The sequence below is a fragment of the Oryctolagus cuniculus genome, chromosome 3 (genome assembly GCF_964237555.1).
Source record: "Oryctolagus cuniculus chromosome 3, mOryCun1.1, whole genome shotgun sequence".
Classification (NCBI taxonomy): Eukaryota; Metazoa; Chordata; class Mammalia; order Lagomorpha; family Leporidae; genus Oryctolagus; species Oryctolagus cuniculus.
This window is the reverse complement of record NC_091434.1, coordinates 45,263,403-45,407,581: the sequence shown is the minus strand read 5'-3', so window position 1 is coordinate 45,407,581 and position 144,179 is coordinate 45,263,403. Positions and strand designations below refer to the sequence as shown.

The following is a 144,179-nucleotide window of genomic DNA, read 5'->3' as shown; positions in this document are numbered from 1 at the left end:
CCAACAGAGGCACATAAGGTGTATGGGGATGTGTGTGAGTGTGTGTGTGGGTGTGTATGTTGAATGGATGAATATATTTACCTTTTCCTTAAAAACATGATTTGAAATTTTTATCTAGATTATCTATACATTGAAAGCAAAATTTGGGCTGACACCGCGGTTCAATAGGCTAATCCTCCGCCTGCGGCGCCAGCATTCCGGGTTCTAGTCCTGGTCAGGGAGCCGGATTCTGTCCTGGTTTCTCCTCTTCCAGTCCAGCTCTCTGCTGTGGCCCGGGAAGGCAGTGGAGGATGGCCCAAGTGCTTGGGGTCCTGCGCCTGCATGGGAGACCAGGAAAAGCACCTGGCTCCTGGCTTTGGTTCAGTGTGGTACCCCAGCCGCAGTGGCCATTGGGGGGTGAACCAATGGAAAAGGAGGACCTTTCTCTCTGTCTTTCTCTCTCACTGTCCACTCTGCCTGTCAAAAAAAAAAGAAAGCAAAATTTGCTATATTTTATTCTGGTGTTGAGATGACTAAATGTTCCACCAAAATTCATGCTTCCCCTGCCAAATCACTATGTCTTAGTCCATTAGGACTCCTATAACAAAATAAGATACACCAATAGTTTAGGAACAACAGATGCTTATTCCTCACAGTGCAGGAGTGGAGAAGTCCAAGATCCAGAAACTGCAATATCTATGTCTGCTGGCTGTCCACTTCCTAGGCCATTGATTGTAGCTTCTCCATGTGCCATCATGGGAAGGAAGGGCAAAGCAGCTTTCTCAAGGTGGCTTCTTCGCCTCTCCTTCTTCTCACTCTCCCTCCTCCTTTCCTCCCTTTTTCTCTTCTTCCTCTCCTTCTCCCTCTCCTTCCCCTTCTCCTTACCGTAAACAAATATTTTTGCGACTAAACTAAATTAATTACATTAGTCTTGTACTTTATCAATCTTTTGATTGGCATGTAATACTGGCATGCCTTTATGGGACCTGATATTGCATACACTGATCACAACAGGCAATCAGATCCCCACCCCTCACCCTTCCTCTGTGTCTGAAGCTTACCAGTGCCTCTCCTCCAGTTATTGTATGCTGTGAAATATGTTATTGTGATCTTTAGTTACCTAACTGGGTCGTGGAACATTAGAACCTGTTATTTCTATAACTGTGTCTTGATCCCTGGCATTTATCCTTCCTCTATCTCTCTCTCTCTACCCATCCTATTCTTCACTAATCACTGCTCTGAGCATATTTGGATTCTAGTTTTAACTTCCACATATGACTGAGAACACGTCATAGATGTCTTTCTGTGTCTCTCAGCTATTGTACTTTTATCACAGCACGAATCTCATTCATGAGCTCTCCTTCTTCATGACTCAATAATCTTCCAAAGCCCTACTTGTTAATACCATCAATTGAGCATTAATTTACAACATATGAATGAAAGTTGCACAAATATTAAAGTTATTGCTTAGAAGCAGCTGCCAAGTCTAGGGATACATGTCCAAAATTTCACCAAAGTAAAAACAGAAAGGAATCTGTGTTGTTACTGGGTTAATACAATGAAGAAACAGGCATGGCCTCCCATCCTATCCTTACTAATTGCCCCATAATTTACAGGTTCAGAGAACCACAAGATCCCCAGGAAATGGATAAATCATAAGAAGGGAACCTGATACTTGCTTTACTTGGAGTTTCTCCTGTTCCTAATTATAGGTATATATTTCAAGGACATAGACTTTTAAATGTGTAAATAATCTGTACATTATTTCTCCAGATATCACAGCATAATATTAAATCTTACCCAAATTGCAAAAACTTTCTGTTGGTTTGTACAGATTTGTTATGACATGTTTACTATTGTTGCCTTCTTCAGCTATCTTTGAACTGGATATTTACTTTGTAAAGTAACTATTATTTTTTAAAGATTTTTTTTAATTTATTTGAAAGTCAGAGTTACAGAGAGGCAGAGGCAGAGAGAGAGAGGTCTTCCATCTGATGGTTCACTGTCCAGATGGCTGTAATGGCCAGAACTGTACCAATCCAAAGCCATGAGCCAGGGATCATCCTCTGGGTCTCCCACATAGGTGCAGGGGCCCAAGGACTTGAGCCATCTTCTACTGCTTTCCCAGGCCATAGCAGAGAGCTGGATTAGAAGTAGAGCAGCTAGGACAAGTAACTATTATTTAAGTAATTGCACAGCAGTTACTCCATTCCAGACAACAGTTATTATACAGCTTGCAATTTATTATAAGCACCATTACTAAATTATCAGTAAGATTTTTGTTGCTGTATTAAATATTATATAATGCCATTCCCAGAATGCATAATTGAATTTTAAAATATGGTAATAATATATTTCAGATTATTCATTATGGAACATCAATGTACTTTTTAGACAATTGTTTCAAATTCTTTAAATACAAGCTTATAATCTTAGTAGTGCAAAATTCTTTGTTTCTCTAGCTCTGCTTTATCTCTCTAAAGCCAGTATGACAATTTGAAGCATGCAATTTAGTCACTTGGATAAAACTACCTGTTCGGTATTCTATCAAAAAGGGAATATAAATGTGCGTGCCATAAGTGTTTTAGAGACCCCATGATGATGTTTTAATGGAATGAAAAGAGTACATCTTTAAGATCTCTTTCTTCTATTACTTTTAAAAAATGTTCCTATTTTCTTCACTTTATTCATATCTGCCCCACCCCTTCCCCAAAGGCATTCAGTAATGAGATTTTGTTAAAGGTGTTAACAAAATCATTTCTGCTAAAGAATAGCAATCAAAATTTTTGTACATGTATTCTGGTTTCAACAATTATCTGTCAAATAAAATTGCAGTGCTTATAAATCTAGCCATTACAAAATTTTGAATGACAATGCATCATCCATTATGAAACATAAGTGGTTTGTTTTGCTGTGTTTGGGATCATTTTGTCTTTGCATCACAGCACCTGTTAAGTTGACCTTTATTTCCAGGATCTTTTCTCTTTCTGTAGAAGCAGAACGAGTCTCAGAACAACCTAGCATTTGGGATGTATTTTGCCATGTTTAGTGGAATTGCCTTTGTGAACAAAATCCACATATCTGAATAAAGTAAGGCTACATCTTAATAAATTACAAACTTGCAGTGAAGAAAAAGTAAAATCAAGGATGCTTAAAGCATTGGAGACACAGTGATAATTATAAAGCTTTCTATATGAATTAAGCTCTGTAGTAAAGAACCACATAGGAGAAATCTCTGAAGTGATTGCTCTTATTTCTTCATTGGAGAGAGAATGGTTTACCTTCATCTTAGTAATTGGTTGGATGAATTTAGTGTAATTATTCATCTCAAGCAAAAAATGAAAAATGCATGATTACTTGCATTAGCATCTATAAACTTCTCAGAAGTAGATCAAAGTACAATCTCTCCCACCAACTTGGGTGTGGTATTAATTAGCTATGTGGTTTAGAATTTCTCAATTGATAATTGATTACTTATATTGTTAATTGTAGATGTAGTGCATAAAAGGTATGGGAGAGGTTTCTTTATCGAGCATATCTATAATAGTGAGTGCCCAAACAAAACATCAATTGCACATGATATCTGTACAAACCTTGGTTCTTAACGTCAGTTGACATATTAAGATGATTCCAACATTTGAGTTCAGAGGAACAGTAGTCTGAAGGAATATAAAGGGTCAGGGTTAGGGTGAGGATGCCTAGACTTCAAATTGGATGTCAAATAGAATTTTAATATAATTAAAGAATAAATACTGAGATTGGAATGTTACTAAGAGGAGGTTCCCATTATTCATAGTTTTGAACAAACCAAGACATCTCTGGCCTAATTGTACTATGATTTGATTTCCTAAGAGCCTTCAATAAATCATTCTAAAATATAATCTAAAAAGTAAGGAGAAAGTCCAGTATTTTATGTATTCAATAAAAGCCCCAAGATATGATGTTTTATTTTATTGCAATGACTGAGCCTTAATTAAAATAATGTATTCAGAGAGGTAAAGCTTGAAGATGTCTATCTATCTCTGAATTAAGAATGAATCTATACTGATAAAGTATTGAAGCACACATTCATAAAACAATTTGGCAAAAAATCACAAATTAATTCTAGTATCATGAATTTGCAAAATTTTATACTAGCATTAACATTAATACAATAGTAACATTATATTACTTGGTCATGTTAGTTACTAAGCCTACTACTGCAGAAGCTGAGAAAAACACTTTGATTAGCACCTTATTTAAAAGTGAAGGGGTATGAGAAAGACTTTAAAAACTATAAACAGCAAGATAAATACTTATATATAAGATTCATAGCATATTTTACTAATCATTGCAATGGTCATCTCTGATTGCATCTCTAACCATCTAGCCACAAATTCTAGGAGTTCCCACTATTCCCTCAGAGTTCCACAGTTTACTAGAACAACTCATGGAACTTGGGAAAAACATTATATTTATGATTAAAGTTTTATTGTGGCCAAAGGGTCCATATCACAAATAGCTGAAAAAATACATAAAGTAAGATCTGGGAAAGTTTCAAACATGAAGCTTCCATGTCCTCTCCTTGCAGATTCAAGGCAGACTGCTCTCCTTTCACACCAAAGTGTGACAGTAACAATGTTAACCAAGGGTGCTCATCTGACCTCCAATATCTAGAGTTTTCACTGCAATTTCATGACATAGGGATGATCGATTGAAATTGTTGTCTACATCGTTGAACTTAGTCTCCAGTCACCCTCTGCTCATGAAAGTAGGCTGACATAATAAAACTCAGAACTCCAACACTGTAATCGCAACTTGGTCTTTCTGTCCTGTCCATCCCCAATCCTGAATCATCTCTTTAGAATAAAGTGCCAGAATTCACCATGAATAATACATACATTCCTATCAGCTCAAAAATACTCAGGCCACGAGACTACTTCCCTGGAACTGGAGACAAAGACCAGCAAAATTCTATTTTTTCCTTAAATTTTTTAAGCAGGAATACACAAATTGTACATGTTTACCATAAGATAGTTTTCTGCATGTATATATGTCCAATCACATTAAATACATCTAGTTCCTCAAACACTTGACATTTTTTATGGTGAAAATATTGAAATACGTTTCTTCTAGTTTTTTAAGGCAAAAATATATAGTACATTAGAATCCCAGAAATTCTTATTCCTGACTATAAGTTAGCACCAGTAAATCTCTCTCTCCTCTCCTTGTCTCTCTAGACTCTGGCAATCACACTGTACTTTTAACTTCTATGAGATCATCTTTATTGTTTAGACTCCACAAATGAGTGAGATCATATGATACTTATTGTTCTAATCTCGACTTATTTTAAATAAGATACTGACCTCCGGTTATGTCCACATTCTTGCAAATGGCAAGATTCCATCCTTTTGTGGCAGAGCAAAATTTCGCTGTGCATAAGCACATTTTCTTTATCCATTCATCAGTAAATAAACACTTATGTTGACATTTCTTGACCAGTGTTAATAGTGCTATAATAAATATAGGAGTATGGATGATCTTTGACAGACTGGTTTCATTTCCCTTGGATGAGTACTCAAAATGGGATTGCTGGATCACTTGCAAGTTTTGTGTTTAGTGTGTTGAGGAAATTCTATGTTGATTTCCACAACTGCTGTCCTAATTTACATTTCCTACTAACCATGTGCAAGAGTTCTCTTTTCTCCACGTCCTCACTAACACTTGTTATCTTTTGTCTTCTTAATAATAGCCAATCGTACTGGAGAGAAATGATAGTTCATTATGAGTTTCACTTGCATTTCCCTCATGATTAATGTTGAGTATTTTTTCATGTACAATGTTGGCTATTGTATGTCATCCTGTGATCTGTAGTTGTTTGAGTCTCTTATATATTCTCATTATTCATTTCTTCTTAGATATAAAACTTGCATACATCTTAACTCATTCTGTACGTTGTCCCTTCCTCTGTTATTTCCTTTGCTGTGCAGAAGCTCTTTCAAAAATGAAATAGTGGCCGGCGCCGCGGCTCACTGGGCTAATCCTCCGCCTAGCGGCGCCGGCACACCGGGTTCTAGTCCCGGTTGGGGCGCCGGATTCTGTCCCGGTTGCCCCTCTTCCAGGCCAGCTCTCTGCTGTGGCCAGGGAGTGCAGTGGAGGATGGCCCAGGTGCTTGGGCCCTGCACCCCATGGGAGACCAGGAAAAGCACCTGGCTCCTGGCTCCTGCCATCGGATCAGCGCAGTGCGCCGGCCGCAGCGCGCCGGCCGCGGCGGCCATTGGAGGGTGAACCAACGGCAAAGGAAGACCTTTCTCTCTGTCTCTCTCTCTCACTGTCCACTCTGCCTGTCAAAAAATAAAAAACAAAACAAAAAATAAAAAAAAGAAAAAAAATGAAATAGTTTAAATGTAATTTATAGAATTCAGATTTGTGAGATAATTTGCATGTATAATTTTTTCTAAAACATTGGAAGGTATATAATATTAAAACTAAGATTTCAGGTAGATGATTTTAAAATATATAGAAACTTGTATATTAGAGGTCATATAGTAGAGCACTTAAAGTGCCTACAAAATGGAAGATTTAGAATAATGTACAATGTTAGCAAATTCTGTCTTGTGAACATCAGAATGCTTAAAATTCAGACATTGATTACCGAGGTACACAAATTGTGGAAAAGGATAGTTGGTAAAGCACACAGTGATAAAGGAAAAACAGCATTCCTTACTCCAGAGAGTTTGTATCAATACACAACAGATGAGATATGTTTACAAATAATTTCAATACAAAGTAAAATTATATCATTTCAGAGAGATTCATGCAAAAATGTATGAAAGCAAAAGGAGAAAGAGAATAAACCAATAAACAGAACATTACTTGCATACTTCTGATGAAGGCTTATCAAAAACTATTAGGATAAATGGCAACAATTTCCTGAGAGGGGGAAAAAGACACTAATGTAAGGAGACAAAACTAGAAAATGAAGTCATAATTTAATGTGCCAGATCTACCTGACAAATTTTGAGGAAGAAACATGTTTATTTTGTAACTATAATTAAAAACTTTTGGAGATCATTGTTAAAGTCGAAGGAAAAAAAAGAAATTTGTGCTCAGACATGGTGCTGAATGAGATACATAAATAAATACATCTATTTTTTTGACAGGCAGAGTTAGACAGTGAGAAAGAGAGAGAGAAAGGTCTCCCTTCCGTTGGTTCACCCCCCAAATGGCTGCTACGGCCAGTGCGCTGTGCCCATCCAAAGCCAGGAGCCAGGTGCTTCCTCCTGGTCTCCCACGGGGGTGCAGGGCCCAAGGACTTGGGCCATCCTCCACTGCCTTCCCGGGCCAAAGCAGAGAGCTGGACTGAAAGAGGAGCAACCAGGACAGAATCCAGCGCCCCAACTGGGACTAGAACCTGGGGTGCCGGCAACACAGGTGGAGGATTAGCCTAGTGAGTGGTGGCACTGGCCAATACATCTATCTTTAAAAAAAAGAAAAGAAATAAAATACCAGGTGGAAAAATAATAAAAACTTTAATTCATTATTTTTTACTTCTAAAATTATTAGTTCATTTCATGAGAAAAAAGTAATGAATATGGTTTTAATTTTTTAATAAAACATGTAGATTCCTTTAAAAGTATGTTAAATGATGCTTTCAGTATGATCTGGATTGAGTCCTTCAAAAACAAACACCATTTCAAATGTCCTCTCTGACCTGATTTTAGGATTTTTAGCATCATGAATTTTCTTCATAACCAGCAAGATATTTTATAGCCAATAAAGAGAGAAGTGTAAGAGTTCATCAGAAAAATAGATTGCTCTTCATAAAAGAAGTGCATAATGACATAATTCATGCAATTTCTTTGAAGCATTGTACAGCATGTTGACTTCTCAGTTTGGTTCATTTGTATGATATAAAAGAAAAACAATCATAATTTGCTGATTTATGATGTTATTGCCATTATAATTGGACTTACTTTATAGTAAATTTCTTATTGTTACAATAAGATAGTTAATTGCTAACAAGTCTTAATTTGCATTTACTGCTTTATCAGAATTATTTTTGAAATTAGTATTTTATTTATCTGAAAGGCAGATAAACAGAGAGATCTCTCTTGGCTCCCCAAGTGCCAATAGCAGCTGCTGGTGGACATAGTCAAAATATGGAGCTGTAAACTCAGTCCAAGTCTCTGTCTGAGTGTCAGGGATTAAACTACTTGAGCCATCACCTGCTGCACATTAGCAAGAAACTGGAATTGAGATGGAGCAGCACCTAAACCCAGGCACTATTGTACAGAATGTGGACATCCTGAACGTGTCCCAAGCAGTGTCTCAACTGCTGTGTAAAACACCTATCCCTATGGGTTTTAACAGAATAGCAAAAAAGTAGTAGACCATATGTTCTCCCTGATTTGTGAAAATTAATAGAGCACCTAAAATGAAATCTGTAGAAGTGAAATGAGCCCTTAAGGCTTCCTTGTCCAGCTAAAAAAGCCTGTAAGAGCATTTCAAGCATGGAAAGGCAAAAAATATTCTACATGAAGGATCTCTGTGAGTGAGACTCCAGTGGAAAGAAGTGGCCATCAGGGATAGAGGCAAGATGGTGGAATAGGAAGGGAGCACACTATTAGTCTGGGGAGAGACAGTTTAATAAAAGTGGAGATACCGCAGATTCAAGGAAGAGTAGGGGAGGAAACAGCAGAAGAAACTCTTCCGGAACGCGTGATTCACAGCGGACCTGCATGGAGAGCGTGGGAGCCCACAGTTCGGGACACCAGCGGCAGACTCAACACACCAGTGCTGGAACGCGAGGTGAGCCAGACCTCAATAGCCTGAGACACCGGCAGGCAAGCAGAGAGAGGAGACTAGAGGGAACGACCCCCAGGGGGGAAAAGTTCACCAGGCTAACTAGAAGAGAGAGAGAGAGAGAGAGAAAAAAAGGTGACTGGTATGGAAACGGGTTTCTCTCTCTCCGCTCACCTCTCAAGGGCGAGCAAGACAAAGAGCAGGCGCCATCTTGGACATACGTCATAAGCAGAGCGACCTCAGGTCTGCACTGGCCCTGAGCCTAGCAGAAAAACCTGACTCTGGGCGGGGCGAATTAACAGGAGATTAAGACCTAGTAAATTTGTGGTGCTACTGAACTGAGACTGTGAAAAAAGAGACGGTGGGGGAGAGAACTCACGGAATTCACGTGAGTACTCTCCAGAGACGCTACAATTCCGTAACTTTGGCAACCCAGTGGGAGACTGAAGGAGAATCTGAGCCCACCCTGAGGGCAGAACAGATTCCCTGTGTGGTCCTTGGGAAAGAGCTTCCGATCTCTGGCTCCTATGGGTATATCATTTGCCTGCTAACTACCTCCAACTTCGTTCAGCTGTGCAGAATTACTTCCCTTTTGAATCAAAAAAAGAAAGAGAGAGAGAGAGAGAGATCTACCACGCCTAACCTGGGAGTGTCACCTTTGGCACACCAAACAGAGCTCTCAGACCACACCCATCTCAAGCCTCTAAGGCTCCATCAAAAACAGATAGTCCACTTAATCTAGAGTCATAGTATAACAAGAAAAAGCACCACAGTGAAGAAACCAAATATCTCCAGTATGCCAAATAACAAACACAAAAACAGAGGTAATAAAAACAAGGAAGTCACCATGACGCCCCCAAATGAAAAAGCACCCGAATTCAAGATTATGAAGATGATGAGATAGAAGAAATGCAAGAAGCAGATCTCAAAAAATTGATAAGAACATTAAGAAGTTCTCAAAAACAAATTCTTGAACTACAGAAATCCTTAATGGCAAAATAGAAAATCTCTCTCGTGAAAATGAAATATTAAGGAGGAATCAAAATGAAATGAAACAACTAGTACAACAGGAAACTGTGATAATGACGAGAAATCATAATGAAGTGAATAATTCAACAGATCAAATGAAAAACACAATAGAGAGCCTTACAAACAGAATGGGTGAAGCAGAAGAGAGAATATCGGACTTAGAAGACAGAGAACAGGAAAGGATACAGTCAGACCAAAGAAAAGAAGAGGAAATTAGAAATCTAAAACATATTGTCAGGAATCTTCAGGATACTATTAAAAAACGCAACATTCGGGTTCTAGCAGTTCCTGAAGGCATGGAGAGGGAGAAAGGATTAGAAGGCCTTTTTAGTAAGACATTAGCAGAAAATTTCCCAGGTTCGGAGAAGGACAGAGAAATCCTAGTACAGGAAGCTCACAGAACCCCTAATAAACACGACCAAAAGAGAGCCTCACCACAACACGTGGTAATTAAACTTACCACAGTGAAACATAAAGAAAAGATCCTAAAATGTGCAAGAGAGAAACGTCAGATTACTCTCAGAGGATCTCCAATCAGACTCACAGCTGAATTCTCATCAGAAACCCTACAAGCTAGGAGGGAATGGCGAGATATAGCCCAGGTACTAAGAGAGAAAAACTGCCAGCCCAGAATATTATATCCTGCAAAGCTATCATTTGTGAATGAAGGTGAAATAAAGACTTTTCATAGCAAACAGAAATTGAAAGAATTTGTCGCCACTCGTCCAGCTCTGCAAAAGATGCTTAAAGATGTGTTACACACAGAAACACAGTCATCAATATGAAAGAAGGTAAAGGAAGGAAACCTCACAGCAAAAGATCACAGGGAATTCAAAGCATATATTAGAACTTATCTTTGGCAAATGGCAGGGCAAAGTTACCACATATCATTAGTCACATTGAACGTAAATGGCCTGAACTGTCCAGTTAAAAGACACAGATTGGCTGATTGTGTTAAGGACAAAACCCATCTATTTGCTGCTTACAAGAAACACATCTTTCCAACAAAGATCCATACAGACTGAAAGTGAAAGACTGGAAAAAGATATACCATGCCAACAGAAATGAAAAAAGAGCGGGCGTAGCCATCTTAATATCGGACAACATAAACTTTACCACAAAAACTGTTAAGAGGGACAAAGAGGGATACTACATAATGATTAAGGGAACAATTCAACAGGAAGATATAACGATTATCAATGTATATGCACGTAACTACAGGGCACCGGTTTATCTAAAAGATTTGTTAAGGGACTTAAAGGGAGACTTAGACCCCAATACAATAGTACTGGGGGACTTCAATACTCCACTCTCAGAAATAGACAGATCAATAGGACAGAAGATCAACAAGGATGCAGTAGATTTAAACGACACTATAGCCCAAATGGATCTAACAGATATATACAGAACTTTCAATCCTACAGCTAAAGATTTTACATTCTTCTCAGCAGTACATGGAACCTTCTCTAGGATTGACCACATACTAGGCCATAAAGCAAGTCTCAGCAAATTCAAAGGAATTAGAATCCTACCATGCAGCTTCTCAGACCATAAAGGAATGAAGTTGGAAAATAGCAACTCAGGAATCCCTAGAGCATATGCAAACACATGGAGATTGAACAACATGCTCCTGAATGAGCAATGGGTCATAGAAGAAATTAAAAGAGAAATCAAAAATTTTCTGGAAGTAAACGAGGATAACAGCACAACATACCAAAACTTATGGGACACAGCAAAAACAGTGTTAAGAGGAAAGTTTATATCAATAGGTGCCTACATCAAGAAATTGGAAAGGCACCAAATAGATGAGCTTTCAACGCATCTCAAGGATCTAGAAAACCTACAGCAAACCAGACCCAAATCTAGTAGGAGAAGAGAAATAATTAAAATCAGAGAAGAAATCCACAGGATTGAATCCAAAAAAACATTACAAAAAATCAGCCAAACGTGGAGGTGGTTTTTTGAAAAAATAAACAAAATTGACACACCATTGGCCCAACTAACTAAAAAAAGAGAAAAGACCCAAATCAGTAAAATCAGAGATGAAAAAGGAAACGTAACAACAGACACCACAGAAATAAAAAGAATCATCAGAAATTACTACAAGGACTTGTATGCCAGCAAACAGGGAAACCTATCAGAAATGAATAGATTCCTGGACTCATGCAACCTACCTAAATTGAACCAGGAAGACATCAAAAACCTAAACAGACCCATAACTGAGACAGAAACTGAAACAGTAATAAAGGCCCTCCCAACAAAGAAAAGCCCAGGACCAGATGGATTCACTGCTGAATTTTACCAGACATTTAAAGAAGAACTAACTCCAATTCTTCTCAAACTATTCAGAACAATCGAAGAAGAGGGAATCCTCCCAAATTCTTTTTATGAAGCCAGCATCACCTTAATTCCTAAGCCAGAAAAAGATGCAGCATTGAAAGAGAATTACAGACCAATATCCCTGATGAACATAGATGCAAAAATCCTCAATAAAATTCACACCAATAGAATGCAACAACACATCAGAAAGATCATCCACCCAGACCAAGTGGGATTTATCCCTGGTATGCAGGGATGGTTTAATGTGCGCAAGACAATCAATGTGATACACCACATTAACAGACTGCAGAAGAAAAACCATATGATTATCTCAATAGATGCAGAGAAAGCATTTGATAAAATACAACACCTGTTCATGATGAAAACTCTAAGCAAACTGGGTTTGGAAGGAACATTCCTCAATACAATCAAAGCAATCTATGAAAAACCCACAGCCAACATCCTATTGAACGGGGAAAAGTTGGAAGCATTTCCACTGAGATCTGGTACCAGACAGGGATGCCCACTCTCACCACTGCTATTCAATATAGTTCTGGAGGTTCTAGCCAGAGCTATTAGGCAAGAAAAAGAAATTAAAGGGATACAAATTGGGAAGGAAGAATCAAACTATCCCTCTTTGCAGATGATATGATTCTTTATTTAGGGGACCCAAAGAACTCTACTAAGAGACTATTGGAACTCATAGAAGAGTTTGGCAAAGTAGCAGGGTATAAAATCAATGCACAAAAATCAACAGCCTTTGTATACACAGACAATGCCACGGCTGAGGAAGAACTTCTAAGATCAATCCCATTCACAATAGCTACAAAAACAATCAAATACCTTGGAATAAACTTAACCAAGGACGTTAAAGATCTCTATGATGAAAATTACAAAACCTTAAAGAAAGAAATAGAAGAGGATACCAAGAAATGGAAAAATCTTCCATGCTCATGGATTGGAAGAATCAATATCATCAAAATGTCCATTCTCCCAAAAGCAATTTATACATTCAATGCAATCCCAATCAAGATACCGAAGACCTTCTTCTCAGATCTGGAAAAAATGGTGCTGAAATTTATATGGAGACAGAGGAGACCTCGAATAGCTAAAGCAATCTTGTACAACAAAACGAAGCTGGAGGCATCACAATACCAGATTTCAGGACATACTACAGGGCAGTTGTAATTAAAACAGCATGGTACTGGTACAGAAACAGATGGATAGACCAATGGAACAGAATTGAAACACCAGAAATCAATCCAAACATCTACAGCCAACTTATATTTGATCAAGGGTCCAAAACCAATCCCTGGAGTAAGGACAGTCTATTCAATAAATGGTGCTTGGAAAATTGGATTTCCACGTGCAGAAGCATGAAGCAAGACCCCTACCTTTCACCTTACACAACAATCCACTCAACATGGATTAAAGACTTAAATCTATGACCTGACACCATCAAACTATTAGAGAGCATTGGAAAAACCCTGCAAGATATAGGTACCAGCAATGACTTCTTGGAAAACACCCCAGAAGCACAGGCAGTCAAAGCCAAAATTAACATTTGGGATTGCATCAAATTGAGAAGTTTCTGTACTGCAAAAGAAACAGTCAGGAGAGTGAAGAGACAACCAACAGAATGGGAAAATATATTTGCAAACTATGCAACAGATAAAGGGTTAATAACCAGAATCTACAAAGAGATCAAGAAACTCCACAACAACAAAAGAAACAACTCACTTAACAGATGGGCCAAGGACCTCAATAGACATTTTTCAAAAGAGGAAATCCAAATGGCCAACAGACACATGAAAAAATGTTCAAGATCACTAGCAATCAGGGAAATGCAAATCAAAACCACAATGAGGTTCCACCTCACCCCAGTTAGAATGGCTCACATTCAGAAATCTACCAACAACAGATGCTGGCGAGGATGTGGGGAAAAAGGGACACTAACCCACTGTTGGTGGGAATGCAAACTGGTTAAGCCACTATGGAAGTCAGTCTGGAGATTCCTCAGAAACCTGAAGATAACCCTACCATTCAACCCAGGCATCCCACTCTTTGGAATTTACCCAAAGGAAATTAAATTGGCAAACAAAAAAGCAGTCTGCACATTAATGTTTATTGCAGCTCAATTCACAATAGCTAAGACCTGGAACCAACCCAAATGCCCATCAACAGTAGACTGGATAAAGAAATTGTGGGATATGTACTCTTTAGAATACTATACCGCAGTAAGAAACAATGAAATCCAGTCATTTGCAACAAGATGGAGGAATTTGGAAAACATCCTGCTGAGTGAATTAAGCCAGTCCCAAAGGGACAAATATCATATGTTCTCCCTGATTGGCGACAACTAACTGAGCACCAAAGGGGAAACTTCTTGAAGTGAAATGGACACTATGAGAAACAGTGACTTGATCAGCACTTGTCCTGACAGTTGATGTACAATGTAATACTTTATCGATTTCAGTATTTTTTTGTTGATGTTCTAGTACCATTGGTTGGACTCTGTAATTAACACACAAGTATTCTTAGGTGTTTAAATTTTAACTGAAAAGTGATCCCTGTTAGGAATTTGGAAAACATTATGTTGAGTGAAATAAGCCAATCCCAAAGGGACAAATACCACTTGTTCTCCTTGATGGGTGACAACTAACTGAGCACCAAAAAGGAAACCTGTTAAAGTGAAATGAACACTATGAGAAACGGTGACTTGATCAGCTCTCACTCTGACTGTTGATGAGCAGCTTAATATGTTATCCCTCTTAGTATTTTTTTTTTGTTTGTTCTACTTAATACTTTTGGTTGAATACTGTAATCAATACACAATACTTCTTAAGTGCTGAAACTTAACTGAAAAGTGTTTGCTGTTAAATATGAGTGGGAATAAGAGAGGGAAGAGATGTGCAATTCGGGACATGCTCAAGCTGACTTACCTCAAACAGTAGAGTTAGAAACATACCAGGGGATTCCAATTCAATCCCATCAAGGTGGCATGTACCAATGCCATCTCACTAGTCCCAGTGATCAATTTCTGTTCACAATTGATCATAATGATAGGACTAAGAACCAAAGGGATCACATAAACAAGACTAGTGTCTGCAAATACTAGCTGATAGAATCAAAAAGGGAGAGAATGATCCAACATGGGAAGTGAGATACACAGCAGACCCATAGAATGGCAAATGTCCTAACAGCACTCTGGCCTCATAATCAGCCCTTAAGGCATGCGGATCCAGCTGAAAAGCCCATGAGAGTATTTCAGGCATGGAAAGCCAAGACACTCTGGGGGAAAAAAAAAACCTAAATGAAAGATCTCCGCGAGTGAGATCCCAGTGGAAAGAATGGGTCATCAAAGAAGGAGGTACCTTTCTCTGAAGGGAGGAGAGAACTTCCACTTTGACCATGGCCTTGTCTAAAAATGATCAGAGTCAGTGAACTCAGGGGGCTTCCATAGCCTTGGCAGCTCATGACAAGAGCCTTGGGTGAGGCCATAAACAAGAGTGTCAATTTGTTAAGTCAACAACAGGAGTCACTGTGCACTTACTCCTCATGTAGGATCTTTGTCCTTAGTGTGCTGTACATTGAGATTTAATGCTATAACTAGTACTCAAACAGTATTTTTCACTTTATGTTTCTGTGTGGAAGCAAACTGTTGAAATCTTTACTTAATGTATGCTAATCTGATCTTCTGTATATAAAGAGAATCGAAAATGAATCTTGATGTGAATGGAAGGGGAGAGGGAGTGGATAAGGGGATGGTTGTGGGTTGGAGGGACTTTATGGGGGGAAGCCATTGTAATCCATATTCTGTACTTTGGAAATTTATATTCATTAAATAAAAGTTAAAAAAAAAAGTGGCCATCAAAGAAGGATGTGCTTTTCTCTAAAGAGAGGAGAAAACTTCCACGTTGCTTATGGCCTTGTCCAAATACTGACAGAGATTGTGGATTCAAAAGGGTTCCATAGCCTAGGCAGCTCATCTCTAGAACCTCAGGTGGTCTCTGAAGTCATCCATAAAAGTGTTAATTGTTAAATTAACAGCATGAGTCACTGTACACTGCCACTGTACCTCGAATAGCTAAAGCAATCTTGTACAACAAAAACAAAGCCGGAGGCATCACAATACCAGATTTCAGGACATACTACAGGGCAGTTGTAATTAAAACAGCATGGTACTGGTACAGAAACAGATGGATAGACCAATGGAACAGAATTGAAACACCAGAAATCAACCCAAACATCTACAGCCAACTTATATTTGATCAAGGATCCAAAACCAATCCCTGGAGTAAGGACAGTCTATTCAATAAATGGTGCTGGGAAAATTGGATTTCCACGTGCAGAAGCATGAAGCAAGACCCCTACCTTACACCTTACACAAAAATCCACTCAACATGGATTAAAGACCTAAATCTACGACCTGACACCATCAAGTTACTAGAGAACATTGGAGAAACCCTTCAAGATATTGGCACAGGCAAAGAATTTCTGGAAAAGACCCGGGAGGCACAGGCAGTCAAAGCCAAAATCAACTATTGGGATTGCATCAAATTGAGAAGTTTCTGTACTGCAGAAGAAACAGTCAGGAGAGTGAAGAGACAACCGACAGAATGGGAAAAAATATTTGCAAACTATGCAACAGATAAAGGGTTAATAACCAGAATCTACAAAGAGATCAAGAAACTCCACAAAAACAAAACCAACAACCCACTTAAGAGATGGGCCAAGGACCTCAATAGACATTTTTCAAAAGAGGAAATCCAAATGGCCAACAGACACATGAAAAAATGTTCAAGATCACTAGCAATCAGGGAAATGCAAATCAAAACCACAATGAGGTTTCACCTCACCCCGGTTAGAATGGCTCACATGCAGAAATCTACCAACAACAGATGCTGGCGAGGATGTGGGGAAAAAGGGACACTAACCCACTGTTGGTGGGAATGCAAGCTGGTCAAGCCACTATGGAAGTCAGTCTGGAGATTCCTCAGAAACCTGAAGATAACCCTACCGTTCGACCCAGCCATCCCACTCCTTGGAATTTACCCAAAGGAATTTAAATTGGCAAACAAAAAACCGGTCTGCACCCTAATGTTTATTGCAGCTCAATTCACAATAGCTAAGACCTGGAACCAACCTAAATGCCCATCAACAGTAGACTGGATAAAGAAATTATGGGATATGTACTCTTTAGAATACTATATCGCAGTAAGAAACAACGAAATCCAGTCATTTGCAACAAAATGGAGGAATCTGGAACACATCATGCTGAGTGAAATAAGCCAGTCCCAAAGGGATAAATACCATATGTTCTCCCTGATCGGTGACGACTGACTGAACACCAAGAGGGAAACCTGTTGGAGTGAGGTGGACACTATGGGAAATGGTGGCTTGATCAACATAGCCCTGACTGTTAATGAACAACTTAATACATTATCCCTCTTGGTAGTTTTCTTTATCTGTTCTACTTAATATGACTGGTTTAGATCTGTAATTGATGCACAGTTATTCTTAAGTGTTGAAAATTAACTGAAATGTGATCCCTGTTGAACATGGTGGTGGGAATGGGAGAGGGAAGAGATGTATAATTTGGGACATGCTCAGGCTGACTTGCCCCAAGTGGTGGAGTTGGAAGCATACCAGGGGATTCCAATTCAATCCCATCGAGGTGGCATGTACCAATGCCATCTCACTGTTCCAGGTGATCAGTTTCAGTTCACAGTTGGTCATGGTGAGGGGACTGGGAGTCAAAGGGAACACATAGACAAGTCTAGTACCTGCTAACGCTAACCGATGGAGTAAATAAAGGGGAGAGTGATCCAACATGGGAAGTGAGATACTCAGCAGACTCATAGAATGGCAGATGTCCTAAATAGCACTCTGGCCTCAGAATCAGCCCTAAAGGCATTCGGAGCTGGCTGAAAAGCTCATGAGAGTATTTCAGGCATGGAAAGCCAAGACACTCTGGCAAAAGATCTCTGTGAGTGAGATCCCAGTGGAAAGAACAGGTCATCGAAGAAGGAGGTACCTTTCTCTGAAGGGAGGAGAGAACCTCCACTTTGACTATGACCTTGTCTAAACAAGATAAGAGTCGGAGAACTCAGATGGCTTCCATAGCCTTGGAAACTCATGACTGGAGCATAGGGAGATTACTGATGCCATAGACAGGAGTGTCAATTGGTAAAGTCAACAACAGGAGTCACTGTGCACTTACTCCTCATGTAGGATCTCTATCCTTAATGTGCTGTACATTGAGATTTAATGCTATAACGAGTACTCAAACAATATATTTCACTTTGTGTTTCTATGGGGGTGCAAACTGTTGAAATCCTTACTTAATGCATACTAAACTGATCCTCTGTAAAAAAAAAAAAAAAAGAAATTATCAATTCCCAACTTGACTCTCACTGGGATTAAACATGACAATAGGTCTGCTCTGATTTAATCATCATTTAAAAAAATCATCTATTATTTTTCACTTTATGTTTCTGTGTGGGAGCAACTGTTGAAATCCATACTTAATGTATACTAAGCTGATCTTCTGTATATTAAGATAATCAAAAATGAATCATGATGTGAATGGAAGGGGAGAGGGAGTGGGAAAGGGGAGGGTTGTGGGTGGGAGGGACGGTATGGGGGGGAAGCCATTGTAATCCATAAGTCGTACTTTGGAAAATTATATGCATTAAATAAAAGTTTAAAAAAAAAGAATATTAGATATTAAAAATAATAGGAAATTTAAACATTTTTATCTAGAAGGAGTAAACATAACAGAATATGAGGTAACAATTTTGATACTGTCAAACATGAACACTGGAATTTAAACATTTAAGTAAACTCATGGTAGATAGTGAGAGTCAATTTTCTCAGTGTTGGAGTTTGAAGACAAGAAACAGAGATGGCTAAAACTATCTAGGCGGTAATGGATTAGAGTTGGAGACATGTTCATTTTGATACCTATTTATATGATTATATATAGAAATATTTATAGATATGGACATGTTATATACACATTTTGTTGCTGTTAGCTGAAAGAGTCTCTAGAAGTGATCACACTCCATAAGTAATAAGTATATTTCATAGCCAGATCATGATATGTGAATATCATCCCCCAACAAAAGGAATAAGAACTCCTTGGAGAAAATGACTGTTTCCAGGACTGGGGCATAGAAGGGAAAGATGAGCCTACAGCATCTTCCAGCATCAAAAACTAATGAAATGCTACCAAGAAAAGAAAGGCCCAGCAAAGTACTGGTTGGCCTGTGCAAGAAACAAAAAAGCTGACAGAAGCACCTCCCAATGTCTCAATCAGGAGCCACTGAGGCAGAATTTTTTTTTTAATTTTCTTAGATTATAAGTGAAAGGAAAATAAACACCCTTGAATCCACACTGATATAAATCAATTGCTGAATAAATAAATAATTTAGGTAGAAGGAAGAAATCTTTGAATATAATTACAAATCATTAGTATGGAGCCTCTATGCTCAAGGCAAATGAGCAAAGATTCTTTATTCCTTAAAGCATCACCAGCCACACTCCACTGTGGGGAGCAATCCGGACTGGACTAAGTTACTGGAATTAAGACTTATTCTATGCATCTGCTCTCCCACAATATGGCGCTGGGAGAGAAGAAAACAGCTTTTACACAGCTGCCTCCAGTTCAACCAATAAACTGTAGGACTTGCTCCTGATTGGAGAGCAGCGTACTCGGCGTGTGGGCAGCCGAGTTAGGATTGGCGGAGGAGGACAATAAAGGAGGAGAGAGACGGCATGCACCAGGAACATCTAAGGGGAACATCTGAGGGAACACCTGTGCAGCCCCCGAGAGAGCCGGCCGGCGGTGTGCCACTCCCCTGCGGAAGTGGGGAATGTGGCCAGGGGGAACCGCCCTTCCATGGAGGTGGAAGGGATAGTAGCCAACCCGGGAAGAACCAGCAGTAAACCCGGGGAGGGCCGCGCAGACAAAAGAACAGCGCAGGGTCCTGTGTCGTTCCTCCACGAAGAGGGGGAGCGACACTCCACCTTCTCCCTTTAGTTTCCTTTGTTACTACCATGTGATACCAGTCCACCTAAACTGCCACTCCTAAAACTTGACACAGTAATAACAGTATAATTGTGGCAGAATTATGATCTTTTGTGGTATTTATACAGCCACTTCATTAATATAATCACTTTAACACTTTCCAATAATTCTAAATGTGAGTCTACATATCTACTATTTTGCAGAAAATTGATTGAAATATTTAAAGTTATCAACGGAATTGATCAGATGACTCAAAACTGGCTATTTTGAGTATATAACCAGTACTGTTTCTATCACATCACTCAATCTACATCTTGCTAAAATCCATCATCAATATGTTTACAACAGAGCATATATAAGCAACAACAGAGTTTTAAAAGCACATTACCAAGCATAATGAGCAGTTATTTATATATTCCCCTAAATAAATAAGTTCAATTGTGTTTCAATCACATAAATATATGTTCAATACATACATTTTCCTAAGTATACCTGGAATATTTGGATGAACATGAATTACATATTACCTATATTGTTATATATGCATATATGTCCTGTAAAAGTATCTGTGTTTACATACATGTACACAGTAACACATATATAAAATCTCGATCTCTGAGCAGATACTCCTTTTATGAAGAAACAAATAAATAAAATCTTTTAAATATGTTAAGTGTATTGTATTTTTATGCTTTATGTTAAAATTTTTCAAGTAACGTTTTGTTTTTATTTTTATTTTTAATTTTAATTTTAATGTAAAAGATAGTGGAATTCAGATATTTACTCTGCTCCATCTCATGAAACTCACCAAAATATTTGAAACTCCAAACCATAAATTATTTTGCAAAGAAAAAAACACTGAAAACACAGAGAAATATGCTTCTACCAAAAGAATGCTAACCATAGATTCACTGCCCTCCAGATCTTTTTTTTTTCTTATTTTATTTAAGGTATACAAACTTCATGCATTTCATAAATACAAATTTAGGAACATAGTGATTCCTACACCTAGCCCTCCTTGGCACAGGCGTTCGTACCCTTCTTCCACCTCCCTCTCATATTTCATTAATATTTCTTAAAAAGATCTCTTTTGAGTTAACTTAATACTCATAAGATTAAGCCTTAAAGAGTTCAACAAATAGTATGGAAAAAAAAAACAATATTCTTCAGTAGTAGAAACGAGAGCTGTTCAAAATTATCATATCTCAAAGTGTCAATTTTACTTCAAAAGATTACTTTTTAGATACTCTATTAGTTATAAGAGATCAGGGAGAACATATGGTATCTGTCTTTTTGGGACTGGATTATTTTATTAAGTTTAATGGTTTCCAGTCACATCCATTTTGTTGCAAACATCAGGAAATCATTTTTTGTACTGCCTTGTAGTATTTCATAGTGTATATATATGATAATTCCTTTATCCAGTTTTCAGTTGATGGACATCCAGATTGATTCTATACTTTAACTATTGTGAATTCAGACGCAGTAAACATGGGGAGTAAAGGTAACTCTTTAATATGCTGCTTTCCTTTCCAGGAGTGGGATGGCTGGGTCATATGATAGGTCTATTTTCAGATTGCTGAGATATCTCCATACTGTCTTCCACAGTGGCTGCACCAGTGTACATTCACACCAACAGTGGATTAGGGTACCTTCTTCCCTGTAGCCTCACCAAGCTTTTGCTATTTGCTGATTTCTGGATGAGAGTCATTCTAACAGGAGTGAGGTGAAAACTCATTGTAGGGGCCAAGTGCTGTGGCACAACAGTTAAATCTGCCACCCGCAGTGGCTGCATCTCATTGGGCGCCAGTTCCAGTCCCTGCTGCTCAACTTCCAATCCAGTTCTGCTATGGTCTGGGAAAATAGTAGAAGATGGCCCAAGTCCTTGGGCCCTTGAACCCATGTTGAAGACCCAGAGGAAGCTCCTGGCTCCTGGCTTCAGATCAGTGCAGCTCAAGGCATTGCAGCAATTCAGGGAGTGAACCAGAGGATGGAAGACATCTCTCTCTCTGCTTCTCCTCCTCTCTCTGTGTAACTCTTTCAAATAAATAATTTAAAAAAAAAAAAAGGAAAAAGAAAAAAGAAACCAGAGTGCTGTTTAGGACATCTGCCATTCTATGGGAAACATATTTCCTTGAACTAATCTTTTTTTTTTTTTTTTTTTGACAGGCAGAGTGGACAGTGAGAGAGAGAGAGAGAAAGGTCTTCCTTTGCCATTGGTTCACCCTCCAATGGCCGCCGTGGCTGGCGCACTGTGGCCGGCGCACCGCGCTGATCCAATGGCAGGAGCCAGGTACTTATCCTGATCTTCCATGGGGTGCAGGGCCCAAGGACTTGGGCCATCCTCCACTGCACTCCCTGGCCACAGCAGAGAGCTGGCCTGGAAGAGGGGCAACTGGGACAGAATCCGGCACCCCGACCAGAACTAGAACCCGGTGTGCCGGTGCCGCAAGGCAGAGGAGATGTCCTAAACAGCACTCTGGCCTCAGAATCAGCCCTTAAGGCATGCAGATCTGCCTGAAAAGCTCATGAGAGTATTACAGGCATGGAAAGCCAAAACACTCGGGGGAAAAAAAAAAAAAAACCTACATGAAAGATCTCTGAGAGTGAGATCCCAGTGAAAAGAACAGGTAATCAAAGAAGGAGGTACCTTTCTCTGAATGGAGGAGAGAACTTCCACTTTGACTATGACCTTGTCTAAATATGATCAGAGTTGGTGAACTCAAAAGGCTTCCATAGCCTTGGCGACTCATGACAAGAGCCTAGGGCGATTACTGATGCCATAAACAAGAGTGTCAATTTGTTAAGTCAACAACAGGAGTCACTGTGCACTTATTCCTCATGTAGGATCTCTGTCCTTAATGTGCTGTACATTGTGATTTAATGCTATAAACTAGTACTCAAACAGTATTTTTCACTTTGTGTTGCTATGTGGGTGCAAACTGTTGAAATCTTTACTTAATATATGTTAAACTGATCTTCTGTATATAAAGAGAATTGAAAATGAATCTTGATGTGAATGGAAGGGGGGAGGGAGAGGGAAAGGGGAGGGTTGCGGGTGGGAGGGAAGTTATGGGGGTGAAGCCATTGTATTCCATAAGCTGTACTTTGGAAATTTATATTCATTAAATAAAAGTTAAAAAAATAAATAAAAGAAACCTTTCATTTGCATTTCCCTTATGGTTAGTGATCTTGAGAATTTTTTCAAGTGTCTGTTGGCCATTTGAATTTCATCTCATGAAAAATGTCTCATCAATTCCTTTGCTCATTTCTTAACTGGATTGTTTATTGTTGCTGAATTTTTTTGAACTTCTTCTAGATTCTAGATATTAATCCTTTATTAGTTGCATAGTTTGAAAATATTTTCTTCCATTGTGTCAGTTGCTTCTTCTCTTTGCTGAGTGCTTCTTTTGTAGTGCAGAAGCCTCTCAGCTTGATGTAATCCCATTTGTCAGTTTTGTCTTTGATTGCCTGTACCTCTGGGGCCTTATCCAAGTCTTTGCATATACCAATGTCCTGTAGAGTTTCTCCAATGTTTTCTAGTAATTTGATGGCATTAGGTCATAGATTTAGGTCTTTGATCCATTTTGAGTAGATTTTTGTGTAAGATGTACAAAGGGATCATGTTTCATACTTCTGCATATGGAGATCCAGTTTTCCCAGGAGGTTTGTCGAAGAGATTGTCCTTTCTCTGAGAATTTATTTCAACTCCTTTTTCAAAGTGTAGTTGGTTATAGATGCATGGATTGATTTCTGGAGTTCCTATTCTGTTCCACTGATCTACACATCCTTCTTTATTTTTTTATTTTTGCCAGTACCAGGCTGTTTTGATTATAACTGTCTTGTAGTACTGTGATGCCTCTGGCTTTGTTTTTCTGTATAAGATTGTTTAGCTATTCAGTGTCTCCTATTTCCCTATGTATCTTAGCATCGTTTTTACTAAATTTGAAAAGAATGTTTTTGCTATTTTGATTGGGATCACACTGGATCTGTAATTTATTTCAGTAGTAAGGATATTTTGATTACATTGATTCTGCCAATCCATGAACATGGAAGATTTTTCTATTTTTTGTGTCATCTTCTATTTCTATATTTAATGTTTTATAATTTTTATGACAGAGATATTTTACATCCTTGGTTAAATTTATTCCAAGGTATTGAATTTTTGTAGTTATTTTAAATGGGATTGATTTTAGAAGCTCTTTCTCAGCCATGACATTGTATACACAAAGGCTATTTATTTTGTGTTTTATCATTATATCCTGCCATTTCTGCAAGCTCTTTTATGAATTACAATACTCTTAGTGCAGTCTTTTGGACCTCCTATATATTATATATAGAGAGAATCATGTTATCTACAAATTGGAATAGTTTTTCTTCATCCTTCCCTATTTGTATCACTTTGATTTATTTTTTTTATTTTTTTTCTCATTAAACTTTGTTTTAATGGGTCTCAAAATTCTGTGACAGATTTTTGGTCAAGTTGTTTCCATTAAAAAGTACTGATTTTAAAAACTAATAACTAAAAACTGCCACACACACACACAAAAAAATGGTCCACAAAACATTCTCCTTTCCTTCTGAAGGTTTTACGATGCATTGTTATCATTAACCAGTCTTTTACTATTAAACTTAAATGGCCAATTGAGACAAACAGTTCTGAGACTGTTCTTCCACCACTGATTAAGACTGGGGTGGCAGGTATTAGGGATAATATTCATTTAGCCTTCTGAGCTTTCTGGGCAGACTTGGTGACCTTGCCAGCTCCAGCAGTCTTCTTGTCCACTGCTTTGATCACTCCCACAGCAACCGTCTGTCTCATATCACGGACAGCAAAATGACCCAGAGGAGGATAGTCAGAGAAGCTCTCAACACACATGGGCTTGCCGGGAACCATATCAACAATGACAGCATCACCAGATTTCAAGAATTTAGGGCCATCTTCCAACTTCTTTCCAGAATGATGATCAATTGTTTCCTTCAGCTCAGCAAACTTGCAAGCAATGTGAGCTGTGTGACAATCCAGTACAGGGGCATACCCAGCACTGATCTGACCTGGATGGTTCAGGATGATCACCTGAGCAGTGAAGCCAGCTGCTTCCATTGGTGGGTCATTTTTGCTGTCACCAGCAACGTTGCCACGACGAACATCTTTGACAGACACGTTCTTGACATTGAAGCCCACATTGTCCCCAGGAAGAGCTTCACTCAAAGCTTCATGGTGCATTTTGACGGACTTGACTTCAGTTGTGACATTGACTGGAGCAAAAGTTACCACCATGCCAGGTTAGAGAACACCAGTCTCCACTCGGCCCACAGGGACAGTGCCAATACCACCAATTTTGTAGACATCCTGTAGGGGCAGACGCAGAGGTTTGTCAGTTGGTCTAGTTGGTGGAAGGATGCAATCCAGGGCTTCAAGTAGTGTGGTTCCACTGGCATTGCCATCTTTGCGGGTGACTTTCCATCCCTTGAACCACGGCATATTAGCACTTGGCTCCAGCATGTTGTCACCGTTCCAACCAGAAATTGGCACAAATGCTACTGTGTCAGGGTTGTAGCCAATTTTCTTAATGTAGGTGCTGACTTCCTTAACGATTTCCTCCTATCTCTTCTGGCTGTAGGGTGGCTCAGTGGAATCCATCTTGTTAACACCAACAATTAGTTGTTTCACACCCAGCATGTAAGCCAGAAGGGCATGCTCACGGGTCTGCCCATTCTTGGAGATACCAGCTTCAAATTTCCCGACACCAGCAGCAACAATCAGGACGGCACAGTCAGCCTGAGATGTGCCTGTAATCATGTTTTTGATGAAGTCTCTGTGTCCTGGGGCATCAATGATAGTCACGTAATACTTGCTGGTCTCAAATTTCCACAGGGAGATGTCGATGGTGATACCACGCTCACGCTCAGCTTTCAATTTATCCAAGACCCAGGCATACTTGAAGGAGCCTTTTCCCATATTGGCAGCCTCCTCAAATTTTTCAATGGTTCTTTTGTCGATGCCACCACATTTGTAGATCAGATGGCCAGTGGTGGTGGACTTGCCCGAATCTACGTGGCCAATGACGACGATGTTGATGTGAGTCTTTTCCTTTCGCATTTTGGCTTTGATTTAGCGGTGGTTTTCACGACACCTGTGTTCTGGCGGCAAACCCGTTGCAAAAAAAGGACTTTGATTTATTTTTCTTGCCTGGTGGCTAAAACCCAGGACTATATTGAATAGCAATGGTGAGAGTGGACATCCTTGTCTGACTACAGATCTTAATGGGAATGCTTCCAATATTTCCCCATTGAACAAGAAGCTGGCTGTTGGTTTCTCGTAGATTGGCTTGATTGTCTAGAGGAATGTTCCTTCTTCCATACCCAATTTGCTTAAGGTTTTTATCATGAAAGGATGTTGTATTTGATTAAATGCTTTCTCTGCATCTATTGAGATAATAATATGTTTTTTATTCAGTTTGTTAATGTGATATATCACACTAATTGATTTGTGATATTTGAACCATTCTTGCATTTCAGGGATAAATCCCACTTGGTCTGGGTGAATGATCTTTCTAATGTGTGGTTGGATTCAATTGGCTAGTATTTCACTGAGGATTTTTCGTCTACATTCATCAGGGAAATTGTCCTATTGTTATCTTTCTCTGTTGTACCATTTTCTGATTAGAAATTAAGGTGATGCTGGCTTCATAGAAGGAGTTCTGTAGAACTCTTTCCCTTTCAATTGTTTTGAATAGAGAAAAATTGGAACTAGTTCTTTTTTAAATGTACGATAGACTTTAGCAGTGAAGCCATCTCATCCTGGAATTTTTTTTTTTTTTTGTTAGGAGGATCTGCATTTTTATTCAATCTCTGTCTTGAGTATTGGTCTCTTTAGGTTTTCTATGTATTCATGTATCGATTTTGGTCAATTTTATGTGTCTAGGAATCTTTCTGTTTTTTCTAGGTTTCCCAGTTTGTTGACATACAGCTCTTTGTAGTAATTCCTGATGATTCTGTTTATTCCTGTGGTATCTGTTGCTACGTTTCCTTTATTATCTCTGATTTTATTGAGTCTTACCCCTTTTTTTTTGTTTGTTTTGGTTAGTTTGGCAAATGGTGTATCAAGTTTTTTTTTATTTTTTCAAAAATCAGCTCTTCATTTCACTTATCTTTTGTGTTTTTTGGTTGTTTCCTTTTTATTTATTGTCTATTTTCATTATTCATTCTTACTACTAGTTTTGGGTTTGGTTCATTGTTGTTTCTGTAGACCCATGAGATGCATTGATAGCTCATTTGTTTGGAGCCTATCCAATTTATTGATGTATGCATCAATTGCTATAAAATTCCCTCTTAATACTGATATTGCTTTGTTCTATAAGTTTTGATATATTGTAACATCATCTTCATTCATTTTCAGAAATTCTTTGATTTCTATTTTTATTTCTTCTATGACCCTTGTTCATTCAAGAGCATGTCCTTCAGTCTCCATAGGTTTGCATAAGCTCTAGAGATTCTTGAGTTGCTGATTTCTGGCTTCATTCCATTGTGGTCAGAAAAGTTGGATTTTTTTTTTCAATTTTTTTGAATATGCTGAGTCTCGCTTTATAACCTAGCATATGGTCTATCCTAGAGAAAGTTCCATATACTGATGAGAATGCATATTCTGCAACTGTGGGATAAAAAGGTCTGTAGATAGCAATTAGTCCATTTGGTCCATAGTGTCAATTAGCTCTGTTGTTTCTTTGTTGATCACCTCTGTTTGCATAATCATATCCTCACCTCCTCTCTTCCAAGGTGATCAGTGCCAGGGTGTTAACCCACCATGGGTACAGTACTCAGCCATGCTGTCTTAAGAACTGCACAAAGAATCTGTTCAATCCTCAGTTAACGTGCATCCCATTGCAATGACCCACACCAGCTACTCAGGGAGCTTGAGCATGTGGGGCTCCTCACAGTGATTGCCCAGAGACCCAGATATACCCTGCACCCTCTTGTGGAGTCAGAGTTTCCTCAATCTCAGCACATAAGGCTCGCACATTCACAGGGAGTGGAGTATATGCTCCACCCCACTAGACTGTCCTGTCCACAGAGAGGCAGAGACGTAAAGACACTCCCATAGCCAGCTGCTGTAGGTGCTCTGCTGAGGTGGTTTGAGCCCAAGAGCCTGTGATATGTTGAGGCTGGGGGAACCTCACAGTCCTATGTGGGTTCCCAACCTCCTATCAATCCTCCCAACCAGACTTGAAGTTAATGGAGAATGCAGATTTTTCTAGTAAAATCCCTCAATCACACACATACACAAGAGCCACAGTTCACAGCCCCTTCTCCTTTCACCATCGTGCTTTCTCACCACTGGGTGCTAGGTGCACAGACCTGAGTCTCTGCCACAGCTACTAACAAGATGCGTCCATCTCATTTGAGCCAGTTGCTGGGCACAGCTGTTACATATGTCCAAAATGGCTCCTGCCCTCTCTCAGCCACTAGCTGAGTACTATCGTGGTGAGGTAGGGATGGGGAAAGAGAAACATGTCCCTTTTTTGCCTTTCCCATTAGCAGGTACCCTGTCCCCCACAGGGCTCCAGGCCAGACTCATACCAGACTCTCCCCCCAGCTATATCACCAGTGGCATGGGCTGCTGCAGTCTGATCTCACCTCATTCTCCAAAGCTGATGTTCTCTCAGGCTCTCAGCTGCTGGGGTCCTGCGTTGTATCCATGCCCATGCTACAAGTCTACACCCTCCACATAGATCCACAGATCTCTCCTACTTCCCTAGAACTTCCACTGTAGTTTTCTCCCTGATTCTCTCCTGATAATGCACTCTCTTCACTTTTTTTAAACTATCTTCCCCTATCCTAGAGCAGTAAGTCAGTAAGCTCCCTCCTTATTCCACCAGATTTTAGTCTCCTCAATATGTTATGCCCCTTTATTTTATAGATGACAGAATAGCTTCTTTAAGAAAGCTATTTGTCCATAGTCACATAGCCATTCAAGTTCTTAGTCCCATGTTTTCCACACAAACAGAAGAATCAAAATTAAATAATCGGAATATGTTAGTAATGAGAAAAAGAAACTCAAGACTATCCAGTTCTTAAGCTTAGCAGTCAATAAATATTTGGCTTACTGCAACAAATTTTCTACTAGAATGACCATAGAACTCTAAAGTATAATGCCCATGGTAAAAACTTTAGCTTAAACCAACTTACCAGCTCTCCTTATGCAAAGTTAGTAAAGAAACAAAGTGGATTTGTGTTTTTCTTGTTTCAGATTTGGACCTGAAGGATGAGAGGGAGAGAGGAATGGAGGAAGAGAGGGAGAAGAAAAGAGAGCAAAAAAGAGGAAAAGTAGAAGAGGAGATAAAGAAGAGTAGAAGAGGAAAAAGAAGAAGGCAACTCTGTCTAGTGCATTAATTTATAAATAGGCAACAAACTTGCCATACATTTTTTGGTAAGAAAAATAATTGATGCAAAAATGTAATTTTTCTATTTAATGTTAATTATCAACGCATTTGTGTTGATGCAAAAATGAATTTTGCCAAAAGTGGTACAAATATTTTTAAATCGTACAGTGTGTTTATTCAGAAAAGGTCAAATCACCGTTACTTTCTTTTTTTTTTTTCTTTTTTTCATTAAACCCCCACATTGAGATCCTTAGCATCACTATTTTGATGTCCTTACTGGCTGAAATATGATAACCTGTCTTAGAATGTTCTCATATTTACATTGTATCCTCCTTACAATTTTTCATAGAGAGAAAAAATCAACAAGGTAAAAAAAAAATCAGAAAACTGACAGCTTCTATTTGTTCAAAAGAGACTGCTGAGAGCGTGAAAGGCCAGTATCTTTCTCATTGATTGTTTGAACAAAAGCGGGATACATTCTCAAGGTTCAATTTTCTTTTTCCCCTAAGTCCTTCAATCTTGTGTCAATGCTTTGAAAAGCTGCAGGTTCAGAGCAATTGTTCTCAAAGTCACCCTTTACTAAGTAGAGTGATGCTGTGTGGAGGCCCTCTCTATGAGGAAAATATTGGTTGTAATTCATTTTACTCTTGCTCCATTTTTGAAAATGATAAATAGATTTTATAAGCTTACTGATAAGAAATTAAAAAAAAACTGATGGTCAGACAACCAAAACCAAAACCAAAAAAAAAAAAAAAAAAGAGAGAGAGAGAGATTAAAATGCACATACTTTTTATTCTCCACAACTTTTATTTTCTTTCACAAGTGATTATAATGATGAAATAGTACTCAATACAATGTGTTCCTTATTGCTCAAAAGGCATTACTAGTCAATAAAGATAGTTTGAAAACAGATTAAAATAAACTGAAATAAACCTTTATTTTACATTTACCCTAGCTTACTCTAGCTTTCAATGTGCCTACAACAGCAGTGAACAGCAAAATGTTAAGTGAAAGATTTGTGTATTTACATAGCTTAATATGGAACTCAATGTTTGACTTTATAATTGCCCTCTGTTATTACTTGAAAAGCTGACATATAAAAATTGAAGAATTCTAACCTCCCTCCTCTGTGTCATCATTGTGTCTTATCCTTTTTTTTAATAAATTAGGATCCATCTGAAAAGCATGAGCACTCCTAATATGTTCATTGTATTCAAAATATGCATCTTATAGTATGATAACAACAAAGTACTAATGAAAATGAGATATTTGATTGACATTTTAAGTAATTCCAGAATCAGCTCCTGTTCCATACTTGCAACTGACAATTCCAGGTCAGTCTCAACTGGCACTGGATTACAGTAACAGTTGCTTCAAGGTAGTATTCCCAGCAGTGTAAAAGTTGGTAATGAATATTTATTGATTCTCTTTTATATTTTTAAGGGGTACTTGGTACTTAATATTCTTACAATAATCTTGCAAGATAAGAAGTCTTTTTCTTAATGAGGCCAACAAGCCACACTTTTTCGTTTGTTTGGTATTCACTTTATACAATTACAAAAATCAAAAGACCCTCATTCTTCTCCTTAGCCCATTACTTTACCTCCTTAAAGAAGTATAATGACGGTCCTTTTTGGCTTGTTAATCAATATGTCTCCAACTTTTCCCTCTTTACCTTTCTCTCTTTTACTACACTTTCCTCTTTTGATGAATAATGCCTAAAGTATCATTCCCTCAGGTAGTTAAATAAAACCCAAGCCATAATTCTTAGCATATAGAGAGATCAAAATGAAGCACAGAAATGTAGTACCCATTAAAGTTTTCAGTGATTTTGCATATAAATGCATGGAAAAGACTGACATAATAGGTATAGCAGACAAGTACTACAGTTTCTTTAACCATTCCCCTACCATTAGACAATTTGGGGATTTCAAATAATGCTACAATGAACATACGCTTATATATCTTTGTATTTATCCAGTGTTACACCTAAGTGCTGATGAACTCTGAAAAAAATGGGTCAGCAATCAAAGGACATAAGCCATTTCTTTTTCCATTCTTATGGTAACTCTGCCTCCTAGCTTAAATATATTGGCCAAATTAAGAAATTTTCATCATTTGTACCTACTTCATTATATTTGATGTTGAATAGGTTTCTTATCTCTTGAGCATTTATAATTTTGTAAATTTTGTTAAAAACATCTTGTACCTATTTATCTTTCTGTTGCTTCACTATATATTGTCCCATCTCTTATTTCCTGTTGATTATTTTCTATTTTCTTTTTCATCCTTTTTCTGTATTAATTAAGATTTGGTACTTATTTTTATCTATCTGAAATTGCCAATGGCCTCTAGAATAAAATAGAAGAGAGGAAATGGTAGGGCAAAAACCTTTAAAAATCAGCAACTCATTACAATTGGCTAATTTTGCAATCACTTAGAAAGAAATAACAAAGTTAGATCATTTACAAAGCATATTTAAACAATACGAGTGACATATAAATTTTTTTTATTTAGCAGCCAGCATAACTGTTAATTTGCCTTCAAATTGCACTTTCAACTTTCTTTGAATTTATTTAAAAAAAAAGTGTATGTCAACCGACCAGAATTTAAGAGGTGACAAACTGTGAAGAATTAAAACTTCTAATTTAACAGATGAGCGACTGCAAATAACGGAATCTCAGACAAACACAGCTTTAATGAAAGGTGACATACAGGAGATTCTTTTTTTGTTTTGTTCCTTTTCATCAAGTAAAAACAAATTAGTTTAGGAAGCCATGCTGGGATACTGTCATTGCAATATCCAGCTCACAGCCTGGAATGTTAGCTTTGCTTTTGTTTGCTTTCTCAAACTGTACATGGCATTTCTTCTATACTAATAGATATTTTCTTCTCTCAGATGTATCACAAGCTGTACAAGTCCAGGCTGGTTGTTATAGGCTATTGCTCTCCCATGCTAGCCTTCCTGTGCCTCCTCCTTCGACAAACCCCATTTTTATTAGTGTTCAGAACTAGAAAGGACTGCGCTGGGCACATAATAAGGAAATTTCAAGTTTTCTGTGGGATAGAGGAACATTGTGTGACCTGTGAACAACAGAGATACTTTGTTGCCTTGCAAGCTCAGAAAGCATTAATTTAAGTTGGTAGGGAAAATGCATGTGATTGAAAGGTAAAAATTGAATGTGATTAAGGAAATTCACATAATATTAGAGATACAATATGTTTTCTTAATTTATTAGGGCTTCTAATAAAATGTTGCTGACTAATTGCAGATATATGTATGTACATATTCAAAAGCAGTGAGAGTGAAATGTTCATTATTTGTCAGAAGAATTTGTATGCATCACTCCCACTTACTTAGTTATAAATATGTACCGGTGAGTGTTTACCATTCCCCATTCACTGCTTTGAGTATTTGATTATGCTTTTCTAGCATCCTTTATATTTTGTTCAAACAGTTTTCATACTGTTTCAAAGATACAGTGGGAGTGAATACAATGAGACTATAAACCTCTGAAGAGTATCATTTTTTTTCTTACTCATTTAAATGAAAATGCGATTTAAGATTTTCTTTTCCTTTCACATACACTTAATCCCTCTAGACTTAAGCATATGCCATTGGTTGTGCTTGGAGAATATTCTAATTACCACTTTGAAAACATAGTAGTATTCAACCATTTATTTGTAAACATAATTTTATTTACTATTGAGTATCTAAGTACAATAATTCTCCCCTGGGGGGCAATTTTATGTCCCAGGAGATTTGGGAAATTTCTAGAAACATGTTTATTTATCACAACTGGAAGTTTCCACTGGTCAGTAAAATCACTGATAGATAAAGCCAGAGATTTTTTACTACAATCCACAGGACAGTTCTTCACAGCAAATGTTATCCAGCTCAAAATGTCAGCAGTGCTGGGGCTGAGAAATGCAGCTCCAGATAACCCTCTTTCATATTCCTAATTATGAAAGTTTAGATCAATGAATTCCCAAAGTCAGATGTAAGACATGAAATTAAATATATCTAAATGTGAGCCTGTGTTCATTTTCTCAAAAGAGAAAACACTGTGCAGCTGGAGTGACAAGAGATTGAAGAGGACCATGGAATGACAGGTGGGTTTAGTTTCCCAGAGATAATTATCATTAGCATCATAGAAATAATGATTTAGAAAAATTTTGCTAGACTTCAAGGTAACAAAGGAGACAGTTTCAGAAAGTCAAAAGCTAATACACAGATAATAGGTATTTCAAATATATAAATCATTTCAGAATTAATAAGCCACTCTGTCAGTATTGATTGAAAGATAAGAGTTTACCAAAAAAAGTATATCAATCATGAAAAACAAATTGTTCAGGCAGTTTTCTCTGTCCTATTGCAAGTATTTGAAAAGATTCTGAATTCTGTAAAATAGAAAACACAATGAAAATTGATAGTCTTGATATATTTCTGATCAATGAGATATAACACTATCATTTGTTATAGTAGCTATAAACTGGAATGTTGGCCTTCTTAGGGCTCTCTTTAGTCCTATATCAAAAATTTTAATAGAATAATTGAATAAAAATACTTGTAGAGAACAAATATACAAAAATACACATGCAAACACACACACACATAAAGTAAGGACTTTACCAGTGCATAAAAGAAGAACAAATCAAAATGATGGAGAAACAAATTGGAGACACAAAAAAACAAGAGGTAAACAGATGGGGACAGTGACAAAGATGGAGTGATTATGGGAGTTCCCAAGTCAAAGTTAACCTGTCAAGAGGGGTTAAGAGATCCGGCAAAACACACACTAAGTTTGCATATAATGGAAACTTAAACAGTCAACAGACAGAACTGAAAAATAAAATAGTTCTTGTTTGGGAAAAAGGAAAATGGAAAGTGCAGTGTAAGGAACATAAATATGTTGTTAGTTCCTTATGAGAAGTAATAGACGATACTAAATCCAGTTATTATTTAACTCATTGAGAGGTGAGGGTCATCTTATAATTTTTCCCTAACTTTAAAACAGAATTTTAATTGTTTTACATCTCTTCAAGACTCTCATTTTATCTTTTATTGTTGGGTGGCAAAGCCTGTTTGCCTCTACCTACCCATAAATATCTAAATTTTTGGACTGTATTCCACTGTATTTATACTTACAAGCTAACGACTTATTTTGTGAGCCATATTTATTTAAAAAAACACAACTTGTCCAAGATCAAAAAACACATACCATTAATATTATTTTTCATTGTCTTGCTTAGAGTTACAAATTTTGTAGGTACACAATCTGACTTCCATTTAGATAGTTTTACAAATATCTTACCATTTTCTCAAATTTCTTTTGCACCTTCCACTTGACACACAAAGCAATGAAACTTACTTTGTAGGCTTTTGTCTGCTTGTTTGCTGGATTGATTTTATAGTAATAACTTCTTCTACTAACCACTTCTGTATTAGTCAGGATAGGCTAAACAATTTATGCAGTTACGATTCCTGAATTTCAGAGGTGTTAAACAGAAAAATATATTTTTTGTGCCACATGTAATCTTGGGGCAGCAGAGTGATTTTCTTCATGGCATCCTTCCTCGAGGACTAGGGCTGCTCTAAAGCTTCATTATCATTGCCCACTGGGCAGAGGACAACACGAAAACCTGAGTGCTTACCCTTAAATGTTTCATCCCAGAAGAATAATGTGTCACTTATATTCATATTATTTTGTCAAATCAAGGCACAAGGCTGCATATAATTGAACAAGGGCAGGTAAATAAAATCCTATTAGACTCCCAAAGAGACAACACCTGGAAATACCAATAAATAGAGCTAGCATGTAACAGGTACACTGAAATAAATAAAAATTTCAAGGACAAAGTCAGAAATTATCTGAGAATTATATCACCATTGTTTCAAAGTTTATTGTGCTCTATGTACCATATATCCATCTATTTTTCTCACCAATCCAGTGCAATATTCATGTTTACTGGATCCCATTTTTTATTTTTTTTTATTTTTATTTTTTTGACAGGCAGAGTGGACAGTGAGAGAGACAGAGAGAAAGGTCTTCCTTTGCCACTGGTTCAACCTCCAATGGCCGCCATGGCTGGCGCGCTGCAGCCGGCGCACCAAGCTGATCCGAAGCCAGGAGCCAGGTATTTCTCCTGGTCTCCCATGGGGTGCAGGGCCCAAGGACTTGGGCCATCCTCCACTGCACTCCCTGGCCACAGCAGAGAGCTGGCCTGGAAGAGGGGCAACTGGGACAGAATCTGGCGCCCTGACCAGGACTAGAACCCAGTGTGCCGGCGCCACAAGGCGGAGGATTAGCCTAGTGAGCTGCAGCATGGCCCTGGATCCCATTTTTTAAACAACCAAAAAGAATAAAAAGCAAACAAGAGATGGTAAAAGGAAAATAGGTCAAAACATTTATGATATGGGCTGTCACAGTTTGGCTCCATAAGCCCAGGCCTTGCTTAATTTTTCTTGCTTCCTTTTTCTGTGCATTTTTCTGAAAATATAGCAGATTAGGACATAAACTGATATGCTATGCTTTAATATGATAACATGATATGTGTTTATGATAACTGGTGAAAGAAAAATAATTTTGCTTTTGGTTTTAGCAGAATAGTCATTAAATGAACTAGTGAATATGCTTTCTAAGCTATCACAAAAGGAACTATGAAGTAGAATATCTACTTGATTTTATTTTAAATATTGATGATGTAAAGACATCTATAATGTTCCTTCCTGTCAGGCAAGAAGAATAAGCTATAAGAACATTCATTTCCATATTTATTACAAAGTAATAATTTAGGGGTAGTTACATCTCTTATGAATACCACTGGAGAGCTATTGAACTTTAAAAATTATCAGCCTTCTATAATAAATATTCAATTTCAATGTAATGATTCTGCTATAGCCTATCATTTTAGAAATTTAGTAAGTACAAAAGCCATAGCACAAGAAATGGTGATAAGAAGTGATGGAAAGGAATCAGTAACTACTGAAGTGAACATCCGTGTGGACCAAATTCTAGAACTTTTACCAGAGCTGATGAGTCTCAAGCGTAACTCTTCTTCAAAGTAGTAAGTCATTACAAAAATAGCACTATAAATTCTGTAAAACTTGATTTTGAAATTAATATAATATTTTATAACAATTAAAATAGTTAATTGAAGTAACACATGGATTAATCATTCACGTTAGGATTTGTACAAATAAACTAACAGATGAAGATCTGTGATTTTTTAATATCATAAAGTAAAAGCATGTATTTTCATGTTAATATATTTCAATCATTTATATTAATAATTGTGAAGTATATAAACAACCTTCAGTCACAATATTTCACTAAGAGTTATTTAATTAATTCACTTTTTAAACAAAAGAAATATATTCCACCATATGTTTACATATTTAAAAGAATATCTGACCTTATGGAAAATGTTACATAAACACATGTACTGTGATGCCATTGCAGTCAATCTGATAAACAAAACAGTCCCTAAGTGACTAATGAGTAAGTAACACATACAATATGGATATACATCCAAGGATGATTCATATCCAGAGTAGGACAGAAATCATAGCACAAGATTTCATCATACTACTCAGCATAGTAAGATCTTTCTTGTATCCAATATTTTTATTAAGATTTATTCATTTATTTGGAAGACAGAGTAACAGAGCACAATAGACAGAAAGAGGAAAGAGACCTTCCATCTGCTGGTTCACTCCCCAAATGATGACAATAGCCAGATCTGGGCCAGGATGAAGCCTTAAGCTAGAAAACTCCACCCAGATCTCAAATATGGGTGTCAGGCAGCACCCAAGTTCTTGGGCCAGTTTCCACTGCCTTCCCAGGCATTAACAGGGAGCTGCATGTGAAGTTTAACAGCCAGGACTCAAAGCTGTGCTCCTATATGAGATACCAGCACTGCAAGTGGTAGCTTAACCTACTGCATCACTAAACCAAAACCACATATGATCTTTTCAACTGTGCTATTTTTTCACAATTGCTTACAAGATATTCATAGTGAAAAATAATATTCCAAATACATCCAATATTTCATTAGCTAAAGAAACACTTTTGGTTTTAATTAACATTTAAAATGTGTTTATTTTAAAACTTATGTTGAAAGAATTATATCTTTTTTAAATCTTTGCTTCAAAAAATGTTAGAACCCACTGAGAAATGTTAGGGATTTCCCTAATTTAAGGTTTCTTGTATCTATAACCATGTAAGCATTTGTAATCTCCTTTCCTAACTAGTTATTTGAGTGACTCCATTTTGATTAGTATAGATTTATATTATAATAAGACAAAAAGGAACCTTGAGAGCTCATTTTCCTCTCCTCTCTCAGGCGGCATCATACTTAACTGTCCCTGACAAATGTGTGCATCTATTCTGTGTTTAAAGCCATGCTGTAAAGGAAGTTCATATAAATTAATCACAAACATAGCTCTAGAGAATAGAGCTCAGAATGGTGCTTGTGATTTAACCAATCAAATTATTATTGATTCCCTCAGCAGCACTTCCATGGCTCCAACTGCCTCTTCCTTATAAATCAGTAGCATGTTAAAGACACAAAATTTTCATCTACTTATAAGGATGTAAGAGATGACTACTCACTAACATTGTGCTAATCAGACCAAGCAAGGAGTCAAAGCAATTGCATTATTAGGGAAAACAAATTGGCAGTAAGTAAACTAGATTTCCTAATTCCAAACCATACTTTAAAATGGAAATCAATGAAAGTCAAGGTAAATATGGATATACATAAAACATATACTACTAAATAAATGTAAATACTAATAGAGATTTTTCCCTGCTTTAACTTTATATGATCTTTCCCTGTGGTCTTACTTCTATTGCACACATCATTCATTAGATTATGAAAACCATTAATGTCAAGAAGCAGAACAAAATGAATTCACTAAGGGGCTTCTATTAGCATATCAAGCAGCTATTTCTCACTAAATATTCCTGACAGCTCTCATTACATGTGATGGATGAGCTTTATAAGTAGTAGTAGTTTCTGAGGAAAATAAAATCTTTACGCTTCCTACCATTTGCGACGGAGGAAGTAGCAATCATCTTTCAGCAGTTTATATTTTCTCTTTCCCCCTTTTAATAGGAAAGTGTCATAAAATTCACAGGTAGGTTAAATGCCCAAGTCAAAGTTAATTTAGAAATTACAAGTCTAATTTATGATCTCAATACTGTAAATGCCTTTAGTTAAGACACATTGGTCCCAGTCTTCCAAATAATCTACAAATCCAAGCAATGATAGAAAACTGAGAAAACCAGTTGGAAATCAGCATTTTGAAATACACTGGTACTGGATAAACTTAAATGAAGGAGGAAAACTAACACCACTGACTAAAGGCAAAAGTGTAAAAATATATTTTTAAGCAGATTCTGTACTTTTAACATAGTATGAATGAGAGGAAATAATAATTATTATAAAAATATTATTTGTTTTCCTATTCAAATGAAAAGGCAGCAATATAAGTCTCAAGGGCTATAACCAGGTAACACCAAAGTATTATATTCTGTGAATTATATTTTGAAAACCACAGGAGCTGGCGCTATGGCATAGCGGGTAAAGCTGCTGCCTGCAGTGCCAGCATCCCATACGGGTGCCGGTTCGAGTGCTAGATGCTCCACTTCCCATCTAGCTCTCTGCTTTGGCCTGGGAAAATAGTGGAGGATGGCCCAAGTCCTTGGGCCCCTGCATCCATGTGGGAAGACCTGGAGGAAGATCCTGGTCCCTGCCTTCGGATCAGTGCAGCTCCAGCTGTTGTGGCCAACTGGGGAGTAAACAGTGGATGGAGGGTCTCTCTCTCTCTCTACCTCTCCTTCTCTCTCTAACTGTGCCTTTCACATAGATAGATAATTCTTTGGGAAAAAAAGAAAAGAAAACCACAGTATAGATTAAATGCAGCCTATAGAAGTGTTTTATTTAGTCTTAAAACCAGGGGCCAGCTCTGTGGCACAGTGGGTTAAGCCAGGACTTGCAGTGCCAGCACCCTATATGGGCACTAGTTCAAATCCTGGATGCTCCACTTCCAATCCAGCTCCCTGTCAATGCACCTGAGAAAGCAGCAGAGGATGGACCAAGTTATTACACCCCTGCACCTATATGGGACACCTAGAAGAAGCTCCTGGCTCCTGTCTTCAGCCTGGCCTAACCCCAGTTGTTGTGTCCACTTGGGGCGTGAACCAATGGATGAAAGATCTCTCACTCATTCGGTGGTGTTCTCTGTCTCTCCCACTTTCTGTGACTCTGACATTCCAGTAAATAAATAAATCTAAAAAAACCTAATTAGCAGCATGTATTAAATTTCAAGGGAGTCCAGGTAAATATCTACATATCTACATTTCTGGTTACCTTTAAGAATTTGAGAGTAATTGATAAAAACATTGGCATTAATTCTTCATTTGTACACAGACTCTCCTAACAGTCCCCCATGAATAAGCAGTGTCTGTGACTTTCATATTGCTTTTCCAGTAGCAGAGAATAGTTCTCTAAGCTACGTGGCAAAATAACAGGCAGACTGAGAGAGTGGTTTAGTTTTCATATGTTCCATCCAACCTTTGTGTTTAGACGTATTCCCCATGGCAACAGCCTTCAGAAGTGGGACCCACTGGGAAGTGATTAAGTCATGAGGGTCTGCCCTCTTGTTGGATGAGGGTCTTCTAAAAAGGCTGGGAGAACTAGCTTAGGCCCTTTTTGTCTTTTTATCACAAGAGGACCCAACAACAAAGCACCATCTTGGAAACAGAATGGGCTCTTACCAGACACCAAATTGGATGCTGCTTTGATCTTGAACTTCTCAGCATATTGAACTATAAGGGAATGAATTTCTGTTCTTCATTAAATGACTCAGTCTCAGGTATTTTGTTATAGCAGCACAAATCTTATGAAGACAGAGGACTACCTCAAGCATTGATTTAGGTTACCTTATCTTATTAAGAATGGGTTCCAGTAACAAGATGAAATTGATCTTTACCTTAAATGTGTGTGTGTGTGTGTGTACATATCCCCTAGAGTATGTTTTATGTATATATTCACTGTGACTATGTTTTGGAAATTACAAAAATTAATATATGTATAATCTAAAAGTTACATAGAGAATAAAATATTTTACTTAATTTTGTACACATTCCCAACATTTGTTGATTAGTTGTCATGCAAAGTAAACCAACACATCTACATCTCTAAGAACCTATTTAGGAACCAGTGCTCTGGCACAGCTGGTTAAAGCCCTGGCCTGAAGTGCCAGTATCCGATATGGGCACCAGTTTGAGTCCTAGGTACTCCACTTCCGATCCAGCTCTCTGATATGGCCTGGGGAAGCAGTAGAAGATGGCCCAGGTTCTTGGGTCCCTGTACCTACATGGGTGACCTGGAAGAAGCTCCTGGTTCCTGGCTTTCGATGGGTGCAGCTCCGACCATTGCGGTCATTTCGGGAGTAAACCAGCAGATGGAAAATCTCTCTCTCTCTCTCTCTCCATCCCTCTCTCTCCTCTCTCTCTCTCTCTCTCTCTCTGTCTCTCTCTCTGTCTCTCTCTCTCTCTGATTCTACCTCTCTTTGTAACTCTTTCAAATAAATAAAATAAATCTTTAAAAAATTCAAAGGAAACTATCTAAACCCAAAGAATTGCTACTGCCTCTTTTAACTATGTTATGTCTAACTATGTTAAGCATCTATTTTACTTACAATAAGTCCTAGCTTTTTCAACCAAATATTTAGTGGCTCTTTATTGTTTTATAACTTCAACAGTGAATTACTTAGAGGAGGATAAAGACTTTTTTTTTTCATTTTATCCTAATAGATTGATCCTTAATAACTGCTGAGATATAAAGTATAGCTTTCAAAAAATTAATAGATGTTAATTTATCAACATACATAACTATCCTTAAACCTACTTAAAATATACTTAAAGCAAAAGAAAAATCAAGTTTGGTTAAGAAGATGCAATGTTGTTTTGCATTCTATGGTCATATTTTATTCTCGTCAGGGAGAAACTTTTGAGAGTATCATAACAGAAACAGAAGCTCCAAAGAATATCTGTTTGAGCATGTATGTGTGTGTGTGAAATGTGACATTTCATTACAATAATTGTACAGTGAGTTTGAATCTTTCTGTAAGCTGACTTTTGCAATCAATACCCAAGAAAAATAACTATGTATTCTGAAAAATTCTGTCAGGGAGACTTAGACTGGGTACAAAAATAGAAAAAGGGCCTCTGATCTCCACCTTACCAGCTTTGCCATCCTTGCTTTCCATCTCAGATCAGAAATCCAGCAGCATTTGATCTCGTGCTACTTTAAGATTCTGGGTTTCTTTGCCCATCCTGTCAAGCCAATTGCTCGGAGTCCAGTCTCACCCAATGCTAGTGAATGTTACTTTCAAGATGCATGTATATTACTCATTATCCCATTTTGCAGGACAGGTATCCTACAGGAGATGGAGCAGTGACTCCAGAATGCTTCACTTTGGAATTATAGAACCTAGGAACAATCTATGTTCAGATAAGAGAGAAATGTTTACCAGAAGTTCACAGGTCCCACTTGGGAATATTCTTCCTGAGAGTCTCCAGAAAAGAATGCTACTTTTCTAAGATTCAGCTATAGAATTCATTTCCTACATAATCCCTTTCTATTTCCACTATACTGAATTATTTGTCTTCTACAAAATAGAGGAAAGGAGTTGTATATAAGCAAATCATAATCCCTTCTGCGTCCAATATCCTGTGGTCTGGACAGAAACAGAAACAAATAAGACATGGCTATGTCGTGAAGAAACTCATGTTTTAATTCACAGATTTGTGCATAAAATGTTAATGGGGAGTGAGTATTGGGTGTAGCAGTTTGATAGGCCTACCTCACATATTGGAGTAACTGAGTTTGAGTCCCAGCTCTACTTCCAGTTCCAGCTTCCTGGGAGGCAGCAGGTGGCGGCTGAAGTAGTTCAGTTCCTGTATTCACATAGGAGGCACTGAGCTCCGGAGTTCAGCTGGGCCTTGTCCTTCCTGGCTGTTGTGCAGGCATTTGAGGTGTGAACAAATGGGGAGATCTCTGTCTGTCCCCTGCTACCCCTGTCTGTCTCTGTTTTTCAAATGCAGAGAAAAAAAATAACAGTTAACTGGAATAAAGGAGAAAAGTATACCAAACTGTTACAAACACATGATCTTATAAAATAGAAAGATCAGATGACACCATCTTGGGAAAGCATCAAAGAACCTAATTTATTACGAAGAACAATAAATCTTCACTTTCCTTTCTCTCAAGTCATTTCTCCAATTGTGTTCACCATGGGATGGTGTTGCTTTATACAAGGCCCCTTTGATATGGAGAGGACTGAAATGTAGACAAGAAAAATATTGGATGAATTGTAGCATATTTGATAGAGAATCTTTCTGTAGTATGCACGTAAACCTCTCTTATTAAATACATGTTATTTTCTTTATTATAGACCATCCTTTAAATTTACCCATTCTACTGTAGGTAGGTAGATGGGTAGAAGGGGGATAGATAACTAGATGACAAATAGGTAGGTATATAGATATAAACACAGATTGACAGACACATCTAAGATCAAACTCTGCAACTTCACTCAAAACTAGATAGTTCTGAAAAAGAGATTCTGATATTTTCTTTAATACTGGAAGACTTAAAACAATTCCAACAAGTATTATCTCTGGGTAGTGGACTTAACTTTTTTTTAACTTTTTAGTTTAAATAATTTAAGACTCACAAGAGGCCACAAAAATATATGGAGAATCCCTATGTATTCTTCATCCTACTTTCCACAGTTAAACATCATAAATATGGTCCATTTTCAAAACCGATAAATTAGCATTGACAGAAATATTAATTAAACTCCAAACCTTGTTAGGATATCATCAATTTTACATGTGCATACTTTGTAGATAATTTTCAATTTTCTTAAGTTTTCTGTATTTTACAATTTCTCTAAAATATGCATATGTATAAGCCAGTATATGTTATAATATGCATATATAAATACCATACATAAATGGACAAATACCAGTTGTCTACTTTCTTTGCAAAAATATATAAATTAGGTTTTGCAAAGTAATGTTATCTATTATTTCCATCACTTTCATATTTCCACCCACTTCAAGAATATTTCACAATTCCACCACTTCCACAACGTAAGTCATGCCAGTGAAATATAGCACTACACAATAAAGGCAATTTCTATTATTTAGTATCTAAGTAGTTAGGAATAATGTTATCTGTGTGTCCAAAATTGAATATTCACACTGTCTACTTTGAAATTTTTGGCCAGATTTGATGATCTCGTTTCAAAGAAACTGTCATACATGAACAATAAACTGAGCCAGAGTTATTTTATTATTCGACCTTTTGAAGAGTTTTCTTTTACTTCAGATATGATTTTCTTTTCACATTTTCTTTTTTCAAAAGCTCTCTCACAAAATGAAATACTCCATTATTCATTCATCAACAAGTGTTGAATGAATGACATATGACTGACAGTAGAGGAGTTAAAAGCATGATTGAGGTGTTATTCCTGCTATTAGAGAGAGAGAACGTGCACATAGATTACTGCAATGCATGACACAGGTGTTAAGGCACATAGGACAAATTCAAAGTCCAGTAGAGGGAAGAGTTACTTCAGGCCAGTGGAGATTTTATCAGGTTAGTTGGTAAACTGCACGCTCTTATGCTGAATTCAAAGGTTCTGTTCCTTGTTTGCTTTATTGAAACTTATCTTTCCCTCTGGGCTTCATTTTTGAATCTGTAAAATGGGACTTGAGGCTTCTGAATGTATAAAATAAAATATTGTATGTGAAATGCTTAGAATAAGTCTTGGAACACGCATTTTACCTAACTCAGCAGGCTCATCCATGATATTGAATGAACAAAAAGTAACAAATGAAACTGTTAGAAAGAGGCAAAGCTTCTGGGCAGGCCACTATGCCTCAATTTTTCTAACAAAATCTCTAAAAATTTTCAGTCCTTTTTTCCAAATAAAATTAAGTTCTCTTTTTATAATCAGAATTGCAATGTTATCCTCTTTCATGTCTTTAAAATAAATTACATAAGGTGTGGCGCTGTAGTTTAGTGGGTAAAGCTGCCATTTGCAGTGCCAGCATCCCATACAGGTGCTAGTTCGGGTCCCGGCTGCTCCACTTCCAACCCAGCTCTCTGCTGTGGCCTGGGAGAGCAGTAGAGGATGGCCCAAGTCCTTGGGCACCTACACCCATGTAGGAAACCCAGAAGTTCCTGGCTTCTGGCTTCAGGTCAGTGCAGCTTCAGATTCAGATGGAAGACCTCTCTCTGCCTCTCCTTCTTTCTCTGTGTAACACTTTCAAATAAATTTTAAAAATTCTTTAAAAAAATAAAAAATACATAAACATTTCATTTTTTTTGTATTTTTTCACTCTGTTCTTAACTTCTCTCTGTTTGTCATTTCAATTAAATTTCTGGGCAACCCTGATTGATTTCTACCAAGGAGACAAAGATCCTGAGTTGAAATAAAGTTTCCACAGGGTCTTTTGGGAAAAAAGATTCTGACAGCTCTAAAAAGCACTGTTTGTCAACCCCCTACCCTTCCACATGGTCACACACAGGGACTTGCTCACACTCAGGGTACGGTTGCAAGTTGCTATGTGCAAACCATCTGTGCAGTCTGGTCTGATGTTACGCCATCTGCATCTGCTTCAATAGCAGTCCATTGGAGATAAAGGACCAGAGTCTATTGGGCTGAGCAAAGTTCATTCTCACCAATACACGTCAGTCCTCTGCTCTTTTTTTCCTTAAGGATATGATGGGTTTACCAAAAAAAAAAGGAGAAACTAATTGATCTTGAGAATATGTCCAAGTAACCTTTCTATGCTGGTCCCATTCAAACAATTTGAATTTAAGTGGAAGTATTCTATCCTCATGTCAGAGACCCTCAGGACTCTGTCAAAAAAGTTATTTTCAGAAAGAAATAAAAAGAAGTATTACAAAGGGTATGAATTCAGGTAGAAGAAAAAGTCTCTGTGTCACATGAAACAAAGGTTTTAAAAAATGATCATTTGCTATTTGATTTTCCTTGCCTTAATGAAGTTAATAGGCAACTTAATGATCTCTTTACACCTGAGAAATCCCAAATTTCTCAATAACTCTCACAGATTTAGAAGGATATAATTCAGAACTCATTTCAAGTTTATTGAAAATTTTAATAATAAAAAAGAAGCAAGGAAAATAAATCAATGGGAAGAATTTAGCCTAAAAACATTGTCTCAACAGCATTACAGCTGCAATATAACCACTCACATGTGGTAGCTTGTTAAAGGCTATGGTCATAAATCTTGGCAACCAGGAGATTCTGGAAAATGATGCACTGCTGGTAGCTATCTATCTATCTGCACAAATATATGATCTTTTAATCTATGAACTATAATCACTCCTTAGAACTGATGATTGAAAATGTGGGCCACAGGCAATTCACCAATGCATAACTTTCACTGCACCTTAAGTAGTAATTTCACTCTTTATCTGAGAAACTATTATCAATCTGATCACCCTCCCTTAGCTTACATACACCAAATCCCATTTTCCTTCCTTTATATAGTCCTACACCCCAAACTGACATCACTGTGATTTGAACTCTAAGCCCTCCACCCTGTTCTCAAATCCAGCCCTGAGCTCTGACAGGAGGCAAATCTGTCACTGTGTACCAGGGTCCTCTTTCATGAAGCATCCTGTACTAATTCTTGACTTCAAGGAGCCGCCCCAAGATCTGCCAATTGGACTCCTGCCTTACCCTCCAGCATCAATTTGTTTACCTCTCCTCTAGTTGTTCCAATTTATATCAATATTCTTCAGTTTTACTTATTACCCCTAGGGCAATTTGTGTAATTTGTTTGGCTTCAAGAAACAGAAATAGATAAGAAGAGCATTTATAGCTTGTGGCATTGGACACACCTGACATAGGTCAAAAGCCCACTAGCACTGGCCATGAGAATTCATGCAAAGTTTTAAATCCCTGGACCTTATTTCCTCAGAAAGCTGCTGTTGTGATTAAATTAATTGACATAATGTGGTTTTATGTAAAAGACTTGGTACTGAAAAGTGCCACATAACAATGAAATAACATCTATTTCTTCTTCCCACCTCCTTCTGACAGAGCACTTTCTGAGTTAGCTGGATGATTAGGGCTAGCTATGCATGGATCTCTAACTCCAATAAGGAAAATATATGGATTCTAGTGTCCTTCTCCACTTCCCCTCACCTTCCCTCTGGCATTCCAACATTTAAATAGAATGCTTCAACTGGTCCTCACCCCTTTCTTGCCTTTTCTAATTTAAAGAGAACCCAGGGAGTGTGGTGATATCTGAACACAGATGTTCTCCATCAGATTGCACCTAGGCTCTCAGCTGTAGAAGTTCCATCTGATGTTATCCCTCTTAGTATTTTTTTGTTTGTTCTACTTAATACTTTTGGTTGAATACTGTAATCAATACACAATTCTTCTTAAGTGCTGAAACTTAACTGAAAAGTGATCACTGTTAAATGTAAGAGTGGGAATAAGAGAGGGAAGAGATGTGCAATTCGGGACATGCTCAAGCTGACTTACCTCAAACGGTAGAGTTAGAAACATACCAGGGGATTCCAATTCAATCCCATCAAGGTGGCATGTACCAACGCCATCTCACTAGTCCCAGTGATCAATTTCTGTTCACAATTGATCATAATGATAGGACTAAGAACCAAAGGGATCACATAAACAAGAATAGTGTCTGCAAATACTAGCTGATAGAATCAAAAAGGGAGAGAATGATCCAACATGGGAAGTGAGATACACAGCAGACCCATAGAATGGCAGATGTCCTAAACAACACTCTGGCCTCAGAATCAGCCCTTAAGGCATGCGGATCTGGCTGAAAAGCCCATGAGACTATTTCAGGCATGGAAAGCCAAGACACTCTGGGGAAAAAAAAAAAAAAAAAAAAAAAAAAAAAAAAAAAACACCTAAATGGAAGATCTCTGTGAGTGAGATCCCAGTGGAAAGAGTGGGTCATCAAAGAAGGAGGTACCTTTCTCTGAAGGGAGGAGAGAACTTCCACTTTGACCATGGCCTTGTCTAAAAATTATCAGAGTCAGTGAACTCAGGGGGCTTCCATAGCCTTGGCAGCTCATGACAAGAGCCTAGGGTGATTACTGAGGCCATAAACAAGAGTGTCAATTTGTTAAGTCAACAACAGGAGTCACTGTGCACTTACTCCTCATGTAGGATCTTTGTCCTTAGTGTGCTGTACATTGAGATTTAATGCTATAGCTAGTATTCAAACAGTATTTTTCACTTTATGTTTCTGTGTGGGAGCAAACTGTTGAAATCTGTACTTAATATATGCTAAACTGATCTTCTGTATATAAAGAGAATCGAAAATGAATCTTGATGTGAATGGAAGGGAGAGGGAGTGGGAAAGGGGAGGGTTGCGGGTGGGAGGGACGTTATGTGGGGGAAGCCATTGTAATCCATAAGCTGTACTTTGGAAATTTATATTCAGTAAATAAAAGTTTGAAAGCAAAAAAAAAAGAATCCTAAGGAAATAACTGAGGGGAACTTGTCCTTCAACTCCAATTTGCCATTTTTCTAATAGAAGAATGTCTGAAGACTATCAGAAGAAAGGAAGAAGCAATGATGTGTTACTTGTTTCTGCTACTGAAAATGCACTCTTATTTAAATAAACGTTTGATTCTATATGCTAAATAAAAAAAAGACAATCAGCAAAAAAAAAAAAAAAGAAGTTCCATCTGTTTTCTTTTTTTTATTATTATTATTTTTTGACAGGCAGAGTGGACAGTGAGAGAGAGAGACAGAGAGAAAGGTCTTCCTTTTGCCGTTGGTTCACCCTCCAATGGCCGGCGCACCGTGCTGATCCGATGGCAGGAGCCAGGAGCCAGGTGCTTTTCCTGGTATCCCATGGGGTGCAGGGCCCAAGCACCTGGGCCATCCTCCACTGCCTTCCCGGGCCACAGCAGAGAGCTGGCCTGGAAGAGGGGCAACCGGGACAGAATCCGGCGCCCCGACCGGGACTAGAACCCGGTGTGCCGGTGCCGCTAGGCGGAGGATTAGCCTGGTGAGCCGCGGCGCCGGCTTCCATCTGTTTTCTTAAAAACCCTCCCACCCTATCAAATGTGTCTGTCCTAGCAATTATATCTTCACTTCTTTATATCACCATGAATTCCTAGCTGGGCTGCCTTAAGTCATGAGATAGGGAAAACATTCGTTTGTTCATGTTTGCTATGACAGTCAAATTTAGCTATCAGTGATTGTCTAGCAATTCGTGTATCTGTTAATTGTGGATATCATTGTATATTCATAAAGAATTATGTTTCTACTTTAATTGCAGGACTAAATGAATAAAATGTGTTTGTTGGTCATGGGAGTGTCTTAATTTTTAAAGCCATAACTTCCTAACAGTAAATAGGCTTTAAATGTGTGTGTGTATGTATTTATAATTAGAATGCTTTAAGTGTAGCAGTGACTTGAAAAAACAAAATGTGTGCACACAAACGCATGTGATATGTTCAGTAGTTGGTTTTCCCGTATTGAAATTTCAATTTAAATAGGAGTTTCAGCAAGTATTTGTTGTAGGCATAGTGTATAGTCATGATTCAATAACTACATACTATATTTTATAATTCTTTGAGGTCAAAAGAGATGCTCCATAACTAAAAACGTATAACAGTTTTTCAGTGTTAGTTGAATCTGGTCAGATTTGATTTCATCTGGGTCTTTATTTAAAGGTTTCTCTCAAGCCCATTCCTGTAGGGCAGACTCAAATACAGCTCCTTGGGTATCAGTGTATAAGCCCCAACCTCCTCGATGGTGCCATTATAATCCTTTTTTAGCTCCATAGCAACTCTCTCCTGTGAGCCTAAGGTACCAGATAACTATCATTTACTGAGCTATTAAAATAAAGGCTTTTCGACTTCCTCAGGTGTAGAATTGGAAAGAAGCCTAGAAGCCTGAAAGGCTTACCTGTCTGGCTTAGTACCACAATCGATCAATTAAACAGAGTGTTTTATGTCACCGGTGCTCAATGGAATCTAATTCTTCATTCTAGCTTTTTAGTACTGTAGTCCATATCTTCTGATTTCTTGCTATTAAGTCTATTTGTTGCCAGTTTCCTATTTCCTCTCTTGAATAGTACTATAATTAATGGAAGCTATTGTTTCTTACACTTTGTTGCCACTTAATCATTTTTACTGTGTATACTAAAGATAAGAAAGTTTTAGAAATGTCATTAAATTGTGACAAGTCTACACTGTTGCAGAAGGCTCTAAGGTTACAAAGCATAATAATAGCAGGTGGTAAGAATTATTATGGTAACTTAATGGCAAAAGTGAATGTCTCTTGAATTAATTAATTTTGTAGGCTTCATGTATAGAATGTTCAGGAGTTCCCTAACACACTTGCATGAATGTTATGTAGACCAAAGTTTGTCAAGTGGAAGGACACAAGAGAAAAGCATACATGAGTTTTCTGAATGATAATAAACTCCCAGAATAACCTCCATTATGATTTTTTACGCATGACCCTAAAAATACAGGCAACTAAAGCAAAAATAGGCAAATGATATTACATCAAACTAAAAAGTATCTACATATCAAAGGAAACAATTGACAGAGTAAAGAGGCAACCTACAAAATGAGAGAAAATATTACCAAACTATGCATTTGATAAGTTAATAAACAGACTATATGAGCATGTCAAATAATTCAATACAGAGGAAACAAATAACTCAATTTAAAAATAGGCTAAAGATCTGAATCAACATTTCTCAGAATTACACACAAATAACAACAGATAAATGAAAAATGGTCAACATCACTAATTACCAGAGAAATTCAATTTGAAACCACAATGAAACACTGCCACATATCTGTTAGGATGGTTGTTAAAAAAATAACACACATTGGCAAGGAGATGGATAAAAGGGAACTCTGACATCCTGCTAGTAGGAAAGTAAAATAGTACAGCTACTATGGGAAAAAAAATAGAGTTTTCTCCAAAAACTTAGAACTACCACATGACCCATCAATCCCACTACACATGAATACACAAAGGAAATAAAATTAAAGTGTTTAAGAGCTATCTGCATGTTTATGTTTATGTAGTATTATTTATAATGGTCAAGATATGATCAGCTTAAGTGTCCATCAATTACGAATGTATTTTTTTAAAAAAAAGATTTATTTATTTATTTAAAAGTTAGAGATACAGAGAGAGAGAGAAGGAGAGCTCTTCCTTCTTCTGGTTCACTCCCCATATGGCTGAAAGAGCTGGAGCTGATCCAGGCCAAAGTCGGGAGCCAGGAACTTCTTCAGAGTCTCCGTCGAGGGTGTAGGGGTCCAAGCACTTAAGCTATCTTCGCTGCTTTTCTGGGAGCATTAGAAGGGCCTGGATCGGTAGTGAAGCAGCTAGTGCTCGAACCAGTGCCCAGACGGGATGTCAGCGCTGAAGGCAGAGGCTTAATCTTCTACACCACAGCGCTGGCCCCAAGAATGTATTTTTTAAGTTTGTTTCATAGAGACAGAGGACAGAATGGTAGCTACCAGGGCCTTGGGTGGTGAAGGATGGTCGGTTGGAGATTTTGATCAAAGAATACAAAAGTCTAGTAAGATAGAAGGAATAAATTCAAGAGACCTACTGTACAATGTGGTGACTGTAGTTAGTAATATATTCTTGAAAAATGTTGAGTGGATGAAGTTTGTCACCACAAAAATAACTATGTGAAGTAATGTATATGACTTTGTTATTTCACAACATATATAAATTATAAGTTATGTCATTCCACAAAGCATATATACTTCAAAGCATCATATTTTACATAATAAAATATTTTCATAAATATAAAATTTAAATGCTTCAAGTATTTTAAAAATGGTATGACATGAATATCGATGATTTTATGCTTCCAAGTAAACTGTTTTCTAACTTGCAATAAAATAACTCCTTTGGAGATTAAATACATGATGGTAAGACCAGTTTACATGATACTGGTTGCTTCAGAACTGATACTTCTACACAAAGTCTGCATTCTACATGGGTTTCCTGAGCTGTGCTAAATCTGGCCACAAACTTTTTTCTGTTGTTTGGCTAGGTAAGTACAAATGTCCAGTTTATAATGCAATAGTTCAAGCAGCAGAACAAGGTCATTGTAGATAAAAATGAACATCAAATAGGCTGCTTGTAATTTTCAAATTAGCAAACTAAACATTTCCATTAAAACTCTTTTTTTTTTCCTTTTTTAACTTTTACTTAACAAATATAAATTTCCAAAGTACAGCTTATGGATTACAGTGGCTTCCCGCCCCCCCCATAACTTCCCTCCCACCCGCAACCCTCCCCTTTCCCACTCCCTCTCCCCTTCCATTCACATCAAGATTCATTTTCAATTCTCTTTATATACAGAAGATCAATTTAGTATATAGTAAGTAAAGATTTCAACAGTTTCCACCCACACCGAAACAAAAAGTGTAAAGTACTGTTTGAGTACTAGTTATAGTATTAATTCACATTGTACAACACATTAAGGACAGAGATCCTACATGAAGAGTAAGTGCACAGGGTTGACTTAACAATTTGACACTCTTGTTTATGGCGTCAGTAATCACCCTATGTTCTTGTCATGAGTTTCCAAGGCTATGGAAGACTTTTGAGTTTTCCAACTCTGATCTTATTTAGACAAGGTCGTAGTCAAAGTGGAAGTTTTCTCCTCCCTTCAGAGAAAAGTACCTCCTTTTTCCATGGTCAGTTCTTTCCACTGGGATCTCGCTCACAGAGATCTTTCATTTAGGTGTTTTTTTTGTTTTTGTTTTTGTTTTGTTTTTGTTTTTTGTTTGCCAGAGTGTCTTGGCTTTCCATGCCTAAAATACTCTCAGCCAGATCTGAATGCCTTAAGGGCTGAGTCTGAGGCCAGAGTGCTGTTTAGGACATCTTCCATTCTATGAGTCTGCTGTGTATCCCGCTTCCCATGTTGGATTGTTCTCTCCCTTTTTGATTACATCCATTAGTATTAGCAGACACTAGTCTTCTTTATGTGATCCCTTTGGTTGTTTCCATTAAAACTCTTAAAAAGTGTGAATACCTATTACACAAAAGAAACAAACACTGAAAAATGGTTGGAAACTTTTAAATAATAAAAAGAGAAGGTATTTGTTTACTGCCTTTCACAGACATAGTTAAATGATAGCCATCAAAAAAGGAAGCTGGTAAACAGTTTTATTAGTTCATTATATTTTTAAGGATTCTATTACAATCATGATTAAGAAAAGTATCTAAAGCTTTTAAGAAAACTTACACTCTTTTGTTATTAAGTGCTTTCTTGGTTAACAGAACTTCAAAAATAAGTCATGTTGCAGTATTTCTTAATAATAATGAGTTTTAGCTAGAGAGAAAGACAGGTCTAAAGGTGTTTATGACAGAAAGTTAACTGGTCTTATTCAGCTTCTCTTTTTCTTAATAGCTTTGAGTTCTAACTACATATTATAATTCTGAAAAATATAGTTGGTATGAGTTAATAAACTGAGAAACTTTAACAATTCTATTAAGAGAGTTTTACAGATTAAATACCAGCGAATATAATGTTCCTACAACATCATCGCAGTATGCTTACTTTGAAAAGGAAAAGTATCAAAGTACATGAAAATATTTCACAATATAAGCATAAGAATAATCTTTGGGAATAGTATGTTCTTTAGCCAAGAAAACTAGGCTTGGAATCTATTTTCACACCTTACAAACCAGGCCATAATTCAATGTCATCATACATCATCACTCCTTTCAGTTCCAAAACACAAAAAGTAAAAATATCTTTCTCATAACAATAGCAAACAAGGACCACGATAAAAGGTATTGCACAAATAGTGAAAATTACCCCCAAAACAAATGCAAAAATAAGCTACTGTTATCATTAAAAACCAGTTTCTAGTATTAGTAAAACCGTAGAGTTTGAAGACATTGCACTGTGCAAATATACCACCTTTCCAAAACTAACTTCAGGTTGGGAATGATTTCCAAACCTTCCTTCTATTTGATAATTCACTAAGGTTGATCACAAAACTCGCTGAAAGTTACTACACTGACGGTTACAGTTTATTATAGAGAAAGGATGCGGATTATAAAGAAAATCCTAGAGTGAAATCCAGGTGGATTCCAAACATCATGCTTCTGGTACCCTCCTGTCTGGAATCAGAACACATTACTCTCCCAGCATCTAAGAATGAAAATACACCGAGAGCTTTGACAATTAGGGAAGCTCACCTGAGTTTAATTGTCTAGAGATTTCATTGAAAGCTCCTTTGTATGGGCATGATTGATTGCTTAAGTGTCCATGTTGTTAAACTCACTCTTCAGGCTGTTATGGCTTGAGTCAAAGTTTCTACCCTAAAATCACAATGTCTTTTTGACATGGCCATCCACCTACTCTAAGACAACTAGATATGTTTACTTTTCTCCCCAAGAATCTGAAAGGACCAGCCCCACACTAAACAAAAGCAATTCTACCAAGCATGGCATGAGTCACCTCTCAAAAGTCATGGGCAAACACTTCTCTTCGTACAAGGACAGATTCTTTATTACACAGGCCACTTCCTGACTTTTGTTCAAGTGAAACAAGTATTTTTGTCCCAGCATCTACATTTAACAGAGAAATGGTATCATTACACATATGTGTACCATTCAAAGGATGTAATTTAGGGTAGGAACAAAGAAAATAACTGATGCATCATATGAAACCATTTCCTTGACTTGCCACTCTTTGGAGCTTACAACAAACTTTTGAGGAAATATTTAGCATAGAAATTAGCTCATGGTTAGACAACTCCTTGATCTAGTATTTTGCATCAGAGTAACATCCTGAAGAGGTTATGATTCCATTTACCAACACATTTGACTATCAATATTAATAATATAACCAGCCATGCCACTTTTACAACATATCACAGTGTGCCAATATATGAAACATAAAAATAAGAATTAAAACATACTGAACATGACATACATGACATTACTAAAATCCTAATTGATTTTTAAAAATTAATAAAGTCTACCACCTTATCATGTGATGAAAATATCTCCCAGTGCAATGCCACTCAGACTTGCAATCTTGTGAGATTTCAAAACACAAAATGACCTTTGCAACATATGACTTCGGGCCTCTAGAATACTTGAGCCAAGAGACAATATTATTTGTTGTTTTGAACCATTCTCAAGACATTAATATAATATTGGATTTCCTTCATTGTTGCAGTTGATTTCTCAACAATGTTGCAGTGGATTTGGTTTCTGAGAGGAGAAGCGTGGTGGGGGCAAGAGGTGCGGAGTCACCACACAGACCCTGGGAGTCGGGTGAAAGCAGGCTTAAGGCAAGCAGCCCGCAGACACGTTTATTTCAATTGGTACAACATCTTATATAGCCAGGACCAGCCAATCCGGTCAAGGGGCGGTCTATGCCCCAATCAATCACAGCCTGTTGTCAGGCAGTTTCCAAAGCCATCCAATCATAGCCTGTTGCCAGGCAGGCCCCGTTGCCAGGTGGGATTCAAAGCCATCCAATCACAGCTTTTTGCCAGGCAGGCTCTGTTGCCAGGTGGGATTCAAAGCCATTCCTGAATAACTGACGCTCTCTTGCCAGCGACCATCTTGGCATGGCCTTCTCATTCCACCACACTTCATTGCATAATCCATTTGTTAGTTCTTTTACCCTTGGCTATTATTCCTCCTTTTCTCTACCTCTCCTTTAGTTCAACCTAAACATTTCCTCTTCTATGGGTTATGGGTGTAGAAAGGAAGTAAGCTATTTAAGGAAGGATTATATATAAAATAAAGTAGAGAAACTGGGTAAACGTCTTCGCTCCCTACTTCTTGCTGCCAACCACCAAAAAGATATCAGGGATAGTGTATGCTTTGCTAGAAGGAAGTGTATGATCTTGGAAATACGAAAACATGCTTTCATGAAACATTATCTGAAAGGTCGATGGTCCTCAGAGAAGATAAAAGCCACATTCAACATGATATACATTAAACCGGCCAAACTTCCATGTTAATGGATTGGAAGCGTTGACATCATCAAAATGTCCATACTCCTCAAAGCAATTTACAGATTCAATGTTAGCCCAATTAAAATAACATAGATGTTCTTCTCAGATAAAGAAAAGAACAACTTTCAGTTCCTATGGAATCACAAGATATGCTGAATAGCTAAAGCAATCCTAAATAATAAAAATAAAGCTGGAGGCATCAAAATACCAGATATCAAGACATATCACAGGGCAGTTACAATCAAAACAACTTGGTACTGGCCCAAGAATAGGACAGATTAGAAACATGGGAAATTGATCTACATATCTACAAGCTACCAATCTTTAACACATGAGATAAAATCACTACTTGGAGAAAGGGCAGTGTGTTCAACAAATTGTGTTGGCAAATTTGAATTCCTGCATGCAGAAGTATGAAACAAGACCCCTACCTTACACCCTATACAAATATCAATTCACAACAATGGATCAGAGATCTAAACCTAAGACCTGAAACCATTAGATTACTAGAGGAAAACATAGAGGAAACACTGCAAGATATTAGCATAGGCAAACACCTCTTGGATAAAAACCCAGAAGCAGTCAATAAATGCAAAAATAGACAAATAGGATTGCATAAAGCTAAGAATCTTCTGTACAGCAAAGGAAAGGAAACAATCAACTAGGTAAAGAGTCAACAGACAGGGGCTGGTACTGTAGCGTAGTAGGTAAAGCTGCTGCCTGCAGTGCTAGCATCCCATTTGGCTGGCAGTTCAAGACCTGGCAGCTACACTTCTGATCTAGCTCTCAGCTATGGCCTCAGAAAGCAGTGGAGGATGGCCCAAGCACTTGTGCCTCTACACCCACATGAGTGACCCAGACTAGGCTTCTGGTTCCTGGCTTTGGATCAGCTCTGATTGTTGCAGCCATCTGGGGAGTGAACCAATGAATGAAAGATCTCTTCCTTTATGTCTCTCTCCACCTCTGCCTCTGCCTGTCTGTAACTCTACCTTTCAAATAAATAAATAGGGGCCAACACTGCGGCACATTGGGTTAAAGCCCTGGCCTGAAGCTCTGGCATCCCATATGGGCGCCAGTTCTAGTCCCAACAGCTCCTCTTCCAAACCAGCTCTCTGCTATGGCCTGGAATAGCAGTAGAAGATGGCCCAAGTCCTTGGGCCCATGAACCCACGTGGAAGACCTGGAAGAAGCTCCTGGCTCCTGGCTTCGGATCAGCTCAGCTCCGGCCTTTGCGGCCATCTGGGGAGTGAACCAGCAGATGGAAGACCTCTCTCTCTCTGCATCTCTCTGTAACTCTTTCAAGTAAATAAAATAAATATTTAAAAATAAATAAATAAATCTTTAAAAAGAGACCACAGACAAAACAGGAGAAAATATTTCCAAATTATGCATCTGATAAAGGATTAATATCCAGAATATATAAGGAGATCAAGAAACTCAACAGCAAAACAAACACTCCAGTTAAGAGATGTGCTAAGGATATAAACAAGCCTTTTTCAAAGGATGAAATACAAGTGGGCAACAGACACATGAAAAGATGTTCAGAATGACTAGCCATCAAAATCACATTGAGGTTTCAACTCACCTCAGAGTGGCTATCATCCAGAAATAAAAAAAATAACAAATGATGGTGAAGATGTGGGGGAAAAGTACCCTAATACACTGTAGTGGGAATGTAAACTAGTACATTAGAGAGGACAGTATGGAAATTCCTCAGAAATCTGAAAATGGAGCTACCATATGACTCAGCCATCCCACTCCTGGGAATTTACCAAAAGAAATAAAAACATCATATGAAAAAATTATCTGTATCTCCATGCTTATGGCAGCTCATCTCACATGGCTAGGATATGGAATCAATCTAGATGTTCATGAACTGATGATTGGGTAAAGAAATCATGGTATATATACATGATAGAATGAGAATGGTACTCAGCCATAAAAAAGAATGAAATCCAGCCTTTCACGACAAAATGGATGCAACTGGAGAACATTGTGCTTCGTGGAATAAACCTGTCCCAAAAGACAAATATCATACTTTTTCCCTGATTTGTGGTAGCTAATATACAGAATCCATGTAATACCTATGAGTGAAATTTACACTTTGAGAGTTAATTACTATTTATAGCCCTTGCCTATACTCTTGAGGAGCAATGGTTTATCTACTTTCTATTTGTCAAATTCCTCATTTAGTAGATACTTAAGCTTATGGTTATAAAGTGAATTCAAAGTAAGTCATTGTAAAAATTAAAGGAAAAATTAGAAAAGAAGGAGGAGGGAGGGTAGGGGGAGAAATATCATCATGATCTTAAAACTTATATGAAATACATGAAATTTATTCCATTTATATAAATCAAAAGATCTGATAATATAAAAAGAAATGCATTGAGAAAAAGCAGAGCCATAGCAGCTGAAGGAACTGCCAAAGTGCAGCTCACAAAAGCCAAAACAACTGGGCAAGATGTTGGCTTCCTATATTATTTTGTTTGTCTCCTATATCATATGAAGTTGAACACTGTTTCATATATATATATATATATATATATATATATATATAGGTTAACTTGATGGTCTTGTCTATGAATTTCCTATTTGTAACATATATTTGTTCATATACCTTCATATTATTTGTATTGATTAATAAGTATATGTATATATTCTACATGTGAATATTGTATGAATTGCAGCTATTTTTCCAATATGCTTTATGTCTGTGGTATGTTTTGTTCTACAAAGTCTTAATTTTGATGTAATCAGTTTTACAACTCATTTGCCATATGACTTCTTCTTTGTGCCTTGAAGAAATTCATTTCCACCTAGAATTAATTACATTTGTTCATGTTTTCTAAATGGTTTAAAGTTACTTTTAATATTAAAATCCTTAAACCACCTGTAGTTGATATTTTATATATGGAATGTCAGATTCTAACTTCACTTTTGTTGTATGGACATCTAATTGTCCCATTACCATTTATTGAATAGTTGATCTTTTATTCTCTGATGAATAATGCCTAATGAATCAGTTGTATACTTTATTTTTCTATTAAAATCATCATATGACTCATCCTGTTTTTATTTGTTGGAACTGAGTAACATTTATATAGTATTTATTAATATTAAGCAACTTTTGCTTTTCTATATGAATGCTTCTTAGTCATGATATATGAAAATATGTTTATTTTGTGTTAATTCTGGATTCAGTTGCATATTATTTAGTTAAAATTTTGTATCTAAATTCAAAAGTAGGAGAGGTCTATCATTTCCCTGCTTGGTGCTATTTCACTATGATTTTGGCCTAGAAAAATTATTCCAGTATCCTAAATAGTTAACAAAGAGTTTAAAGGAATAAAAAAGAGCAGATACATTGAGGTACTTCAGAAGGAAATACTTAAAAAGAATATCTCTTCTCATCACCTTCTTCATGTATATAAGTATTTATATCATTAAGTATTTCTCAACCTCCACTCAAGTCATGGCTCACGGCAAATAAAACAAAGAGAAGTTAGTACTGATAGACAGTAAAGAGCTATATTTCCTACACATTATTGATGTAATTAAATTACATTCTTTTAATAATTTACAATGTAAGATTTTTCAATTATAGTAATTAATTTATGACATTACAGTTTCTATTTCCATGTGCAAACACAAACATGTTTTAAACAAATTTATTTTATGATTTTCAATGGAAATACTCAAAATGTGTTTTCTGCATAACAAAATTTAATTATTTATGCTTCGTTCTTTGAACATAATCCAGTATGCATATTTCTTAGATGACTAAATTAAGTCATATAGGACAGGAATTTGACAAAACTATTTCAAATGATTTCAAAATACTTTAATCAGTATACACGTTGCTTTTTCATATATAGAGAAACAAATGGATGTTATTCCTTTATTACTGGAGAAAATTCTTAATTTATAAGGCTAATAAAAAGTTGATAAAAGAAATGTGTTGAGAGAAGAAATTGCATTTACTTCCAATATGTGTACCACCGAGTGATTCCCCAACCTCCACCAGTAGCAATAGTGTTTCTTAGCTACAAAAACTACAACCAGAGAAGTAAGGAATGCAAACAGGAGCACCTTATAGAGCACAAGGTGTAGGTCTAGAGGCATACAATATGGAGGAATTAATCAATAATTCGATATCAGTCCTGACTCATCATGATTATATGGCTTCAGTAAGTCACTTAACCTAAGTATTGCCCTGCAAATTATCTTAGGAGACAGGGAGCAAGCCAGTTCTGGATCATTTCTTCTTTGTTGATGTCATCCTATGAAAGTTTATGACAACACAGAATTAGGTAAAGTAGAACTTGCAATATCCCTTCAAACTTCATCTACTCCATAATGTGATACACAATAAGGATACACCTAAATGATAACAGAATATGCTCTTAGGTTATTATCAAAGACTATTTTTTGGAAGATTTCATGGTGTCACACAGAGTTCCATTTGCCTGAAAGATCAAAGACAAGTAGAGGGAAAAAAAGACCACTGGGCCAGTGTTATCTGAAGTGTGGTATTTCATCACAGGAAAGAGTGAACCAATTAACTGATTATTCTCTATGTTTTCAACATTGAGAACCTAGAAAATGTCACAAATCTGAAATAAATCTAACTCTTTATTATTACTTATAAAACACTGTACTGGGAAGTTGACTTGACTATTGTGGTAACTAACAAGGTACTCACAAAAGCAGGATATTGCATTTATTCTGCATTGAATATTAGACATTTCTATTGATCTTGCACTATTAATATATTCAAATAGTTTTAGATCATCAATTCAAATTAATGGGTTTAAGTTAGAAAAAAAAGGGGAATTATGGGTAAACCATAAGAAAATAAGGACAGTAAAACATTTATATGCTATTCGTTTGCCACTTGAAGTTTTTGAACAGAACCTGAGGGAATAGTAAAATTAGATCTTCCGAAGTGTATTTTGTTGCAAAATTATCAGCAATATAATTTGTGATGAAATATATTGATGCATTTCATATACTCAAAGTATAAACAAGTCAATCTCTATCATGTGACCAAGTTCATTTAGTACAATTTTTTGGGCTGACTGGGATATTTAAGCCCATGAAAATGGCCATTTCACCAAAGATATAGTACAACACTCAGTTGTAGAATAAACATTCACTCACCACCAAGACAACACAAAGTATAATGTGGGTTTAGATAGAAGTGACACTTACATTACAATTTTAGCTATAAAGCCTATACACTTAACCAGAAAACTAAAAATCGAATGTCATGTGTAATTACCAGTGAACATTATAGAAAAAAAGGTATTGTAGACATTCAGGAATATGCCATATCACAAAGAATTATTATTCTAAAGAAAGATTTTTCTGATGATGAATGAACAAAATGTGAATAGGCTCCCGATGATGTATCACAGTCTAGGAAAAAAAGGTAGAAAAGGATGACAGTAATGAAAAAATGTGAATTGAGATGAATAGCATACATATTTTTCATAAAAAGACTAGGTTGATGTATCTATCCAGTAGAGATCAAGAAATAAGGATAAATGAGAAAATGAGATATGGAGAATACCACTATCTTAACATCCTCTACTGTGCATAGCTAAAGGCCCTTTTGATGGACAGCTGGAAGTCAGCCACAAGTGTTGTCAGTGGTCTCCAGCCCCATAACGAAAATCAAGGAAGGGAAGAAATCCAGAACTACTTAAACCAAAGCTTCGACCACAAATGTGCAAATGTCCTTTATTCTTCTAGTGCTTTAATGTGAATGTAGTGCAATGAATAGTGTCCAGACAGATATGATGCTTAGGCTGATCCCATCTGTGTACAAATATTATACTCACCTCCATGGTAGGAATAATCACTCAATCTGGAGTTTCATTCTTTTTGTAGGTGTCAGCAAACAATGCTGGTCAATTAACAAAGAAAGAGAGAATGATGTAAGAAGGAAACACCAGTAACCAAACAGCACGTCTAGATAATTTGTGCATGAGTTAAGGTTAAGCATACAAAGTGACTTCATATACAAAGCAAGAAAATATAAATGAAAAATTGTGTATTTGAAATGAATAGTATGACAGAATTTCAACACGAACACAATAAATAACCATGATATTTTTACTCATTGAGCTGTCATTTGTGGGTCCTTGAAGATTCAAGCATACATGTATGGAATAGAGTGACGGGTGCAGGTGTCTCCCTAAAGAATCTGCACCCAGAGGCCAGTGCTGTGGCTTAGGGGTTAAAGTCGCCTCCTGTGATGCCAGCATCCCATATGGGCACCTCACTAGCTTTACCACTTCTCATCCAGCTCCCTGCTAATGTGCCTGGGAAAGCAGCAAAAGATGGCTCAAGTTCTTGGGCCTGCACCCATGTGGGAGACCCAGTTGAAGCTCCTGGCTTCTGGCTTCCATCTGACCATTTGGGAAATGAATAAGCAGATGGAAGATCAATTCATTCTCATTCTCTGTCTCTGTCTCTCTCTCTCTCTCTCTCTCTCTCTCTGTCTCTCTCTCTCTCCTTCTCCTTCTCCCTCTTTCTCTCTCTTTCTCTATCTCTCTCTCTTCCCCTCCCTGTCTCTCCCTTTCTATATATATATAACTCTGCTTTTAAAATACATAAAATAAATCTTTAAAGAAAATCTGCACTCGAATTTGGACACTGAGGCAGTTAAGGAACGGTGGAAACAGAAGTAATCAAACTGAAAGGCTGGGCTCCTGGACTCTGTGGTAGATTTGGCGAAAGGAAAATAAATAATCCTCAGTGAACTCATCTGATTTCCATGATGATTAGTAGTCTCTCTGGAATAAAGGCTGATTTTTTCATTAGTGTGCCTTGCACCTTGAGACGGAAAAGAATCTCAGATATTGTGAAGGTGACACTGACTGCTGAGGAAGAAGCCCATGTATGGAGTGCAGATGCACATTGGAGCAGCCAAATCAGCTAAAATTTTTAAGTTTCCTGATATTGTATCACTTCGTTGTCCAGGCTATTACAGAACTTTAGTTGAATGGTGTGTTTTGTACTTTTTATATGAACTGTGATTAAAACATTAATATTAGGATGGCCTGGAAAGAGCATCCATTTCCTAAAGTTAGAAATGAGAATAGTTTGTAAATTCCTATAGCTATACCCTGATGCTGGATGGTACTTACGTTATCTTAAATTGTTTTAGCATGAAATAACTCCACCACCTCTAATGTACCACTGCCAGTGTTGGACAGCTCAGCTGCCCTTTGAATCAAATATGTGTTATATGATTTCTGATTCCTTCACCAAACATGCACAGTCCAACTTTTTTGCCTAATCAGTTCCAATTATAAATCCAATATTGCATATCTATAATTTTGAGTATTCTATATATCAGTAGCCATATAACAAAAAATATACATGTAAACCACATAATCAACTATCCAGTTGTCATCAGAAATAAATTACCAAATTAACCTTGAATGGTGAAAAAATACAGCTCTCTCATTTTCTTGAGCATATGAATTATTGCCTTTTTAGAATCCTTGTATAATAATTTCAGTATCTGAATTATTTGAATGTATTTCCACAACTTGTCTGTCTTTTTCCCTCTTGGATTTTTGATTGAATGCTGAACAATTTTGTGTATGAAAAATGTTGAGGCTGTGGTGCTATCTTCAGCCAAAGAAAGTTAATTCTTTTCTTCAACAGGCAGATAGAATGGAGGTTGATCACCTTCTTCCAACCAGGGACTGAGCTCTTGTGAGGCTGTGTTGCAGTTTGGTAGTCAGTCAACCTCTGCTCTGTTAGATTCTCAGGACATACTCCTTCGTTGGTTGAGACAAGTATGTTCAGGACATACTCCTTCTTAGGCTAAGATGCCAGCAGTGTCCACAAGACTTCCCCAGTGAATGCTGATCCTTGAGTGTTAACCACTGTGACACTGCAAAAATCTCTTCCCTAAGTTTTATTCTCTCAGAACAATGTTACACCCAGCCCTTAGCTCTCTCTTATTATAGGGATTTCTGGCTCCTTAACTTTCAAATTTTGTCTTTCTAGCCTCTAGGAGACTATCAAAACTTCTACCAGTTTCTCTGTTTCTGAATAATGTCAACTTATATATGAACCTGAGAATCAAACATGCCTTGAGGGGGGAAAATAATGGTTACAGAATAGCCTCTCCTCTGCTCAAAATCTTCTCTATCAGGATATTTTCCCCTCAAAACCTAGTTGCTGCAAAGACCATCCATTATTTTTAAATTTATTTTTAAGCATATATTTTTCCTCTAACTTTGCAAGGTTTTTCTCAGAGGTATCATTGGCCTACCACACTCTACTCCACCAAAGCTGGAAGCTGACACCCCTTTCTCGGGAATGGGAACTAACTAAAACCAAATGGAAAACAAATAAGCAAGAAAAAATGAAATCAGTTAGCAATAGGTTCTAAAACTACAAGGATACGAAATGGAGAAATTTGAGACAAGGTTAATAGTAACACTCTAAGTCAAAGTTAAAAAAAAGAATAAGACATTAAAATAATACAATGATATAAGGTCTTCAACAGCACAGTTTCCATTAATCTGGTTCTCCCTACTGAACAATGAGTCTAATTTAAAAAGACAACATGAGAGACTGAATTGAAGAAAATCAAGCAGATATTTTTAAAATGTGGAAATTATCAATATCTTCAATATATTTCAGACTGTGAATCTCTTAGATATCTTATATAACATTATCCTTAAATATGTTTGAGCAGGAAATATTTTTATCACAGAACTGTGAAAACCTGAACACACAGATAATGGTAAGAAATTTAAAAACAGTTGAAAATCTAAAATTCTTAATATATAGAATACACTAAAGTCATACAGGATAAATAGAAAAGATTGATTATTAGTGGTCCAACATATATTATGCCAGCTGGCCAAAGAGCAACTAAATCAGTAGCAGTCAAATGAAAATATATCAGCTGTTGAATTTGTGGCCCTGCAACACTTTAGACACAGGCATGTAGGCCTTTACTATTTTTTATACCTTTCAATCCCACTAGCAATCATTGATTACCCTTGAGAAATGTTTTATTGTTATGGTCAGATATCAAGAGCATTCTTTTGAATTCAAAAAATTAGATTTGCCACTAAGGGGTCTTTGTCATTACCATAGATTCTACCAATCCACTTAGTATGAAAAAAGCCCACTCTGTATCATCTCCTGTGAAATAAAAAATAATGTTTCTCTGTAAAGTCACTTTTGACCTGAGGATGCTTCTATTACTTTACATTCATTTAATATATTAATATTATTTTGAGTTTTCATATTAATCTTATCTTTGCTACTCTGTGAAAGAGAAATTTAAAATACCTTTTGTGAATGACTAACAATACAGAATTCAAGAATAAAATATCTCATAAAGCAAAGAAAAATGAGGAAATGAAAATCTATAATATTCATTTTCATTTGTGTTACACTGAGGAAAAAACAGCTAAAGGCAATTAATGAATTCTCTTTAGAGCGATTTTGGAGATGGCATATTGACCCAGTATCCATTTTTCTTATTGCAAGATAATATAGTACTATTGTCAGGGTTCCTACAAAAGCATAAACTATTTTATTCTACATCTATGAATAGATCTTGAAGAGAAGTGGTGGATTTTTTAAATGAGAATAAGAGAAAATAAAGAGCAAAGAAAAATACCATAGACAAGTGTTGCAGAATAAATAGTTTGAAGGCATCAAGAAAGTGGCATTCCGATCTGGCTGAAAAGCCCATGAGAGTATTTCAGGCATGGAAAGCCAAGACACTCTGGCAAAAGAAAAAAAAAAAAAAAAAAAAAAAAAACCTAAATGAAAGATCTCTGTGAGTGAGATCCCAGTGGAAAGAACAGCTCTTCAAAGAAGGAGGTACCTTTCTCTGAAGGGAGGAGAGAACCTCCACTTTGACTATGACCTTGTCTAAACAAGGTAAGAGTCAGAGAACTCAAGGGGCTTCCATAGCCTTGGAAACTCATGACTGGTGCATAGGGAGATTACTGATGCCATAAACAGGACTGTCAATTTGTAAAGTCAACAACAGGAGTCACTGTGCACTTACTCCTCATGTAGGATCTCTGTCCTTAATGTGCTGTACATTGAGACTTAATGCTATAACGAGTACTCAAACAGTATATTTCCCTTTGTGTTTCTATGGGGGTGCAAACTGTTGAAATCTTTACTTAATGTATACTAAACTGATCTTCTGTAAAAAAAAAAAAAAAAGAAAAGAAAAGAAAAGAAATTAGCAATTCCCAACTTGACTCTCGCTGGGATTAAACATGACAATAGGTCTGATCTGATTTCATCATCAGTTAAAAAATCATCTATTATTTTTCACTTTATGTTTCTGTGTGGGAGCAAACTGTTGAAATCTTTACTTAATGTATGCTAAACTGATCTTCTGTATATTAAGATAATCGAAAATGAATCTTGATGTGAATGGAAGGGGAGAGGGAGTGGGAAAGGGGAGGGTTGCGGGTGGGAGGGACGTTATGGGGGGGAAGCCATTGTAATCCATAAGCCATACTTTGGAAATTTATATTCATTAAATAAAAGTTAAAAAAAAAGAAAGAAAGTGGCCTAGTTTGTCTATTGTGCCAGGTACAAGACAACAAAGTTGCAAGTACTGTGAGAACCTAGAAAGTACATGTTATATTCATACCAAATTCATTGTGTATAAAGTAGTGGGTAAAACAAAATATAGTGAGAGCTAGATCTGACATGGGTGCTGCCATTTTCAACCTCCAATTTAGAAACTAGCAATCTAAGCAGTAAGAAGCAAGCTTGAGAAGGTAGAATAGAATAAGAATAGGAAGTAGCAGCTATGAATTGCTTTTTGTGAATCAGGACTCTTCAAAATGCTTAACAGATATTATATTGACTTAAGAGGCACTGGCTCTTAATAGTTCCATGCTATGAATGAGAACTCCAGTAAACTTTAACATTGGTCGTTTTCCTTTACAGAGTCTGGTCTTTTAAAATAACTTCTTTTTTTGAAGGCCTTCCTTATGTTTCAGATGATTTGAGACACTCTGCTGAGTACTATGCGATTTCAGATACTCTCTACTAAGAATCGTGTGATTTATTCCCCCAATAACTCTGTGGAGTAGGCTGTAGTCCAAGACACTAAAGTCCCAGTAGCTTAAGGAAATAGTCTAAGTAACTCAGTGGGTAGGCCGTGTGGGTGTCTATTACATAATAGTATGTTTAGGAACCCAGAATCCTTGGCTCCTTTGGGTCTTTTTATAAGTGTGGATGACAAACAGTTCTGACTCAGAGTGATCATGAGTCATGGAGTCATGTCCCTTAAGCCTCCCTGTCTCTTTGTCTGGAGCAACCAGATCTATTTGCCCACACTATGTGACAAGGATATTCTTATACTTCAGCTGTCATTCCCGGATTTTTCTTTAAAGCATAGTTAGTAATCCTTCATAATTTGCCTTTTTGATCTGGTTGTTCCTATGAAATCCATGCTCTCTTAATAGAATATTCTTTTCACTAAGAAAACTACTTCTGGACAGATACTACTTCCAAAAGAAAATTGCATACACCCCCAGAGTTTTTAAGTGTAAGAAGTACACTCGTGTGTGTTTTTCTGCAGTGACACTTTGTTGTCCAGTGCAATTTCTATAAATAAATTTCTATTGTCTCGACAATGTGAAAATAATCTTTCATTAGACATTTGAATACTAAATTTCTGTTTCTCTAATTTAAGTCTAAAATGTTTTTCTCCCCAGAGTTACGTATGAAAATCCAAGAAAATTCCCTGATGGCCCCTTTGAAGTTAACCTTAATTCTTGTCTCCCACTCAATCCTCACTGTTTTCTCTTTATTTCCTATCTAGGATATCTCTGGCTGTTTCCTCCCTCAGTTCCTATGTAATCTCCCTCCCACATGTGTCAGCTCTCAAACTGACAAGGCCTTATTCAGTATCCAGGCCCTGGAGGTTCACCAATGTCAGCTTGTACCCCTCAAGGCCGGCTTCAGTAGAAGAGTTCATTTGTGAAGACAAATTTGTGACAAGTTTTCTTTGCAAAGCTATGAGAATCTTAATTACCTCCGACTGCTAAATTGACATGTAAAAAAACAGCTCAGGTCTCCAAGAAAAATAAAGGAAAATCTTTTCTATCTAGAGAGAAAGGTGATCAACTGTGATACTTTTCCTATACTTCATGTACATTTGAGGCTTTATACTGGAGACTTCTAATGCTCTATCAAGAATTAGGATCGGGCCAGCACCATGGCTCACTAGGTTAATCCTCCGCCTGCGGCACCGACATCCCATATGGGTGCCGGGTTCTAGTCCCGGCTGCTCCTCTTCCAGTGCAGCTCTCTGCTGTGGCCCGGGAAGGCAGTGGAGGATGGCCCAAGTGCTTGGGCCCTGCACCTGCATGGGAGACCAGGAGGAAGCACCTGGCTCCTGGCTTTGGATCAGCACAGCGCCAGCCATGGCGGCCCTTTGGGGAGTGAACCAACGGAAGGAAGACCTTTCTCTCTGTCTCTCTCTCTCACTTCTGTAACTCTACCTGCCAAATTAAAAAAAAAAAAAAAGAATTAGGATCTATGTGTGTGGTCATTTCGTTGCAGATGTCCATGTCCCACATCAGAATACCTTAGGCTTAATTTCCAGCCCCAGCTCCTACCTCCAGCCTCCTGCCAAAACTGACCCTAAGAGGCAATGGTGATGGCTTAAATAATTGAGTTCCTGACACCCATGTGGATGTGGGAGATGTACAATGAGTTCCTAGTCCCTGGTCTTGGCTTTTGAGGGCACTTGGGGAGTGAACCTACAGATGGGCTATTCTTCATTTTTCTCTCCCTCTTCTGCCCTCCCTCCCTCCCTCCCTTTCCCTCCCAAATACATGAAAGTAATTTTAAAAATGCAGAGTTAGAATAAATTTGGTCAAAAAAGAAATTTCTTACAGGAATCAAATACTATCAGTTCCCATACCTCTTATTTATATAATTTCCCTGTTGGGACAAAATTGTGAGCCCTGCAGTCTATAGTCTTTTCAGGATCTACCATTAGTTTACAGGTTTTTATATTTAGCCTGTTATTTCAACTGTTCAGATTAAACTCAGAATAAAACATATTGTAAAAAGAAGTTGCAGGGGTCGGCACTGTGGCGTAGCAGATAAAGCCACCACATGCAGTGCTGGCATTCCACACGGTTGCTGGTTCAAGTCCCAGCTGCTCCACTTCCAATCCAGCTCTCTGCAGTGGCCTGGGAAAGCAGTAAAAGATGGCCCAAGTCCTTGGGCCCCTGCACCCACCTGGGAGACCACAGCTCCGGCCATTTCACCCAATTGGAGAGTGAACCAGCAGATGGAAGACCTCTGTCTCTCTTTCTGCCTCTCCTTCTCTCTGTGTGTTATTCTGACTTTCAAATTAATAAATAAATCTTAAAAAAAAAAGAAGAAGTTGTAGCCAGGTAATTCCTTCTATCTCCTTGCTGTAAGTGAAAGTCAACCCTTCTCCAATATTCTTGCTTGAACCTTCCCATTCTCTAATATCTGGGAATACACTGAAATTCCATAAGCTTTCCAACCATTAGTTCTTGATATTTGTACAAAACTGAGCAAGTAGTAATAGGATGATATTAATGATAATAATAAACTTAAAGTGATGATAATTGCCTACATTCTTGTCTCTGCTCTTTTGCAATTCTCTTCTGACCTCATGATGACCCTGCCATATCTGCCCAGAGTTTGAGTCACTGTCTCATTAGCTTCATTTCTTCCCTGCCCCCAAGGTTATAACCTAATCTCACATGTCATTGACCTCTTTAATTCCAACAAACTTTACTCTCATTCCTCGTGGAGTAAAGTTTTTCCTGTGGCTCTCCTTGGCATTATCACAGAATGGACAGGCTGATGTACAGCACTGAAAATGTAGGTCAGAATTTGTGATGATTATAGTAATAAATTTCATAGATATCTCAGGCTGATAAGGTAACACATGCAAGGAATCCAATGCAAAACTGCATACAAAGTGAGCATAATCTTTAAAGAGCTGTTTCTTTTGAATTGACCTACTCTACTCTTAGGCTCTACAAATTCAATCTATAAACCCCTAACCATCATCTTTCCATGTTTCATGTCCATTAACCACCAATATTTGAATACTTCAACTCTATCGTGGCTGCGTAGACCTTCGATCACTCCAATTTCTTTTATATGATCAGTTTTCAGATGTCTTAATTTTATTTCTTGTAAAGAAAGCACAGAATCCATGGTACATGATTTCAACTACCAACTTACCACTGTCTTCTTTATTAAGATATAAAGACCTGGCCGGCTCCACGGCTCACTAGGCTAATCTTCCACCTTGCAGTGCCGGCACACCGGGTTCTAGTCCCGGTCGGGGCTCCAGATTCTGTCCCGGTTGCCCCTCTTCCGCCAGCCACAGTGGCCATTGCAGGGTGAACCAACGGCAAAGGAAGACCTTTCTCTCTGTCTCTCTCTCTCTCACTGTCCACTCTGCCTGTCAAAAAAAAAAAAAAAAAAAAAAGATGTAAAGACCTGGCTCCATGTTCAACAACCCTGGGAAGGCTTTGAATATCATCTTCAAATGGTTAAAACTACCACTGCTGCACACTCTACCATATGTATGTTTCCAGCCAAACACCTGTCATATTTGTTGGCCTTATTTGCATAGCTTCAGATCAGACCAGCTACAGCCACTGCAACCATTTGGAGAGTGAACCAGATGATAGAAGATCTCTCTCTCTTTTTCTGTCTCTCACTCTGAATCTCTACAATTCTGCCTTTCAAATAAATAAATCTTCTAAACTGATCTTCTGTATATAAAGAGAATCGAAAATGAAGCTTGATGTGAATGGAAGGGGAGAGGGAGTGGGAAAGGGGAGGGTTGCGGGTGGGAGAGACGTTATGGGGGGGAAGCCATTGTAATCCATAAGCTGTACTTTGGAAATTTATATTCATTAAATAAAAGTTAAAAAAAATCCCCTCTGTCAATTTTTTTACTGTCTCCATAGTTTTGAAATGGCATAAATCCTATGGTTAGAATCATATAATATGCAATATTTTCTTTTTTGTTTTTTAAATATTTATTTTATTTACTTGAAAGAGTTACAGAGAGATGCAGAGAGAGAGAGAGAGAGAGGTCTCCCATCCGATGGTTCACTCCCCAATTGGCCGCAACAGCGGGAGCTGTGCCAATTCGAAGCCAGGAGCCAGGAGCTTCTCCAGGTCTCCCACACTGGTGCAGTGGCCCAAGGACTTGGGCCATCTTCCACTGCTATCCCAGACCACAGCAGAGAGCTGAATTGGAAGAGGAACATCCAGGACTAGAAACAGCGCCCATATGGGATGCCAGCATTTCAGGCCAGGGCTTTAACCCACCATGCCACAGAGTTGGCCCCAATATGCAATATTTTCAGACTGACTCCCCTTACTTAGTAATACACATTTGAGTTTTTTATTTTCGTGACTTTTTAGCTTATTTTTTCTTATTGCCAAGTAATACTCCATTGCAAGGATACATCGCAGTTTGTTTATCATTTCACCTATTGAAAGATATCTTGGTTCTTTTCAGGTTTTTTCAATTTTGAATTAAGCTGTCATAAATTTTCACATGCAAGTTTTTGTGAGGACATAATTTTTCATTTAACCTGAGTAAAATATAAAGGATGTTATTGCTGGAACATATGGTAAGAATATGGCTAATTTTGTAAGAAACAAACAAAGTGTCCAAAGTCACTGCACCATTTTTTCCCCACCAACCATGAATAAGAGTCCCTATCTCAATTCACTTTTCAGGATGCAATGGCCCATCCTCTATATGCTCATATTGAACTATTTTTAGGAAAACATGCCTTTCACTCAGCACTGATTGCTGCTTTCTCTTTGATCTCCCAGGCATTTGGTAAATACCCTTAAATCTCTTCCCTCATAGTAATTACTGCAGGGCAGTGTAAAGATGTCGCTTTCGGGTAAGCATTTGTCACGGAGGTTAATATGCAGCTTAGGACACCTCATTCCATTTATGAGTTCCTGGGGTTAAATCACACCTCTGCTTCTGGTCCCAGCTCCCCTGGTTCTGGCTTTTTCCTTGGCCCAGCCCTGGCTGTTTTTAACATTTGGGAAATGAATCAGCAAATAGAAGATAATTCTCTCTCTCTCTCTCTCTCTCTCTCTGTCATCTGTTTGTCTTTCAATTAAATAAAATGCATAAATATTTTTAAAAAGACATCCCACTGCCCACACAAGTTTTGACTGTTTTCATATCTCCAAACCATGTATCTATAACAATGCCTATCAACTTTTAATAGATGTGTATTTAGTTAATTCATACATATCTAAGTGGATGAATAATATTAAGCTTTTTCTGTATGCTCTTGTTTGCAATGGCATGGAGTGCCATGCCTGTAAAGTCTGATTGTCCCAGTCTTCTTTGTGGCTTCAAATTGAAGAAACCACAGCGTTAGAAGGACAGTAACAGAACCTGAATTAAGTGCTGCTTCAGATTCCAATGGCAAGGGTGCTACTGTTCTAGAGGAAAATTCAACTGGAGAAAGTGTACTGTCCACAAAACAATGAAGACAGCCTACAAAGAGGCTTCATGTTCCATGCCCTTTTGCATAGGGTCAAAATTATGCTGAGAGAGAAGAAGTGAGAGCCATAAACACAACATTGGGAAGTGGCAGGAGAGCTGGCGCTACTCCTGGTCCTGCGAATGGCTGTCTGTAAGATCTATCCTCTCATCTCCCAAAGGTTTCATTCATGTAAGACACCTTCGAAGACCATCACTACTATGAATTGTTTGGTATTCCAAAGGTCATTTAATAATTGCTTTTGAACTTATTTAAAGATGATTTAAGCAAAGAACTCTTTTGAAGTCATTGGTATTAAGCAAATGAAAATATAGCTCAAATGCCAGGAAAATAAATTTTTACTTAATTTGTCTATTTAAAGGGCTTTAATGAACATTAATCAGCTTTCCTTTTAAATTAGCAGAGCTAACATTCTTGGTGAGTTTTTTATATTCATTAATTTACCACATTTATTATATCCAACTTGATTCTTAGGTAGTTATTATACTCATAATTAGATTCAAAATAAAAATCTCTGAAATGTATATAGCCTATTGCATTCTTGATATAATTTACAACAATACAGCTACGTAGCAGCTACATTTTAGACATGATAAAATTGATCCTAAGGCAGATAAAGAACTTGTGCAATGGGCACAGTTGATTAATGGTAGGCCAAGTCTTAGAAACCAGATCTTCTTCCTGTTAGTTGCCTTCAACCTATCCAACATGCTGAAGTGACCTTGCGCCCTAGAAGGTTTCAGAACAAATCAACATGCACCAGGGGCTCATTTTGACTCTTGGTGTTCATAACTTTAGATTCTTTCAGGGTTTATATTGGTTCCTGTTTATGTTTTCTGTGTGCTCTGAGATAAATTGAAGTGATGCTTGGAATTCGAGTCATCAAGTAGATTACAGAAAGAGTAGATACTGATATTCACAAGCTGATTTAACGCTGACCATTCATCACATATTATAGCTACACATAACTGTAATTCTAATTAAAAGCATAGAAGATAGGCTTCATTGTGAATGTATAGTTCAAAGAAGTGAAGGCCTCAACTAAATGGGCGATACCACTCAATTATTTTGCTTTTAGCTGATAAAGCAGTCAAAGTATCCATCAAAATGCTTTAGACTTCTGTCCCAAATCCAGAGTACTGCGGAGTGCAGCAAATGAAAGAGGTCAGGAAAAGAAGCACAAAAGTACAAAAAAAAAGCAGTTCCCTTCTGACTATTGTAATGCCCTGTCTTTTGTACAGTGACACAAGAGTCATCTGAAACTAAGCAATAGTCAACAGAAAATCATCTGCACTTACAAAAATGAGAGATAGACTCGGGAAATTTTTTTAGATGTGCAGGAATTATTTATTTGAAATTCACTGCTTTACCTAAGAGCAGTTTGAATTTTTTTAACTTTTATTTAATGAATATAAATTTCCAAAGTACAGCTTATGGATTACAATGGCTTACTCCCCTCATAACTTCCTTCTCCCCTTCAATTCACATCAAGATTCATTTTCAATTATCTTTATATATAGAAGATCAATTTAGTATATAGTAAGTAAAGATTTCAACAGTTTCCACCCACACACATACACAAAGTGTAAAATACTGTTTGAGTACTAGTTATAGCATTAAATCACAATGTACAGCACATTAAGGACAGAGATCCTACATGAAGAGTAAGTGCACAGTGACTCCTGTTGTTGACTTAACAAATTGACAGTCCTGTTTATGGCCTCAGTAATCAACCAAGGCTCTTGTCATGAGCTTCCAAGGCTATGGAAGCCTCTTGAGTTCACAAACTCCGATCTTATTTCGACAAGGTCATAGTCAAAGTGGAAGTTCTCTCCTCCCTTCAGACAAAGGTACCTCCTTCTTTGATGGCCCATTCTTTCCACTGGGATCTCACTCACAGAGATCTTTCATTTAGGTCATTTTTTTTTCCAGTGTCTTGGCTTTCCACACCTGAAATACTCTCATGGGCTTTTTAGCAAGATCCGCATGCCTTAAGGGCTGATTCTGAGGCCAGAATGCTGTTTAGGACATCCACCATTATATGAGTCTGCTGTGTATCCCGCTTCCCATGTTGGATCGTTCTCTCCCTTTTTTTAATTATATTGGTTAGTATTTTCAGACACTAGTCTTGTTTATGTGATCCCTTTGACGCTTAGTCCTATCATTATGATCAATTGGGAATTTTTAACCCTTCCAAATAACATTCCCAACCAAAATGAATGCAATCACTATTTCAGTTTAGAAAGTAATGGCACTAGTTAGTTAATAATCCCTGCTTTTCCTTTTGACAGCTTTCAAAATGTATAAAGTTTGCATTTTGCAATTGCAAACTATGAAAGTGTTGAATTCTTTTATTACTTGCAATCACAAGGACTTCTTTCTGAGAGTCCAAGAAAATGAGGAAAATGTTGTGAAACTAACCTTACTTCTCAGTCCCCTGGTAGGTTACATATTTGCTTTCATATAGTATCTACAAATGCCATATTTTCCTGTGGGCCTCCCACTTGCCAAAGTCTTGTCAAAAGAATTCTCAGTGCACTTGGTGTTCATCTGCTCCGTGTGCCCTACAGACTTCTTTAATTGAAGTGCAGTTTGCACACTTTGGCAGAGCTCCACTAGGACCAAATCTGTGCAAGAGAAATTGAGGAACATCCTCCCTGAAAATCACGGGCTTCATTTAACTGGCAGCCTCTGCAGAAAATGCTGCCAAAGAGAAAGGACACACTGCCTACGGATCCTACGTCCCTGTGTGGGTCATCTTTCAGTCAACTGTAATCTGTTTGAGTGCCTCAAAACAGTCTCTTATTAATCTCTATATCCATGGATCTACCATCCATATCTATGCAAAAAAGTCATGTTTAATAGAATCATAAATAGAACAAACAGAAGGTTCAGTGATTTAAAATAATTACCGATAGTCTTTAAATGTCTGATTAAATTAGCTTAAGACTTTCTTAAACAGCAAATATTGCAGAACATCAGCACCTAAAGTAAATTCCCTGTTGATCTTTAGCCTTTTAATTGTGTTTGACTTTTTTCCTCATAATTATTTTACGAGGAGCAATTGAGAAAGCTAAAACATCTGAACTGCTTTTCCATTTGTTTAGCTATTAAACTTCCTTCGTGCAATGTATGTTTATTTAAAGTATCTCTAGCTACACATTTACAATGAGTGTATTAAATTAGTTAAGAGACTTTAATTGGGCATTGGGGATTAGTTGCACTATTCCCAAATCTCTTTACTAAAAATGCATGAGAACAGTGAGCAGTTTATTTATAACCTAGTTAGGCTGGGCCATTAGTGATGCCATAACTTTTCCTCTTCATATTTTAATATGACAGACTCAAATCCAATTCATAGCCTGGTTGGCTCATGTTTTATAAAGTAGCCTACAACAATTTTAAGTTAAAATCAGTGCATCCACCTGCTAAATTTGGAACAGCAAACGATGAGAAAGTTCCCCAAATCGGCTACATTAAAACTGCAAACAGAATTTGTAATTTTTCTATTCATTGTCCATGGAATTTACAGTGTTATTCCGGGTAGAAACATACAGAATTACACAACTTGCTTTAGTATGGAAAATCAAAATTAAACAAAAAGAATATTTCCAGTAAGTTTACACACACACACACACACACACAATTGGAATATCATTCAACCACAAAAACCAATGAAATCCTGAGATTTGCAGCAAAGAAAGAAACAGAGATAATTATGTTAAGTGAAATAAATAAGACACAGGAAAAATACAGTATGTTCTTTATTCTATGTTAATTTAAAAAAAAAAGTTGATCTGAATTTAGCCTAGTGATTACTGGAGGTCAGGAAGGGGATGGGGGAGGAGATAGAGTACAGGGAGAAAATGGGCAGTAAAACACAGTCAGAAGCAATAAGGGATGGTGTTTTACAGCAGAGGGGAACGCCTATCACCCACAATAATTTGTTATACACTATGTGAGGAACTGGAAGAGAGGAGCTGGTAGGCTCCAAACAGAACAGAAATATCTAGAAATGGAAAGGCTTCTTGTCTGCTTTGATTGGTTTACTCTGTGCATATGTGTTCAAGTATTGCACCCCACGCATTTGTATTACATGTTAATGAAATTTTAATTAAAAATGTTTTAAATAAATAAAAATTCATAGGCTTTGTTTCTCTAAACAGGTTTTCCATGAAGTAATTCCTCCAACTTTTTCTAATTAAGTAACTTTTTTCTAATTAGTAACTTTTTCTAATTAAGGCAATCTGAACCAGCCTCTGAGACATCATGTTCTAGGTAAGGCCATCTGATCACAGCTTTAGCCTTGTGGTCCAGCCTCCAGCTGTGGAAAGAGGAAAAGTCCTCCAGTAAGTACAGGGGCGTATCAACCACTGACCAAGATGGCTGTAACACTGCCTCAGTTTGACTCACCGTTAGACAGATAAGTTTCCTGATCCTCAGGCTCTGACTTTGCTTTTCTTAGAAAATTTAGTTTGGGGATACTTTCTATTGAAATTCTTTCTCTTTGCCTTTCTTTTCTTTTTTAGAAAAATTTATTTATTTGTGAGAGTTAGAGAGAGCGAGAGGGAGAGAGACAGAGACAGAGAGAGAGAGATCTTCCATCTACTGGTTCACTCTCAAGATGGCAGCAACAGCCAGAGATGGGTCAGGCTGAAACCAGGAGCTAGGAGCTTCTTTCAGGTCTCCCACATGGGTAGCAGGGGTACACCCCTGGACCATCTTCCACTGCTTTTCCCAGGCCATTAGCAGGAAGCGGGATTCGAAGTGGAGCAGCTGCACAGAAACCTACTTCCATATGGGATGCTAGCATTGCAGGTTTATGCTTTACCTGCTATGCCACAGTGCCACAGGCCCTCTTCTCCTTTCAGATGTAAATTGTCACCCAGCCTCTTGCTGATCTCATAACCAAGCAAGATCTCTCTCAAGGACCCTAGAAAAGTTCCATTAAAATGAAGGAGATGGGGGCCAGCGCTGTGTCACAGCGGGATAAAGCCCTGGCCTAAAGCGTTGACACCCCATGTGGGCACTGGTTCTAGTCCTGGCTGCTCCTATTCCAATCCAGCTCTCTGCTGTGGCCTGGGATAGCAGTGGAGGATGGTCCAAGTCCTTGGGCCCCTGCACCCATGTGGGAGACCCTGAGGAAGCTCCTGACTCCTGGCTTTGGATCAGCACAGCTCCAGCCGTTGCAGCCATCTGGGGAGTGAACCAGCAGATGTAAGACCTCTTTCTGTCTTTACCTCTCTCTGTAACTCTTACTTTCAGATAAATAAAATAAACCTTTAAAAAGAAAAAAAAGTGAAGAAGATGGCTAGTCCATCTCCCAATCTGTGTGGGAGTAGAGTCTAACTTTAAGGTGTCAATTAGCAGACTCAGATAACCTATTCAAATGAGCAGTCTCTGGAAGTTTCCCATTATCTCAAGCCAGCTTTTAAGACATCCGCACCTTCAGGTCAATCTTTTTCCCCTACTGCAGAAGTCTTGAATAAATTTTTTCTTGCTGGTTTAACCAGTCCAGTGCAGTTTCTCTGTAATACCACTCAGTTTTTTCTCAAGAGTGAAACAGATGCTCCAATTTTATTACTAGCAACTAGCCCTTCATTTCAAGAACAGGTTTTTCCTTTCTTTTTTCTTTTCTTTAAAAAAAAATTTAGTCGACAAAATGAAAATGTCCTAGCTATGGCAGGAACTTTCAGAGAAGATTGCAAGCCACCTATATTTTAATAGCTTGGAGATGCATAAAACTCCTCTGTACAGTTCCATCCTCTGACTTGAATACATGCACACAGAATGTAATCCCAAAATTTCTTTTCTACATATTGAAACTGAGTCCTCCTTGCTTCCAAGTTAGTATTAACTGCCTCCCCCTTCTCCCTCAGGACACTCTTTTATCCCTCAGTTGTTAATGAATAATTCCGATTGATGCTTACCAAGGACTGAAGGCACTAGTGGGAAAGAAGTCTGAATGAAGATATGAGAAAATAATTTGTCCATTATCTGTTTAATGATTCCCCAGTGGTGCCAATTCCCTCCAGTCCTGTAAAACCAGGCGGCAAAGATAAAAGCATATTCCTGCTGATGAGGTCTACTGTGATATGAAGAATGAATCTCATTGTGGCTGACAGCAAAAGGTTAACAAGGAAATGATTAACTCACATACAAAAGCTCCTTCCTCTTCCTGTGCCTTCAAAGTGCCTTTTCTTCAAAGAAGAAAAGGAATATTCCAGGAAAGAAAACACCATATGTGATTTTTGTGTGTGTGCAGAAATTCAGGAATTTTGCATGAGTTTAGTTATGCCATGTTTTATTTTCATGAGCATGGAAAGTAAAATTAATTAGGAGGAAAATTAAAGTGATATCCTATAAATAAAGTGAAGGAAAATTAGCTGTAATAAATTAAACAAAAGAATAAAAATGTGATAAAAGCATTTTCTTATCAAACAGCATGCACAAAATTATAAGTCAAAATTGTCTTTACTTTCTGTGAGCTGCAGCATACAATACACCTATGATTTTTGAGTAATACACAAGTATGCATTATTTCAAATCTGTAGGTTTTCAACAACTACTGACATTATACTTCACGTACCATAGAGAGACCAGAATTTGGTGTGCCATATGATATCACTGTGTGCTTATTAATAAATTCCTAGTATTAATAAGCCCATGTTGGTTCTTGCCTAATATTCAAAGAAGAATTTTGAATACCGGCATAAATGAACAAGGCAGCATGGTACATTTTAAGCTTTTATTCAGCGCAAAAGATGCATAGGAGAATGAGGGCCCTGTCTATAGTACAGAGGTAGCTCTGGGTTCTTACAGAGTACCAGGAACCAGCCATGTGGAAGAGCATCCAATCCAGGAAGCATGGGGTAGGTGGCCCAAAGGCCATGAACCCTGGAGGCCCAGGGCCCCAGTAAGCCCTGTACTGGCAAGAGGCCAAGAAATGGAAGGGGTGGACACATCGTGTCCCAGGCTTTTAATCCACTTTCAAAGGGGAGTGGTTAATTAACCTGATTGGCTGGTGGGTGCTCAGGTGTGGCCAGGTAGGGGCATGGGTCACACAGGGGCGTGGTGAAGGCGTTTCTTCCAAGCCTTCAGTTTTAACCTGTATGCCTGCCTACATCAATAGTACTTACAAGACTTGACCCTGAATAGAGTGATGTGTGTATCATGCACATCCCTACACTGTTATACATATTGTGTATGTGTATGACATATGCATGATAGAAATGAAGCTGAAAGATGAACAAGTGATCATGAAATACTCCCTAGTGCCAAACGAGAGACCTAGCATTGATTTAAATTTATTTTTGTACCGTAAGAGAAGTTCCATACAAGTCATATTGCTGAGTATTAACGAATATACAGTTAAACACAAAAATAATAACTATGTGTTTTGTAGAAAGTAAATGTATATAGTGTTTAGATAATTTCCAAGAGTAAGTATCGCATTAGAAAGAAGTTAATCAGAAGTGCTATTATCTAAAGAGTCCAAAACCTCAAAAACCTCAGAGCTAAGGATAAATATAGCACATCTGAATGAAGCTGGCTGTGTAATTCAATAAAAAGCATGATTCAATAATGAGTACCATTTAGCTGGAAACTGGAAGAATTGCTTCTCCGAAGACATTCAAACTCATTTTTAAAACTCAGTAATGGCCTTCACAACTGGTCTTCTGCCCAGATATGTACCCTCTATCTCCAATACGTACTCCCCAAAGCATGGGGTGACCCTGTCTGCTGGGTATGAAATGTAATATTTGCATATATTTAACACATTAGAATATGAAGGTTTATTCTTTTTTTTAAATTTTATTTGACAGGTAGAGTTATAGACAGTGAGTGAGAGAGACAGAGAGAAAGGTCTTCCTTTTGTTGGTTCACTCCCCAAATGGTCGAAACGGCCGGAACTGCGCTGATCTGAAGCCAGGAGCCAGGTGCCTCTTCCTGGTCTCCCCTGCAGTGCAGGGGCCCAAGGACTTGGGCCACAGCAGAGAGCTAGACTGGAAGAGGAGCAACCGGGACTAGAACCCAGTGCCCATATGGAATGCCGGTGCCACAGTCGGAAGATTAACCAGGTGGCACTGGCCCTAAGGTTTATTCTAATCGTAATATTATTACTACTGGTCAATGAATTGTATTTCAAGTGGCGATTTATTTGTAAAAGAGGTATAAATAGATACAATGTTAATTATTTTGATAGTTCTTTCTTTGCTGCTTTTCCACCCACTCCCACTCATGTCCCACAAACCTGCACATACACATCAACACCAAGAAACTTATATTCCCTATTCTAAATTGTTTCATTTGGACATAGTATCTGGGATGTAATTACCACACACCATCTTCACAAATTTGTAATGAATATTTTAGAGAGAGATTTTATCAAGGTCCAGTCATTGGAAATGTGAGATATTAGATGATTAGTTTGATCCTCTGAATGTTCCAGAAACTTTCACCCGTGTTCAAATCATTATTTACCAAAGTCTGTAAGACTGGGATTTCAAAAAGGAAAGGAAGCAAGCCTAATGAGTCCTTTTGGGGCTTTTAGAAGCAGTCAAAAACTCGGGAGGAACAAGAGGCAGTAAACCAATTGATGGTGCCTGTATGCTGGGGCATACGATAAACCCATGAGTAACTCACAAGTGTGCATTCTTTCAAATCTGTGGGTTTTCAATGACTGTTTACATCATATCTCGTGTGCCAGAGCAAGTCCAGGGACAGTAATTAATAAATACCAATATCACACACAAACTCCATTTAAATAAAAGTAGATGTTTTGCATGGCTTCTGAAAGTAAACATGGATTTTAATTACTACAAAGTCTAATTCTGGAACAGATTTTGTTCTGGCTAAAAGGACTTTTTCTCTTATTAGGTCACATTTTATATATTTTCCCATGTACCAACCACTAACTCCCAAAGCAGTTATTTTAGACCCTCTCCCCCAAATCTCCCCTAAACAAGAATTAAATCAAAAGAATCAATGTATGTGCGTGTGTGTGTGTGTGTATATATATATATGTATATATGTATATATATACATATATATATCAGGGACTAGCAGCAGTGTTCCAAGTGAACAGATAGCTCAATCAAAAGTAGCTACTATTTTCACAATGTGTCTTGATCAATTTAAGACCTCGGATACTGGGAGCCCAGATTCACACCCATCTGGCAGTGCTGAGAGACACACACTTGAATATCGGATGTGCAGCCAAGCGAACGGCACCACATGTGAACCACACAGTCACTCACTCAGTTCTGATTTCGACTGCTCTCCAAGTGCCACAGACTCCCCAGTTCTGCCTTCCAACGCACAGGCGGAGCAGGAAGGGAGGAGACTGGGTGGTGCTGCAAGAAGGAGCTAATAAAAGGACCAAATAGCTCGCAGGCAATCTGGAAGGTAGTCATCAGGCCTCTGTGTTCCCTCAGCTCTAGCCAGGCCTGCATCTTCCTCCTGCCAGGGAATGTTTGAATAAGACTTCTGCCTCTGAGAGCTGCAGGCATTACCAAACACAAATGTCCCTTACCTGCTTTTAGAGGATAGAGAGAGGAGGGGATTTAATCCTGTAAAATGTCAACAGACTTTATTCTTGCAAGTGTTTTGTATTCTCACACACACGCACACACGCACAAATACATACACACACACAGGAGTACTTCAGTTTATGGAAAACTCAGTCAAAAGCTAAGTTTATTATGGGTGCAAGAAGTTTTTAAAATCTATGCAGTTTTGCATAATATGCATTTACAGTGAACTCTCTGAGTATCCCATGTATATATGTGCATGAAATATGCATGTCTCATTTCTTGGTCAAACTACTTTATTATGCTAGTGGTTCCAAGTATAACTTATACTTACAAACAGGGTAATAGCTTTCATCCACAATTAAAATATGAAATATTCATATTTTATATTTTACAACACACGCTTAAGAAAACATGCATACAAATTTCATTTTCTGTTTGTAGATGTAACATTTGGTAACAGCTCTTTAGCATTTACATTAAGAGTAAGCAGTGTGGGCTGTTGCCAATGTAGGAAGATTTAAAATAAAATCTCCTTTCCTTGAAATTCTGTGGTAAAAGATTTGATACAGTTTTAAAGTTTCTTTATTTATAAGAGTTATCTGTGTAAGTGTGAAAGTACACACAGTGGAAAGTCTAAGAACCATTCAGTAAAGAGCCACAAGTTTACAGGAGTAAACTTGAAATATTCTCCATATAATTACAAACTCAAAGTGGAACTAAAAGTTTGGAGTTAAAGGTTTTTTCCAATCAAAAGTTGTAAACTTTTCTGAGACCAGCAATTTATTTTTCATTATTCAGTTACTTAAAATTGAAGTAAAACATTCCCTACCTCACCAGAATTGTTGAACTTCATGCATATATTTTGTTTAAAAAATTAAATATTCTATCTGCTGGTTATTCCCCAAACACATGCAAAAAAAACTGGCTATTGTCTCTCTCTCACTCTGTCCCTCTGCTTTCCAAATAAAATTAAAAAGGTAAATAATTTTATTTTTAAAAATATTAATGAAATATTGCTCCTTCTCCCCTCCCTCCCTTCCTTCTTCCTTCTTTCCTTCTTTATTTCAAAAACTGTTTTTTAAACATCTGAGTATACCAAATACAGCTCCAGACACCTGAAAGACATTAACGAAAACAGAAAAATCAGTGCTAGCCTGCCATTGTGAAGCTTATAGTCCAGTCAGTAAACAGATGCCTCATGCATGTGTGCTGTGTGACCTTCATCAAGTCACTAAACGTCTCTGTGCTTCCTTGTCCTCATTTGCAAAAGGCGGATATTAATGTGGTCTACATAACAAGATTTTCATGAGTAGTGAATGAGTGCTATGAAAGTGATGTGTTATGATTTCTGAAATACTAAAATACAAAAAAATGTGTCTTGAAATTAAAAAGTCTTTTTTTTTCATTCTTTGTATAATGCCGAACTGAAACAATGTTAGAATCAAAAACTAAAATTAAAAAAGACTTGGGTATGAAAGGCATTTAAGACACTGATTAGGATGCTACCATCTCACAGCAGAGTACCTGGGTTTGATGCCTACATGCAATATTAACTCTGTCTTCCTGCTAATGTGGACCCTGGGAAGCCATGGTGATGGCTCAACTAGCTGGACTCTGGCCACTCATGTAGCAGCCCTGCACTGAGTCCCAGTTCCAGGGTTGGACTCTGGTTCCAACCCCACACCAGCCTTCCAGGGCATTTGGAGAGTGAATCAGTGAAATGGAAATCTCTCTCTCTCCCTCCCACTCCCTCCCTCTCTCTCTCTCCCTCTCTTTCTCCCTCTCCCTCTCTCTCTCCCTCTCCCCCCCCTCTCTCTCTCCTTCTCCCTCCCTCTCTCTCTCTCCCTCTCCCTCCCTCTCTCTCTCTCTTTTTCCCTCTCTCTCTCCTCCCTTACTCCCTTCCTGCCCTTCTCTCTTTTTCTCTCTCTCTCCCTCTCCCCCTCCTCCCTTTCTCCTTCTCTCCCTCCCTCCCTCTCCTTCTCCCTCTCCCACTCCTCCCACCTCTCAAATAAACAAAAGTTTAGTAAATTAAAATTCCAGGGCTTGTATATACACACATTTGACACAAGAAACATAATCAATGATGATGCAGAGAAGCGATTGAGGTTAAAGGGAAGTTTTCTAAATATAAAAGGAAACCCTTGAAGAAAGATCACACAATCCACAGACTCAGTATATGTTAAAGATATATTTTCTATCTGATTTTGATTGAATTCAATATTTTAAATAAAAAGATTGCCCCTTATATAAAGTGAAGTTGATTTTTATGTGAGTTTCAATTGCAACTGTGATTTTATTGTTCATTGAGCCTTCCTAGAATCTTAGAATACATAAACTAACCCCTTGAGATTTAGCACTTTCAAAATTGCTGCTAAAAATTCAAGACACTGGATCAGGAAAATAGGTACTCAAGTCTATGTAATTAACTGAACTCCCAGAGAGTTTGATATACTCCACAACACTGCAACATGAGAAATCTGGCAATTCTTTAAAACCTCCAGAACGGTCTTGGGATTGATACATAAATACTCAATAAAGATGTGCTAAATAATCCACTCATTCCAACCTTTTCTTAATTGGGGTTTAAATTTCATCAAGAGTGTGGAACCCGTTTTTATCTCAAGCTCTGTTCCCTGTGGTGCATAGCTATTTTTAACTCTTGTCATTTTATTTTTTTTCAGTTCTGTATTCTGACTCCCAGCATTGTCCTGCTTTTTGTAAGCAATTACTGTGTATCTAGGGGCAATGTATCCACTGCTGCAAGAAACAGGGGAAAAAATTGACAGAACATCACCAAAAACCCAGCAAAAAGTTAGGAAACTTCCAAATTAAAAAAGATCAAATGTCTTCACTACTACGTTGTAGAAAAAGAAAAGAAAGCAAAATTCCAAATTTTAAGAATAAAAGAGAAGGTTTGCATTTATTGAACTATGGTTGAATTATTAAATACCAGTAAGGCAAAGCATGTTTCATGATAACTAATCAGAGTTTTTAAATTAAAAATTATGAGTGAGCTTTATAGTTAGATTAGACATACTACATTCCAACTCTATATTCCTATGGCTTTTGACAATAGATTGAATAATATAAATGTTAGTGCCCAATTACAGTGTAAAACAAGTGAATAATAGGACACTGAATATCTCATATGTATATATGTATACAGTATAAGTGAGATCACCATGTGATGATTATAGAATGTGTAACTGATTAAGAAAAACTCAAGGGGCTGGCGCTGTGGCACAGCGGGTTAAAGCCCTGGCCTGAAGCACCCGCATCTCATATGGGCGCTGGTTCTAGTCCTGGCTGCTCCTCTTCCAAGAGGCCATAGCTCTCTGCTATGGCCTGGGAAAGCAGTGGAAGATGGCCCAAGTCCTTGGGCCCCTGCGCCCATGTAGGAGACCCTGAGGAAGCTCCTGTCTCCTGGCTTCGGATCGGCACAGCTCCGGCCGTTGCGGCCAACTGCAGAGTGAACCATTGGATGGAAGCTCTCTCTCTCTCTCTGTCTCTACCTCTCTCTGTAACTCTGTCTTTTAAATAAATAAAATAAATCTTTTTTTTTTTAAAAAAAAAGAAAAGGTCAAATGCAATTCATTGAATTAATTAATTATGCTTCTAAAATGGTGTGTCATTCAAAAAGTGAACCAGCCACTCAGCATTGCTCATAATGAAAAAGAAAAGAATTATAGGATCACATAAAATGTCAAAAGTCAAAATATATATGGAAATATATCAATAAAACATACTAGAAAAATATCCATTTGAAAAATGCTTTGGGGTATTCACATTGATCCAGCAAAAACTTGAGAATTTTTAATTATCTAGTTAAATTGAGCCATAAAATTCGTCAAACAGGAAATAAACATGAAGGAGTCAGCACTGTGGTATAGCAGGTAAAGCCACTGCTTGCAGATTGAGTCCCGGCTGCTCCACTTTCAATCCAGCTCTCTGCTATGGCCTGGGAAAGCAGTAGAAGATTAGAAGATGGCCCAAGACCAGAAGAGACTCCTGGCTCCTGGCTTTGGATTGGCCCAGCTCCGACTATTGCAGCCAATTGAGGAGTGAACCAGCAGATGGAGGCTCTCTCTCTCTCTCTCTCTCTCTACTTCTAACTCTGACTTTAAAATAAACAAATAAATCTTAAAAAAAAATTTAAAAATACCCAATGAAAATTTATCAGAATTGTCACTTAAGGATTATCAATAAATGTTGGTGTCATAACCCATTTATCCTCTTGCTCTCTGTACAAAGAAATCCTTATGTTACATAAAAAGAGCCTAATTAAGTATTGTTGGGCATTTCATTTTTCATTTTAGCTAATTTTTTTTAAATTAAAATAAACTAAATTTAAAATAAGCATAGTATTTGGCACAAAATGTTAAATACTTTATTGTGGCAAAATACATTATATTCATGTCTCATAAACTTATTCAAAAACATAAAAAGCTCAGGCTTAAAACTCCTATCATAAAAGGGTAACTTTTTATTTATTTATTTGTTTTTTCATTTATTTGTGAGACAGACAGAAAAGAGAGCTCACAACTGCTAGTTTATACCACAATTGCCTATCATCAGCTCAGCTGGGCTGAGGGTGAATTTGGGAGCTGAGAAAGCAACCGAGGTCTCATGTATAAAAGGCAGGGACCCAATTGAGCAATCACAACTGCCTCCTAAGGTCTGTATTAGCAGGAAACTGGAATCAGAAGACAGAACTAGGACCCAAATTCATGTACTCTTACATGGAACATGCATAGAGTCACTGCACAAATATTTGTGTCTCTGCACAAACATTCCTTAAAAAAAGATTTATTTATTTGAAAGGCAGAGTTACAAAGAGGCAGAAGCAGAGATCTTGCATCTGCTGGTTCACCCCCCAGATGGCTGCAATGGCCAGAGCTGCACCAATCCAAAGCCAGGAGTCAGGAGCTTCTTCTGGGTCTTCCACATGAGTACAAGGGCCTGAGGACTTGGGCCATCCTCTATTGCTTTCCCAGGCCATAGCAGAGAGCTGGATCAGAGGTAGAGCAGACGGAACTCAAACAGGTGCTCATATGGGATGCTGGCACTGCAGGTGGCAGCTTTACCCACTACACCACAGTGCCAGCCCCAAATATTCCCTTTTTAATTCAGTTTTTTGAGAATTGTTGGTACAAATCTTGAAATTGGTTCAAAATAATGAGGAGTTAAAATTTTTAAATCAATTGATACTACTTCCCTCTCAAGCTATTCTATGTCATTAGCATGTCCTCAAACATTTAATTAATTTTATCTCTACATGGTAAATTAATTAAAAACTTTCTAAATTATAATAATTTCTGAAAATATGTTATGCTTGAAGATACTATAGATAAATATAGATATCATATGTTCTCCCTGATTGGTGACAACTAACTGAGCACCTAAAAGGAAACCTGTTGAAGTAAAATGGACACTATGAGAAACAATGATTTGATCAGCCTCTGCCTTGACTGTCAAGGAACAACTTACAATTTTATTCCTTTTAGTATTTTTTTCCACTTAATACCATTGGTTGAACTCTTTAATTAACACACAATTATTCTTAGATGTTTAAATTTAACTGAAAAGTGATCCCTGGTAAATATAATAGTGGGAATAAGAGAGGGAGAGATGTATAGTTCGGCACATGCTCAATCAGACTTACCCCTAATGGTAGAGTTAGAAACATGCCAGGGGATTCCAATTCAATCCCATCAAGGTGGCATGTACCAATGCCATCTCACTAGTCGAAAGTGATCAGTTTCAGTTCACAATTGATCATAATGATAGGTCTATGAGTCAAAGGGAACACATAAACAACACTAATGTCTGCTAATACTAACTGAGAGAATTAAAAAGGAGAGAATGATCCTCTATGGGAAGTGGGATACACAGCAGACTCATAGAATGGCAGTGTCCTAAACAGCACTCTGATCTCAGAATCAGCCCTTAAGACATTTAGATCTGGCTAAAAAGCCCATGCGAATATTTTAGGCGTGGAAAGCCAAGACACTCTGGGGAAAAAAAAAAATGACCTAAATGAAAGATCTCTGTGAGTGAGATCCCAGCGAAAAGAATGGGCCATCAAAGAAGGCGGTATCTTTCTCTGAAGGGAGGAGAGAACTTCCACTTCGACTATGACCTTGTCGAAATAAGATCGGAGTTTGTGAACTCAAGAGGCTTCCATAGCCTTGGAAGCTCATGACTAGAGCCTTGGGTGATTACTGAGGCCATAAACAAGAGTGTCAATTTGTTAAGTCAACAACAGGAGTCACTGTGCACTTACTCTTCATGTAGGATCTCTGTCCTTAATGTGCTGTACATTGTGATTTAATGCTATAACTAGTACTCAAACAGTACTTCCTACTTTGTGTTTCTGTGTGAGTGCAAACTGTTGAAATCTTTACTTAGTGTATACTAAATTGATCTTCTGTATATAAAGATAATTGAAAATGAATCTTGATGAAGAATGAGATGGGAGAGGGAGTGGGAGATGGGATGGCTGTGGGTGGGAGGGAGGTTATGGGGGGGGGAAGCCACTATAATCCAAAAGTTGTACTTTGGAAATTTATATTTATTAAATAAAAATTTAAAAAAGAAAAATATAGATAATAGAAGGAATACACACATATACACACTCATATAAAGAGAACTCCCAAGATATTTAAAGATAGATCTGTATTCAATACCAATGAAAATAATCATTTTCACTTGTATGTATTTTACTACATATGATTAATATATAATTAAAAATATTTCTGCCAAATTTTGTTTTATTCATGTATAATTGTAATCAGCCCTAATCAGAAAGTACTGAGAACTCAATACACATTAAATAACTGAATTGACTTTAAAAATGTGCATTAAATTTTTCCTTTGAACTCCTTTATATTCATTCATTATTTTACTTCTTTGACATATTTCTAATCTTTCTTTAGATTAATATTTAATATAAGTGCATCCTTTCCCTCATGATTTATAACCTATCCCCTTCAGATAATGCTGATGCTGATATGTAACACCATCCCACTCCCAAATGTGCATGATCTATTAGGGTTCCAGGATTTATTGGTAGATACATAAATCACTGGGCTAACTAATTCATAATTAACTTGAGTTAGTTTGTAAGATCTGGATGAACCAACAAAGCAAACTTACAGTGGCTTCTCACTTCCTCCTCTTCCAAATACCATGTTCATCTGTTTCCCTTATGGGGCAGAACAAAATAGGTAGAATGAAAGACTATTGTTTCTTTTGAGAAGCTTCCTTTACATTTTATGGTCAGACCAGGTACCTCTGAAATTCCCATATATCAGGAACTTTAAGTTATATCAATATTATATATGAAATATGAATTCATAGAATTATTTTCTTTATCATATCACTTCTCTAAATCATGTACTGATAACCAGATTCAAGACAGCAGGCATTCAAACCCTCTCTTTGGTTGTCACATTACCTTCCTCTTATTGTAGAAGAAGGCTCTTGGGAAATTCAGCGCAAATCAAGGTGAGTTGACTAAAGATGACACAATATCAGATGCTTGACAGGAAATGGGAGAGAGGGCATATCTAACAAGCACTCTTGTGCAAGCTGGGCACACATACAGCTCACTTCAGGTCGAGCTCCTACCTGCAAACATTCATGTAAATGTTTCAGATCCCACAGAGATGTCAAGTAGAAATAGTCTATTTAAATAAACTTGGAGAAGTATTTATATCTTGCTGTCAAGTTCTCAAATGATTTCATGTATATTGTCACATACAATCTTTACAGTAACCACATGAGGCACTCAGAACAGGAGTATACGTTTTAAATGTTAAAAATATGACATTAAAGTGCTTAACTGGGACAGGAGGTTGACCTAGCAGTTAAGATGACTGTTGCAAGCCCACATCCCACATCAGAATTCCAGGGTTCAAGTCCTGGCTACACTCACCCTGGGAAAAAACAGGTAATGAGGTAATGACTCAAATAGTTGAGTTCCTGTTGCCTACATGGGAGACTTGGATTGAATTTCAGGCTACAGACTTCAGCCCTGGTGTGGGACCTTTGCAGGCATTTAGGAAATAAACCAGAGGATGAGAACTCACTTGCGCACACTCTCTCTTTCTCTCTTTCTGTGTGTGCGTGTGTGTGTCTGTGTGTGTGTGTGTGTCTTTCTCTTTACCTCTCAAATAAACAAATATTTTTTAAGTTCATTTTAAGAAACAGGGATTAAGAAAAAATACTAGATAACTCATCATATATATATATATATAATTTTAATCATCAATATTTATTGGTTTCTTCTCTGTACCAGTCTTGCCCTTATTATGTCCATAGTTTATTGGAGAAGTCAGCCATTTAATTGCTTAATCAATTTTGAGTGTGATAATTATTATGAAGGGGAAGTTTAGGTTGTAGTAAGTGTAGCTAGCAAGACATGGTCATGACTTCAAGGAAGGTTCCTTTATGTAAATGACTTCCAAGCCAACATGTAAAGGGGTAAGGATTATCTAGTTGAAGAGAAATAGTGTGTAGGAAACATCGTGTGCTGACTCCACAAGGTTGGAAAGGCAAGACAGTCACATGGTAGAATTGAGAGCAATTGGAATAGGTGCTTTATGTGAGTGGTGAAAAGGCAGAGCAGATAAAACAGAGCTTTGTAGACTATATTCAAGAATGTTTTCTTCATTCTAATGCCAGGAGGATGTCAGGAATACATTTCAGTAGTAGAACTTTGCATGCAATACTTGAGGATAGAGGCACTGCTGCGATTACTGTGTGTGGCACTGGGAGATCTCTCATAAATCAACTGCAGTAGTTCAATCAAGAATAGTCTCTTAAACTTGGATGATGTCAGAGAAGAGAATGTAGATGAGAATAAAAGACAAAATTTGACAGAGAAGGAACAATTGTAAAGACAGTGATTGTTTTCAATGAGGGAGATGTCAGAATAACCTTGAATTTTTAGTTTTGTGCAACATAACTAGTGGTGATATTATTCATTTGAGATTTTAAACATTATAAAATAACAAAACGAATGGCAGAGAGCAAGAATCGATGTTAAGACACTGAGACTTATCTTTGTGACCTCCAAGATGTGAAGTAAGCAAACCCACTGTAACAGAAGTCTGGACTGGAAATATAAACATGAAAGTCACTAGCATATGCACAGTATGTGAGCATGTTTGCTCACCTGTCAGGAGAAGGTAGAGCATCAATATTTAAATGACAAACACAAGATAGCCAGCCAAGGAAGCTCAAAGGCACAGCCAAGAGAGGAATGAGAAATACATGAGTATTTGTAGTATTGAAAACCATTGGAAGAAATTCTTTTGGATGAGGAAAATGTTTAAAGCCTATTATGGAATAAGAAAAAGATTTCTGGAATCATCTCTTTATGTTCAGCCCATAGTCTGGCAAAGGAAACACAATGCCATAAACCCCTCTTTCACAAAAGGAGGAACACACATTGAGCCGAATTATAAGGATATTTATGCACATCAACTATGTCTATGCAATTATTTTAAACTCTGAAATTTTATTTTACATCTGAATTAGCAAATTACAAATATTGGCAAAACTGCAAGAAAGCTAACAAAATCAGTTTTTGTTAACAAAATTGGTATAATAACTTTATTTTTTTAAAAAGATTTATTTATTAATTGGAAAGGCAGAGAGAGAGAGAAAGAGGTCTTCCATCCTCTGGTTCACTCCCCAGATGGCCACAATCGCTGGAGCTGCACTTATCTGAAGCCAGGAGCAGGGAACCTCTTCTAGGTTTCCCATACGGTGCAGAGGCCCAAGCACTTGGGCCATCTTCTACTGCTTTCCCAAGCCATAGCAGAAAGACGGATTAGCAGAGGAGCATCCGGGACTTGAACCAGTGTCCAGGTAGGATGCTAGCACTACAGGCGGCAGCCTTACCTGCTACGCCACAACACCATCCCCCTAAAATAACTTTAAAAAATGATATAGTAGGCCCGCGCCACAGCTCACATGGCTAATCCTCCACCCGCAGCTCCGGCACCCCGGGTTCTAGTCCCGGTTGGGGCGCTGGATTGGATTCTGTCCCGGTTGCTCTTCTTCCAGTCCAGCTCTCTGCTGTGGCCTGGGAAGGCAGTGGAGGATGGCCCAAGTGCTTGGGCCCTGCACCTGCATGGGAGACCAGGAGGAAGCACCTGGATCCTGGCTTCGGATTGGCACAGCGCACCAGCGGCAGCACACCAGCCCTAGCAGCCATTTGAGAGGTGAGCCAACGGAAAAAGGAAGACCTTTCTCTCTGTCTCTCTCTCTCTCTCACTGTTTAACTCTGCCTGTCCAAAAAAAAAAAAAAAAAAAAAATGAGGCCAGCGCCGCAGCTCAATAGGCTAATCCTCCGCCTTGCGGCACCAGCACATCGGGTTCTAGTCCTGGTCGGGGCACCGGATTCTGTCCCGGTTGCTCCTCTTCCAGGCCAGCTCTCTGCTGTGGCCAGGGAGTGCAGAGGAGGATGGCCCAAGTGCTTGGGCCCTGCACCCCATGGGAGACCAGGATAAGTACCTGGCTCCTGCCATCAGATCAGCGCGGTGTGCCGGCTGCATCGTGCCAGCCGTGGCAGCCATTGGAGGGTGAACTAATGGCAAAGAAAGACCTTTCTCTCTGTCTCTCTCTCTCACTGTCCACTCTGCCTGTCAAAAAAATGATATAGTAATACAAAAAGCCTAAAAATGTGTTTATTGGCACAATAGTCCCACTGCTGCATGTACTATTAATTTAAAGTTTCCCAAATAGCAAAGACTAGAAATAATTGTATTGGAGACTAACTCACATAAGGTTCACAAGAAAATAATAGTGCATGTAGTACAATAATCTTCATTTCTCAGATGAGCAAACTGAGGTATAGAGAGGTTATGCAACTTTCTTAAATTTGCATGCCATGGGGACTGGCACTATGACACAATGGTTTAAGCCACTTCCTGCCTTGCCACAATCCCAACATGAATGCGAATTCATATCTATCTATCTGTATATCTATCTATCTTTCTATCTCAATTTCCCTTTTAAATAAGTAAAAACGTTCTTTGAAAGATCTCTGCGAGTGAGATCGTGGTAGAAAGAAGGGGCCATCAAAGAAGGAGGTACCTTTCTCTAAAGGGTGGAGAGAACTTCCACTTTGATTATGCCCTTGAGTTTGTGAACTCAAGAGGCTTCCATAGCTTTGGCAGCTCATGACAAGAGCCTCAGGTGATCACTGACGTCATAAATAAGAGTGTCAATTGTTAAATCAACAACAGGAATCCCTCTGTCCTTAATGTGTTGTTCTATAGGAATTAACGGTAAAACTAATCTTCAAACAGTACTTTATACTTTGTATGTCTGTGTGGGTGCAAACTGTTAAAATCTTCACTTAGTATAGAGTTGATCTTCTGTATATAAAGGTAATTAAAAATGAATCTTAATTAAGAATGGGATGAGAGAGGGAGTAGGAGGTGGGATGATTTGGCAGTTGGAGGGCTGGTGTAGGGAAAGAACAGTAATCTAAAAGTTGTACTTATGAAATTTATATTTATTAAGTAAAAGCTTTCTATTAAAAAAAAAGGTTGCATGCTTGAATGTTAACAAGTGGTAGACGTAAAGAATAAAATGTGGAAAATCTGCACTGAGAGTTTGCACTCTGCACTCATGTCATTCTGCTACGCCCTACTGAGCTGTTTTTCCTTTGTATCTTGCATTTAGCTGTGTACCTACTATTTCATCCTGTTAATCTTAAGGGTCTTGAAATCCTGTCCTACATCACAGCCACACATACCACATACCACATCCCACCTCCAGTGTATGGAACATGACAAGTGTCAGTTTGGTTAAGTAAGCAAAAATGAATGGAATGGATTGAGACTTTTAAAATAGATAAATGAGAAAGAACTATCAGCCTAAAATTTGAGGATGTCATATTTGCTTCTAATCTTTTGCACAATACTAATACTGTCTTTTCTACTACTGCCTGCCATTCCTATGACTCCAACAAACACCCTTTAAAAACTTTCTATGAAATTTTCTTTGTATATTTCAGTCCTCAGGAGCAGGCAAACATTTGAAAACACACTATTTGTGCATGTGGTATATATAATGTTATAAAGATCTATATAATGAGAGTTAATACTAGTATTGCGATAAAGTTATGCAGAGTGTCTGTGGGGAGAAAAAAGATTTACTCACCCAAATTCGAAGTCTGGAAAAGTGGGAATGATACCTGAACTGAGTCTTGAAGCACCATTGACTCTTTAAGTGATATATTTAGAAAAGCAAAGTGTACTCCAGAAAAGGGAAAACAGCATGAAATACAGACATGATGAGTACGTGTGTACATGTTTGAGTACTGTGTGTGCTTGAGGGAGGTAGTGGAGACAATGAAGGGAGAATATTCTAAGATCTACTTATGAAACAGCATTAAATTTTCTTTTGATACTCTCTGAATGTTTAGTACTAGTTATTTCATACTTACTTACAGTCAAATATATTAATCCAGCCTTTGATCACAACTCAAAATTATAGATTTTAAATGTGTATTCCTTTTAACAGGACTAGCCCTCTATGAAGTTGTAGGAAAAGCCTGGTTTGGTTACCTCCAGTCTATACCAGGTCACTTGATCTCAACTCTAAAACGCTTTGCTTCCTCCCATAAGCCAAATGCTTTCATTATGTGTTTCCCTTATAAATTATTCATAGACCTTGCTAGATAATCTCTTAAACTTTTTTGAATTAATATGTAATTGTCAGATCCTATTTAAAATGACATATTTCCCTTCTAATGGACAACTTCTGCTCTTTGGGTCAATCAATTTAATCCTGTACATGAGCTAATCCCTTTAAATCAGATCTTTTTCTCTATATTCTCAGTTGATGTTTGTAAATAAACTTGTGAAAAAAGCAATGTAGCTGTTATCAGACCATTTTTTTAATGAAGGAAATGGACTTCAATAAATAATTAAGCATTTCAAGGTCTCAAAGTCCTTGATAGAGCTAGTGTTAAAACTCAGCGCCATGGCATACATGAAAAGCCACACCCAGCATCCCATTTGGGTGCTGATTCAAGTCCCAGCTGCTCTTCTTCCTATACAGCTCCCTGCTAATGTGCGTGGGAAAGCAATGGAAGATGTTGGGCCATCTTGGTATGCTTTGGCCCCTGCATCCATGTAGGAGACCTGTAAGAAGCTCCTGGTTCCTGACTTTGGATCAGCCCAGCTCCTGTCATTGTGGCTATTTGGGGAATGAACCAGCAGATGGAAGATTCTCTCTCTGACTTTCAAATAAATAAGTCTTTCAAAAATAAATTTCAAAAGCCTGTATATTTATGTTGGGACAGGGAGTAATTTTACTTCTCCCACCTGCCATATTATTTTTTACCACCTACTGTGGTTTGGGTATTTGTCCCCTCCAAAACTCATGTTGAAATTTCTCTGCCATTGTATAGTATGAAGAGGTGAGAGCTTTAAGAGGCAATAAAGCAAAAGGTTCCATCATCATGAATGGATTAATGCCATTATCACATTATCGTGAAACTGGGTTTAATGCAGCAAGAAGGCCCCCCTCATATGCCAGCCAGTTGAGCCTTTGTTTAATTCTTCACATTGTAACAAATAAGCATCCTCTGCTCTACTCTACCTATATTTATTGTAAGTGTATTAACTGATTAGCTCTATCTTGGGGTAGCAGTCACATAAACAGACACTTAACTGTTTAAATAACAATTACCTTTTTTAGCAAGAATTACACATTTGCTCTTTGATGATTTTAATCTTAAAACATCAAATATTTTTGGAAAGACATGGTGTAATTTTAGTGGCATAAATAGTCTGATTATTTTTATTTATGGACTAATGTTATAGCAGGATTTCTGTAAGTTTTTTGCTTTAAATCATTTTGTTCTGACCTTTCACTCATAGTGATTGCCAGAAAATGTTTGACAGGTAAACACAAGTCCTGTGAGGCAAAATCATTGAAAATGTCAAAAAATGGTCACTAGACAGTCAACAAGGAAGGCACAGAGGCAAGAAGGAAATGAATATTAAATGGGCAGTGCAAAATTTAGAGTATTTTAGAGAATCTTCCAGATTATCACCCTGCCCCTTCCACATTTAGGAAATTCTAGCAAGTGTGGCTTTATTTAAACAGCTTGTCCTCGTTACTTATGTAAAGAAAATCATACTCCTTACCCTTGCTGCTTTGTCTGCCCAATCACCTCTTCTCCTTTATGTTACAGTTAACAACATCAGTATCATCAACCAAAATGAGAAAATTGAATCTTCATGACACATTACTTTTCCCTATTTTTCATGTCAAATCTTCCTCTAATTTGTTTCTTCAATCCTTTCCATAGTCATGATTCCAATTTAGAACAACAATTGTCCCACTGGATTATATTAACAACCTTAAAATTGGCTGTCTAACTCACATTCTACCTCTCTCTCCTTCTCTTCTCTGCTAGCCCAAGTATCTTCGTCACATAGATTTCCTCATGTATAGTCTCCTTTAAAAGCTTCAGGTGGCTTCCTAATATGGATGGGATACATCTTAACCTCCTTATATGTTTCTCTATGATCTGTCCCCAATCACGTCTCTAATGACATACTTGTCTATAACAAATGCACACATCCTTAAGGAAAAATTTCACACCAAAGCATGAGTTCCTGAGAGCTTTACTTAGAATTTACAGGAGTTATTTTCTACATATGAAGGACAGAAGGCTATCTGTATGCTGGGATTTTAGAAGTATAATTTGTTTTTTCTTTCTTGATAAGTTAGCCCATCTTAGGCTGTTATAAAGTGAAATATCTATTCAGGGATTGGAATAGATACAGCCAGATTGATGTTCCCTTTAGCAAAAGAATTGGCTTGTTTAACTGTAAAACAAAATGAAACAAGTTTTTTGTCTCACTTTCAGCAATTTTCACATGTCAACTTGAATTTTGAAATACCACGGAAAGGAATCAGAATGCCTACTCCCCAAGCATTTTAGGGGATTTTTACAATATTCTCAAATACTGCCTCCTTCCCTTCTCTTGGACCCATGGTAGAATTTGGCCAAAGATGACACACACCTTAGTCACACTGAGATTCAAGCTACTTCTCAGAAAATACTGTTGGGTTGGAACAAGGAAAAGTGATAAAGCAAAAAACACAGTACCTAGGATTCCAAACGTGTGTGCATTTTGAAGCGTGGAGGAGTGCCATGGAGGGGTGCCACAGTTTTAGAAAGAAGTATGGCCATGTGACTCCAAGTCTAGGAAAAGGGAATGAGGAGTTACAAACCTAAATTCAAACTTTGTCTACTTCTTGGACAACCCTCTTGCTAGAAGTCTAATCTGAAATGTGCCAAATTAATAATAAATTATTTAGAATAGAAGGATGACTATTATACATATGATATAAAAGTATGTGCTTATATATATATGTATATATACATATTTTATATATATATATATATAATTCTAGTATTTCCTCTCAAGTTAAGTAGGAGCCTTTCAACTCTATCCAAAAAAAAGGATACATTAAGAATGGTTATAAATGGCCGGCGCCACAGCTCACTAGGCTAATCCTTTGCCTTGTGGCGCCAGCACACCGGGTTCTAGTCCTGGTTGGGGCGCCAGATTCTGTCCCAGTTGCCCCTCTTCCAGGCCAGCTCTCTGCTGTGGCCAGGGAGTGCAGTGGAGGATGGCCCAGGTCCATGGGCCCTGCACCCCATGGGAGGCCAGGATAAGTACCTGGCTCCTGCCTTTGGATCAGCGCTGGCCGCGGCGGCCATTGGAGGGTGAACTAACGGCAAAGGGAGACCTTTCTCTCTGTCTCTCTCTCACTGTCCACTCTGCCTGTCAAAAAAAAAAAAAAAAAAAGAATGGTAATAAGCAAAATTGTTCTAAATATAATTTTTAAATATTATTTATTTATTTGAAAGTCAAAGTTACACAGAGAGAGAAGGAGAGGTAGAGAGAGAGAGGGAGAGAGAGAGAGACGTCTTCCTTCTGCTGGTTCACTCCCCAATTGGCTACAATGGCTGGAGCTGCACCAATCCGAAGCCAGGAGCCAGGAGCTTCTTTTGGGTCTCCCACACGGGTGTAGGGGCTCAAGGACTTGGGCCATGTTCTGCTGCTTTCCCAGGGCATAGAAGAGAGCTGGATCAGAAGTGGAGCAGCTGGGACTTGAACCAATACCCAGATGGGATGCCAGCACTGCAGATAGTGGCTTTACCTGCTACGCCACAGCACCAGCTCGCTAAAATATTATTTTAATCTGTAGTATCATAGCAGCTCTTTCAAGAGTGAATCATCAACAGTTAAGTTAAAAATAAAATCATTACGTGAGTTATCTATCAAACTTTTTTCCAATCATTTTGATTATTGTCAATAGCATTTGCATTAGCAATTATGCCTAGAATTTTTTCAGTAAATCAATAAATTGGGTTAGACATAGAGCATTATTGAAACCAAGCTCTTAGCATTCCACATTTTTTAATTTCTATGTTAAACTAAGGGATAAAAGTAGATATTGTGCAGCTGAACTTTTAAAATTATACTGAAAGTAAAAACTAAGACAAAAATTTGGAATATACAATTCAATTTAATGGTCAGTAGGAACAGCCTTGGATTTAATTGTTAAAGTTAAAAAAATAAAGGGCCATGCATCAACTTTGTTGGGAAATAGTTCATCAGAAAAAAAGAAAGTCTGAATTCTCTACCTTCAAAGAACTTGAATAAATTCTGGCAATTTCAAGCTTTACATTTCAGAAATAACTCAACTCTCATTATTTTCTACTTCACAGCTTCTAAGTGAGAAGAATTTAGGTCAGAGTTGAGGCTGAGTTAGTTGTGGTAACTGTCAACAAATAATATGGGCCCATATTTCATTCTATATCAAAAATAAATGAGTGTGGGGCAAGAAAATTGACAATCTTATGGAGACGAGAATCTTTTAGCACTTGTATTTGCATCTTAAAATTACTTTTGAAGAAATGACAATAGACTTTCTATATTCTTCTGAAGACATTAAAGTTGGCATTACAGGGTGGCCCATATTTGCTTTTCTGTGTCCCTAATAACTATATGTGAATTTTTTTGACTCTGACATTGATAAAATTAGCTCCATGATATAGCAAACTAACTCTAATAAAAAATGATTCCAATTAATCATCACCCTCAAAATGACCCTACAAAGTTAGCATTATCTTCTGTCTTCAAAAAAAGTTTTTAAAAGGCCTGAAAGTACTAAAGCAACAAAGATTTTATGCTTACATCATTCATAAGTTCACAAAGTCAGTATTCAAAATAATGTTTCATTTTCTGCTCCTACTGATTCTGTTTTTCTTTTTGCGTAGCTTATGGAAAACTCCCTCACTTGTAAAAGTCGTATTTATTTGCATCAGAAAAAAATCTTTGGAATAAAAAAATGTGCTGTGAAACTTTCAAGAAACAGTGACAGAAACTCCATCTCAGGCATTGCAAATTAAAGTGAACACTTTAATTTGGCTAAGAATACCTCTAGTTTGTCTCAGTTTGAGAATGAGGCACCACCTGTGGTAAAGGTGTAGCTAGGAAGAAATATTTTTAGAAATGAAAATAGAGTATTTCAGATGTTATAAGAACTACGGAGAAAAAAGGATGGAGGGTGATAGTTTGATAGGGGCAGGTGCTATTTCATCTTGGTAGATCAAGGGAAGTCTCTTAAAGGAGATATCTGTGCAGAAACCTGAAGGCACTAATGGAGTGAGCAGTGTGACAATGAAACAACACCTCAGCTGAACACTGGGTAAAGAAATTATGGTATATATGATATAAGCAGGCAGATAGGATAAAATTGATTCAATTTGTAAGCTGGAGACCATGCCCTCCACTACACCCCCTGTGTGATCTTATACCCCTACCTGATATCACCTGAATGCCCACCTGCCCATCAGGCTATGTAACCACTCCCCCTCGATGGCTATTGGGGGGTGAACCAACAGTAAAGGAAGACCTTTCTCTCTGTCTCTCTCTCTCTCATTGTCCACTCTGCCTGTCAAAAAAAAAAAAAAAAAAAAAGAAGAAGAAGAAGAAGAAAAAGAAAGCATATAAAAATCGCTCACTGCCTTTGCTTTGCTGCTGTGCTAAGCTACCTATAGCTGCTCATAACCACATGCTTGCTACATGGCTCACTCTTGGCCTGCTCTCTGCCTGATATGGAGGCAACTTAGCTTCAAGACCTCTCTTTCTTCCTTAAATGAAACTTTCACTTTTCTGCACATTTCTCTCACTGAATAAAAAGCTTAAAAACTTACCATGTTGTCTAGTCTACTTGAGCCTGTTTCAGAATTCTCTGAATATGTGTCAAGAACCCACAAGATTACTAATATTGAAAATTATTAATAAGCAGGATGATATCATATACACTAAGGAATAGTACACAGCAGTAAAAAATTAAATCGTGTCATTTGCAACAAAATGGATGCAACTGGACAGCATTATGCTTAGTGAAATAAGCCAGTCATAAAAAGAGAAATACCATACATATGGTCTCTCACCTGTGGTAACTAATAGGGCATTTAAAATGTAATCTATAGGAGTAAAACTGACACCTTGAGATGGATGATTTTGAACAGCCCTTGCCTTGATTGTCAAGGAACCATGTTATTCTTGTTTGGTGGTTTGGTTTTGTTCTTTTCTTCTTTTTTTGTTTTCCTTCATACTAATCAATGTACTCTCTATTTAGCGTAGAGTTAATCTTATGAGTATAAAAATTAACTGAAAATTGATCTCTGTAAAAAATAAGAATGCAAAAGAAAGAGGGAGGAGTAGGAAGGCAGGAATTATGGGTGGGAAGGAGGAAGGGAGGAAGAATCATCATGTACCCAAATCTGTATACATTAAATTCTTGAAGTTGTATTTCTTAAACAAAATTAAAAACAAGAAGCAAAGAGGCAACAGAAGCAAAGATTGGAGAAATGCATCTGCAAGCCAAGGAATGACAGGCAGGACCACAGCTAAGCATTCGCAAGGGATACTTCCCTAGAACCTTCAGAAAAGCATGGGTGTGCTGACATATTAGAATTCTAGCTCTCAGAAAGCTGAGCAAACACATTTCTACTAATATAAGCGCACAGTTTGTGGTATTTAAAGCAGCCCTAGGAAACTAATACAGGGATCCTTTTGCTTTACATACACGTATCCAAGGTTTCCATGCCATACCAATTAGCACATAATGCCATTCCCCATCGGAGAACCATCCCTCAAATGTCCTGCCATTTAATTGAAAAGAGAATGCTAACTAGACAGCACTGGTCTCAATTCAATGCAAAGGAGACCAGTGTGGCAATGACACTATCCTTTTGAATGATTTGGGCTAGGACTTAACTTCTCTTAGATTCACACAGTGCTGGCTCTGAGTTAAAATATTTGCTGTGGGCTTTTCTGTACATGCTACCTCCTGATTGCTTTCCCAGTCACCTAACCAGTCCACATGAAAGCTGCCCAGGTACTTCAGTGCTTGATCAGAGGGTAGGTGTTTGAGTGCCCTCCTAGTCACTATTGTTCAAGCTCACAGTGTCAGTAGGGAAGCTGTCCCTCTCCACATGTTGGGGAAGTCATGCCATTCAGCACAATTTTCTGGCACAATTCCGCGCAAATTCTTCCTCTACCCTGTAACTCCATTATGGTGCCCATTTCGTCAGCTTCTAGAAACTAAATGTGGGAGGATATGGAAATCCTTTCATCTCGCAAGCTGTAGTATTTATCTCTGCCTTACAGTGAGCTACAGACCTCAGGGAGCAAGCCTTGTTTCCATGCAGAGTCTGTTCCATCCAATCATATACAGATAAGATTTTCCTGGGAGGAGAACACAAAATTTATATTTTACCAAGTCCCATTTTAGCAGAAGGAGAGAGGCATAGTAATCCCAGATTTGCTTCCTGTGTGAGGAGCTTAGGGAACATTCTACTGGAAAATCTCTCCAAAAAGGCTTCTACAGCCCCTGAAACATTATCCCACAAAATGTGAGACAAGTGTTCCAATCCCTAATTCCCAGGGTTCCATAGGAAGTCATGAACAAGAACAACTGGGATGAGAAGGCTTTGGGTGGAGAGAAAGGGGGTGGATTGATTGAGTCAAGAAGGTTCTATTACCTCAAAATCATGCTTTCAAGACAGAACATCATTACTAGGGAATAAAATCTTTTTCAGCAGAGGTCAAATGAAATTCTAAGGAACTAGAGCTTGTAACCTACTGTCCACATGCCTTTATCGCTGACTTTGATCTCAGTTAGCCTGGAAACCCTTGCTCCCACGAGATAAAACAGAGAAGAGAAGCACAGATATAGTCTCTGAAATTAAAGTGGTTAAATTAGACCAAGGTCTATGCTAAAAGTCATTCCCAGGCAGAAAAATAGAATAGCTTAAAGGAAAATCAAACTAAGATTCTAATAGCCACATGCTATGAGTTGCTCAGATATAATAAAGTTTCCTTCTGTAACTTCTATATTTTCTAAGAAAATCTTAGGAGAACCTAAAAAGATAATTTTCATTTCATTAGGAAGAGCCAGAAAAGATGATCTCTTGAATGACTCTCTAAGCATGGCAGATGCTCATTTGGACCCAGAGTCTAACTAACTCAAGCAGAACAGGTAAACCATTGACATCATTGAACCAAGGAAATTATAGATGCCTCCTTGATAAGTATGATGTATATGATTTTTCTGAATAGATAAAATAGGTGGGGAAGATTCAACCCTTCATTCATAGTGATTGTGGGATGGAGAAGAAATAAGAAGGCAGATAACTCCTGTTAGCAATGAAGCTGTACAAAGAGGACCATGTTATGTAGGCTGAGAAGAAAGCCACTGAATATAGAATTTCTCGCTGTCCCATTTTCCACTTGAATCTACAGGGGAAGCTAGTTTCTGGTGCTCCCAAACCTAGCCACAGGGTTAAAGAGATGAGATCCTGACCTCTTCCCGGATAGGTCTCATCAGACATAGATCTTGGCATGAAAAGCATAGGGTCTTGTGGAGAGTGAACACTGCAATGAAAAATAATAGATCATTTATCTAAGTCTGCATGGTAAAAAACTTCAGGGATCAAATGCAACTTACAGCTTGATCTCAGAGGATACTGAGGTGGAGCCATGTCAGCAGGATGGACCTGTGGCCAACTTGAGAAATGACTCAACAGGCAGGAGCTGCCTTAACCACCTGAAAGGCCAAGGTCATCACTGCAGAGATTGGGGGGCCAGAAAACCAGGCAACATCTTGTAGATATGAATACTGACATATTTATATCCTTCCATGCTTACAAAACATCACATAGCCTCACCTGACAAAAACATCACATGGGATAGAAGCAAGCAAGAGGAGAAAATCTAGAAGACCTCATTATTCAAAAGAGAAATTGATTTTACCCCCATGGGATATTGATTTGCTTTTTTCCTCACTGAAATTTCATGCCAGATGTAGCAAACAAAGAAGACCCCTGTGAGTGCACATCAGAGTTCATCTAGAGTCAATTGAGATAATACAAGATAACACACAGGCGAAGTACCAGCATATCCTGCACCATTAAAGGGCTGGTAGAATTCTTCAAAATCTCTGTCACCATGGCCATTTACAGATTTCATCCCATACTTTCAGGAAACTAACAAACCAAAAATAAAGGTGAGACAAGAAAAGCTGTTGAAGGCATAAATTCAACTTCCAACTGCCATCTGGATAGGGTAGGAAGAAAAGGGCCTACCTCCATTTTTTCAAATGTTACTCTTAATTGCTGCACAATCAAAACCATCTAAAGCATTTTATATAAAATTAAGTATTCAGAATTACATCTTAAGACTTAAATGGGCAGGTCAAATTTTATAATGATCTCTGTTCTGAGAGGATATATAATTGCTAAACACAGTGTGAAAATTAAGCAGTCCAGTTTAAGGAAAAATATCTTTTAAGCTTGAAAGGAAAATGACATAAACTATTTGGAAGATTGAGCAATAAATAAAATTCATTATTGTCACAAATGTCAACTGATAACAAAAGTAAATTTCTGATCAATTAAACATCGTCTGGAGTATATGTGCTTTCTATACATTAAATCCTCATAATAATCAAATGATTTGTGTATAATAGATTACAACTAACATACATATTACACACACATGCATATCTAAAGCACATGTTGACCTTCAATATTTAATTGGCTATTTACATTTAGACTATAACATGGTGGGAAAGAACACGAGCTTATTTTATATGACCTACAGACAATCCATCATAAGGGTACTTAGCTATTCCACATACTTCCCCTCAAGGCAATACAAATGGCTATGCTAAAAAAATCATAAATTTGACAGGGTAAGTATCATGGCATAGTGGATAAAGCTGCTGCTGCGAAGCCAGCATCCAATATGGGCAGCAGGTTCATGTCCCAGCTGCTCCACTACCAATCCAGTTCCCTGCTAATGGCCTGGGAAAAGCAGCAGAAGATGGCCGAAGAGCTTGGGCCCCTGCCACTCAGCTGGAAGACCTGGATAAAGCTCCTGGTTTCAGCCTGATTCAGCTCTGGCCATTGCAACCCTCTGGGGAGTGAATTAGCAGATGGAAGAACTCACTCTCTCGCTCTTTCTCGCTCTCTTTCTCTCTCTCTCTCTCTCCGTCTCTCTCTCTCTCTCTCTCTCTCTGTGTGTCTCCTTTTCTGTAACTCTGACTCTCAAATAATCTAAAAAAGTAAATTTGAAATTAAATGATAATATAAATTTGGAATTAAAATCACAGATAAATATTTCTGTAGTATAAATTTCATTTAGGATAAATACACTTTTTTTAAGATTCATTTATTTGCAGGGCAGAGTTACAGAGAGGCAGAGAGAGAGAGAGAGAAAGAGAGAGAGGTCTTCCATCCGCTGGTTCACTCCCCAGATGGCTGCAAAGGCCGGAGTTGCATTAATCTGAAGCCAGGAGCCAGGAACTTCTTCTGGGTCTCCCATTCTCTCACGTGGGTGCAGGGGCCCAAGGACTTGGTCCATCTTCTACTGCTCTCCCAGGCCACAGTAGAGATCAGAAGTGGAGCAGCCGGGACTCAAACCAGCACCTATATGGGATGCTGGCACTGCAGGAGGCAGTTTTACAGTGCTGCCCCTGAGAAATAAACTTCTTATTGAATATGTTTAGGAGGATACGCCTCTCTAGACTTCTAGATATTATTTTACAAGGTAAATTAAAAACAGCTCCCATGGCTATAAAATCTTTCTGGTAAACAAATCATGCCCTATTCTTGTTGAGAGCCCAGAATCTACCATCATATTTCACACTGATTAAATGCAAAACAAATGTGTAATGGCATAATTATGTTTTTCTTAAAAGAAAGATGTTACCTTTTTATGAAGTATATATTACATATATTTCAAAATTATAACTTCTCTAAACCTACTTGTCATGGCTTATTTTTGACCAAGATTCACATTGCTTTCTTAAAGACTTTAAAAAAAATATTTATTTCTTTATTTGAGAGTCATTGCAGAGAGAGAAGGAAAGACAAAGAGAGATCTTCTGGAATCACTGGTTCACTTCCTAAATGGCCACAACAGTCATGGTTGGGTCAGACATAAGATAGGAGCCAGGAACTTTAACCACATCTTCAACGAGGGTTCAGGACTTGGACTATCTTCTGCTTTCTCAGGCACATTAGCCGGGTGCTGGACTGGAAGTGAAGCAGCCAGGACTCAAACCAGTGCCCATAAGGGATGCTGGCCTCACCATCAGCGGCTTTACCTGCTATGCCACAATACTGCCCCATAATTGAAGAATTTAAATCTAAACACTAATTTAGCAAACAGTTCTATTTCACAAACACAAAAATGAAAATGCATTAAATCAGATTATAGAGCTTTTATTTATAAACTGTCTTAGCTTTCAGAATTTTCACTTTTTAAGCACAAGTTATTCTCAGGAACTGCTCTGTGTCTGTACTGAGCTAATTTCAGAAACAATCAGCTGCATGCAGTCCCTCCCTGTGCTTGCAAATATCTGTAGGTGTGAAAATGTCACGAACAAAAGAAAAAGTTCCTATATTAAGCCCACACCTTACTGCGAAATGAATCTGATCAGAAGATGAAAATCAAAATTTCCATTAAGTATTTTCTTCAGTCAGGTTATTGAAGCATTTATTGGTTTTGAAGTAAAGAATTTCAAATAAACAAAGGAGGTCAAACCTCTGAAATCATTTGGTGTCAGGCTTGTTTTGATTTGGAGCCAATGGAAGTCCACCAACTAGCTTATTTCTTTATTATCTGAGAAACAATGGAAAGAGAGAAAAGAAAACTCACACTTTAGAAAGGAATTCCTCATCCCCATTACACTGAAATTTAACCAAGAAAGCAGAAGCAGGACATGTTTTCCTTCTTAAATGTGCTCATATCTCATCTGCCAAGGCTGAGAGTTGCAGTAATTCCTATTAGTTTTCCTTGGCAAAGAAAATTTCAGAACCAAGGAAATCTGTGATAATCTTTTCTAATTTCCTAATTTATCTTTATGTGCAAAAGTATCAGAAAAAAATTCCACTCCATTTGGCCACAACATATGCAACCGAATCCACTTCTCAAGATCTACTGACTATAATAAGTAGTCTGATCAAAACTCTTAAAAGTGAAGAGAGGAGTACAAAAAAGCCAAGAGATTATTGATAAAAGAAGTAGAAAATACATCCAAAATGAGAAGTGGTGAATTTATTTGCAAGTTATCAATAAGAATAAGAAAATAAAAAAATGCAGTTCTGGAAGCTACAAATGTAAAGGCTTTTAAAGTCCCAAAATGTTGCTGAATGTCAATGTACAAAAAGGAAATATGATGTAACAAAGGAGGTTGAAAGTCACTTATTTCTACTTCCTTGGCCTATGCAATAAATAAATACCTATGTGTTACTTTTTTGGGGTGGAAGAATTCAAAATTACACAGTATTGGGGGAAAGCATATAGTCAGTTGTCACAAATAATATAAAAGTACTGTCACATGTTTTCTTCTTGCTGCAAATATTGAATAAATTTGTTAGAAAAATTCTGTCAGGGTTTATCTGTATTCCACAGGGGAAAAGGATATAAAGCTAAATTTGTTATGAAAGTATAATCTTGGAACGGGAGAGTTGCAACTTCCTAATCAAAACCTGGTTACAAGCCTGGGCTTTGCTACCGAAAGTCCTCAACTATAAACACCTTTCTACAGTCATGCTACTACAATTCTAGAGGAGTTCTAAGAGTTTTTTGATTGAAGCTTTGCTTCTTCATGAATTTTTTTTTCTTTTTTTTTTTTTACAGGCAGAGTTAGACAGAGATAGAGAGAGAGAGAGAGAGAGAGAGAGACAGAGACAGAGAGAGAGAGAAAGGTCAACATGCAGGTGCAGAGCCCAAGCACTTGGGCCATCCTCCAGTGACTTCCCGGGCCACAGCAGAGAGCTAGACAGGAAGAGGGGCAACCGGGACAGAATCCGGAGCCCCAACTGGAACTAGAACCAGGGGTGCCGGCGCCGCAGGCTGATGATTAGCCTAGTGAGCCAAGGCGCCAGCTGAGAATTTTTTTTAAATGGTACACTTTCTTAGATTTGTTAAGAATATGATATTAGGCCGGCGCCATGGCTTACTTGGTTAATTCTCCACCTGCGGTGCTGGAATCCCATATGGGCGCCGGGTTCTATTCCCCTTTGCTCTTCTTCCAGTCCAGCTCTCTGCTGTGGCCCAGGAAGGCAGTGGAGGATGACCCAAGTGCTTGGGCCCTGCCCCCTCATGGGAGACCAGGAGGAAGCACCTGGTTCCTGGCTTTGGATCCGTGCAGCGCGCCGGCCGTGGCTGCCATTTGGGGGGTGAACCAACAGAAGGAAGACCTTTCTCTCTGTCTCTCTCTTTCACTGTCTAACTCTGCCTGTCAAAATAAAATAAAAAAAAAAGGAATTGATATTAGATTTTTTTACACAAAATGCTTTGCAGAGTATTTAGTACATAATATTGTATTTATTTACATTATGGTAAACAAATAATGGATAAATGAGAACATAATCATTGTCCAATCAGTTATTGTCAACACAAAGGTTTGTATCAAAGGAAACTATGAGTTTTAGCTTATCAATATATCTATCATATTTTGCACTTCCAAAACTCCCACAGTATGTGGTAATAGTAACAAGAGCAATAATCATTATATAAAGATAATAGTTAGCATTTACTGATCCTAGCTTCATGGTAGACATTCTTCTAAGTTTTAATAGTTTAAAGTGTAAAACTTCACAACCATCGTACTAGGCAGGTATTGCTACTTTATTTCACTAAGGAAACTGGGCCACAGAGAAAAATATTAACATAGGGTTAAACAGCTGATGCATTGGAACGTGGATGGCAAGAACACCCAGGTAGAATTTTCCAGAATCCATGTATAGAATTCTATGTGCTAAACTTCTTGTGACACAAAACTCTTATTTCAGAGTTGTCACTGGGGCTTTAACAGTACCATAGACCAGTGATGAGAGTCATGAGCTGAATTAACATGTGCAATGTGCTCTGTAGTGTCCTTACTAACCTCTTTTATTCATGTTCTCTCTCCCATGTGCAAGTTAAAAGCACAGCCCATGTGAACTAGATAATAGCGATTACAAGAGGCTGGAAAACACAAGGGCTGGGTAAGGGAAAGAGGTTGGATTATGGATATCTGCCCATCACAACTCAGTTAGTTAAAAATGATGAGTTCTAGTGTCCACAGCACAGTGCAGTGACTATAGTTTACAATAACACACTACATCCTGAACAAAGAACTGCAAAGCTCCAAATAGAAAGGCAAAGAAATGGAAAAGTGAATTACCTGATATGATTGGTTTACACTGTGTATATGTGTTGAAAGATTGCACAATATCCCATAAAAACATGAAAGCCTCTTATGTTAATCAAAAATTTCAAAGGGCCAGCACTGTGGCATATTAGGTTAAGCCTCCTCCTGCTTGGCCAACATCCCATAAGGGCATGAGTTCAAGGCCTGGTTGCTCCACTTCAGAGCCAGCTCTCAGCTAAGGGCCTGGGAAAGCAGTTGAAGACAGCCCATGTGTTTGGGACCCTGCTTCCCATGTGGGAGACCCAAAAGAAGCTCCTGGCTCCTGGCTTCGGATCTGCCCAACTCCGGAATTTATGACCACTGCAGGAGTGAACCAGTGGTTGAAAGACCTCTCCTTCTGTCTCTCCCTCTCTCTGTCTGTAACTCTGCCTTTTCAAATAAATAAATAAATCTTCAAAAAATTTTATAAAAATAACCTCGTTTAAAAATGTGAAAATGTCAAAGCATAATCAAAAAACAGAAATACACAGTGAAATGCAATGACCTAATAATTATGTTTAGGCTAATTCTTTTCTGTAAAGAATGTAATTACTTTTTAATTGCAGCAAAAAAAAAATGTTAAGCCATTTCACCAAACATTCTGTGTTTTATTCCAGATTTAGAAATCTTGGAAGGGATTAGCCTATTCTGAAAAGTGATCGCTGTTAAATATAAGAGTGGGAATAAGAGAGGGAAGAGATGTGCAATTCGGGACATGCTCAAGCTGACTTACCTCAAATGGTAGAGTTAGAAACATACCAGGGGATTCCAATTCAATCCCATCAAGGTGGCATGTACCAATGCCATCTCACTAGTCCCAGTGATCAATTTCTGTTCACAATTGATCATAATGATAGGACTAAGAACCAAAGGGATCACATAAACAAGAATGGTGTCTGAAAATACTAGCTGATAGAATAAAAAAGGGAGAGAATGATCCAACATGGGAAGTGAGATACTCAGCAGACCCATAGAATGGCAGATGTCCTAAACAGCACTCTGGCCTCAGAATCAGCCCTTACGGCATGCGGATCTGGCTGAAAAGCCCATGAGAGTATTACAGGCATGGAAAGCCAAGACACTCTGGCAAAAAAAAAAAAAAAAAAAAAAAAAAAAAAAAAAAAAAACACCCTACATGAAAGATCTCTGAGAGTGAGATCCCAGTGAAAAGAACAGGTCATCAAAGAAGGAGGTACCTTTCTCTGAAGGGAGGAGAGAACTTCCACTGTGACCATGGCCTTGTCTAAATATGATCAGAGTCGTTGAACTCAGGGGGCTTCCATAGCCTTGGCAGCTCATGACAAGAGCCTAGGGTGATTACTGAGGCCATAAACAAGAGTGTCAATTTGTTAAGTCAACAACAGGAGTCACTGTGCACTTACTCCTCATGTAGGATCTTTGTCCTTAGTGTGCTGTACATTGAGATTTAATGCTATAACTAGTACTCAAATAGTATTTTTCACTTTATGTTTCTGTGTGGGAGCAAACTGTTGAAATCTTTACTTAATGTAGGCTAAACTGATCTTCTGTATATAAAGAGAAACGAAAATGAATCTTGATGTGAATGGAAGGGGAGAGGGAGTAGGAAAGGGGAGGGTTGCAGGTGGGAGGGACGTTATGGGGGGGAAGCTATTGTAATCCATAAGCTGTACTTTGGAAATTTATATTCATTAAATAAAAGTTTAAAAAAAAGTTAAAGAAGAATTAATTTAAACTAAAACTTAACACACATGGTTGGAGGAAAAAGTGACACAATTGGGCAAATAACTGGATTTAAGATTTTTAATGAAAGTCATTTTTATTTGTTATTGTCTTCTCTTGTTAAATTTCTGCATAATAAAAACTAACTAACTTGAGGAAAATTCTTAGAGCAGTTGTCTGTAGGATTGGTTTCTAAAAAAATTAAAAAAATTTAAAAAAAAATTTAAAAAAATCATGGAAGTGAATACTAAATTGTCGTCATCACAAACTAAGCACAGTTCCAAACCAGTCACACATACTTGCCTGCACACACATACTTATTTGCACACTCATATCTTAAAAAAAAAAATTTTTTATAAGGCAGTAGCCCACTTTAGCTGTTCATAAAATCAGTGTGTATCAAAATTGTATGTATCAAAATTCTGCTTAGAATAACTCTTTTTATGCTATTTCTAAAATGAAATCTACCTACCATTAAAGTAGAGCTGGCATAGAAATAATTTTGAACTCATTATGTGAAATCTGTCCTTCAAACTTCCGGAAACTCCCTTAAGATTTGTGGAGTAAATATGATATCTTGAAATGTTAATGAAATTATAAGACAATATTTTATCACGGTAAAAAGTCATTAGATGCAGGTCAGATAAAAATGATACAATACTGAATTATCCTGCTTCTTAGTTTTGTGATATGGGCAATTTATTCAATCATCAGTAAAATGGGTATAATAAAATTCTAACTATTGTGTGTGTGAAAGAAAATAATGTATATAAAGTACTAAATATATAACATATACAAATGCTTGATAATTGTGAACTGTTGGTATCATTTTTATATTCAAAATATTATAGAATAGCATTTGAAGTTGCAAGCAAATAATTTTTTTTGATAACTCATAGTGCAATAGGTAGAAAAATGTTGTATTTCTACTGTATATCCTGTTTAACATTTTCTTCATTCTTTGTCTAAAAAAAAAGATATTTTCTTTTAAAGTATTTTTCTATGGAATTAATTCTGCCTACAGATTCTCAAGGGTAGTCAACTGCAATAAGCTTTTACTAAAAGGTCCTTACGCTAAAAAATATGATACAAAGTGATGTCTATTCATAAAAATGTGATTACTAAACACAGAAGTGTATATTTCCTACTGAATTTTTGCTGTGCTGCCTAAGAGTTAAAGTTAATATCTGTTATATTTTTCATTGTTCTCAATTTATAGACACCTTCTGTTTTATTTTAAAATCTGTTAGTTATCACACTTGAAAAATTGGAAATCTGGGATACTCTTATCTGAGAAAACAAGAGGCATACTTTGCACTCTACCTATATTACCTGACTTTAGCTCAGCATGGTACAATGGGTTAAGCTATCACCTGTAATGCCAGCATCCTACACCAGAGTATTGTTTGGATTCCTGGCCACTCTGCTTCTGATCCAGCTTCCTTCTAATGTTCCTGGGAAAGTAGCTGAAGATGGCCCAAGTATTTTGATCCCTGAATCCCACATGGGAAGCCCAGATGGAGTTCCTGGCTCTTGGCTTCAGTATGGACCAAATATAACTTTGTAACAGTTTGGAGAGTAAACCACCAGATGCAAGAGCACTTGTCTGTCTCTGCCTCCCCTTCTCTCTCTGTTACTTGGCCTTTCAAATAAATAAAACCTTTTCAAAAATATCAGATTATTAGACATCAAATCCAAAAGGTGAAGCAATGAGTCTCAGAATTCACACATTAAGTCTGTGTTTATATTTTATTTTATTTTACCTACCATCTAACTTTACTTTAATCATCAGATATTTTCTCTTAATGTCATTCAATTGAAAGGTGTGATAGCAAAGATGTTGTAATAAGTTAGAGATGTCCATACACATAAAAAAATTGAAAAATCATTATAAATTGACATAACTAAGAATCTAAATGAACAGAGGATTAATTATACCTCTTACTAGATTTGATAACAGAAATGATCAGTTGTAATCAATTAGAAAAGCATCCTGGGGGCCAGCGCTCTGTCAGTGGGTTAAGCCAAGACCTGTGATGCCAGTATCCCATGGAGGAGCATTGGTTCAATCCCAGCTCCTCCGATTCCAGTCTAGGGTCCTGTTAAAGTGCCTTGGAAGGTAGCAGCAAATGTCCCCAGTACTTGGACCCTTGCTACCCACATGGGAGGCCTGGGTGGAATTCCTGGCTCCCAGCTTTGGTCTGGCCCAGCCTTGACCATCATGGCCACTTGGGGAGTGAACCAGCACATGAAGACTTGTTTGCTTTGACTTTCCCTCTCTATAGTCACTCTGCCTTTCAAATAAATAAAACAAATCTTTGAAAAAAGAAAGAAAGAAAATCATCCTGAAAAATGGATGCTTTAAAGATGGTAAAGCTGGCAACAAGGACAAGCCTAAAAGTAAAATCATACCAACATACAATAGGAATGATCATCTTGGGTAAGGTGGTAGATTCCACCAGCGGTCAATTTAATAAAATAAAATAAATAAAGATACATTCCTAGAGTGTGCTTTTAACAAGTGGCATTCAGGGAAATATCAGAAAATAGCCTTGTCTCTAACCAAGGTTAATAGAAAACAAAGGCTGATGCAGGTTTCTAAACCATGTGTAGTTTGTTCTGAATGGTGGCTTTAGCATTTCAAAGTGACACATGGTATTAGATAGATTGAAGTGTCCAATTAAAAAGCAGTCTCAAATCTTGTAGCTGCTATTGTGCTCAGAACACACCTACCCCTAACAAGCTCCCAAAAAGCCATATATGGATACACTATTTATTACTTGAACAATTTTGCAATGCTGGTAAAATTGTTTTAATAATATTTCCGAACATTCATGTTATCAGCTAGGGATTCAACAGCAAAGGCCTCCTGGTTGTTATGTAATTTTGTGCCAAAGCATGGGGCACCCACAACATAAAACTTTATTGATTAGAAATTCTCATTATCCTACGACTTTCGGAAGTTATTATGTACCTGTTGCTATTGCCTGCACTGGAAGAACAAATTTACAGACAAAATATCTGTTTAATTATATTTTTTGCACCACACTGGTAAAATAAATCAGAACTTACCTAAAAACAACGAAGCCACTCTCAGACCAGCTGTAAAATTCATGCTTCTCAGACTCAGCTTCAGCTGGACCAGAAGAGAGATGGATTTCTCAGATGGAGATAGGCCGAGGTGAGCTGACAGATGGGAGTAAATAATCTCAGTTTTGGAGACTTGACAGGGACAAGGACTTTAGGCTTAGCAGGCATACTGGCACTTATGATTTATATAAGAAATATATCTTTGATGCTGATATAATGTGAAGTGCATTCGGAGAAACACCTGTATGGTGATAGTGACATAGATTACTCAAGGATGACAATGCCTGAAAGGAGGCAGCTTTACCTCAGGATTTAGGAGGACACCAAAAGGATTTGTTGAGAATGACTGAGATCGCAATCCAGAAAAGAATTGTACCAGGGTATTTCAAAAAGTTCCTGCAGCACAAAATTAAGAGATAAGTCTATTTTAGTGAAAAAAATGCTAAATGCATACAAATGGTGTGATTTTCAGAAAGTTCACAGAAAATGCAAATTATGAAGAATATGCATTGAAAACTTTTTACCGAAAAAATAACTAATTTTATTTTCAGTTATGTCTTGAAGCACTCTGGTATAAAAAATAACACATAAAAGTATATGTCCCCACATGGACATACACTGAGCTGTAATATGTGTTGTCAGTGAATGTATGTATGCTTATGTGTGTGCACACATACATCTAGTTCCTTTTCAACAATGAACTAATGGGGAATTTTAGCATGCATTATGATTCACCCTGGATTCCCCTTATCCCAGAGTCTGGGGAATACCCTTTTTAGAATGATATTGTTCTTACAACACTTCATTTATTCTAACAGTGGTTGTTTCCTTAGACTATTTGCAGAAGTCATTTATTTTATTTGCTGACACTCATTTCACATATAAACTTTATCAAATTATTTCATTAATGCTTTTTATCTCCATTGTACTTTACAAAATATGAAATGCTTATTTAATGTTTATTTTTATTTATTTTCATCTACTTGAAAGGCAGAGAGGAAGAAAGAGCCAGAGAGAAAAAGCAACAGAGAAAGAGAGAGAGAGAGAGAGAGAGAGATTCCATCCACTTGTTCACTCCCCAAAGGCCTGCAGTAGACAGGGCTGAACCAGACAGAAGTCAGGAGCCTGGAACTTCAACAAGGTCTCCTCTTGAGCGAAGGGCCCAAGCACTTGAGCCTTCTTTGCTGCCACTCAATATGCATGAGGAGGAAGCTGGATTGGGAGTAGATAAGCAGGAACATGAACACTCCAATAGGGATGTGAGCTTCCCAAGTGGTGGCTTAGCCCATTGTGCCCCGATTCCCACCCTTGGCTATTTTTAAAAAAAGTATTTGACTCTGCAGATATGATATACTACATGGCTTCCCTGTCACAATGTGATTCTCCTTAGATATTTATTGTTGGAGTAATAAGAAATAACAAAACAATCCTGCCCAAATAAAATCGTATTGTGGTATACACTACAAATTTTCCCTTTCTCATCCATTACAATGGCCTTTTTTTTTTAAATTTGACAGAGTTAGACAGTGACAGAGAGAGACAGAGAGAAAGATCTTCCTTCCATTGGTTCACTCCCCAGATGGCTGCTACAGCCGGCGGCCCGTGCGCTGCGCCGATCCGAAGCCAGGAGCCAGGTGCTTCTTCCTGGTCTCCCACGTGGGTGCAGGGCCCAAGCACTTGGGCCATTCTCCACTGCCTTCCCAGGCCACAGCAGAGAGCTGGACTGGAAGAGGAGCATCCAGGACTAGAACCCGGTGCCCATATGGGATGCCGGCAGCGCAGGCGGAGGATTAGCCAAGTGAGCCATGGCGCCAACCCCACAATGGCCCTTCTTGTATCACTTAATAAATGTCCGTGAACCACCAACCTCTTCAGAAAAATTCATTGCCCAACATATGGGCCACACTGATATAGGATAATTTTAATTTTCAAAATATGACTATTTCTCAAAAGAATCAGAGGTTTAGGAGTAAGTACATCATAATTAAATATTCTGTTCTCAAAAATATTAGGAAGAAAGAAGATAAAAATGAAAAAGAAAAACAACATATATGATTAATTACAAGATCTCATAAAACATCTACAATTTCAAGACAGTCTTTGCTATGTCATAAATGAAACATATGTGTGTAATATACTTGAGGATAGAGTTGAAATAAAGGCTTATAGAGAACTTATAGTGACATATAGTAAAGTTTAGACAGAGTGGCTGATTCTAGAGAATATATAATCAAAATTGACTGTAGAAAACTAAGCTGTAACTGCCTACAAGGTATAATAGAGGGATATGGAAGGTGAGCTGTCTTTCATACTAAGATGCATGAGGTACAGGATGTAAGATAGAGCAAAGTACAGAAACATTATTGAAAATCCTGTTTAATGAGCAGTTGTACTCCCAGAATGCCCTCCCACCCACTACCAGCTGACACTGGTGGAAGATGAAAGGTTTCCTTTTGCAGTGAAGGAGAGATGATCTGAACTGAGTTTCTGAGACGTAGCAGAGGGTGGCATTGGATGCCATTCTCAAGTCAAGCAAAATGAGTAAATGTTTGCACAGTACACACTGACACTCTTTCCTGGGCCCAGCACTTTCCTACAGTGCTGGAGGCTACATTTATACTTTCACAGGCAGGAGGGGGAAAAATCTTCTGCAAAGACACAGATATTTTATTTGGGAGCTCCTAACTGAAAGAGCCAACACTGTGAAGCACACCAGTTCACAAGTTTCTTTTCACAACAGAAAACTTCCAATAAGTTCTTGCAGTGCCTGACTCTGAATATGACCAGAGCAGAGAGTCATAAAACACTAGAGAAAATCATTCCCTGTGGCATTGTACCACAAAAAGGACTCTTTTCAACGCTAATTATCTTTTTTTTTTTTTTTTTTTTTTGACAGGCAGAGTTAGACAGTGAGAGAGAGAGACAGAGAGAAAGGTCTTTCTTTACCTTTGGTTCACCCCCGAAATGGCCGCTACAGCTGGCGCCCTGTGGTCGCTGCTACGTTGATCCAAAGCCAGGAGCCGGGTGCTTCTTCCTGGTCTCACATGTGGGTGCAGGGCCCAAGCACTTGGACCATCCTCCACTGCCTTTCCAGGCCACAGCAGAGAGCTGGACTGGAAGAAGAGCAACCGGGACAGAATCCAATCCAGCACCCCAACCGGGACTAGAACCTGGGGTGTAGAATCGCAGGCGGAGGATTAGCCTAGTGAGCCACGGCACTGGCCAACACTAATTGTCTTACACAATAACTAGTTAGGAAAACGGTTCAGCTGTGCCTTCCAAACTTATTATCTTTAAACATAATTTTAAAAAAGTCGGCTTTGTAGACACCTGATATTGTAGACACACTGTAACATCTTTTGAAAGATGAAATACTTGGGTGACCCCACAAATAAAAGCAGATATTATAAGCCATAGTGGAATACATTGAAGCATAATTTCCTTTGGATAGGCTCCATAAGCAGAGGACCAAAGAGGATAAGCGACAAGTTATAAGAAATGGCTTGGGCATGGAAAATTTTACACACATAGCAAAAAGAACTGATTATGGGGAAAAAAAAAAAACTTCAGCCCAAAGAATGCTGACTTTGGTAATCACAAGCAGTTTCTATTTTTTGGCTAGGAATCAATTGCTTAATAACCCAGAATTGCAGTTTTTGAAGTGGCAAAAATATATTCTCCTTTTTTGGGGTCTCATGAGATTACTCCATAGCAATATAGAAAAATATCAATGGAGGAAGAGAAATTTCAGGCCATGATATCTATATTTTTAAATAATAATTTGGTACAAAACCATAATCACCATATTCATAAAATCTTTAATGTGGCTGCCGTAACATTTTGGAAATGTTACTGCTTTTAATTACTTAGGAAAATGCAATTTATTTCTTAATCAATAGTTAAAATATTAAATATAATTTAATTTCAAATAATTTGTGTTTTACTAGTCATGTCAGTAGTATGAGGGGGGTCGGCACTGTGGCACAGTGGGTTGATGCCCTGGCCTGAAGTGCCGGCACCCCATATGGGCGCCAGTTCAAGAACTGGCTGCTCCACTTCCAATCCAGCTCTCTTCTATGGCCTGGGAAAGCAGTAGAAGATGGCTCAAGTCCTTGGGCCCTTGCACCCGCGTGGGAGACCTGGAAGAAGCTCCTGGCTCCTAGCTTCAGATCGGTGCAGCTCCAGCAGCTGCGGCCAACTGGGGAGTGAACGATTGGATGGAAGATGTCTCTCTCTCTTTCTCTCTCTCTCTCTGCCTCTCCTCTCTCTGTGTAACTCTGACTTTCAAATAAATAAATAAATCTTAAAAAAGGTAATATGAGAGGACTCAGAAAAGCTCATAAAATGAAATTTAAAAATAATTTTTTTCTGATGCAAAAATGTAGAAGACATGCATAATTTTTTCATGATATACATTTCCATTAAATTTTTGAAGGTCCCTTGTATTTAAATGTTTAGGAAAATGCTTAATAGAAATATTCATTTTCAAGGATGGGTATTTAGCCTAGTAAATTAAGATACCCTCTTTCCTTATTGAGCTGGACCCACTCAGAAATTGTAAAAGCCATCAAACCACCCCACCTTGGTTATTTTTCATCTGCCAAGAGAATGATGATGCACTTACCAGCATCTCTTTGTGCCTGGATATCAGAATGACAGACTTGGGAGGCAAGCCACCTCCAATTTGCAAGCAACATGTAAAACGATCAAGCAAAAAAATATGTGATAAAAGCCTCTGTGATTTTAGTGTTGTTTGCTAATCTCTGTTTTTCTATTACTAATAACACAATACCATAGACTGTATGCTACAAAGAAAAAAGAAACTTATGTTGGCTCACATTTCTAGTCTGTGTTTAGGAACCACTGGAAAGATGGCATTTGGAAGCCCACAAATTTATTTCATTCTTAATTTTCCAGGAAATATCGTAATGATACTCTCAAGCTTGAAACTACATAGAGGATATTTGCTATCCACTAAATTCTGTAGGATCAAGACCAGATTTCAAATAAACTTAATGGTAATGAATTTCCTTGATGACATTAAGTAAGTATTATACATAAATTTAGTCACCATATTAAGCAAGTAATTATATTTGACCAGAGGTTTCTGAGGAAACTCTTCTATTTAGTGCTATGAAATCCTCTGACATAACCAGCATAGAATTTCTAATTTAGTGCTGATTGCAAGTCAATATTTAACTGTTGTAACTTTTGATATTCTCATAGCATTATGAGATTTTTTTTAAAGTGAATTGGGCTTCCTGGTGTTGAAGTAGCACCACAGCATTAGTTTTGTAGCTCTATTTTTAGTAACAATGTTATTGTTAACTTTTATTGGCAAATATTTTATTTACAACTCTTCATGTGTTTTCATCTGGAAAAAAAAATCTTTACATGATGTCCAAAAGAATAATTCCTCTTACTTGAGAAACACAACTAGTCAGTCATCCCTATTAACACATTTGTGTTCCTAGAAAGTATAGGCAGAGTCAACTGAAGATATATCCATCATTTCATCAGCTTCAATTCATTATGACAATTGCTCATCTTGGTGGGAATAAGTTTATGAAGTGCCTTGCTATACTTTCATCTTTGTGTAGACATTATCTTACACAAACTTAGGAGGCATACATCACTTAACCTGACCTTTTGATAAAATCAAGAGATGGAGTAAACATGAGGTGTATGAAATTGCTGCCAAAGAAGCACCACATACTGTTTATAAGTAAGCTTTTTTCTTAAGTAGGAGAACATTCTAAAATAATGATAACTATACAAGCCTTACGAAGAAACTATGATCTTGACTTGTAGCTTGACAGACAGGAACTGGGGGTCCTTCCCAGCCATCAGGAGACGAGTGTTGGAGGACCTGAGAAAAGCCAGGCATCCGGCTTCTCTGTAGGATGCTGCTATCACGTTCTAGTCCTTGAAATCAAGGTTTTTTCTGTGCTGTTGTAACTGATCTAGGTAACAAGAAATCCATGCATTTTAGAGGAAAGATTTATGTGTCTTCTGTTGTCTCTACTAAGTCTGCATTGGAGCTCCCACCCAATTAACCAATCAAAACTGTCCCTGTCCCAGAACAATCATGAAAATTTCCTCTTTTATAGCCTATAAAATCCCCTAGAAAATCAGCCCTTGGCAGCTCCATTCTTCAGGGACCCTTCTTGGTGCTGCTGGGAGATATTTTTTCATCTTTTGTTTCTCTGCTTTCTTTCAATAAACTACTTTGCTTTATACAATCATCCTTTCCTGTGCTCTTCATTCTTTGTGTGTTTGAAAAAAAAAAAAAAAAAAAACAACCCTGGGGGTTGGGGTAAAGAATTATAATAACTACAAACTACTGCAATATTGTTTGGTGGCTCATCCAGGGTCATCAGAAGGAGAAGTAAAGACCAACTGCTTCTGCTTCTTTTTCTGTAGACCCTGTTCTACACCATGGTCTACTGTCAATGAAAACCCCCAGGTCTCTGTCAGCCAGTTTAAAGCAATTAGCACAACTGCCTATCTCAAAGGCTCAGAGGACATGCTTCCTGTGGTAGACCTGACTAATCTACCTCCATCTTTTGGCATTAGGGATGCTGATCTTGCTTTGCCTCAGTTTCCTTTAGCATAAATTCATCCAATGTGTGAAACTAGAGTAAGCTCTTGGAATAATTAAAGGTTTCTGGCCAAGTAGCTCCCTGGTGCTGCCTGAACTCTCCCTAATCAGATACAGACTCTTCAGAGCATATTAGCATGTTTGACTAAAATCTGCACTTCCGTCTGTCCCTCTCTCTTTCTCTCTCTCTCTCTCTCTCTCTCTCTCTCTCTCTCTCTTCACCTCACCTATACCTCCTCAGAAAGCAAAGAGGCCAAAGAGGCCAGACAGATTTCTCCACTTAAGGTAAAAACAGAAAGGTCTTTATCCATTCATCTTTTGCAACCTGATAGATTTGTATTCTCCCTTCTCTGCAGTTTATATTTTGTTGATGGCTCTTTTTCTTCAGCTCTTGATGACATAATTATATTATTCTCTATAGCTTGGAAGAATTGAGTCTTGAAGGAGTTAGCATTGTCTGCCTATGTTTAGTTATTGGCGTGATTACCATAACTCTGATTGGATCTGGCCAACTGCTTTCATTAAAATATTCAGGTTAAATGGATTATTACAACTTTTACTTTGGCCAAATGCCAAACCTCTGATAATTTATATGTAAAGCTCTAAACTGAGTACCTTAACCTTTAGACTTCCAGATGGATCCCTGGAACTCTCAAAAGAAGGCTCTCAATTGGGAGAGATTATGAGTTTGAGTTAATCTAAAATGATGCCAAACTTATGTTGTACTTATATAAAGATCTGATACTTTTCACGCCAAAGTCAATAAGATCTGATTTCAGAACAGACCCATCACCTGAGGCCCTTTACCAGTTGTCTTGTCCTGAATGTTATGTTGGTTGCATGATTATGGGGAGAAGTCAGAATGTATGCTCTCTCCCTTGACCTCACTGTCCAAACGGGGCACCATCAGTTCCAGAACAGGAAGTGACTGCCTTCCTTCCTGCATTCCCAGCCTTACTCACAGCCCTCCCTACTTTATGTGTGCTGGTGCTAAGGTTTAAAACCCTGGAGGGAGGGTGGATAAATGATGTCACTGTCAGTGTAGATGTCAAGACAATGCACCCATGAGGAGTCTCTACCACTGAGTAGGGAATCCACATCAGGGACAAGGATTAGCTCACCAGACATGAGATAGGTATATATGCACATCATTCCAGCTGCATGGCCACAACTGGCTAAAGAGATCAAAAAAGGGCAAACAGACTTTATTCCTGTCAAAGACAGTAGGCTCAGTTTGCAGACAAGATTCTTTAAAGGGTGACTGACAATGACACATACAAACTAATAAATCAAAAAGGGAGGTCCAGACTATCAGGACACTGAGAAATTTGGATCCATGAGGCTCATAGAGTAATTAGGCTAAAGTATATGGTGCAAGACATTTAAGTCAAGTCTACATAATATAATCCTGATGTGTATAATCTACCAGACCCTCTAGGAAGCCTGCTTTTGGATATGGGCATATGCTGGCTGGACACAGGATGGATGTCTTCAGCAAGACTTAGAGCAAAGACAAGGAGGCAAATGGAATCAAAGTTAGGCAAAGGTAAGGGTGACTACTCCTCTTGGTTTAACCTTCCTTTATTGTGATCCCTATGCCACACACAAATCCATGATCTATAGGATCAATGGCCCCAGGAAATCAAGAACAGAGGTATAGTTTCAGCAAAGATCACATATTCCTATTCTCCAACTTCTCCACTAAGCTTCCACAGCCTAGGGACTCAAGGCATGCCTCAAGTGGATATAGGCAGAAACTTTGGGGAACCTTTGCTTCTTGTCCTCTTATTTCAGATGAGTAATGAACAATTTTGGCATTCACTCCTTTGAAATGCATTGATGCACTGGGTTTCCTTTGATCCACAAAACTTGAAGAAAGAAGATCTAGTCTTGTTTTTCACCATGGCATGACCAGGATACAAGTTGGAGGATGGGAATACTTAGCCCCCCAGAGAGAAAATTAACTATAACACCATCTTCTAACTATACTCTTTTATTGCAGATCAGGGAAATGCTCTGATATTCCTTTTGTCCACACATTTTTTGCCTTGCAGATTAAGCCAGGCCTTCGTCAACTCTATAAGGTAGACCCAGTGTGTTTAGCAGTGGTTATCTCAAGACCCCAGCTGCCCATCTCCCTCTGCCCACCACAGAGCCTACCATACAGTCTACATAGATCCCTCTGACTACTGCTCCTTTTCCCCCAGGCTACTCCATCTGATACTATTTAATATCAAGCAGAACATCTGATTGCCAACTTCTATTTTACCATTCCAGAAGATAACCAAAAGGTTCAGCATCCCTACTTGACTCCTGGTCTCCTTTTTCCTGCAGGATCTTTGACATAAAAAAAATGGACTTGGGAAGATTTTCAGATGGCTCTGAAAGATATATTGAGACCTTCAAAAGTTTGTTCCAGGTCTATTATCTCACCTGGAAAAGTGTAATGTTACTCCTATATCAGACCCTAACAGGAACTGAGAAACAGGCTGGTCTTCAAGCTACAGAATGGAGGGGATGAATTTTATATGTCATTTACATCCTTGTCTGGTCATGGAGGCCAAGGACAATAATATCCCGCAGGCTATTCCTCAGAAAGAACCTCACCCTAAATGGATAATAGATGACCCTGTAGATAAATGGAAATGAAACTATTTCATTGTTCATATCCTGGAAGGATTGAGTAGGACCAGGACCATGCCCCTAAAGTACTGCAAGCTGTACATGATATACCAAGGCCCAGAGGAAACTCCCTCTGCCTTCCTAGAAAGATTAAGGGAGGCATTAGTTAAGCATTCTTTTCTATCTCCTGGCTTGATAGGACAGGCAATCTCTAAGGAAAACTTCATTACTCAATCATCTTCAGATATTAATACAAAGCTTCAAACACTGTCTATTGGCCTAAGAATATTTTTTAAAAACCTCCTGAAGGTTTCTACTGCAGTTTTGTACAATCAGGACCATGAGGAGCCCCAACAACAAATGAGAGAAAAGGGATAAGAAAAAGATCTCAGCTCTGATAGCAGCCTTCCAGCCATACTAATGTGAGTGCCTCCAGGAGTCTCCAAAGTATTATAGCTGTGGTCATATGGGGTACTTCAAAAGGAATGACCATATTCCCATAATCAGAGAAAATCCTCACGCATATATCCTATTTGCAATTGAGGTCACTGGAAGATTGACTGCCACCAGAGATCAAGGCCTCTGGCATCAAGTTCCCATCCTCAGCTGATACATCAAGACTGAAGAGGTCTGAGGCTTCACTGACAGGCTCCCATCTCCCAAGTATCAGCACTCAGGAAGGAAGGAAGTTGACTTTCTCATATATAGTGGAGCTACCTTTTCTGTCCTTTTGTCAGATCTGAGTCTCCCTTTCTCATCCACAGACCACTGTTCTATAACATGCGGATGATATTCTCCTTTGCATTCAGCAGAGGCTTCCAAAGAGAGCAGTAAGGCCCTTTTCAAATTCCTGGGAAGAAGAGACCATGAAGTCTTAAAGTCTAAAGCCCAACTAAAGCACAGGATTCTGTTGACTCTGGATCTCTGGGTATGGGGAAATAGCCAGTCCTTTGTACTGACTGATAAATGACACCAGATGACAAAGCCTGTGTTTTGACATGGGGCCCAGAGATCCAACAGGCTTTATACATATTAAACAGGCCTTACTCAAGCCCTTGGCTTTAAACCTCCCAATGATTAAAGTCATCAATCTATATACAACCAAGAGAAGAGATGGCTTTAGGGGTGTTAACTTAGGTTAAGGGACCAGCTCATCTTGTGGAGTGTCTAAGCAAAGAATTTGACCTAACAGCCAATGGGTGGACAACCTGCTCTGAGTGGTGGCATCCAGCACCCTCCTAATCCCTGAAACCGCAACTGAACTGGGGACAAAATCTAATAGTGTATACACCCATAATGTGACAGGGCTCTTAGCTTCAAAAGAGAGCCTCTAATTAACAATCACTTTTTTTTTAATTTTTTTTTTGACAGGCAGAGTGGACAGTGAGAGAGAGAGAAACAGAGAGAAAGGTCTTCCTTTTTTCCGTTGGTTCACCCCACAGTGGCCGCTGCGGCCAGCGTGTTGCAGCCAGCACACCACACTGATTCGAAGCCAGGAGCCAGTTGCTTCTTCTGGTCTCCCATGCAGGTGCAGGGCCCAAGGACTTGGGCCATCCTCCTCTGCCTTCCCTAGCCACAGCAGAGAGCTGGACTGGAAGAGAAGCAACCAGGACAGAATCCGGTGCCCTGACTGGGACTAGAACCCCGGGTGCCAGCACCGCAGGCGGAGGAATAGCCTATTGAGCGGTGGTGCCAGCCAACAATCACCTTTTAAAATATCAGGAAATACTTCTGTTAGCCCTTAAATCCAGCTGAAAGCTTGTTTCTGTCTTAATTTTGTTACTTTTCTCCCAGAGATAGAGAGCCCAGAACTGATTGTGAATATGTAGACCTATGCTGCCAGAGAGGACACCAAGTAGACTCCTTTCGAGAATCTGGACTGGGTTCTTTACAGACGGTACTTCATTTGTTGAACAAGGAGTTCACCAGGCAGGATATACCATAGTCACCATAAATGAGACCACCAAGAAATCTCTTCTTCCTGCAATGACTGCTCAAATGACAGACCTGGTATCTCTGACAAGAGCCCTCCTGCCAGGCAATGATAAAAGGGTAAATATTTAACATGATGTCCTAATGCACAATGAGACCCCATACATGATCAGATCCATCACAGCACCTGCCAAAATCCAGTAGGACATTTGATATCTCTAAGAGACAACTGGGGAATCAGGAAGCCCTAAGTATACTTCAAGAGAAACACTGTTAGTTAAGCCTCTTCCAAAACACTGTCTCTCTTTAAAGGAAGGTTGAGAGTGGCCCTATACAGTTTTTCTTTCTACTCCCACTGTGATAAAAGTATACAGATTACATGTCTGGATCTACTGTTCGCATATGAAAGCCTGAGTTCCCAAATAAACTTCAGATTTGATCCCAAAGGACAACTTTAACACCTCCAAGGAAGATGGATACTCTTCCAAATGAGCAAAGGAGTCAAACTCCACTTCACAAAGGATAAGTAAACCTGTTCTGCACATTTCTCTTCAGCCTTCTTCCCTCGATTCCTTCACCCTCAATTCCATCATCAAGCTGCAATTATTTTGGGAATAGCCGCCCTGTACTTGGATACTAGTTCTTTTCATCTTTTTGTTCACTAACTCATAGTATGGTACCATGGCTCAAATTACTCGGCTTTAACCCTGTTGACTGTATGCAACACAGTGAGGATTTATAATCATCCCCTTTATTTGGGAGAGAGGGGACATGCCCATGACACCTGCCTCTTACCTTACTGTATAGCTTGTCTCTTCTTATCCAGAGGCTATCAAACTCCAGATGGTCTTGCAGCTAAAACCACAGTTGCGGGATTTCTACCAGGGAACCCTGGACAGAATTCTGAAGGAGGAACCCTGAGTGCTGTCTCCAACATTGCCATTCTCCCACATGTAGTAGCTGGAGTGGTTATTGTCCATTCTCTCTTATGCCAGTTAGAGGTTACTTCTTCACAGGGAGGATTGATAAAATCTCAGCTAGGTAGACATGACTAGGGACCCTTACCCTATAATTGGGAGATGAGTAGTGGAAGACCTGAGAAAACTCACACAGCCAGCTTCTTTGAAGGATGTTGGTCATACACTAGTCTTTGTAATCAAGATTTTTCTGTGCTGTTGTAACTGATATAGGTAATGAGAATTTCATGCCACATGGGGAAAGTTTCATGTGTTTTTTCTTGTCTCAACTGAGTCCCCATTGGAACTTTTGCCCAATTAACCAAACAAAATCATCCCTCTCCTGGACCAAAAATGAAAATTTTCACTTTTACAGGCAATGAAAATTATTACACAATCCGCTCTCAGCAACTCCCTTCTTCAAAGACCTCTCTTGACACTGCTGGGGGTTTTTTCTTTCACTTTTGCTTCCTCTGCTTTCTTTCAACACTACTTCTGCTTCACACGTTCTTCTTGTCCATGCTCTTCATTCTTTGTGTACAGAAAAAATGAACACAGCAGAGGAAAAGGAACTGTAATAACCACAGACTCCTGAAACAATTAGTAAGAATTTTCCATCTCCATCAACATCTTATGATCCTATTGCCCTCCATACAGTGACACATGTCAGAGCTAAAGTAAGACCTTATGTTATAATGTATATCATCAACAACAAGATTTTTCAAGTTTTGGCCAACATAATCCTCAAACTTTTTAAGATCAGATTCCAGATTTTTAGTTATAAATCTTATTCATTATCATTTCCAAAGTTAAAAAACTTAATATATTCTATCAGATCACAAAAATGATAGACATATCTATCATTTCAGCTATATTTTTGTTCATCTAATGTTAAAGGCTCTAGGCAAAAAGATTTCTATGTTTGATTAACTCCCTAGAGGAAAGGGAAGCCTGAAAATTTTCTTTTGCACTTGTGTAGAAAGCTGGCTGCTTTAAATAAAGAGCATAATTTACTATAAAAGGGTAAGTGAAATTATTCATTAAAGGTATAAGATAAGGTGCTTCTAGAAATGTATCTTTCAGCTTAAAATTTCCACCTAATTTGTTCAACAGTGTTTTTTAAGACAAAGTATTTTTTTTTATTCCTACATCTATTCTTTAAGGAAACATATATGTTAACTTTTATTATTTGCAATTCTTCTAGCTTTGGAGGTATAGTAAATACACACTGATCTGAATGAAATGGTTTGTATGTAAGTGGATATACTCTCATCCATTTCTGCTGATCTGTTCTTGCATTCAAAGTTATCTTCTGTCTGAATTTGAATATGGAAAGCACCATTTCTCTATTTCAATTTAACAAAAACTGAAAGCATTTGGGATAAACTGACAAAGGAAAAGATTGTATGATCCTTAAACCTGATGAAATCGAGAATACAAAGAGAAGAAACATCTGTGAATAGAGAAGAGATAGAATAAACATCTGGAAACACAGGTATTGGATTTTAACTTTGAATTTCTTTTAATTACTTTCTATAATTTTATTGTTTGTGTATCACTTTTTGTTGGTACAATTTTATGCAGAGAGAAAAGGTACAAGAACCCCTTGTATACTTTCTTTTACATTTTTGTCAAGTTGCTTTATCACTCTGCCTCTCCTTCTTCTTTCCCTAAAATGACTTTTTCTTACTTTATCTCTCCCCACCCAACCTGGCTGCACAGGTATATGTACAAATACACATATTATTAATCTGGGTTTTTGAGAATAAACTGGAGACATCATTCCCCTTTACTTTTAAATCCTTCAATGTGAAGGAGGGAGAAAGAGAGGGAGATGGAGAAGGAGGGAGAGGGAGTAGGAGGGAGAAGAAGAAGAAGGGAGGGAAGGAGGCAGAGAGAGGGGAAGGAGAGAGAGAGAGAGAGAGAGATTTTCCATATACTGGTTCATTCCCCAAATAGCTGCAACAGCCATGTTTGGCCCACACCAAAGCCAGGAGCCTGGAGCTTCATCCACATTTCCCATGCAGGTGGCAGGAATACAATTACTAAGAATGCTCTGTTGCTTTCCAAAGCATATTACCAGCAAGCTGGATCAAAAGTAGAGCAGCAGTAGGGACTACAACTGGCACTCTAACATGGGATGCAGCATTTCAGGTGAGAGCTTAGCTCACGGTACCACAACACCAGCTCAAGAGCATTCTCCTAAATAACCACAGTTAAATAAGTAAGAGAGACTGATACAATAACACGATTTAGTCTGTATAATAAAATTTCACTCATTTACCCAATAATGTGCTTTATAGCTATTATGTTTTATATGGCCAGCATGCATCCAGGATATTATATTACATTTAGATGTCATGACTTCAATTCTTCTTTAGTTTGGAATAGCTTTTCAACCTTTCATTGTCTTTCTTGACCTTAACTTTTTTGAAAAGTTGAAGTGCCAGTTATTCATTAATAGAGCCCTCAGTCTGTATTGTATAATGTTCCTTCCTGATAAAATTGAAGTTATACATTTTTCTAGGGAAATTATTTCTTTTGAGTGCACCACACCAGGAATCCAGTAATATGTGATGTTGGCTGCCCCAAAATTGTTAATGACAACTTCCACCAATTGATTGCATTACGTTCTCATGGTTTATGCACTGTAAAATTTGCATCTTTCATTTTGTAATTAATAAATAATGTTAGATGAGATACTGTGAAACACTTTTGAAATCCTGTTCCTAATCAAATTTTACTCACTAATTTTAAATCAATGTAATTGTTAAAAATATTTTCACTTACCATACTCTAAAAAACATGTTAAAGAAAAAAAAATCTTCTGAAAAACCATACATATTTATGGACCATAGTGTGACATTTCAATATCTGTATACAATGTATACTGATGGAATCAGAACAACCAATGCTCCACTCTTCTCATGACTCTGATTAGAGCCCCGAAGCTCCATTACTCTATTTGCTCGAAAAATATATGATAGATTGTTATGAGCTACAGTTTCTCCACTGAGCTATGTAATGCAAGGAGCTCATTTCTTCTATCATTTGTTACCCATTATCAAACCTCTTTCTGGTGCTAGCATTGTGGCACAGCCAATAAAGCCCTATTTGGAAGCTGCATCCAATACGAACATTGGTTTGAGCCCTGGCTAACCCACTTTCCATTCAGCTCATTGCTAATGCTCCTGGAAAAGCAGAGAAAGATGGCCCAAGTACCTGGACTCCTGCCACCCACATGGGAAACCCAAATGGAGCTCCAGGCACCTGGCTTCCCCCTGGCCCAGCCCCAGCCATTATGGCCATTTGGGGAGTGAATCAGCAGATAGACAGTTTCTGTGTCTCTCCCTCTCTCTCTCTAATTCTGCCTTTCAAATAAATAAAACTTTTAAAAAGACTCCTTTTTATCCACACCCTTTACCAGCCTCTAATAGCTATTATTCTATACTTGTATTAATATGTTCCATGTATGAGAAAATCTTTATGTCTAACTCATTTCGGTGCAAATGGCAGGATTTCATTTATTTTATGGCTGAATGATATTCTGTCTTGTGTGTGCACATGCATGTACATATTATATTTTCTTTATGCATTCATCTGTTGATAGCTACTGCCATTTCTGAGCCCCAAGACAGAACTCCTCAAGACTGCATGGAACAAACAAGCATCACTCCAGAGATTGGGAATGGCAGTTCCATAGCTATGGTGTGCAGGGGTCTATCCTCTGCCCTGTGAAGTACAGTGATTTTGGGGTTTCTGAAGGTAACCAGGAATGGCTACTGGCCCCTAAGACTAAATGGAGGGGGGTAGTATTGTGGTGCAGCATGTTAAGCTTCCACTTCCAACATCAACATCCCATGTGGGCATCAGTTCAAGACCAGCTGCTCTACTGATCCAGTTCCCTGATAATGTGCCTGGGAAATCAGTGAAAGATGGCCCAAGTGCTTGGGCCCCTGCCCCCATGTGGAAAACCCAGAAGAAACTCTGGGCTTCTGGGTTCATCCTGGCCCATCCTCAGACATAGAAGCCATTTGAGGGAGTGAACCAGCGGATGGAAGATATCTCTCTCCTCCTCCTCTGTCTCGTCCTCCTCCTCTCTCTGTAACTCTTCCTTTCAAATAAATTAAAAAAATACATCTTTAACAACAGCAAAAGAAAGAATAAATGGAAGCTAGCAGTGTCTATGCTATAGCTGCTTGGGTTCTGGGGCCTAGAGGGAGAGGCAATGTGGGTTCCTTTGCTTTGGGAACAAATAGTTGCTTGGGAATGCAGTCAACTTTCCGGACTGTATTTAAAGCCTGTGAGGACTGTGAAACTCTCCTATATTTACACTGTCAGTCTGCAGCAATGATGGAGATCACTGAACTTTCCTGCTTTTACCTTTTCCTGACAATGTGGAGTTCCTTCAAGCCCAGGATCTGGGGTAGGAGTTGCAGTGTGCTTCCATCCTCTGTCCATGCTGGCTTTCTGAATCTCATGCTTTTTTTCAATCCCATCAGTTCTTCGCTGAAGTTTTCCCTCAGTCAGTCTCCTAGAAACATTGTGTTTCTTTGTTGTCCTGGTTCTTCCCTATGACAGAGGCAAGTGTTGTGTTTTTCTATTCAGCCATCTTGGATCTGTGATCCCAAATCATTTAGTAATTGTCTAGATCCATTGTTCCTTCTACATATATTAGCCAGTGTTCTACTTCAAGAAGGATCTTGTGGGGTGGGTATTTGGCACAACACTTAAGTTGTCCACATCCCTGGTTCAAGTCCTGGCTCTAACACTTCTGACTCAATGTCCTGCTAATGAACACCTTGGGAAGCAACAGATGAGAGCTTAAGTACTTGAGTCCCTGCCACCTGTGTGGGGGATCCAGACTGAGATCTGTACTTAAGGTTCTGGCCTGGCCCAACCTCTCTCTTCTGGGCATTTGAGGAGTGAACCAGTAGATACGAGCTCTCTCTCCATCTGCTTCTGTCTCTTTGCCTTTCAAACAAAAATGAGGCCGGCGCCATGGCTCAATAGGCTAATCCTCTGCCTGCGGCACTGGCACACCGGGTTCTAGTCCCAGTCGGGCACCAGATTCTGTCCTGGTTGCCCCTCTCCAGGCCAGCTCTCTGCTGTGGCCCGAGAGTGCAGTGGAGGATGGCCCAAGTCTTTGGGCCCTGCACCCCATGGTCTGCATACATAAAATAATTAAGTTGTACACTACTAGACAGATTTATCCATTTACTTATGCTTAAAGAAAGAAAAAGTAGTTTTTTTAGAATTGTTAACCCATACCACTGGGTTTTTAAAGTCAGTTTGAATTAAAAATTAATAAATTTTAGTGTACAACTTAATTATTTTATGTATGCAGACACCCAAATAACCCACACTCTTTTTAAAATATAGATAATTTCAGTATCCAAGAGTATTCCCTTTTCAATATCACTGACTCTGGGTAAACATTTTTCTGCTTGCTTTTTCACAATAGATTGCTTTATTTGTTCTAGGTTATAAAAATAGATCCATACAGTACACATTACTCTGTTCTTGCTTTCTTTAGTTTAGCATAATGTCCCTGAGATTTATCAATGTTTCTGCTTGATTGACAATCTGTTCTTTTTTTAAATTGCTAATATTCTGTTTGATAAACATACCAAAATGACATGAATATGATACCACTTGGTGACTTAATGTCAAATGCATTACATTGTCTCTAAAATATACTGACAAATACATTTTTTCTATCTTAATAACAATTGAAGACTTGGTGAAGAAATATATTAAGACTATTAGGGGAACAATTGTTAATAGAAGTTAGAAGGACAAGCTAATTCTTCAAAAGAAAGCACATCTTCAACTATGTGATGGCTTAGCTGTTGGTAGAAATACACATTAGTAGAGTCACTATGAAAACAAGATATCCTTTAATTTCATTCAATAGTCTTATTACAGGTATATATCAAAGGAAATTAAATCACTATATCAAGATAACCTGTACCACCATGTTTATTGCAGCATATTCACAATAGCTAAGATAAAGAATCAACCAAGGTGTCCATCAAATGGATAATGAAAATATGTATTAGGTTCATGTTAATGCACATTATTTTTTATACATATTTTTCATGCACTTTTAAAGTCCTCTTGTACTTCAAATGCTGTCTTTAGAATCCCCTAAATATACACAATTCTTACAGGAAGTAGACCTGTCAATCTGATGAGGAATAGTTAGGTAATCCCAAACCTGATGAAATCAGGCACACATAATCCAAAACCTAGTGGAATTTTTATTGTTCAGCTTTTGTTTTGGCTCCCTGACATCAGCTTTTATAAGCCCCTCACCTGAGACATTCCAAACTGCTAAGATAATACATTGCAAATAAATGACTTTACCAATGAGCCTTTCTGTACAGTGACTACCCAACTTAATACAGTCAATGCGACATTCTTCACATCTACATGGCTCCCTCCCAACAAGCAGCATAAACAAGCCCATTGCTTGCTGTCTGGTGGACTGTAACTTTACTTCAGCCTCATCACACGCTGTCTGGAAAGGCTATAATCTACTACCTCAACCTTCATTCTGCTTTCCTGTTTAAAATAAAAATCTTTTCTACCTTAACTGGTTGTCTCCCCACCTCCTTCAAACCCTAAAATCCTAAAACCTAACATTGATGCTGAAACTCAGGAAGGTGATTCTGAGGCACAAGTTCATGTAGAATCTCTGCCTCTCCCTTACTCCTTTGACATCTATACAGATCACAACTCTGGAAAATGAGGTGAGTCCTTTTTTGAGCTTCCTCCACAAGGGCCTTGCTACTCTTTTTTTCCTCCTGCACCAAAAATCTTAGTGCTATGTTGAGATCCATCCTCTGGCTAGGAACATCTGTCCCCAGCCCAGCCTCCCTCTTTCCAGGGACACATGGAGTAACGACATGGTCTCACTGTTTTCATGTGAACTCAGATATTTGAAGGTACCTGACCCTCTCCCTTCCCCACATGTCTATTTGACTCTTTGAGACTTGCTTTCTCCCTCTGCTTTCCATGTTGAAAGTTTACCTTCATCTTTTTCTGTAATTCAGTGTGGCTGAGGTATCGCCAGATTCTCCAAGACTCAACAGTTTCGTCTATCACAATGGAAAATCGTCCAAGATTCCCTATATACAGGCATTTCTCTTTATTCATAATCACCCTTCATTCTATCTTCTGTCAGATTCCCCACTTCAGGGAAAAAGTCAGACTTCTAATCACTAAGCCTCTGAAGTCTGTCAACTCAAAGTTGACTTTGATCCCGCCAGTCATGCAAGTCTACCTCTTCCTCTTTCCTTACACTACCTTGGCACCCAGCTGAAAAATCCTCCTCACTCTCAGAGCCTCCTTCAGAGTCCCCTCCCCCTTCTCACCCTCCATAACTCATTCACATTCTCAATGACCACCCCCAGCTTCTCATTCCCCAATACTCATCCCCTTCTTACCCTCCTTGAGGTGGTTGGTGCTGATCTGAGCTGTCGCCACTCTCAGTTCTTCACAAAGATGTCTGCTGGCCTGTCACATGGATTCTTTCCATTAAACTGGGTAACCTTGTTTATTCCAGTTTGAATGACTGGACATTCTCTCTTTCTCTCTCTTAAGCTCTACCTGGAGAAGTGTCCATCCACTCTGACAGATGCCCTACCCTGTTAAACCTTGCTAGTTTGCTTACTGCTACTCTCTATCTCACAGCTAACATCTTTCTTGCACAAATACAAGAATCTCTGCTTCAGCCAACCACAATAATATATTTGACAGAGCCAACCAAAAAAAAATGGACAATGCATCCTTAAGCTACTAAGATAATTCATTCATTCGGTGATCCAAAACCTCACTCAAATCCATGTCCACAATGTTTTGTTTTGTTTGGTTGTTTGTTTTGCTGAGAGGCATCCAGTACCAGCCACTGACCAGTCCTCAGTCCCATAACTGGGAGAAATAAGAAACACTTCTCTTTTTATTTTTTTAACTTTTATTTAATCAATATAAAATTCCAAAGTACAATTTATGGATTACAATGGCTTTTCCCCCCCATAACTTCCCTCCCACACACAACACTCACATCTCCCACTCCCTCTCCCATTCCATTCACATCAAGATTCATTTTCAATTCTCTTTATATACAGAAGATCAATTTAGTATAAATTAAGAAAATATTTCAACAGTTTGCACCCACACCAAAACAAAAAGTGTAAAATACTGTTTGAGTACTAGTTATAACATTAATTCACATTGTATAACACATTAAGGACAAAGATCCTACATGAGGAGTAAGTGCACAGTGACTCCTGTTGTTGATTTAGCAAATTGACACTCTTGTTTATGGCCTCAGTAATCACCCTAGGCTCTTGTCATGAGTTGCCAAGGCTATGGAAGCCTCTTGAGTTCTCTGACTCTGATCTTATTTAGACAAGGTCATAGTCAAAGTGGAAGTTCTCTCCTCCCATCAGAGAAAGGTACCTCCTTCTTTGATGGCCCGTTCTTCCTACTGGGATCTCACTCGCAGAAATCTTTCATTTAGGTCTTTTTTTTTTCTTTGCCAGAGTCTTGGCTTTCCATGCTTGAACACTTCCTTAACTATACCCCTTATCAGCAGATAGCAGCCATGAAGACTTCAGCATCCTTCCCTTTTCCCTGGTTCCCCCTCCCCTAGGACCATTTTCTATGTAACACCAAATGTTTATTCCTCTCTCTGCATATATTAAAATGCTGTATATGTTTAGGATCTGTTAGGATTCTGAGGCACAAATTATTAATCCCAAACCTGAGGAAACTGGACACTACTAGATAATCTAAAGGCTAGTAGAATTTTCATTTCATTACATTCAGTTGTCATGCCACCGACTTTTATAAGTCCCTCCCCTGGGACATTCCAAACTGCCAAGATAATACATTGTAAATAAGTAGCTTTGCCAGCAGACCTTTCTATATATCCCCACTCACCTTATCAGTATCAATGTGGCACTCTGCACAACCACATGTCCTCTCCCAACAAGCAGATAAAAAGGGATTACTAGGGCCTGGCATTGTGGTGAAGTGGGTAAAGTGGCCACCTTGGACACCAGCATCCCATATAGATGCCTGTTCAAGACTCCATTGCTCCACTTCCAATCCAATGCCCTGCTAGTGTACCTGTGAAAGCAGTGGAGGATGATGTCCCTAGTACATGGGCCCCTGCACGCATGTGGGAGATCCAGAACAAGTTCCTGGATCCTGGCTTTGGATCATTCCAGATCTGGCCATTGCGGCCATTTGGGGAGTGAACCAGCAGATGGAAGAGTTCTCTCTCTGTTTCTCCCTTTCTCTTTCAGTAACTCTGCCTTTCAAATAAATACCTAACTCATCAAAAAAGGAGGATGACTACCTGCTGCCAGGGCAGGATGAAATCTGACTTCAAACTCCCTACCCACTGTCTGGCGGGCTAAGCCTTTTATTTCTTCACCCACCATTTTGTCCCTTCTGAAATGAAGTATTTTCTGCCTTAAACCTTAAAAATGGATATGTGGTACAGTGCAAACACACAACTTGAATGCCTGTTTCCCACATCAGAGTGCCTGGATTCAAGTCCCCAGCCCTATTTCCAATTCTAGAGTCCTCCTAGTATGCATTCCAATAGGCTGCTGGTTATGACTCAACTGCTTGGAAATCTGCCACCCACATGGTAGATCTCTATTGAGTTTGCAGCTCTTGGCTTTGTCCTGTCCCAGCCCCAGCTGTTACAGGCATTTGGGGATTGAACCTGAAAAAGGGAGATCTCCCTGTCTCTCTCTCAAAAATAAAAGATGATTACATGTTAATAAAAAATGTGTTGACAAAAGGAAAAATTTCCAACACAACATTTACTACAATTTAGTATAAAAAGAATTAAATTGACAGCTCAAAGGCATTAGTGCTTAATCAGCCATATGATTTTGGGTATGTCATTTTATCCTCCTATACATCTTTGACTATGTACAAAAAAGAATAGAATTTACTTCTTAGAGAAAAGTGAAAATCAATTTTTGTGAAATATAATGATCTATGCCAATAAAAGTATTACAATGCTTACCAAAAATATAGAGTTGTAATTGTAGATTTATGAATTGAACAGCACTGATTATTTTGTATTCATTTTTCTTTTACTTCAAGTGTCTGACATGAGTTGGAAGCTTCTAAACTTGTTCATAAAACTTTATGAGAATTCCTTTCTGGTTTGCAGTAAATAAACTTTAGGGCAAGGATTTGGCAAAGGGGCAAAAATGCCACATAGGATGCCTGGATTTGCATCCCAGTTCTGCATCTGATTCCAGATTCCCACTATTGTAAAACCTGGAAGGAAGCAAGTGATGCCCTACCACCTATAAGGGGGACCTCTATGGAATCCCTATCACCCAGCTTTGACCTGAACCAACCCTGAATGCTAGGATTATTTGGAAGAGTGAGGCAGCAGTTAAGAGGATTTCGATCTCTGTTTATCTGTCTCTCTGTGTGTGCATGTATGTGTGTATCACTACCTTTCAAATAAACAAATAAAAATTACAGTGGAAAGAAGAATTGACATCCGGGCACCTCTGGAATTACTAATTCAAATTTAGACAAGTTCTCAATAATCTTATTAGGTACACAAGGAAGTCCCCAAATCTATCTTTGCTAGTTTACTTAATGTTTCAGAGTATAATTACCTAACCAGAATTTTTACCTTGAGTACCTCAATGTCACTCAGAATTGTGAAGCTAGGCTAAGAATATCTTTCAACACAGCAAAAACATTTGGTGTTATGTCTTTATGTATTAATCTTCTACAACATCTTCATCTGTTTGCTCACCTGACATGTTAATAAGATTTTTATCAATTTATTTCCTGGGGCTCTACAGTGTTTAGCTATAAACTATATTCAAAATTCTTTGACTACACTATAATGTTATATCTCAATTAATTTGACTTGGGAAGAACTGAGTGACTGAAAATGACTGAAGAAATTCTTATAAATGTCTATGCAATAAGAGGTAACCTTACAATTCAATTTGAGTAATAAAAATTGAACAACCTAAGAAATGGAAATTTACCACAACTGCAAAGTAAGTATGAATCAATACCATGGCTGCAACTGTTCTGGGAAGATAAGAACATAAAGTTTTAGCAGACGGCTTGCTTAAAATCCCTGCTCTGTACCCTCCAGATTAGAAGTGACTTCAGTTTGCTCAATTTGTCCAGTCCCTTCTCAGTCCCTGCCTTAGAAACCTACCCCCAAATCATATGTGTGGCAACTTCAATCCAGTAAAAATTCTTTTATAATTGCCTTTTCCAAGTCTTTCTACTTATTGGTGTGCAAGATTATTAAAAAAAAAAAAAAAAACCTTTTTTTGATAATGGATTTCCTGGTGACTTCTGTAGGAATATTTTCAATTTCATGAGATTCCATAGTGCTCTCTCTAAGATTCCTCCCTTAAATGACACAAGACCCTTTGTTTTGGGACTAATACTACCAAGGACCCCTTGACCCACTTTATCCAGGACCAAGTCCCAGGCTGCTATACTGAAAATTCCAAAAAGAGATAGAAGTTCTGATATTTACACAGTTAATGCCCTTCTGTGCTAATCTTTATCCTAGGAATTGGAACTTTAGGAATATTTTATGATGTAATAAAATTAAATAAATTTCCCCATGGTGAAAACTAATTATATGTTTGCCTACTAATGTTTCATAACTAAAGAATCTTATGCTGTGTTATATATTTTAAAGGTTTATTTGTTTACTAGAACAGACTTACAGAGAGAAACTGAGATTTAGAGAGAGAGGTCTCCCATCTGCTAGGTCACTCTCCAAATGGTCACAACAGCTGACAGTGGACCAGGCCTAAGCCAGGAGGCTAGGAATTCCACCAGGGTCTCTTACATGGATGGCAGGGGCCCAAGCATTTCGACCATCTTCCAATGCTTTCTGAGGTACATTTTTAGGGAGATGGTTCAGAAGTAAAGCAGCCAGGACTCAAACCAGTGCTCATATGGAACTGGCATTATAGGTGGAAACTTAACCTGGCCTAACATGACACCAGTCCCCAAGTTTTGTATTTATGTAAGAAAGCTCATAGGAGATAGGAATAGTCCACATTAAATCTATTCTCCCTGAAATTGCCCTAATAACTAATAATTAAAAGAGTTTCATAAAATATTATCCTTTCTACAGTAAACTTTGTCTTGGGTCACCGTTGGAAGGTATGTAATAACCCATCTACATCTTGTCTATTGTTTGAGGAACTTACTCTTGGAGAGATTAGTTTTACATAAATTCAGCCTGTCAGGGACCACTAGTTAGTTGGTATCAAAGTATTCTGACATCAAGATGTGGTGGAGGATCTAACACATGGGCTATTATAACTATATCCTGTTAATCAACCATAATCATATTTGTTCCTCCTGGTTTGTATAATAATGCATGCAAACTTTCCCTATAATATCTGCAGGATTTTATTTATGCTTACATTTCAGCCTCATACACCTACCCCTCTAAATGGCATGCATTATTTAAAGAGACAATTTGAAATGGTAACAACTATTTTTGTGGAACATTTGATAGGTCTAACATTGTATTGTATTTGAGATGAACATGAAAATATGATACTAAATAGTCAATAATAATTTCCAATTGATATATAAACATCCTTAAAGGAAATATAGAGTTTAAATTTGCATTCTTACATGTATTTGTGTGAAATTGTCAATCTTGGTTTTATGGCTTTCCATAGACTCTTTCTTTCAATTTAGTTGGTTCTGTCCACCCCTGCCCCCATCTTGTCCTTCTAGCTCTTCTTCAGCCTCTACAAGACTGATCTTCTACAAGGATCCTCACAAGAATGTCTTCCTTTTAAAAATCCCTTGGGACAAATGTGAATGTAGGCCTGTCTACCAACTCTCTTCACAGAGTTTATAAAAGGGAGACAGTTTGCCTTGCACACAGTTCACTATTCAAGTGTTCAATAGCAACTTAACGGCTAATACCTACTTTTCTGGACAGCAAAGTTCTATGAAACAGTGAAAAGCACTGACTGATCACTTTTACAAATAAGACTCCTTGACATTGAGGGGTAAGACCTACACATTCTTACATAGTCCACACTGACTAATGATTTAGCCTTAAATCCTGAGAAAAACATTGTGATTTATCTGGTTGAATAATCCATAAAAATAAATTTGGTGATGCCAAAACATCTGATTATTAGAACTGATAGCTTCAAATAGATGCTCATGAAAATTCCCATCAGTAAAGGAAACAATTGGTTACTATGAAAAAAGTAACAGGAGTGAGTAAAGGTGTGACTTGTTCATGAATCATAATCAACATAATTATTAAAAAATGGTGAATCACTTGGTGCTACCTCCACCTGTGTTGGTTTTAGAACCTCTCTAAGCTGATTTAAATAGTATAAGGTGGCTAATTCAGTATATTACTATTCATAAGTTAAAGCTGTCTTTCCAGGATATTTATCTTCTCAGTGATTACACAGTCTTCAATATGAATGTTTTGTGTTTCAAAAGAGTGAACAAGGAAGGCTACTCTTGAATCTTGTTGGAAAATGTCTTATCAAGTACTATTGACTACATTCACAGTAGTCAAACTTCAATTAATTTACACTTCAGTCCATGTTCTATAATTTTAGAAGTTCAATTTCATATTGCAATCTAAATTTGGTGATAATGTGAGGTTCCCCAAATATTCTCTTAAAACAGATGGCAACACAAAGTAGACTACTTTCACTGGGACTTTTGGATCCAGCAAATGATTCCTTGATATCAACATTCTTTACCAAAACTCCATGTAACACAAGTAGGATGATGAGAAACAAAAATTCATGCTTTCCTGTGCATGATCTTTCTGTTTATTTTCTTTATTCTCTGTTGTTTTTAGATTCTGAATAGCTGAATTACATGTAGCCCCTTCAATATTGCTCTATTAATGTGCTTATATCTCTTAGTATTCTTATTAACCTTATCCATTACAAAGCTATGCTTCATTATTATTTAGTTAAATATACAATAAAATCAAAAGTCAAATGTTTTCCTAATTTTCTGGCTTCTTTTGGTATCAGTCACATCTATAGAATCAGTTGGTTTCATAAGTATTTGTATTCAACCACTAAATGATAACTGCAACATAGACTAGATAGACAAAATCTGAAACTTGTTAATACATAATAGTAGTAATTTCTCTCTCTGTCAAAACAAGCCTGGAGAATTTCATATGAGCCAGAATTTATTTTAAAAAAGCATCAAAGAAACTGTAGAGTTAAGAAATGGATTGTGTGCAAGTCAAACTGTCTCATTTTTATAAACCCTGTAAAGAGACCCAGGACATAGGCCTACATTCACATTCTTTTAGTACAGCTCTGCCTTTTGCTATTTAATTTGTTGTTTGGTTCCAGAACACTGTACCAAGTAACACCAAAACTACTTAGTACGAACAATCAGATACGGATATTTTGACTAAAAAATAATTATTTCGTGGCTGTCAGTATGTGGTAGTTTATTTTAATCCCCAAAGCCTATTTGGTTGAAAGTGCAAATTGAAGAGATTCTTGCAATCTTGCTAAACAGATACTTGCTTTTCAGATAATACCTTATACCACCCTTGGTTCCAATTGGATTAGCAATTTCTTCTCCTGAGCAAACGAGGTCTTTATAAGAACTTGATTCAAGAGGAGTGGTTGAGTTTGATTGAGACCCAAATCTTATTCTCTGATGTGGATATTCCGAGCATCTGTTTTCTATTTTCAAGCCTTCATCTGATACACCCCAAGAGGTGCAAAAAAGCAGGGAAAAATGTATTTACTATGGTTTACAGAATGGCAGGAGAGTTAGATAATCCCACTAAGGCAAATATCTCTTCACCCAGTAATTGTGGTTCAAAACACAGCACTTGTAGACACAATATAATCATCTAAAATTGGAGTATACGCTATTTCAGGGAAAATATTTCTTCATTATCCTTACAAGTCTACCAGGGATTACTAATGCAATTAAGACAATTTGAGAAACTATATCAGATAATAGGCATTTTGTCAATACCACTACATCTAGCTCTACTAGGCATTAGAATTGGAATTGAAACCTGTTCTAGTTTAACTCTTCTCCTGGATTAGAGGTGAACAAAAGATTATCCAAATCTGTTTTATTTTTATTTTTTTAACTTTTATTTAGTAAATATAACTTTCGAAAGTACAGTTTATGGATTCCAATGGCTTCCCCCCACCCCATAACTTCCCTCAAAACCACAACCATCCCATCTCCCGCTCCCTCTCCCATTCCATTCACATAAAGATTCATTTTCAATTATCTTTATATACAGAAGATCAATTTAGTATATGTTAAGTAAAGATTTCATCAGTTTGCACCCACACAGAAAATAAAGTGTAAAATACTATTTGAGTACTAGTTATAGCATTAATTCACATAGTACAACACATTAAGGACAGAGATCTCACATAAGGAGTAAGTACACAGTGACTCCCATTGTTCTGTTAACTATTGATACTCTTAATTATGACATCAGTAGTCACCCGAGGCGCTTGTCATGAGCTGCCAAGGCTATGGAAGCCTCCTGGGTTCACAAACTCCGATCTTATTTCGACAAGGTCATAGTCAAAGTGGAAGTTTTCTCCTCCCTTCAGAGAAAGGTACCTCCTTCTTTGATGGCCCGTTCTTTCTACTGGGATCTCACTCGCAGAGACCTTTCATTTAGTTTTTTTTTTTTTTTTTTTTTTTGCCAGAGTGTCTTGGAATTCCTTGCCTAAAATACTCTCATGGGCTCTTCAGCCAGATCCGAGTGCCTTAAGGGCTGATTCTGAGGCCAGAGTGCTGTTTAGGACATCTGCCATTCTATGAGTCTGCTGTGTATCCTGCTGCCCATGTTGGATCGTTCTCTCCCTTTTTTTTTTAATTATATCGGTTAGTATTTTCAGACACTAGTCTTGTTTATGTCATCCCTTTGACTCTTAGACCTATCATAATGATCAATTGTGAACTGAAATTGATCACTTGGACTAGTGAGATGGCATTGGTACATGCAATCTTGATGGGATTGAATTGGAATCCCCTGGTACATTTCTAACTCTACCATTTGGGGCAAGTCCAATTGAGCATGTCCCAAATTGTACATCTCCTCCCTCTCTTATTGATCGGTGACAACTAACCAATCACAAAAAAGTAAACCTGTTGAAGTGAAAGGGACACTATGAGAAACAGTGACAATTTAATATCACAATCTGTTTTAAGCGTTGGTCTTTAGACCAGTCCTGAAATTCTGTCCTAAATAATCTTAAATAACACGATTTCTGCAGATAGCAAAATAATAATTCAATAAAACCAACAGGAACTCATGTTGAAATCTAAATGTTTATCGATTGTGACAAATTCCACTACAATACAGATATGGATTGAGCATTTTGAAAGTCAGCTTTGTAACCCTGGCTGAAGTGATAGACAAGAGACTGCTAAGATGTAACCCTTGGTAGATAGCCAGGGACAAAGGTTCCAAAATAGTAAATAAACATATGCGTTGTGCTTGCTCTGCCCACACTGCTAGCTCTCTCCCTGCTCATAAAATCAGTCCTCAGCCCTGAATGTAAAAGCCACCAAAATATATCCCCTAGAGGAGGCACTGGGACCAAACAATGCTGAGAGATACTTGCTTTCTCACACATAACACCTTTTGTGAGAGGAGATCACACTTTGGAAATGTTAGCCCCAAGAGGTGTAGTCATTTTGAAAAATAACACTTCCTACCACAGATCCTGGAAGCCCACTGATCTAATCATAGCCAGAGAAATTGTAGCTGTTACCGTTCTTGCCTTATGGGGAGGATTCACGTTTCATAAGATGACTCTTCATGCCTTGATCCAGTCACTGAACAGACTTTCCAAAGTGTTGGAGATGTTGGGCTATTCTGGCTTGCCAGATTTTTTGATAGGAGAGGTCATGGACTATCATTTTGCTTTAAGCTATCCACTGGTAGAACAGGCAGACATTTGTACTGTAATTAATAAAACCTGTTGCACTGATTCAACAACTCAGGAAAGCTTGAAACAAACATCAGAGAGATCTATAAATAGGCGATGTGGTTACTTAATATCAACCAAAAATAAACAACATCTCCTGGTTCCTGTATTCCCTAGGCTGTATAGGCCGTTTCCTCTGTTAGGCTACTTGCCATCATCCTCATACATCTACCATTTGTCCTGCCTCTCATAATCAACCAGCTCACCCATTTCGTTTCCTCTCACATACAGAGAATCCAGCTACAAATGATACCTCAGCCTGATTCATAGGAAAGCAATTCATTCTGCAGAAGGCCATTAGATACACCACTTTGATGCTTATCTCTTACTGCCAACCCTCCTCACTGCTCCTTGCAAGCATGAAGTAGCTAGGGCAGTCATCAACCCTGTTCCCAAATAGCAGTTAGACTTACTTCTTCAGAGGGGAGATTGATAGAGACGGGAAACAGCCAAGATGGAATACTAGGTAATAGCCCAGGCCAATGACCCAAGAGACAGAAGCCTAATACACAGAGTGAGCCTCAAGACTGACACAGAAGGACATGTCTGGCACAAAATAACTCACTACTCAAAAACAAGATAGAGAAACTTAAAACAAAACAGGATTCAGTTAGAGCTGGACCAGTCCAGCTCCAGAAACCTATTCTCCAGCAACAAGAAGGTCATCAGTGACTAACTGATATGTTTGCAAAACCCCACACAGCCCTCCTCTAACCCAAAGTATATAAACACCTGGGCAACATTTCTGAACGTATTCCTGCTCAGAAACCCCTCAATGTTGGAGGTTTCATTTGCTCTAATAATACTTTCCTTTCCCCTTTTGCTCAATAAACATGAACTCAAAAGGCCAAGAATACAGATTCCTGAAACAGAAGGATGACTAAAGAGGGTATGAGAGGGGCCAGTGCAGTGGATTAGTGGGTAAAGCTGCAGACTGCAGTGCTGGCATTCCATATGGGCACTAGTTCAAGTCCTGGCTGCTCCACTACTGATCAAGCTCTCTGCTATGGCCTGGGAAAGCGGTAGAAGATGGTCAAAGTTCTTTGGCTGCTGCACCCTTATAGGAGACCAGTAAGAAGTTCCTGGCACCTGGCTTCAGATCAACACAGCTCAGGCAGTTGCAGCCATCTGGGGAGTGAACCAGCAGATGGATGACCTCTCTGTCTCTCTCTCTCTACCTCTGCCCCTCTGTAACTCCGCCTTTCAAAAAAATAAATATATATTTTTTAGAAAAAGAGAATATGAGAAATAAAAATATAATTTAAAAACCTAACAAATTAAATTTATCGAGACCAAATATCAAAAATTCAGCCCCTTTTACACTGCTGTGAAAAGCAGAAATATGAAATTTCAATAAAGAAGACATCAGAGAAACCCAACAAGATATAGGCACAGGCAAAGACTTCTTGGTAAAGACCCCAGAGGCACAGGCAGTCAAAGCCAAAATTAACAATTGAGATTACAAAAAATTCAGAAAATTCTGTTCTTCAAAAGAAACAGTCGGGAAAGTGAAGAGACAACCAACAGAATGGGAAAAAATATTTGCAAACTATGCAACAGATAAAGGGTTAATAACCAGAATCTACAAAGAGATCAAGAAACTCCACAACAACAAAAGAAACAACTCACTTAACAGATGGGCCAAGGACCTCAATAGACATTTTTCAAAAGAGGAAATCCAAATGGCCAACAGACACATGAAAAAA

At 38.0% G+C, this 144,179-nt stretch overlaps 1 long non-coding RNA gene and 2 pseudogenes across 1 annotated transcript; all 3 read right to left on the bottom strand.

The window, feature by feature from the left end:
• Nucleotides 1-24,710: 24,710 nt before the first annotated feature.
• LOC138849160 (elongation factor 1-alpha 1 pseudogene) lies at nucleotides 24,711-25,424 on the bottom strand (annotated as a pseudogene).
• A 101-nt stretch (nucleotides 25,425-25,525) lies between these two features.
• Nucleotides 25,526-26,330, bottom strand: LOC100345757 (elongation factor 1-alpha 1 pseudogene; annotated as a pseudogene).
• Nucleotides 26,331-41,063: 14,733 nt separating this feature from the next.
• LOC127491581 (uncharacterized) lies at nucleotides 41,064-133,185 on the bottom strand. Its single transcript, XR_007920327.2, has 4 exons — nucleotides 132,889-133,185; nucleotides 113,309-113,422; nucleotides 61,455-61,519; nucleotides 41,064-42,627 (listed from the first exon to the last, which is right to left on the bottom strand). It is a non-coding gene; the product is annotated as an uncharacterized lncRNA (long non-coding RNA).
• Nucleotides 133,186-144,179: the final 10,994 nt, after the last annotated feature.